The sequence below is a fragment of the Pygocentrus nattereri genome, chromosome 19, assembly GCF_015220715.1.
Source record: "Pygocentrus nattereri isolate fPygNat1 chromosome 19, fPygNat1.pri, whole genome shotgun sequence".
NCBI classification, from domain to species: Eukaryota; Metazoa; Chordata; class Actinopteri; order Characiformes; family Serrasalmidae; genus Pygocentrus; species Pygocentrus nattereri.
This window is the reverse complement of record NC_051229.1, coordinates 28,212,181-28,323,098: the sequence shown is the minus strand read 5'-3', so window position 1 is coordinate 28,323,098 and position 110,918 is coordinate 28,212,181. Positions and strand designations below refer to the sequence as shown.

Below are 110,918 nucleotides of genomic sequence, written 5' to 3'. Positions count from 1 at the left end.
ATAGAATAATGCAAGAAAAATAAATAATGCAAGAATCCTCATACGTCAGCAAATCCTGTCAGCAGCAGAGAGGTGGCTTAAGGGATCAGTTCACCTAAAACACTAATTTGGATGGAAATAAAGGAAGCAGTGAGCGTTTTGCACAAGGAGTCACTCTAACAGATGTCCTTTATATTCTGTGTAGTGTGAGCCATATTTGCAACTGGGGATAATTACTGATTTAGGGGAGATAATCAGGCACTTTGGGCTCTGCAGCATCTCCATGTGATCCTGTTTGAGTGGCCCCACTCAACCAAAGCAGTATGTTCAGTCCAGGACTGTAAATCTCTGAACTCACAACAATTCAGTTCAATCAGATAATGATTCAGCATCATTCAGTCTGATTCAGTTCAGTCTCAGATCAGCCCCCCCACCCCACCATCCACGTCACTGCACCCATTTGGATACAACACAAATGAACCTGATCCTGGATCAGCACAAGCTGAGTCAGTCTTTCAACTTTCCATGCTCTAAAAGATGGTTTTACAGTGAATCACTCCAACATAGAGGATGACAGGATGCCTCCCTAAAAGCTGAGTGACTAATGAGCTCACCTTTATTGAGGTGAAGTCAATTGTGTGACTTTCCTTTACAGTCTCTCTGTTTAATGGACACCGCGTGGTCTCGTATTTGTCCTTCTTCTCACGTCACTTCGGATCATTCTCCCTCCTCATTCCCATCACCCAGGAACAATGAATTCTGAATTCGCGATACTTTCCTCGCCTAGACTTGCAGTGGTTCTGTAACTTTGACGTGCAAGTGAGCAAAGCATCACCCTTGTGCCGCTTTGTTGGGGGAGGACCTACAGAGGGGTTTGCACTTGCCATACAAATCTCAGGCCGGGAACTGAGAGATATGTCAAGGTATCAGTGGTGGGGAGTAATGGATTACATTTACCCCAGTACATGTACTTTTCAAAGTATTTTAAAATGACAATACATTCATTAAGTTTTGTTGAAATGAAAATAATGACTCATATTCTGCAGAGAATATTTTAATGCACATTTTAAAGCACAAATACTTTTTATTTGCTGAAGACATTGTGAGAAAATGTGGCTTAGATAAAACACTTTATACTGGATTTGATAAATATGACAAACTCTACAAATAAATAGAAATTGTGCACTAAAGCTGCAGGAATCGGAGATTATGATTATAGATGTCAGGAAAAAAAGTATATCTCCAAAATATTAACTTTGCAAAAGAAGTAAAACACTTCTTGACTTTTCATGGAAGTCAGTGTGATGAGATTTTTTTTCAGGCCAAATAATTTTGAACCGTTTCTGTCAGTTTGTTCATCAAATTTTAAGACAATGAAAAGATAACTTAAATTTTCCGATTACATAAACAAAACCAGAAACGGAGGCGGGCGGCTTTTATCAGACAGCCGTTCGATCTTCATGTGGAACAACTAAATTAAATACTAACTTAAAGATGAACTCAAAAGTACTTCTTCCAAAATTAAAGTTATTCAGGCTTGGAGCTGACAGATGTGTCAAAATATATCAGTGGTGGGGAGTAACTGGTTACATTTACGCAGGTTCATGTACTTAACCAGTTTATTTTTAAATCACAGTACATTTATTTCCTCCTAAGTATATGATTGAGTGAAAAAAATCAACTTTTTACTCATATTTTAGCCATTCTTATTTAGTTACTAATTCTTTTTGTGTTTAATTTTATTATATTTTGTTGGTGACAGCGTCTGTAAGGCTTTGTGATTGGCCACATTACTGTGGACTGTGGAGCTTTAGCATTTTATTTTAGACCAAAAGGATCCCAAAAAAGAAAAACAGAGCATAACAAACGGTTGGCAGATGCTTGATTTAGTAAGAACTTCCTCTGCAGTTCTATAAAGCTGCTTTACCACAGCATGGCCACAGCTCCTCGACTTGCCTTTTTTGGGTTCCCATTAGACAAACCTTGCTCCTGGGACTTTTTTGTATCACCTCCATTGAGGTTCCAGGTGAGGTAAGCTGAGCTAAAGGTGATCTCGAAAAATTGCAGACTGCTGATTGGTTGGAGAGAATCAGCACTATCACCCTAAACACTTATGCCAGTGTTAGATACCAGGTTAGCGTAAACTCTCGCTTCGCCCTTGAGCAGCTGCACTCGTCTCATCGCGTGAACTGTGATGTAGTTTTTCCCAAACTCCAACATTTTTTTGGTACTTTTACTTTTGAGCCAGTATGTTACCTAAGTATTAACTTACTTGTATGTGAGTAAGGATTTAGGCTACTTTATCAGCCTGTGTCTCATGCACTCACTGGCCACTTTATTAGGTACAATTGCTTGTTAACACAAATAGCTAATCAGCCAATCACACGGCTGCAACTCACTGCATTCAGGCATGTAGAGGTGGTCAAGACAACTTGCTGAAATGCAGACCGAGCATCAGAACGGGGAAGAAAGGGGATTTAAGGGACTTTGAACGTGGTGTGGTTGTTGGTGCCAGACGGGCTGGTCTGAGTATTTCAGAAACTGCTGATCTACTGGGATTTTCACGCACAACCATCTCTAGGGTTTACAGAGAACGGTCCGAAAAAGAGGAAATATCCAGTGAGCGGTCAGTTGTGTGGACGAAAATGCCTTGTTGATGTGAGAGGTCAGAGGAGAATGGGCAGACTGGTTCCAGATGATAGAAAGACAGCAGGAACTCAAATAACCAACCAGAATCTCTGAGGAACGTTTCCAACACCTTGTTGAAAGTGAGACATGAAGAATTAAGACAGTTCTGAAGGCAAGGCACCTAATAAAGTGGCCAGTGAGTGTATATAAAGATAGAAAATAATAGGAGTCCACATTATCTTTGACCTGTAGCTCATAAATAATAATGGTATAATGTGGTAATATTCCATTGGTGATTGGCTTTAATTTCTCATCAACTCAAAAAGTAACATATTACATTTTATATCTACTAAAGAGTGTTTTTTCAAATGTCTGCATAGTTCAGTCATTGAGATTTAAACAGTGGTGGACGAAGTACACAAACCCTGTACTTGAGTTAAAGTAGAGACACCCAAGGTAAAATATTCCTCCAGTAAAAGTAGAAGTTCCTCCCTTTAGACCTCCACTTGAGTAAAAGTACTAAAGTATTTACCTTCAAATGTACTTAAGTATAAAGTAAAAGTACTAAAAGAGTAATTCTGGCTCTGATGTCCTGTTATCATTTTTATAACCAGACTGGCTTCATGAACTCATTTCAGGTGAAAGTCCTCCAGTGTCTCTCTTGGTAAACCAGTCTTTTAATAGAACGTCATTAATTAGTGACGCTGACGTCTATTAAAATGATCATAAGCACAAAACACTGGAGGTAAACAGTTTCCATCAGGGAGAACCAAGTGGCTCTGAAATCACTTTTTACACACAAGCAAAGTTTCAGTTTCAGATTTATTTGCAACTTAGTACCAAGTTTAAGTTGAATAAAAACTGTCTTTAAACTCAGGATCACAGATGAGCTCCTTTACTATGTTCATCTGTAGGCCTCTGTTCATAAACATAAACCAGCCCAAACTAATTTACTATAAAATGAAATGGTGTTTGTAGAAATTCAGAAAAAAGCCGCGTCAGTCACGACTGCATATGTGGACATATTTCTATGTTGAGCTCTATTTACACAAAGTTAGGTTAGTTCATCATTTATGTTGAACAGACTCTCCCAAAGTTTTACGGTGCTGCGCTGACGTTGAACCATGTGCTGCACTGGGTCGGTATGACCAACAGGTCAAAACCAGCTCTAAACAAAGTGACCGCTCGGCCCTGATTGGTGCTCTGGCTTTGCGCTTCTTTCATTTTGACATGTTACTTTTTTATACACACAGAAACCAAAAGGAGCGACAGATTTCTCAAAATGTAGGAGTAAAAATTCGGATATTAGACTCTGAAATGTAGTGGAGTGAAAGGAAAAAGTCGCCCAGAATGGAAAAACCTCAATACAGATACACCAAAAAATACTAAAATATTTTTAGTACTACTTAAGTTCAGTAACAAATTACATTTACTTAGTACCTGTCCACCACTGGATTTAAATAGTCATTCACAGTGTTTTGAAGTGAAAGGCTTAATTGTAGAGAAACGTAAAGCCTCTGATTCCTTTTCAGAGGTGATAGGAAAAAGGGGTTGCAAAGTTTATTCTGAAAATATGGCCATTTTATTTACTATCCAAAAACAACTGGTGAACCTCTATGTGTCATGTTTTCATGTATATGTTGACAGCAGTAAAATATTCCGTATAACAGTAAAATAAGTAAGCCTTGCATGCATCTCCCCACCATGACTGTATAAAAAGGCCAAAAACCTTCACAAACAAACTCTCAGGTGTCACTCATAACCATTTCATGCATTAACTTTCTGTGAGGAAGCTTTTAAAAGCTGCCTAAAAGTTAACAAGACAAACTTTTTCTATCACTTGGTGTAAAAGTGATGCTCAGATAGTCAGATGACATTTTGTATATGGGCGCTACAGGAGACCATATGCCATTGAATCATGATCTAAGCTTCAGTTATAAGATCATTTATGAGTTGCACACATTTGTGGTTGAACTGTTTTAACTCTTCTGTATCAGTGTCAGTTGACTGACAGCTGTCAGACCAGTGTGAGCTCAGTTCAGCAGAGGTAAACTCACACATGCCTGCTGGAAAGCTGAGGCTAACGGCAGCAAAGTCTGAAGTGCTGTAAGTATTGAAACCCCAACTCAGCTGTAATGCAGTGAGAAGTTGTAGGGAGTGTGTGAAATGCCATAATTTCTTGAGAAACAAGAGAGAGATGTGGAAACTGAAAATGACAGGATCTTTTGCATCTTGGCAAAATTTAAAGTAACATTTCCACAAAAATTCAAATCGAATTTATTCAGAAGTGATTGAGTCCTAGTCATGAAACGAGCTTGAAGAAGACATGTGCAGTATATATATATATATTTATATACACACACACACACACACACATCCACACATATATATATATATATATTAGCCTTATTTTCTTCATGTAATGTTCTAATGCTTTTACTGCATAGCTTATATGTCTTCCATTAAGAATGATATTTGCTAGCATATATTGTTAAATACACACACACACACACACACACACACACACACACACATTTTCTAAGCCGCTTCTCCTTCTGGGTCACGGGGGGGTGCTGGAGCCTATCCCAGCGGTCATCGGGCAGAAGGCAGGACACACCCTGGACAGGTCGCCAGTCCATCACAGGGCAGACAGACAGACATACACTATCACACACACATTCACACCCAGAGGCAATGTAGCACATCCAATTGGCCTGACTGCATGTCTTTGGACTCTGGGAGGAAACCGGAGAACCCGAAGGAAACCCACGCAGACACGGGGAGAACATGCAAACTCCACACAGAGAGGACCCTGGCCCTCCTTGCTGTGAGTCAACATTGCTGCGTCACTGTGATACTGTGCCACCCTTGTTAAATATATATATATATGTGTGTGTGTGTGTGTGTGTGTGTGTGTGTGTGTGTGTGTGTGTGTGTGTGTGTGTGTGTGTGTGTGTGTGTTTGTTACACCTATAAGTTTCGATAAGGTGATATATTGCTAACATATGTTCCATATTTGAAAATGATCCATCTAAAGTAAGTTGGTATATATACCACATATACAGGCTGATTCTATCAGTCTGCGAGGAGCTGAGACCCCTGAGTAGAAAGCGTTCTGCGTTCTCCACGTCAATAAGAGTGAATCCATCAGGACTGTGCGGCCTGAAGCTCCAGCAGCTCAGAGCGCTCATTGTAGGCTCCACAGCACTGGATGATTTCCAAAAGAGCCATGAGTACACATGTGACAAAAGTAAGTTGGATATAAGACAAATCCATATATGATATTATACGTCATATTTTTGAAACCCATAGATTGCCATATATCAGATTTCTGCATGGGAATGAATTCTAGCATTACAGGCCTAGGATCACGCTACCCAGTCCCCATTAGCCTTAACTCTATGGCTTAATAAGTCCTGTCATGAAGTAACTACCATGAATGAATTCGGTCAACGCTATGAAATGAATATAAGTTTTATAGTTAGGAGAGTGAGCAATTGAAGTTGTTAGCGCTGTTAGAACTTGTGGACTTGGTTCCTTGAAGATGATGGGATGAGCTTTACTTTTAGACACAAAGCCTCAGTGAAAGGAAACAAGTCCAATTTGTGAGATGAAACCTGTGCTGTGTTTGATTGGGCAGCTCCGGCAGACAGTCTTTACCTCATGTGCCTCACTCTCCGGGGACGCAGCTCCGTCAATCCACCGAGTGAGACGCATGCTAATTTTAGCGAGCGCACACAAGAAGGTCAAGATCCTATTAAAAGTGAAGATTGAATTCCCAGCTCATATCAAAAAAGAAGAGGCTGCTTTGGACTGTTAGCTTTGTGTTTTAAAGGATTTCTGTAACGATTTCCGCTCAGCACCGTTTCTCCTGCCTAGCATGTCCATTTGACTAATGTGTGTGACATTTCATGCCAACTAGGTGCTCCTGCTGATAAACAACTTGTACCCCTTAAAGAACGTTCTGTGAGTAAAGAGTAGTGGCTTTTAGTGTGTAAGGACTGACAGTGGTGATGGATGGTGGCCTGTATGAATCTTTTTCTCTCAGACCAGCTTTTGCTGGTAACCGATTTCAGCTGGTCTGAGCTGGTTTTTGATGGTGTAGGTGGTTGACAAATTGGACATCATGCTGGACTACACGAAAACATATGCCATACTGGCCAACCAGCTGGTTAAGATAGCAGATTAGCTTAGCTGTTTGTCTGGTACAGGGTATGTTTTCAATGACTTTTCATGCTGCTCAATCAGCTTGATGATACTGTTCAAGCTGGTCAACCAACTTGGTCATGCCGGTCAACCAACGTGGTCAAGTTGGTCATGCTAGTCAACCAACACAGGCATGCTGGTTGACCAACTCGGTGAAATTTGTCATGCTGGTCAACCAACATGGGCATGCTGGTTGACCAACTTGGTCAAATTGGTCATGCTGGTCAACCAACTTGGTCAAACTGGTCATGCTGGTCAACCAACTTGGTCAAATTGGTCATGCTGGTCAACCAATACGGGCATGCTGGTTGACCAACTTGGTCAAATTGGTCATGCTGGTCAACCAACTTGGTCAAACTGGTCACACTGGTCAACCAACTTGGTCAAATTGGTCATGCTGGTCAAGCAACACGGGCATGCTGGTTGATCAACTTGGTCAAACTGGTCATGCTGGTCATCCAACTTGGTCAAATTGGTCATGCTGGTCAACCAACACGGGCATGTTGGTTGATCAACTTGGTCAAACTGGTCATTCTGGTCAACCAACTTGGTCAAATTGGTCATGCTGGTCAACCACCAGGGGCATGCTGGTTGATCAACTCCATGCTGTTGAACCAGCTAAGCTGGTGTATTAGCATCTTTTTCAGCAGGAAAATAGTAAAATCAATTTTTTTTACAAAACTATTTTACAGTTTTATTGTTACCCTAAATGTAGCCAAGACATATTTGGTGTCCAAAATTTTCTTCTTTATTTTTGCGCTCATCGCTCACTTGAGTCAAACTGTTTCAGAGTATTAAGGAATCCCAGGTAACCTTCTCTCTGTGAGCTGTGACACAATATGCCATACTGTTAGCTACAAAAACGGACGAAAGAATGGACATTCCTCACAGTTTATAAAATAGTAACGGGAAGTTGACTCTAATAGAGTTGATTGGTAGGCTCTGATGGATCTTGCAATTAACTCTTGGCAGGTGACTCTGAAAATCAAACGCCTGAATTTTGACAGATGCGTAATGTGTAATGCAGGAAAGAGTTGGAGTCAAATAAATTTGTGTGATTACAAGGCTACAGAAAGCTACAGCAACATCTGGCCTAGCCCAACCCATAACTATTAGAAATGAAGCCCAGAGTCATGAACCACTACACGGAAATTACAGTATTGCTGCCGTAAAGCCTTGTCTGAGAACCTTGTGAGCAACTTTAGACGTATAATAAGTGTCAAAGTTAACATCGTTTTGCTTTGTGTGACACAGAATGGTGGCAGTGCATAGACTAAAGCATTTTTCTGTGCTAACTCTACATGTCGCGATTGGCTCCTCCCACTCCTCCATGTGCTTTTCTGTTTACTTTTTATCGTCTGTGTGCTTCTTTGTTTGATTTCCTCCCGGTTCTGCCCCTTGTTTCTTGTCTCCACCCTTGATTGTCTCCACCTGTTTCTTGTGAACCCTCTTATATTTAAGCCCCGTGTTTTCATTAGTCTAGTGCTGGTCTTTGTTTGATCGTGTTTGATGTCTTGGGTGTATTGTATTGTATTCTCGTGGTGTTTGGTTCTTGTTTGAGGTTTTGTGTTCATTTTCTCATGTCTGTCCCTCCTGCTCTCCGTATTGGCTGTTTGAACCCGGACCGTTTTGACTATGACCCTGGATTTGACCAAAATAAAACTCGCTTATCTCAGTGTATGTGTCCGCAACATTGCTCCCCATCGTTACGCTACAATAGCACTCTCCCTGGTCCAACACTTTTAAACCAGCTCCTGAAAAGCTTGATAATTATCTAATGAGTTGAGTCACTTATTACTTTCTTTGTAAATGTCATATAAAAGACTCAAGGTGATGTCCGTATTCAAAGAACTAGGACAGCAGCATCTGAAGAAAGTATGCTTGAGTCTGTAACCATGGCAACATCAATTGGTGACCAATGCAGGTATCCTGTAATCAAGGGCAAGTGAGTTGTGAGCATCCTTAAGACGGAAACAAAACAATGAGAAGTTAGATGATTCTACAGAAGTTGTTCAGAAAAGAAAGTGGTTCTATACAGAACCATGAACATTCAAAGAACCCTTTTCAAGATTGAAAAGTTCTTTGCGTCACAAAAGGGTTATTTAGATTGATGGAGAATGTGCTGTAGATGGTTCTATATAGGACCTTTTCGAAAAGGGTGTAGCAACATAAAGTGTTCTTCTATAAGCTTGATGTTGTTACATTAGAGGAACACTTTTTGGTTCCATATAAAACCATCAACACAATCTCCATCAATCGGAAGAAACCCTTCATGATGCAAAGAACCCTTTGATGCAAAGTGTGCCTTGAAGAACCATCCTTTTTAAGAGTGTATAGCATCACTCCAGAAAAATCTTCCACCGCATCCTTGCTGAGTTAATATGAAGGTATAAATGGAAAATAAAAAGACATCTTATTTTTACTTCCAGTGATGATTGGATTTGGAATATTGTGACAGCGAAGCCCACTGTGTCCTGATCTGTTATTGTCCATTATGTTTTCCATTTTCTTCTTGGTGTAAGTGCTGGGCAGGCCTGCAGTTTCAGGGCCTTGCTGTAACAGTAGTAGTGATGGGCCTGAGGGGTTATCTGAAGGACTCCCTCCTACTGTCAGGGTTTAGCATTAGTGGTCAGACTCCACACAGGAAAACACTGACTATATTCACATGCTCATGTAACTTAGAGCTCCGCTTGGCAGCCATTAGTGGCTTTCCTAGACAAATTGTGTAAATCGGCTACTAATTAGTCAGACAGCGAGTCCTCCACCGCTGCTTTGAGTGTTGATGTGATAAAACCTCAAGAAACATGAAGCCTCTGCACCATGAATGTTACCATTTTTCTGCTCAACAATGAACAGAGACTCCGCTGCCGTCGGACATACCATTTCTCCTTTCCTGCCGTAATTGTCATGACCTTTAAAAAAATAAACTTAGCCAACATGTCCTCCAAATCCAGCACAGCTCTCTCTTTCACACCTTCTTCTCTTTCCTGCGTGTAAAGGAGAAAAGCAGAGGTGGTGCTTCCGCGCTGGGGCTGTGGAGGAGCTGATATCAGGAAGGGTTTGCTTCATTTTTACTGCACAGCATCAGCTCTGCTAAGTAGTGCTAGTTAGCAAAGGTGCTGGTTGAATCTTCGTCTCTTTTGTGTTCGTAAAAGAGAGGAAAGGTTTATGGTAGAGAGGCGTCCCTTTCAGAAACAGGTGGCAAAATGAACTCTGCTACGTAACGACAATAGTGCTTCACTTTAAACTACAGTTAGCTCCGGCCATGCAAGCTGATTCGCTGAGAGGCGTCTAACTGTGTTCACCATAACATCACAGCTTTGTCACAAACTGTAGCACTCCGGCGAGACGCCATTGCTAAGCAGCGACTGTGACAGCTGTAGGAGACGCTCGAGCCATCTGAACGTTTTTACTTCTTACTTTGCCACAAACAGAAAACGGACACTGTTAACATCACATCTGACCGACAGCCGATTTGGTCCGACTCTGAAGATGAGACGACACTAAATTCCCAAACTGTCGTCACCACTGAGCAGCTTTTCAGTCGGCAGCTGTGACAGAAGAACAGCTGAACAACCTGGAATCAGCCAGGAATGAACCCAACAGTCTCTGGAATCGAGGAATCAATTCTTTTTGGGGTCCACTCTGAACCCTAGAGGAAAGCAAAGGTGCACTTCAGAGCTGATGGTGAAGAGCAGTCCCTTTAGAAAGGTTTTGTTTCATTATTATTCCACAGCATTTGCTTTGGCCAAGTGGCCCAAGGTATTAAAGGTGCGAGTTCCATCTTCTCTGTTCTGAGTGAAAAGATAAAAAGGAAAGGTGCAGTTTCAAATGGAGGGTATAGAGTCGTACCTTTCAGAAAGAGTTTACCTTACGGTTAGATTTCATGGTGTTCCAAAAGCTGAGGCAGAAGAACGTTTTTCACTCCACTGCTGATGTGAACAGCATGAAAGCCTTTTTGTCTTCCACTGGAGAAAAGTATATAACTATTTAGTAAGTCATAATAATGAGAAAGTGTTTCATAATTATGACATACATCTTATAATAATAGTATCTTAGTATCTCATAATGATGATAAAGTTTCTCATTATCTTATAATAGTTTTACTTTTTAAGTCATAATTATGAGATACCCTGTTCTTCAGTGGACAGCACCCCCACGGACCCTCACAGAGCAGGTACTATTTGGGTGGTGGGTCATTCTCAGCACTACAGTAACACTGACGTGGTGGTGGTGGTGTGTTAGTGTGTGTTGCGCTGGTCTGAGTGGATCAGACACAGCAGTGCTGCTGGAGTTTTTAAACACCTCACTGTCACTGCTGGACTGAGAATAGTCCACCAACCAAAAATATCCAGCCAACAGCGTCCTGTGACCACTGATGAAGGACTAGAGGATGACCAACACAAACTGTGCAGCAGCAGATGAGCTGTCGTCTCTGACTTTACATCTACAAGGTGGACGGACAAGGTAGGAGTGTCTAATAGAGTGGACAGTGAGTGGACACAGTGTTTAAAAACTCCAGCAGCACTGCTGCGTCTGATCCACTCGTACACACACCACAACCACGTCAGTGGCCTGCTCATTGAGGGTCCATGGGGGTCCTGAAGAACAGGGTAACAGAGTATCAGAGAAACAGATGGACTACAGTCTGTAACTGTAGAACTACAGAGTGCAGCTATACAGTAAGTGGAGCTGATAAAGTGGACAGTGAGTGTAGAAACAAGGCGATGGTCATGGTGTTATGGCTGATCGGTGTATATAAACAAGTCACTGTATAGCTTTGCTTAGCATTCACACTAGTTTGAATACATATAAGCCTTGACATCCTAAGAAAACACAAAAGCAGAGAGGAGAACGTTTGTGTGGGAGTAGGCTCTTCAGTCCATGTCTGATGTGAACAGGAGCTTTTCCATCAGCGGCGCCTTTCATTGGTTCACAATGTCAGGCTGCGGCTTGGATCGAATGGTCTGTCGCTATGGTAACTGTTGTGGGCGAGCGGCGGGTAATTGCGCAAGGTGAGGTGAAGGAGTTTGCAAGGTGGCGAAGGCAGACAGGATCGATAAGGCCGGGGGTAATGAGGCCTTTCTGACTGCTCTCGCTTCTTAGCTCCGCTCAGCTAACACGCTGAGAACTTTGCCCTGGATCATTACAGTTGGCTCATAATTCCACGACTGCAAAGCAACACATGGAAGAAAACAAAGAGGAGGTAAACACACGGTGGTGGCCTGGAAAGTTTCATGGATTTTATTAGATCAGTATCGATCTCACAAAGCCATTTCGTTAGCTAATTGGTAAATTATGGCTGAGATTAGATGCCTTTTACCGATGTTCCCTCCTCAATTTCATTATTGCAGAACTAGTAAAAATAACTAAACAGACGATTGTGTCTCATTTGTGTGATCTATCTTTTCATATTTTAGCTAATTGGATACTAATATCATATTTTAGCTAATTGGGTACTAATATTTCATTAATATTGCACTGTACTAATATTGCTATTTCATATTTTATATGATTTCTTTATCTTGTACTATTATTTGTACTGTTCATCTTCTTTAACACTTTTAAAACTATTTAATATTCAGCTCTGTTTGTATTTTTTTTTCTAAATCTTTGTGTATATTGACAAGCGCTTATAGATACAATTTTATGTTTATGTCACCAATTAGCCCCTTTATTAGAAACCTCTCTCTTGTAGCTCCACCTTGTTGGCATACAGTTAGTGAAGGCAGCCCATCTGTTGATGCACAGCGTTAGCCTTTCATCATTGGGGAGTTTCTGGCCACTGAACAACCATGTCAGTGTCTCTCAGTGTTGAGGAAAATGTGGTACCATTGTAATGTTGGGAGAGACGAAGAGGCAGGACGTAAGCACAACAGGGCCTGAGAACACAAAACACAAAGCACGCAACCAGGAATGTAAGTACACTGGGAATAAGCCGTAAACATCTGGGACTAATGAGTGGGCGGGGCTACAGGCTATAGAGAGGTGAGACAGATGACAAGTAGGCAGGAATGGGAGGAGACAAAGACCATAACAACAGCAAAAGGACATGAGACAAGAAAACAGAAAGACAAGGACAGGACAGGGCCGGATGTTACAGTAGTATGAACTTTGTTCTGTAACAGAACAGCGTAACGCATCTTCATGGAGAGCTGGAGGTTTTCACCCCTCCCATTTCACCTATCGTCAGCATTGCTCACTAGCAGCTCAACACAGAGTTACATCTCACACAAAGAGAGACAACAGTGTCCTTTTTGATCTGATAACAGTTTTGCCAGCGGAGACCACTAGGCCCCTAGGGGGCCTGCAGAAAGAGGTTAATTATGCCTGATGCATTTAAAGCGTATGTTTCCTCTATATAGATTGTCCAGGTCTGTCCTTGTTTGCAATTTGCACTGACTTTGATTGTGAATGTGAGCAACACAGGGCGACTGCAGAACGTGCTTTAAACTTTGTGGGATATTTGTGCTGACATGAAATTGTGCTTAAGAGGCTAAAGAGAACAGCAATAGCCATTCATAATTAATCTGCATAACTGTCTTGTTCAAAGACAGGGATAATAACGTGCCTTTAAAATGCATGATTTCTGTCTAAATAAAGTGCTGAAAGGACTACTGGATTTTTCCTTGTACTTTCCAGTTGGTACAGGTGTGTATGGGTTTTAGAGAGTAACTTAGAGGAACAGTAATGAGTAATTGGATTACTAATTAATACATTTTTTGAGTTCCCCAGCATTGGAGCCACTGCTTTTGCTGGAATTGCTGAAATGGTCTACCACCCAACATATATCTGGTTATTGGTGGATCCATGGTGGTCTGGCCCCATTGATTAATGGAGTGGGGTGCTGGTAACCTGTGCAGCAACAGATGAGCAAATATAAACCTTTAAAGCCCACCTATTTTACCTATATAACCTATATTACCACCTATACTCCAATTAGACATCACTGCAATGGCACTTCATGTCCACTTATTTATCTCTGCTCTGTACTGAATCAGTGCCTCCACTATATCACCCCTACACTATATCACCCCTACACACGTCACTCTATACACATCACTTTATACATTACCAGTATTAAGATGCACACCTTCTACCTCGTACTCATGCTGCTGTGTTTCATGCTGCTGTTATTTGCACCTTCTATTTATTGTTTATTGTTACTTTTGGGAATTAACTGGGACCTTGAGTTCACTATTTCGTTCCACCCCATGTACTATATGTGATGCGAATGACATTAAAGCCTCATCTTATTATATATTATCTTATCTATATGGTACAGGTTTCTGACACAGTAGGAGTACCTGCCTCATACTTCATGAACATCAAAGATGTGCTTGTTTTGTGCCCGAATGGGTTCTCCAGACCTCCAAACTTCATGTGGCCTTCAGATCAGCTCAAAAACAGTGTAGAGAGCTTCATGGAATGGGTTTCCATGGCCAAGTAGCTGCATCCAAGCCTTACATCACCAAGCGCAATGCAAAGCGTGGAATGCAGTGGTCTGAAGTGCCGCCACTGGACTCTAGAGCAGTGGAGACGTGTTCTCCGGAGTGACGAATGTAAAGTTCGGTGGAGGGGGGATCATGGTGTGGGGCTGTTTTTCAGGAGTTGGGCTCGGCCCCTTAGTTCCTTTGTGGGAACAGTTTGGGGACGGCCCCTTCCTGTTCCAACATGACTGCCCACCAGTGCACAAAGCAGGTCCATAAAGACACGGATGGGCCAGTTTGGTTTGGAAGAACTTGACTGGCCTGCACAGAGTCCTGACCTCAACCCAATAGAACACCTTTGGGATGAATTAGAGCGGAGACTGTGAGCCAGGCCTTCTCGTCCAGCATCAGTGTCTAACCTCACAAATGTGCTTCTGGAAGAACGGTCAGAAATTCCCATAAACACTCCTAACCCTTGTGGAAAGCCTTCCTAGAAGAGCTGAAGCTGTTATAGCTGCAAAGTTTGGGCTGACATCATCTTAAACCCCATGGATTAAGAATGGGATGTCACTCAAGTTCATATGCGTGTGAAGGCAGACAACCGAATACTATTGGAAATATAGTATGTTCATGGAGGGCCTTGTATTTCTATTAATACAGCATCCAGATACGCCTTCTAAGTTGCTTTAAATGCATTCATGTTCACCACTGCACAAATACATTACACTACCACTGACAATCCTGCCGCAATCATGTAGAACTGCCTATGAAGAGTACTAAACACCACCTAGCAGTAATGATAGCTGTCTGGCTTCCTTCTGTTTTAGACTGCTATCTTTTGTGTATCCTCCCCAAAGTGCTTGTAGGTTTTCAAAAGTTCCTCCCACCTTCAAGATACATCATCAGAAGAGGACTTTTCTTGTCTTTAGACCAGAAAATCTGGGCCTATAGCTCCACTGTAGTTTTATTAACTAGAGATACAACACTGGTTACTGTTTTTGTTTTTTTCGGTCACAGTGCACCTTTAAGTGAACTCATTGCTGATACAGGTGTTCAGTTGCGCAAACACTAAGTTGAATCTCCATACAAAAGCATTGCCAGTAGAGTAGGATACACTGGAGCAGGTGAACAGGAGCCTAAGGTCACCATGCCCAATGTCAAGTGCCAGCTAGAAGGGTATAAAGCCCCCAGCACTGTGTTGTGGAGCAGTGGAATTGCATTCTCTGGAGTGATGGAGCTTCACCCAGTATCTTTGGGATGAGTTGGAGTGATCCGGAACTCAATATCCAACATCAGTACCTCACATCTCTAATACTCTATCAAAGCAATGTCCCAACATCTAGTGTGATTTGATTGTAGATTGTGGAATATCTAATAACTCATATATTTCACCAGGATGAAGAAAGGCCTGCATGCTTTTAGCTTTCGTGAGCATTTCATGTGGTTGGCTTTGCACTATTGGTGAAGAAAATAGGCCAAAGATCTCCTGACCTCTCCAGATTAAAACATTGTTTTCACTCTAATTACAAGAAACAAGGAAAGCAGATTACAGCTGCAGTCGGAATGCTAGAAATTCTCCTGTTTGAGGATAAAGCTGTTCCGTTAAGCTGTTGTGGCCTGATGCTTGTCCTTTTTAACACTGCTTAATTGTTTGAGTTGTAGAAATCGTTCGGTATATTATCCAGATCTAGAAATAATAAATGCACATCAATTTAATCATCAGTTCTTCCAGTGAAGGTTTCTGTTAGATGCACTTAAACAACACACTGTCCATCTTTTCTCTCCAACGAACCTGTTTTGACAAAGAGGGAAACAATGGAGAAAGTTAAAGCTGTTAAATCTGTGGTTGGCTGGACGGAAAAAGAATTACTCTGACATGCTTGACAGCTCTTATGGCAGTATTTGTGCATAGTTTTGAGCGATTAAGTCCTGTAGATAGCAGAATGAATGAGCTGAGTGTGAAAGCAAACGCTGTGTCTGTATTTAAAGCCAGAGGCATGATGACGGTCACCTGACTGCAGTGGCGGAACAGCATAGAAATGAAGGCTGTATGAACATTATTACTATACAGTCTTACACAAAGTTTGGTCAAAATACATGTTTTATTGAAAATGTGTTAGTACATCCTGTACAGGGAACAGTCCTCTGCATGCCTGCTGTTTGTCTGCTGTATATACCATGTTTAATGTTTTTATAGTACATAAATAACAAGAACTTGTTATTAACGTTATTAACATTAACCCAACATCTACTGTTACAGCATGATTTTGCCTGGCCGAAGAACTGACTTACAGTCGATTTAAGAATTGTGATTCATAGTTATTTATGTCCTGACACATGATTTAATATTTGTTTTTCCAAGATAAATGTATATTTTTCTCAAGATATTGTCAAAACAAAACTTTTTTTTTTTTCTGGCATAACATCTTAACATAACCCAAGATATGGGTGTCCTGACTGTGTTTAACATTAGTAAAATCTGCTGTATTTAGTTCAAAGTGCATTGGTTTACTGTTTATAATGCTTTATAATAGGTTGAAAGTTATGATCAGGTTAAGGGTCTATATTCTGCATGAGGGTCCACACTTCAGTGCCTTACTGCAGAACAGCCCTAGGGAACTTAAATACGTTTTTTTCTTTCTAATTATTTCATTCTTGCTCTTATTGCACATAATTTATGTGTACAAACACGTCCTATGAATACCGCTCCAGTGTACACTAAATAACCAACATATCTGACCAAAATATTCCCCTTTTAGTGTAAAATGGGTGGTCATAGTCTTGGCTATGGCTTACATTAGCAGCTTTGAGAAACCTATGATTCTCTAGAGTTTTTGTATCATAGACACTTACAGGTCAAAAACTAACCACCAAGCGAAAGCTAACCTAGAAAGTATACAGATATCATATCATATCTGTCGCTGTAGGTTTGTCCCCTTTAGCTGCAGTAACAACGTCTACTATTCTGGGGAAGTTGTTACTCTACACGTTGGACCATTGCTGTGAGGGTTTGCATTCAGTCCCAACAACTTTAAGTACTGATGCTAGATGATTACAGTTCCACTACTCCACAGCCCAGCGTCGGGGGGCTTGATGCTCCTCTAGCCTGCGTTGTGATCTCAGGCTCATGTGTGGATGGTCCAGATTGTCTGGTTCCATTAGCAGTACTTTTGTATGGTGAATGTACAAACATACAAAGTGTCAAGGGGAGCTGGTGTTTTCAACTGATTTCAAGTCAACCAATAAATAAAAACAAGAAATAATGGAGTCAGAAGGTTTTTATAATGACAGCCACAATATGGAAATTAGCAATACTAAAGGTTAAAACTACTAAATGGCTCTTCTTAAAGTGTATTAAAAATCTACTTTATTTTTGTTTACGGCTGGATTCCTGGTAGGTTCAGCTTGGGTCAGGTAAGTTAAGGTTTAGTAAGTGCTGTTTAGTAAGTGCTGCTTGCTTTTTAGGAATATCCCACCACTGAAAATCACAACGCTGAAAACACTGCAAGTATAGAGAGCTGTGCAAGTCTAATGACATTTAAGGGAGTAGCATCTTTGGTCTTGGCATTGGGAGTGCAATAATCATGCATTGCCTGGGATTGCAGAAACATTTCCTTGGTAAGGCTGGGTTGTGGTTCCGGTACAACCACAGTGCATGCCTCGCGTCTAGAACCCAGACTCTAGACGCTGTCTTGGTGCAATACAGGTGAATTTATGTCTAAAGGTAACAGTGTGGTAAATTGCCGAAGGATGTTTCTGTCTGTTGACGACTTATGAGCAATATGCAAAGTTTCTGAATGTGCCTTCAAATACATATTTCACTCTGCTAACATGGATAATGGTGAAATAGAGCAAGTGGGGACCAGTTAGCGTGATCTGAAGTTTACAGTGTTAATTGGCCCCGCTAGCATTCATTTCACTATTAGGAGTTTTAGCATATTTGTCTGAATTTTATTAATTTATTATTTTTTACGAGGCCATTTCAGGTCATTGATGGCTGCGAAGGCATGTACTGTAATTACCAAATTCCTAAAAATGTATTCAAGCTCTAAATTAATTCTTAATCTGAGGCTTGTATTCCCATTTAGCTTGGAGCAAAATGCTTTGGTTTAATAATCATCTATAATGAGTTGATCAGGTCTTGATCAGTGGCGGTGATAGGAACCAGTCATCCACAGCCTTTAAAGCTAAGCCTAATTCATGAGACATTGTTTTTATGATAGAAGACTGGCCTAAAACTAATTTTTTAGTCCCATTTAGTGATGGTAGTGGTATATGCAGGGCATTATAAGACAAAATAGTACCAAAGAAAACATACTTTTTTGTTATGTTACCATGATCATTACATATAAAACTCTGAAGACAAGAGTGGCTTCATTGGTAGTTTTTATTTGAGAGTAAATAAAATGACTATATTTGCATTGGAGACACCGTGACCCCTGGTTCTTATCACCACCACTGTAAAGAAATCGGAGTCAGTAAGTTTCCCTACAATGAACCACTTCACATCAAACCACTTTGAATGACTTTGTTTACATTTCAAAGGTTTAATTATCTAAAAATCTGTGGAATTTCCTTTTAAGGTCCTTTTATTCAGAAGCTACTACAAATTTGTCAGTACTATGAATCTAATATGCATGTTACGTAGTTACGAGAGTGAGAAACTGAAGTCTAGAGCTTGGTAGTGGCCTACTAAACGATAAAGAACGCATTACTTCAGGACTTCCCGGTTTGTGGTTTAACCGATGATGATGAGTTACCCTGATCCCTTCTCTGCTCAGCTGTATTTGTGCACATTAGTCAAACAGGGAAAGCTTACAGATTGATTCAATAATTACAGCTGAAGCCCAGCAAACAAAGGGCCATGACACATTATCATATCTTTACAAAAGCTCCAAGTGAAGCCTGACTAATATATTGTAATATTTATATGATGTGTCTCAGCTTGTTAGGGAACGGGCGGAACCTCAGCACTGAAACATGTTACAATGGCGAATTGTAGCAGTCAAATCCGCAGTCAGGATCACACTTTGTTGCACAAAGCTACTTAAAACATGGTCAGACTAAAAGGGTTCATTCTTTGGCTCAGCTGTAATTGCGCCACCATGACTTGGCTGAACCAGACGTCAGCTCTGGTCAACAGCCAGATATTTACTCTGTCCGTTTCAAGGGGCTCTAATACTCTGGATGTCCAAAAGTTTATGGACACCTGTTTTCCAATGTTTCTTTTCAATTAATTTGTTCTTCCTTTGCTGCAGCAACAGCTTCTGCTCTTTTGGGAAGGCTTTACAGTAGATGTTGGAACATTGCTGTGAGGACTTGATTGCATTCAGCCACAAGAGTAATAGTAAGATCAGGGGCTGATATAAGGTGATCGCTCCAACTCCAACTCATCCCAAACATATTGGATGGGGCTCTGTCACTCCACAGAATGCAGCTTCACTGCACCACAACCTGTTGGTTTGGCATTGGACATGGTGACCTTAGGCTCATGTGCAGCTGTTCCAGAGTGACCCATTTTATTGGCAGTGCTTTTTTATGGAGGTTATCCAAGCTGTGAATGGGCAACAGAAAAACTGCGTCAGCGATGAGTTCAGTTCAAAGGGGTACTTAAGCCAACATGAAAAAGATGGCCAGTGATGCATCTGCTGTACATAGTCCCAAGAAGTTTAAAGGGTACAAAACGTCCCGTCTGATGTTGTGTCTTGAAGGTGGTAGGAACGTTTGTGCATGTGTCAGCACTAAGTGCACTAAAGGAGCTGCGTTCACTAATCAGAAGGGTTGCGAATTTGGTCTGATAAAGTAGTTGTTTTAATGCATTGTTTTAAATATGTTGAATGTGATTTAAATTTATTGCCCTTTACAATGACAGTGTTGTAAGTCCACTCTGCGACTCCATTCTGAACAAAGTGTTGTGCCTATAACCTGAATATGGGTAAGAGGCAGAAATAGGTTCTTGTGTAAGCTCACTGAAGAATCACCTCATGAAATGAGGTTTCTCAATTTTTGGCACTGGTGGACATCAGTATTTGATCTTCTGTTAAACAGTGTGCATAGATAAATGCTACGTCAAAAAACAAAAACAATGGAAATTCGATGTTTTGCTTTTTTTCTCTGTTGAGAAAGTAAATACAGACCAGATTTTGGTAACTAGTACTGCCCCCTTTGGTAGAAACAACTACATGTAGGCATTCCTATAACTATCAGTTTCTGACTTCTACTAGGAGAATTACTTGCCCGTTTTTTTCCATGCAAAATTCTTTCAACTGTGTAATGTTTGAGGGATTTCCGGCCCATTTCAAGAAACCCCCACAGCATTCCAACGGTATTCAGATCTGGGCTTTGACTAGGCCTCTATTTCTTCATTTTGAGCCATTCCTTAGTGGATTTACTTGTATGTTTGGGATCATTATCCTGTTGGAATGCGCACGTCTTCAGCTTCAACTTATTTTATAGATGCTGTCTGTAAAAAATCTGATACATTTGTGTCTTTTTCTAATGGGAGCTGCATACATTTTACATCAACAGAGCTACCTGCAGATCCTGTGATGAAATTCAGGGGATCTTTGAGACTTCTTTTAGCATCTTGCAGTCTGCTCGTGGGTTGCGTTTGCTTCAGCAGTCTGGCCTGGACAAGTTGGCAGTGGTTTTAAATCTTCTCCACTTGTAGGAGAGTGGAATGATTGATTTCCATTATTTTGGATATCTTCCTAAACCCCGTGTTTATATAGTTCTTTAAATCTATGCTTGATACCACACACTCCAGTAACAAAGAACTAAGCAGAACTAATGTTGGTACAAATCAATGGAAGTGAAGCAAGAAGTTAATCTAGCTGCTTGGCTAAGTGCTGAATCATACGTGATATACATATGTTTGTATTACAAACACATTATAGCATCATCTGTTACCTATTGCCCTGTTTACCTGCGGGAAGATCCAAAACAGGTGCTTTTCATCATTCCATAAACTGTGCTGCCGTTGGAGTTCACTAGCATTAAATTTTAGTTATTTTATTTTGTTCATGTTTTAGTAAGGATTTTGTGGGCCAGTCCAGATGTGTGAACGCTCCTGAATGTTCATCATGACAATCAGTCACATCTGCAGCCCGATTCTTGCGAGAATCCTCATCTTGGAATACAGGAATAGGAAGGTTATGTTCGTCGGTAAGATGATAAACAAAAGGCAAAATCTGGCTGTCCAGCAGCTCAATGTTGTCACTGTGGTTCAAATTTACTGTCACCTCAACCAAAGAACCCATTTCTATGTATTAAAAACAGCCCCAGAACATCACAGAGCTCCTCCAGCTTGAACCACTTCTTGCACACAGTCCTCACTGAAGTCTTCCTGAGGTCTACGATAAACACGACGCCAAGCATCATTCACATACACGCCCAAACCAGATTCATCTGACCAGATAACACATTGCCAATCATTAACAGTCCAGTGTTTGTGGGCCTCTTGGGTGCCAAGCTGCCCCCTGTGTTCATGGTGTTCTTTCAGAAATCGACTGCGTTGACTTCTAGAAGCAATTCTTTGATGAAACACGCCAGTGGTCCCTGTCCGTCAGTTTCAGCCACAATTATGACAAGAATTTCTTGTAGCCTGGAACGAGACATTCACTGCACTGTACCACCTCTTCTCAATCTATGAATCCCGTCGCACAACCCAAAGCCAGATCCCCCCTGTGCAACACCACCTGCAGGAGCCTGAAGTTACTAGCACCTTAAATATGCAAGGTGACTAACTTTTGTCTGGGGAGCTTATTTGAGATGTTTGTGAGAATAACCCAGCCCCCACAAATATTTCATAACTATGCAGCTGTATGCCTTCACCAGAAAGCTATATTCTACTACCTTAAAGTGCAGCATTTCATCACTGTGTAAGACCAGAAATGAGAAGGAATTAGCATCCTTGTTAATGCCAACTATAAGCAGGTTGTCAATTTGTGTAAATGATTCAGTAAATGATTATTTTGAGTCTTAACCACAGTAAATAATAGTCTTTTGTCTCACTTTGCAGCACCAGCAATTGTCCCTTTCCATGCTTCCATATTTGATGTGGCAAAAAATCAACACCAAAAAACAATCAACTAATTTTCAAGTACTGAGAAACTGCTTTCATGCTCTAAAACTTATAGGAAAACATACTGTATGCTGCTGCTACAGATGTGACTCTTATGGGTTTATAGTCATTAATATTGCATATATTTTAGATATATATTATATATTAAATTTTGGAAAAAAAATATAAATATAGTTCTAAAGGTTATAGTCATTCCACCGTTGCACTTTGTTGCTTATATGCAACATACATAGCTAAGAAACTTCTTATAACATAAAAATTATCCTTATCACAGTGAATGTTAAAAAATAAAGCCCTAAAATAAAACTCTAAAAGATGTGAATGATCTTTTTTGGATAGATGAAAAATGATGAAAACCTGCTTTTCCTGGGATAGATCTATCATTGTAAAGTAAAGAAAATGGGTTTGTTGCCCTGAGGCAACATAGTGCAATTGAATTATTTTACTTTTCTTTGAAAATGTCAGTCCATTCTTTATATCTGACAGAAAAAAAACAATGTTGTGACATTAAGTTCAAAACATCTGTCCATTCCTACTGAGCCGCACTCATCGGCAGGAATTTAGCATCATTAAAGCAACCTGCAGGAAGGAGCGAGGCGAAGTCCATGAACTGAACGATGGATATGAAAGGATTTAAGGGGAAATGTGTACAGGAATTAGTGCTAATGCTTGCTTACTGATCGCTAATAAGATTTTTTTCTATTTCATAATCTTTTCCCAGCCATATTTCCATGGATCAGAGAGCGGGTGAAAAATGCCCTAAAACTCTGTAACCTTTCAGCTCAACCTGTCTCTGGCAGTTTTGTGGCCACAGATTAAGCAAATCAGGTAAAATTAGAACTGTAACTCCAAACAGCAATTACGGGGCCAAGCACTTTTTAACACTGTGAATTGTGTCAGAAACACAGCACTTAAAACATGGGCAATTAGAATGTAAATACATGCTTTAAAAAATGTAGAGAAATATCTACATATATCGCTGTAACAATGTATGTTAATTTTTTCCAGTGGCAATTTTTCTACTTCATTTCAGCAAAGTAGCTGTGTGAACATTCTTTGAGATTTTACATTGTTTTACATTATATTAAAATTGCACAAATAGAGATGCTTGTTAAATAAGTTGCTTGAAATTAAATATCTTTGTATTAATTACATTAAATTGTAAAAGCATGTTGCCCTCTCCTGTAAAGTTTCCCTTTTGATGATAGATTTTTTGATGTTACATTTTAAATTAATTTGGAGAATAAATCACACTATATAAAGGTTTTAACAACCTACTAAGTAAAAGATTTTATTTTTTCAACAGAAAATTGAGCTCCATTCTTGCTATAAAATAATAATAATAATAATATATCTTAATTGTTTTCTTACTATTATTATTGTATTATTATTTTTATTATTTTATTATCTTAATTTGATCTTTGCATTAAAAAGTAGTAATGATTACATTATAATTTAGATTTATGTTAAATTAAAATGTTCTTGGTTACTTCATTTGTGAACAGTATCGTCATCTGATATTATGTTAAGAATATGATAACATAGCTGAGGTTATGTAAGGATAATACTGGTTGCCATTCTCATGCATTTTGGTCATTCAGCTGTGACGAATGAGGAAGCAAGTCTGTGCTGTTCCTTCACACGCGACCGTTCTGATTGATTTTGAACAGGCCATTCTCTAGACGCGCACTGGATGTGATTTGGGCCGGCAGTGCCAAGCGACGGGCAGTTTTGGCAGCACCAGTGCCACAGGGCCCCATAAAATATTAATCAGTCCTGACTGATCAATAACTTCTCAAGTGCTAATAAGCGCTGTCATATTTCTGTGATGTGTGGAGCGCTCCATCATTCAGAACATGCCAAGATTTATTGAAAATCCATTGTGAGGACGAGAGCATGAGGTAATGCAGCACTTAGTAAATGAAGTAAAATCAAAGTCTACTATTAAAATTTATGATTTGAATTTAATTCACAAAAGTCACATCACGCCGGTCCATTTTAACCGCGCGCACATAAAGAAACACACAAATAAAACCATTTAATCCAAATTCATGAATCTGAATGCGGCTTTTTTTCACCTTTTTCTAGTTCAAGGTTTGTGGTCCGGTCACTTCTGTGGTCATCAGGAGGCTAACGGTGACTGCAGCAATGTTATTTCCTATCCATTAGTGTCATATGTCCCGTCAAATGGCACAGAACTGCTGACTTAACGTTGCCCCTGTTGCTAATCATTATGCTGCTGATGAATGATGCTGAGCTGTAGGCATGACTTGGATATGACAGCCATTTCTTTGCAATTGAAAATACATGGCCTGAGGGTCCTTGTTCATTACAGTGGGTCTTCCTTTCTTCTATTCGTTTATTTGCAGATGCGCTGTGCAAAAGTTAGAGACCACTCTGCATTACTGAATTTCCAGGCAAGACCTAAATCTCAAGTCAAATCTTTCTCACTTCCATCTCTGAGAGAGAGGAGAAAACCAAGCTGCTTCAGATCTGAAAACATCCACAGGTGTTTCTGTCCATCTTTCCCCTGTGAGAAGACGACTCAGCGCTGTGGGTCTGAAAGGATGTGTACCTGTCAAGAAGAACCTCGCTGAGAAAAGGAGACGGACAAGAAAGAAAAACATTTGCACCAGAACACTAAAACTGGACGTCTGAGATGTAAAGTTTTATGGACTGAACTAAATTAATAGCCAGGATTATTTGGAACCTGAGAGGGAAGAAATGTAACCAACTTCTAAAACTAAACTTTAGAGGTGTGGAAAAACATCCAGATAAACCGTTCTTAAAGATTTCATCTTCAAAATCAAGCTGATTCAGATCTGCAAACATCCACCGGTGTTTCTGTCCATCCTTCGACTCAGCGTCATGGGTCCGAAAAGACGTGTAGCTGTTCAAGAAGCCATTGAAGAAGGAAATATGCTTATCAAGTGAGGACGTTTCTGATGTTCTCAGAACAATGGACTGACCACCTTAGAGTCCAGACCTCAACATCACTGCATGTGTTTGGGATTGTTTTGATTGTGAAAAGCAGAAGGTGCAACCAACTTCTAAGACTGAACTTTGGAGATCTTCTGAGAAGACTTAACACTAGATCAGGGGTGTCCAATCTTATCCACTAAAGGCTGGTGTATCTGCAGATGTTCACTCCAAACAAGCTGAAGCACCTGATTCTACATGTTTAATCAGTTGGTCTTTGCATTTAAACGTTTCATCAGGTGGAGTGAAAACCTGCAGCCACACCGGCCCATTGTTGTGAGGATTTGATTGAACATTAGGTCAGGTTCTGGTGTTGGATGAGTAGTTTTGGATCCTTCCAACTCATCCCAAAGGTACAGAGAATGCATTTGCTTTACAGCCCAGTGGTGGGTTTTTTTTTTTTTACTCCTCAAGCTGACTCTTGGCATTGGGCATGGTGACTTTGGACTCACGTCCAGCTGCTCCAGAGTATCCTATTCTTTTGATAATGCTTGGAGATTACGGATGTAATCTGTTTGCCCATTTGAACATGTGTTTCAGCTGTTAGTGCACCTTAAAGGAAGCAAATGTTCTTATTCAGAAGGAATGCCTGCATTCTTTTGATATACAGTGTATTACTTTAGATTTATATGCACCTCTGTCCTCAAGGAGAACAAGAGACAGAGACGTTCTCCTGATTCATTTCATGTCTGTGAGACAGATATTATATTTAACTTTTTATGGCTTTGGATAATTACCCACAATAACCCGCTCTCTCCACGTCCCTCAGTCATTTGACTCGTTCCATCACTCATTTAAAGTGTCTCATAATACATGCCCTTGGCTCAGATTTGCCCTTACCAGCCGTCCATTCAGGGTCTGACTTCTGCAGGTCACCTTGTAAGCCAACTCTATAGACACTAGTGAACAGCAGCCTCGGTTCTAAAATTGCTTTTAACCAATTTGCCATCACAGTTGCCTTTAGGGGTAAACCCCAAGTCCATCTTAAGAGCAGTTCCATTAATATTTGCTCAAATTTCTTAAACTTAACTTTGCTAGATGACACCATGGGATCGAATCTACATCAGTAGCATGACTTCAGCAGCAGAGTGATATGTTGCGTCAGGTTTTGGGTTAAGTTCAGGTTTAGGCTTGAGGTTAAGGTTATTGTTCAGGATGAAGCACCTGAAAACGTCAGTTAAATTAATTAAATACAAAGTGTCTATCCACACAGAGGGCTACCAAACTGATTATTTGTTTGGAAAGAGGATGTTTCGTGCTATTCCAGGTCATAATACATTGACGTGCAAAAAATCCATCCTGATGTGTGTAATCCATACAGTATCTCTGCGTTTTCTCGCAGGAAGGGCAGACGAAGACTTGTCCAGTTTGTGGGAATAAGGCCTGCAGCTCTACACAGTGAGGATAAAAGGAAAGTGATGGAAAGAAGTTGGGGATTAGGTGGTTATCTCTCTAGATGTGTCATCTGTCATCACTACGTTTGCCTTTGTCTCCCCGCAGAGGGGGTGGGCCCGCCATTTGGACTTGTACGTAGGATGTATGTCTGATTTTAAGGTGTGCCTCGCTGTTCCTGAAGCATTCAGTGCTTTGTGCTTCCACAGATGTTGCGCCAGCACTGTTTGCTGAGGGTTGAGGGTTTGCTGTGGGTTTTTACAAACCAAGAGAAGAGCCAATTAAGCTTGCTGCCTCAGGCTAATCTAGCATGAGCTGGTACTTCTCACTTTCACCACGTCCTGGCCTCGTATTTGCCAAGCGTCTGAGATCTAATCCTGGACCAGCTCCCTTTCTCTTCATTAGTAGGCCTGTTAAAGTCAACTGATCCTAGATCAACAATCTGATAGACAGAACTTTGATGACGCCAGTTTCACCTTGTAGTTATGAAAGGTTTTTATACATCATCCGGGTTGTAACTAATGGTTATTTCTATATTTTGATATATGTTTTACAGTTCTATTATTTCTGTTAGTGTATAAATTACTAAATTAATCGACTAATCTCACTATTATGGCTATTTTAGTTCTGCTTTCTTTGCTTCTGCCACCATTCAGTCCAGTTCTGTCCACCTGGCAAGTGATTTGTTTTTTTACGTTGCAGTAGAAGCCACATCGCCCCCTACACTTCCTGAACTGTATTGCAATTTGTCTGAATGACTGTATGGACAGCACAAACACTATAGAGCGCTTTTTGTAAGTTAATAACTTAGATAGAGAGAGAGAGAGAGAGAGAGAGAGAGAGAGAGAGAGAGAGAGAGAGAGAGAGAGAGAGAGAGAAAGAAAGCATGGAAGAGTCGAGGGCCTGGAGAAGAGAGAGAGATGAATTTAACGGAGAAAGAAAAAACTCAGAGAGAAGAATACAGAGATAGAGAGAGAAGAAAGAAAAAGGAGAGAGGAAGTGTTTCTACGCCTGCGCATTGATCCAGTTTTTATTATAAAGTAACCTCTCAAGAATGAGTGTTAATAGATTTTGAAACAACCATTAATAGCGTATAAAACATTTATGATGCTTTACGTGCAGAGAGAGAAATCAATAGAAGTGATAGGAGGTCAGATTATGCGAGGCAATAAGGTGGAATGCATGCAGTGGATTTTTCTGAGTGTTATCGATTTCTCTTTTATACGAACGTTAACTATGTTTGGGCCATTTAATAAGGCAGACAGGTCACTTTTTCACTAAACAGTCCAACTTATTCACCCTAATGTGCACTGCTGTCAGCCTCCTCTTAAATAATATGAGAAAAGGTGATAGAGGCAAAGAGACAGTGTGGGAGAATGAGAGAGAGAGAGAGAGAGAGAGAGAGAGAGAGAGAGAGAGCGAGAGCGAGAGAGAGAACGCGAGCAGCCGTAGTGCCTCACACATGCTTGCAGCTGGTGTTAACCTTTAGTACTGCCCTATCGTTGGGATGCCAGCCGGCTCGGTTGCTATGGCGCTGTATTGGAGCAACGGCTGAGGTGTGTGAGAATGGGAAGGCTCACTCTGAACAGTCAGGGACAAAAATCCACTCCCCCAACACCAGCTATTCAGTCACATACTCCACAGGCCCCCATCAAAAGCAGCTCTTCTGCTGAGTTACAGGTTCGGGTGGGTTGGAGTTCGATATGCCGGATGGATCTGAGGGTAAAATTATAGGTAGAGATGGTAGAATATCACTGTTTTTCCTGATGAACTGAAACCTCATCCAGTATCTTTTTTAAAGACATAATTCCTTGTTAAACCATGACTTCAGGTCCAATTTTAGATCTGTCACCTTTTACTACGTGGCAGTAAAGAAGTATTTTCTTTTCATCAAATCAATTAAAAATTTCATAAAAGCTCATAAAGGCTTTATGTGTATAATGGCTGAAGTCTGGGAGCTTCATACACACACACACACACACACACACACACACACACAAGATGTCACACAAGTCCCCCCATGTAGATGTCTCATGTGAACACATGTAGTGAAAATAAACACTCACAAAAAATGAATAAATAAAAATAATAATAAGTTCTGTTAGCTGACACCAGTGTTTGGCTCACTAGCATCTTGTTGCCTGTGTTATTGAAAGCCTTCTACTCCCGAGCAGAATAGAGCAGGGGGCTTTAATTAAAATTCAAGGTCCGTTTAGAGAAAATTTCCTCAAGCAAAGGTCCAGAACATCATAATGTCTAACTTGGATCATGATTCAGTGCCATATACTGTTTACTGAAGTGGCCGAGTAGGAATATCAACATCTTATACCGTCAACAACTGAATATCAAATCAAACAAAGTATAATTCTGTGATATTTCAATTATTTTTATTGTCAGTTTTCTCTTTTTAGAGCCGCCATGTAAAATAATTTCCCTCTGACTCACTTTCTTCTCTGACTGCTGTTTCTCTCCTCATCCCTCCCCTGTGTGGCGTCACTCACCGAGTCTCAGTGCTCATCCTAATGCACAGATCTGATTGGCTGAGTAGCATCACATGTGGTATTTACAATGCATGCGATTGGTCTGTGAGTCTTCCAGGCCACTAAAGCTACCGTAAAGTCTAGAAAAGCTACACAGTTTAAAACAGGACCACCTGGTCAAAATGAAAGAATTCTCGATAGTTTATTGGTTATAGGTTTAGGTCCGTATAGGTCCAACTGTTAGTGACCTCTGGACTAGAGGAATTAGTAGCGAGTTTTAGATAGGGTGGATGTCAATAGTCAAATAGTCAATAGTCAAATGGTGTTGGTTGGTGGTAAGTAGTAGGTGCATCTACTGGAAAAAGTCCATGCTGGTCTAATCTGATATATTGCTGCTGTTTGAACTGCCTGAAGAAAACCGTGTAAAGGACAACAGGCATTTTCGAACTGTGTCAGAAACTAAAAAACTGAAAAAGCATAGTCACACTGGTCGACCAGCATACCAGCACTCAAAACACAACGTGTGCAGGTTTTGGTGGTGATCAGCCATTCAGGTCTATGCTGGTCATTCTACTGAACTGCTGCCTTGTTGGTCCATTATTTAGACTGATGACAAACAATGTTACAAAAGTTCTCAAAATGAAAAGTCGTTCTTAGCAGTCGCCCCTCAGGATGTACATGTAATTTGTGTTTTTTTTTAGTTTATTTTAAGCTAGACAAATCCTTTCAACTGGGACACACAGAAACCAAAAGGAACGACAGATTTCTCAAAATGTAGGAGGAAAAAGTCGGATATTAGACTCTGAAATGTAGTGGAGTGAAAGGAAAAAGTCGCCCAGAACGGAGAAACTTCAGTACAGATAGACCAAAAAATACTTAAGTACAGAAACTAATTACATTTACTCAGTTACTCAGTTACTCAGTTACTGTCCACCACTACAATTCGGTCTTCCTCTCCAGCCTCACGTTAGGCCATAGTGCTACACAAACATGTGCAACGTCTGTCCTTGAGAGTTTAAGCTTAATGCATCAAATGTTGACAGCATTAAAATACACTGGAATGCCTCTTCAGTGCAAATCAATGCAAATGAATCATTAATTAGTTCTTATCACTGACAAAGTGTTGCATTGAATTTACTTCAGTATTTACACCATATGCTCATTAATAAAATGTAATATGGCAATTTTGTCTTTCAGTTCACTTATTTTTGAGAATAATTGTATTGACATTTCATTCATGTGGAAACACTTGAATTGCCTAAATGTAATGTGTCACTTTCTTCAGTGCGCTAGCTCAGTAAGGTCCATTTCTGTCCATTTTCTTCAATACTGACTCTAGTTTGATCATTTTGCTATTCAGTGACCACTGACCACAGTCTGCTTTTGAAGTAAGTGATGCCCGAATGGTCCATCTAAAAAAAAAAACAACCTACAAATATAATCTGTTTTCTCTTTTCAGTGAGTTGTGTGAGCTCCCACACCTTCAAATCCCAAATCTATGGGGTTTTTGAGGTTCACAACTTATAAATTTAGCATTTTTACAAGATTTGCACTTTGTCGCAAAGTAAAAAAATCTGTTAAACAATCACTCAGTTGGTTTGAAATGGAATTTCGTCTCCGGTGGCTCGTCTTTCATCTTTAATACCTCTCTGTTTACCCTCTGACAAGTTAATTCACATGCATGAGAGCAAAAAGTGAAGCCTTGTGGATCTTTCCCATCATGTTTCAAACGGCCAGGCCACCGTCTCCTCTCTCTGGCAGCCTTTTCACACAGGCTTTAGTGAGCTCTTTAAGGTATTTGCTCTCCCTCCCCCTCCCCTTTCTATCTATTCAACTGCAGCAGGCAAATCCTGCGAGGCAGTGCTTGTTGATATCTCAGAAAGACGCTTACGTGAGTCATCACAGCCCAGATGCAGCATGTTGTTATTTGAACAGCTGCATTTCCACTCTACACTTCGTTAGCACGGCCATTGTCGTGCTGCCATCCACTACCATCCAGTTTTCTTTGCCATTACATCAGACAAAATGAAAGAAAGCGCTCAGATCTCCTTTCAAACTTTCTTCTGTTTTTTTCTTAAACGGATGCTTGGAGAGAGTTTAAGTCTTCAGTTTTTCTTCATTTTGTTGACATTTTATTCCTAATACCTGTAAGGACATTCACCAAGGACTATATCGGAGGCAAAATCCTCCTAAAGTACACCTAAAGTCGAATAAACATATGTTTATATGGTCCTTTTGAGATTTATCATATATTTCATGATTAAGTGGTGGATAAATCTCTCATTTAACATAACCAAATAAACTTGCTGACTGATTCCTTTACAGTGGTGATGATGATCAGTTAACCTAAAGGTGCCTTATGAGCTGGTATATGTAATGTTATAGTGGTGAAGAATAAAATAAAAGATACTCAGGTACTAACTACGCCCTGCATGTACAACCTCTCCAACCTGAACTGACTTGGAAATACATTTTAGGCCAAAACTTTCTCAAAGTTTTCATAAAACAGTGCCTCAGGCTTCAGGCAATGTATTCATAATCACTTCATATAATATTTTTCTGTGAGGTTTTAGAGGCATTAAACTCTTCAGATGTCTGGTTCCTACCACCACCACTGTGAACAATTCTGCCTCAGGAAGTTTCTCCAGAATAGAACATTTCACATCAAATCACCCCGAATGACTGTTTACACTTTAATAATACTAATAATTTTGCAGAGATTTTGAAGAACTGGTGAAATTCCCCTTTAAATGGACCCATTGTACACTTTAAGCCCAGTGTTCCCAATAAGCCCAGTCAGTGTTTTGCTTCAGGTAAAAGCAACAGAGCCACTATTCTCAGAAAGATTAATAACAAACATTTAAACACACTTTCAGAAATAAAGGTTAGAAACTGTCACTCAAGGGTACATCTCAGTACCTTTAGTCAGGACAAAATAATAGTAAAATAATTCATCGAAATGAAATAGTATTGACTTTAAACACCCCATCTCATCACCAGGCTTTTATTTTATTGTTCTACAATACAATACAAATACTTACTTTTCACCTGGAAAAATATATTTGCACAACTGAGCCTTAAAACCACCTTTGAGGTTACATTTACATGAATGAAAAATGTAACTGCACACACCTTTACACCTTTTTAACAGTGCACTATGTAAGAACTGGGGATTTGGAGACCTCTCTGGTGGATTTGTGGAATTGCAAGCAACACACAGAAAAACTGTAAAGTTGGTTGTGATTCAGGCCCCTTCCCCAAGATGATGAATCTGATGACCGTGAGAGCTTTGTAAGATAATACAAATATAAAATAATATTTATATAATCATTTTTTACATGACTTTAACATTGCATGCATTCAAACTAGTACTTTCAACCCACAGGTTAACCATGTCAGTTTACTAATCTAATTCATTTAAAATTATGTATCAGCTTATTGTTTATTTCTACAAATCTCTAAAATGGAAAATGGGAGTTGCTATGTAGCTAGTACATCTCATTTAGCATTATTCCACTTTTACTGAAAATGCATATTCATGTGCCTCATATTCATGCCCCTGGTGCTGAAGAGCAAAGAAGATACACTATGAAAAAGTTCCTCCATGTGGGCAAACATGTGATTGTATGATGGTTGAATGTAAAATAACATATGATAAGCAGTCAAATGTCTTGTGTGTCTTATAGACATTAGGTTTCCATTAAAACTCTGTTCACAACTGCCATAGAAATGGACATGCAGGATTAGGACCTGCAGGATAAGTGAGAATTTAAGCACTTTGTGTTAATACAAATATATATATATATATATATATATATATATATATATATATATATATATATATAGATAGATAGATAGATAGATAGATAGATAGATAGATAGATAGATGTCAATGAAACAAAATATCTTACCAATTACCAATATTAGAGATGAATTGAATCAGACTTGCATTATTAATGGCTACTTTCTCATGTTGCTGAATTTGGCTTTTGCAAAAGTCATGGCACATTTTACATTGACGGAGTGACTGGAGATTCCCCCACTCACATGTACTTTAATTTTTATGTAAATTTGTTTATTTGAATACATGTCAATAATCAATGTAAACACCGAATCTGGTTTTAGTCATTTGTAATTGAAGTTTATTCTGCCCTGCTCTGGAGTTGGGGCTTGAACATGAGATTCTTTGCTGCATTGTGACAGTGACCATCTATTAGACCTTGGAGGTTGTTTTTCTGTTTTTCAGGAGCCACAACATTCAGAGCGTTCCTGTTGAAGGACGTCTCCTCGGTATGACACACACATGCATGATGTATGCGGCGTAAAGTCGCATACAGACCTAAAATATTTTAGGTCATTTTTTAATATGTTAGATGTGTTAAACTCCATATCAACATAGAAATATAAATCACACACTAACATTTGCAGAAAAATGCAGTATTTATGTTTATGTTCCCTGTAGAGGATGCGTCAACTTATTTTAAACTTAAAATATCAAAAACCATGAACTGTATTTTGAATGAGGGTGTTCAAACTTATGTATTTGACTGTATGTATGTCTGCGTGGTCCAGAATGACTGTTTTCCTGTTTTCTCCAACTAAAAAAACGATCATGTAGTTGGTAAGTTTGTCTCAATTTTAAAATAAGATACATTTTTGCAATATACATATATATATTGACTAAAATTTGTAATCATGTGTGATGAATAATGGGAAAAATGCTCTTGGTAAACCTTTAAAATATAAAAATTGCAGAATAGTTGGCTTGGCTGCATGTTTGTAGGTGAAATCTGTAATTGGTGCGGAATTTTTCTGTTTTTTTTCTATTTTCTTCTGTGGTTTTTCACACTCCCATACAGTTGTATGTAAAGTGAAAATAAGTCAGTGTCCAGCAGAGTTTGGTACTTTCCATGCTCAAAATACCACCCAGAACCTGGAAATTAACAGATGAGTTTGAGCAGCAAAATCACGAAATGGGACACGGGCCCTCCAGGACCAGATTTGTGCGCCCCTGTTCTATAGCATCACACCAAAGAACCTGTTTTGGTACCTTTATTTTGAAGATTGACGTGAATTCGACCATTTGGACCTACTGTCTGCTTTAGATTGACCACTGTGTTGTGGCTGTTATAAGCCGAACCGAATTCCTCCGCTGTCACTTCGCTGTTACCCACACACTGGGAACATGTGTCTTTTTGAAAAATTCAATTAAAAGGTTCATGGTTGTTTGGGCCACAGCAGAGTAAAGAGAATTCTTGACTGACTTTTGAAAGACGTGGTTTAATTCAAGCACACTCACGCACACGCTTGAACTCTCCAAAGAGATTCCTCATGCAGTTAGCAGCACTGAAGTTGCTTATTAGTTGGATGTGTCCTTTGTTGACGCCTCTTTTCACTGCTCTGTCACATCTTCTGAAGAAGCCTCTCCAGTCCACAGCCATTTACAAATGAATGGAGCACCTTGCTACAAACAGAACACATCCTTTTCCTGCTCTTTCACATCTATGGTGAGAAAAAAAACTCAATTGGTGTTTGTGTGGCGCATAAACAAACACAGGACTACTACAAACAACTAGAACATTCAATTACTACAGAAAGACTGCAAGCAAATGAAAGAGCAGTTCTGTGGATGGACAGAGTGACCCTCTCACAAGTGACCGTCAAGAGTGTGTTTTTGGCTTTAGGATGTGGCTGTGTGTGTGTGTGTGTGTGTGTGTAGGTGGAGGGGGAGTTTTAAATATTGTAAACAAATTTATTTGCGTTTTTGTCTTCACCATAATCATTTTCAGCCAGTAATGGTGCATTTCTTCTGACAATTTTTAAAACCAAATTTATTACAGCATGACCATGTGGCGTATCCATGGAGACGGCTGTAGTGTAACGACGAAACCATTAAAATGGGTATGGCGTATCTAAATTCAGGGCTGTGGTGTAACACTACTAAATGACTTATCATAAACATCGAACAAGTGTCGGATAACCATGGAAATGGATGTAGCTTAAAGTGGAAACCATGGAAATAAGTATAGTGTAGCCATTTAAGTAGGTGTAGCATAAAGTAGCAGAGAGTGTAATGCAATGGTGGTAATAGAACCATCGAAATGGCTGTAGAGCAACCATTAAAAAAAACAGTACCACCATGAAAGCAGGTGTAGGGTAAACATGGAAATTGCCGTAGTGTAACCATGGAAATGGGTGGAGCGTAACCATGGAAATGAGTGGAGCATAACCTTGGAAATGTGTGAAGCATAACCATGGAAATGGGTGTAGTGTAACCATGGAAATGTGTGGAGCATAACCATGGAAATGGGTGTAGTGTAACCATGGAAATGGATGTAGTGTAACCATGGAAATGGATGTAGTGTAACCATGGAAATGAGTGGAACCCACTATTTCGAGATTTCCCCCATGACCTCTAGCTATCTCTGAAAGAGCGTACAAAGCCTGGACTTTGAACAGATCGTGGTGGAAGGGGGGTTTGAAATGCCTCCCCCAAAGATATTTGAGTGCTAGACCATTTTTAGCACTGTGATGATATGGTAAAGACATGGTAATGTGTGTGGTGCTCCTACGAGTGTTTCAGACACAGCAGTGCTGCTAGAGTTTTAGAAAGTGTTCCGCCAGGAGCAGCTCTGTGGTTAAAACTGACCATTGATGAGGGACCAGAGAATGGCTAATACAGATTTTGTATCAACAGATGGGCTAAATCTACTTCAGTGGCACTGCAAAGAAGGGGTTTCAAATAAAGTGGCCACTGTAAATGTTATGTATTAGAGCATCGCTTTTGTCATGGGGTGCTTGTGCTGTGATGACTGAGAATAGCCATCTTCCACAGGCCCCCCAACAAAGCACACACACAAACACACCTTCTAGTTGCGGCTGAGAGAGTAAGAGACCTGCTTTTCCCAGGCCAGAGAGATACTGACAGTAAGGGTTCAACAATGACTAACATTCATAAAAGATTATAATTATGTGCTTTGGTGTGTTGTGTAGGAATGAAAACAGAGCCCTTGAAGGAAGCAAAAATAAAAATGCTGACTAATGCACCCTGTAATTTTGATCATTAGGTGTCAAAGTACACTATTTATGGAGCATTCCTGATGCTTCCAAATAAACTTAAACTCTTGAACCCTGGTTTTAATATATTGAGTTATTGACCTTAAGGGGCCCATATTATGGAAAACTCTCCTCGCTTTTTAAAACTTTTTGTAGTTTGATGTTGTGTGTAAACATTTTTTTTAACCTTCTGTTCACTTTCCAGTCTTTGCAGTTGTCTATGTACGGAAAATAAGCTGCAAAAACAGGCCGTTCTGAATTCATTGTACAAAACCCAGCACATTTACAGACACTAAGGCCCAATCCCATTTCTTCTTTTTACCCCTACCCCTTGTTTTCCAGTGTCACCCTAACCCCTTGGAACGGAGTTACAAGTCTCTCTTTTTCTCTCATAATGCTCCATTTGGAGGGCCAAGGGACCCTAACGCCCCATCCAGTATCTTTGAGATGAGTTGGAGGGACGTTTGTAATCAAGAACTAATCACCCAACATCACTACCTGACCTCAGTAATGCTCTTGTGGCTGAACGCACTCAAATCCTCAAAGCAATGTTCTAACATCTAGTGTAGAGACTTCTCAGGAGAGTAGAAGCAAAGGAGGGACAAACCTCCATAGAAATCAGAAGAAACGTTAGATGAGCAGACATCTACAAACATGTGGACATAATTAAGTTGACGTTATAAAGAGTGTCTCAGCCTGGACTCTGTTGTGAACGAGGAGCAGTACAAATTCATCCATTTCGTTTGCAGTCAAAACACCCATTAAGTGCAAGTTACTCATTTTACAGGAGTGATTTCTGAGGAAATTAAAGACAAGACACTCCACCTACATTAGGACGGGGGACGTCAAATGATTTGAGTTTGAGTTTCCAAAACTAGAGTTCAAAAAAGATTTAGAGATAATGGGCTCCACTCCTTCTTCAGATCAGAAAAAAATCCACAGGTGTTTCTGTCCATCCTTCCACTGTGAGAAGACCACCCAGCGCTCTGGGTCTGAAAGGACATGTAGCTGATCAAGAAGAACCTCACTGAGAAAAAGGAAACAGACCAAGAAGAAGAAAAATCAGTCAAAGAAGCTGCTGGTATTCTTAGAACAAAGGACTGACCACCCCAGAATCCAAACCTCAGCATCACTGAATGTGCACTGTTTGAATCATGAGAAGTTGAAAATACAACCAACTTCTACGACTGAACTTTAGAGTTACGTAAAATATCTCTGCAGATATTTTGGTAGCTGAAAACAAAAGTATGTAAGCTGTAATCAGGGTAAAACATGGAAAAAACTTTGGGTTGCATTTTTCTGCTTTCTGCTTCTTCTTTAAGATGAAAAATGAATAACTTGTACTTAATTCTCATTTTGACTGGAGATTGAATGTGAAGGGTGGTCTCTGACTTTTGCACAGCGCTGCATCAGCCTTAAAGGCACAGTAAAAATAGCTTGTTTAAAGCTAATGGATAAAAAGAGGTTGGAAAATGGTAGCGTTAAAAGGAATAATGACTGTTTTGGCACAAATTACACACAATTGCGGTGAGCGACCTTATGGAGCAAAATAAATGACAAAAAAAAAAATGCCTCTTTAAGACGTATTACTCAGTAACCATAAATGATTCAGTACCTACTAGGAAATTAGTGTGCAAGCTGTAATTATGAGAGTGAGGATCCACATACAGACACATACGAATGCTGCAACGCTGGCCGAAAAAGCCGGCACTTTTGGGAGAAGTTCTGTCAGTAATATATTCCCGGGATTACGTCATCCGTGTTTGGGGCAGCAGTCAGTGCGGCAGTGGACGTCTGTCAGGCTCTCATGCCAAACGCTCTCCCTCTTCACAATGCAGTTTAATTAATGACATCACTAAAAGGCCTGCTGCAATGAAGTTTGCATCTAGTTCAATATCCTAAGTGCTCCTGTACCTCTATGGCTCTCTCAAAGCAGCAGCAGCACAGAGAGAGAGAGAGAGAGAGAGAGAGAGAGAGAGAGAGAGAGAGAGAGACAGAGAGACGAATCAATCAATAAAACACTTCAGCTAGAAGAGAAAAAAATCAAGGCCACATCCAAACTTTCAAACGGAGGCTGGAAGGTCAGGGCAGTGCTGGGCTAAAATCCTCAAATATCCACATTTCTCCAGCTCTCTCCATTTCTAGAATCATTTTTTTGGGGAAACATTCCTAACAACCACACCAGGATCTAAAAAATAAAGTGGGATGGAACCAAAATGTGTTCTTTGGAGCTTTTACCATTATTATCTTTACTATTATTATTTATTTGTTAGTTATTATTATTCATGTCATCGCTGTCCGATGAAAATCATGTAACTCCATTTTTTGCGATTTTTACTTTTCTGCATCGTTTGAGCTCCGCTGCTCTCCTTTACATTGTGTGAAAATTTCATGATGATTGGACCAATAGAAATGCTCCAAAATCACTTGGAATAAAATCTCTTTCCATTGACTTACATTGAAAGTAAAGAAGGGTTTTGCCCTCTCCTGTAAAGTTACTATTTTGGAGATACCTGTTTTTCTTTGGACAGCGACGATATTTTCATTCTTATTTTAATTCTGACTATTTTATTAGTATTTTAATCATTTTCATATTTCTTGTTTACTTTTTAATCTTATTCTCCTCTTATTTTTTTATTTGATCTGATTTTATTGACCATTACATTTTAGCTGTGTTTTAATGATTGTTTTATTGTTTTTATTTTATATAAATTGTTTTATTTATTAATATTTTTATTGTATTTTTATGATTTGAGTCTCTTTTTATTTTAATGAATTTTTATTATTTGGTATGTTCTTACACATGATCAACCCCTTGCTTTGTATCTACTCGGCAACATTTTAAGCGACGGTCACCCTCAGTGTTCTCTGAGATTAAATAAAGGTTGATTGAGCTAGAACATCAAAGAACCCCTCTGACCCTGGAAATTACATGTGTGAGTGTAAAGGACTTTATTAAAGTTTGAAGAACCTCCACATACAGATTTTCCCTACAGCCATACAGAGAAGCCAAAAAACATTTAAGAACCTTAATTTTATGAAGGTTAAAGATGGAGCTCAACTCCCTGTATCATGCACTGTGTACAGCAGTGGTCACCAACTGTGGTCCTGCAGAGTCTCATTCCAACCTCGATCTGGCACACCTGCTTCAGCTAATTGTCTAATTCAGAAGTTCTAGATAGGCTGATTCAGATGCTTTATTGATAGGTGAGGTGGAACAGCAGCTTAGATGCAAGTTGGAACAAAACTCTGCAGGAAAGTCAACCTCCAAGAGGAGGGTTGGTGACCACTGGTGGACAGTACTGTGTAAAGGTCACTAAGTATTTTAGTCATTCATTTTTCAGGAGGTATTTCTGAGATGATCAGATATGAAGATGCATGCTGAAAAAAATTAATAACTTTAATAATAATAATAATAATAATAAACAGACCTGCCCAAATTCCATGTCGGTCTAAGCTGGTCTGGTGCTGGTTTAGCTGATCACCGAGCCTGGACATACTGGAGCCCCAGCGTACCAGCATCCAAAACAAAACACATCAGGACAAAACCTCATATCTCTACTTTTGTCAGCTTTCATTTTTGACGTAATTTAAAAATGCCAGTTGCCCTTTATGACTGTCAGGATTTCATGATGGATGGACTGACAGATTGATCCAAAAATCAATTACTTATTTACAACCCCATGTTCAAAAAAGTTGGGACGCTGTGCAAAATGTAAATAAAAACAAAATGCAATGATGTGCAAATCCTTTAAACCCTACATTTCTTTGAAAATAGTACAAAGACAACACATGAAATGTTGAAACTGAGGAAAATGAATTGTTTCTTGAAAAGATATCTACCCATTTTGAATTTGATGCCAACAACATGTTCAAAAAAAGTGGGGATGGGTGCGACAAAAGACTGGTAAAGCTGTGCAATGCTATAAAAACACTGGTGGTTAACTGGCAACAGGTCAGTAACATTATTGTGTATAAAAGAGCATCTCAGTGAGGCTGAGCCTTTCAGGAGTAAAGATGAGGAGGGGTCACCACTCTGTGAAAGACTGCACAGGCAAATAGTGCAACAATTCAAGAAGAATGTTGCTCAACATAAAACAGCAAAGAACCTTTGCTTTTCATCGTCGGTACAGAATATCATTAAAAGACTCAGAGAATCTGGAGAAATCTCTTTATGCAAAGGACAAGACAAAAACTAGTATTAGCTGGCCGTGATCTTTGGGCCCTCAGGCAGCACTGCATTAAAAATAGACTCTGATTCTGTAGTGGAAATCACTGCATGGGCTCTGAAAACCACTGTCTGTGAACACATTGCTACATCTAGAAATGCAAGTTAAAACTCAAAAAAGTACATAAACAGGACACAGGAACACTGCCACCTTCTCTGGGCCGGAGCTCATTAAAAATGCACTGTGTGGAAGTGGAAAGGTGTTGACTCAACATAACAAGACTCAGCTTGTTATCAGTGCTCAGTTCTAAAGCCACTGTTCATGATGGTTTAGGGGGGCATTAGTGCACATGGCCTGGGTGACGTGCTCATCTGTGAAGGCACCATTAACGCTTAATGATATAAGCATGTTTTGGCAACATCTGCTGCCGTCCAGCCGACGTCTTTTTCAGGGAAGGCCTTGATTATTTCAGCAAGATGATGTAAAACCACATTCTGCCTGTATTACAGCAGCACTGCTCTGTATTAGAAGAGTCTGGGTGCTAAACTGACCTGCCTGCAGTCCAGACCGGTCACCCACTGAAAACATTTGGCGCAATATGAAATGAAAAATACAACAAATGAGCCTCCTGAACTGTTGAGCAGCTGAAATCCTGTATCAAACAAGAAGAGGAAAACATTTCACTTTCTAAACTACAGCAGTGTCTCCTCAGTTCCCAAACGCTTACAGAGCGCTGTTAAATGAAGAGGTGATTTTAAAAAAACAATAAAATTTCTCAGTTACAAACAAAATCTGATACATTGTTTTTTTTTGTATTTTCATTTAGATATATGGTTTACATGATTTGCATATCATTGCATTCTATGTTTATTTTTATTTCATCCTGCACAGCATCTCAAATTTTTTCACCTGGATAAATTTATTTAAGGTACACAATTTGACCTAAACACCACTGTTGCACCTTTGACTCGATGAACGAAAAATGTACCTGCACAGAACTTTTATTTCTAACAGTGTAAGTAATAGTGTTGGAGAAACTAGTCCAAAATAAGCCACAGGTAGCTAATACTGTATTCACTATATTGGAAGCAGTCAGGGTATGGACTATCTACTGGGCAGAGAAAAGTAGATGGGTTTGCTCACCTGAGTGGAAGGTAACAGCAGTCCCTCTGAAGCTTAGCAGTGAGTAAACTCTCGGGAGGATTTGACGTGCAGTGACATGTAAAAGGTAAATTCTTGCGGGACACCACAGAATCTTGTTTTTGTCTGACGAATCCATCACCCCAACCTGAGTGAAGTAGCGTGGTCAGGACGGTTGTCATGGAGCAAAGTGTCGGGGTGTGTGTTCTTCATATGATTGACAGAAATGAGTAGATGAAGTTTGTACAGCACATACCATAATTGTATTGTAGAGATCTTTAGGATGATAGAGTGTGCTGAAATGGTAGAGCTACAGCACTGTGTGAGAGTTTTAGGCATCTAAGAAAATTTTTAAACGATTTAACTTGGCAGCGAGTTTATCACAATATATGTTAGAATATTCATAATTCAAATAAACATAAAAACAGTAAAAAGTAACAAGCATTTCTTGGGTCCATATTTTTCCTGGACACCTTCACAGCCGAGACTCGTTAATATCATCAATTACATCATGAGCTCAATTTACTGAGCACTGATTGGTCAAACCAGGAGCTGCTTTTTAACTACATATAGTACTCGAGGAGAGGCTTGGAGATGGGTAAACACACTCACCAACATCCAGAAAATCACTCTTTAATATATATATATATATATATATATATATATATATATATATATATATATATATATAAAACGTGTTGCAGGCATCAAATTCAAAATGAGTGAATATTTGCAAAAAACAATAAAATTTATCCGTTTGAACATTAAATATCTCGTCTTTTTAGTCTATTCAATTGAATATAGGTTGAAAAGGATTTGCAAATCATCGTATTCTGCTTTTATTTCTGTATTACACAATGTCCCAACTTCATTGGAATTGGGGTTGTATATATATATATATATATATATATATATATATATATATATATATATACATATATACATATATATAAATTAATATTCTATAAATTGTTTATTCAATTATTAACAATTTTCTCAGCAAATAAACTACACAAATAAATAGATTTTGAAAATGTGTCTTGGGTGCCTAAGACTTTCACACCATACTGTATATTAGTAGCATAACCGTTTGAAGTCTGGATTATTTAATAAAAATATATATCTGTTAAATATTCTTCTGCACATGTTTGTCCTCCCCATCATCACCCATGTAAGCCTTAGAAATGAATTATTGTTCATAATTTGTTTAAAAACTAGAAGAGAAATTCTAGAAAGTGCAGATTCTCAACTTATCTTTACGACATCAGGTGCATTTAAAAGGGCATTCCCGTCTAAAACTTCAATAATAATTAATTTAGCAGGCATCATATTCCTCGGCCTCATAATTCATGATTTTTATCATTTCATGTTGTCATACCAGCATGCATGATGTAAATACATTATACAACCACTGGGAATCTAAATACAAGCCACTGTTCGGTGGGCTCACAAATACAGCCAAGCTAACTTTACTGTAACTCTTACTAAAGCTGTCAAACTAAATTGTAAAGAAATCAGCAATTCTGTCTTTTTTCAGCACATTTATGAACAGAGGCCTACAGATCAACATAGTAAAGGAGCTCATCTGTGATCCTGAGTTTAAAGCCAGTTTTTATTCAACTTAAACTTGGAACTAAGTTGTAAATAAATCTGAAACTGAAACTTTGCTTGTGTGTAAAAAGTGATTTCAGAGCCACTCGGTTCTCCCTGATGGAAACTGTTTACCTTCAGTGTTTTGTGCTTATGATCATTTGACGTTCTATTAAAAGACTGGTTTACCAAGAGAGACGCTGGAGGACTTTCACCTGAAATGAGTTCATGAAGCCAGTCTGGTTATAAAAATGATAACAGGACATCAGAGCCAGAATTACTCTTTTAGTACTTTTACTTTATACTTAAGTACATTTGAAGGTAAATACTTTAGTAGTTTTACTCAAGTGGAGGTCTAAAGGGAGGAACTTCTACTTTTACTGGAGGAATATTTTACCTTGGGTGTCTCGACTTTAACTCATGTACATGTTTTTATACTTCGTCCAACACTCGTTTAGGCTAATTAACTTTCTTAGGCCTGTCAGACTTTGGAGAGTTTGAAAAACAAAAAGATATTAACATCAGGCCACTACTTCAATAAATGCATCTGAATCCACTGTTACAAGTGCTGTATATAATTATTACCATTGCCTCAAATATAGGCTCTGATTAAGCCTGGCTACTGTAAAGTGGACGGAGAGCATTATTAAACCTGATTAGTCTCCTCTACAGCATGGCCACACTTCATAGCTGGCTTCCTTAGTGAATGTGACTTCCCAGTTCATTTCATGCTGTGTAGCCCAGGCTATGGCGAAAAACAGCATGACTTACACTCGTCCTGTAGCTCTTCCTCTGACCCTTTCTTTTTTGTACCCTCTGAATGAACTGACCATTAAGACTTCACGTCTAGCATACCATTCATAAAGAAATGTGAAGTTCATCCTCAATCATTTTGACAGAAGGCTATAATATAATAATTGGTGGGTATTAAATCTCACAAGTTTGTTCCTTTTTAAATGAATTGATTTCAGCTTTTATTACTGAATTTCTGAGTGTTATTCCTATTATTCCTATTGTTAGATACATGTGTAGACTCTGATGGTTCTAATTGTGATGGGGAGTATGCTTAGCTGTGCGTTGACCGGTAATATTTTACTTTCCTCTATAAACTCTTCCTATCTCACTGACCACCAGGCCTCAAAAAACCTTGAGCACGTTGACTTGATTAGTATGTTTCTTCAGAATGAGTAAAAGCCAGCCTGTCTCAGGTGTGCTGTAATTTATGATGTTTTCAAACTGCTGATGAATAAGGTCTTGTGAAGCCCTCTGCTGGTCAGCAGAGGTAGTGCATGCACCAAAGTGTAAATGTGATGAGTCTAATGTCTTTCCACTGGACATTTTTATTATTCAAACGTTATTATTCCCCCTGTGCAAGCATGCTAACACATGAGGGAGCTCCCAGGATCCAATACTCCCAGGGCTATATGCTTCCAGGGCCCTATATTCTTAAGGCCCAATTTTCCCAAGGCTGTTTTCTGAGGGCCCAATGCTTCCAGGGCCTTATGGTTCCAGGGACCTACATTCCCATTGCCCAGTGGTTCCCAAGCCTGGTTCTGGATTACCCACTGCCCTGCACATTTAGTGCTTTCCCTGCTCCCAGCACACCTGACCCAACTAAGCAGTTAAATTAACAAACCATTCCTAAAGTTATTTTTTGGGTATTTTAGAACAGGAACACAAAACATTTACAGGGCAGGATCTACTCCATAACTAGGGTTCCAGGGTTGGGAACCTGCACCAAAGCCCAATGCTTCCAGGGCCCTATATTTGCTGTTTTCTATAGTCCCAAGACCCTATGTTCTGAAGGCCCAAAGCTTCCAAGACCCTATGTTCTGAGGGCCCAAAGCTTCCAAGACCCTATGTTCTGAGGGCCCAAAGCATCCAAGGCCTTATGTTCTGAAGGCCCAAAGCTTCCAAGACCCTATGTTCTGAGGGCCCAAAGCTTCCAAGACCCTATGTTCTGAGGGCCCAAAGCATCCAAGGCCTTATGTTCTGAAGGCCCAAAGCTTCCAAGACCCTATGTTCTGAGGGCCCAAAGCTTCCAAGGCCCTATGTTCTTAAGGCCCAATTCTTCCAAGACCCTATGTTCTGAAGGCCCAATTCTTCCAAGACCCTATGTTCTGAGGGCCCAAAGCTTCCAAGGCCTTATGTTCTGAGGGCCCAGTTCTTCCAAGACCCAATTCTTCCAAGGCGCTCTGTTTAAAGAGTTCAATGCATCTATACTACAGTAACCAATGAAAGAGTTCCTAAGATCATGTGGGTCACAAAAGGTCATACCTTAAAAGACCCTAAATTTGAAACTAACACATTTTTAATCTAATTTAAAACATGCACAGCACACTGTGGCTGCTATGGCTCTATTACTACTTACTCACAAATCTCACTAATATTTATAGAGAGCAGTATGTTGTATTTCCATGATGCTAACTGGTGACCATAGGTTTCCATTAGTAATCAGTAGCTACATTAGCTTTGTCCAGACACATCGTGGCTGATCGTCTATATTTTGGGTAACAGGAAAATAGTGTTAATTTGATTTACTTGAAGAACTCATGAATATGATCATGGAAAATACAAAGCCATGCAATCTCATAAATCTCTATTACCTGAACTGTAGACTTCAGGTCTATTCTAAGCATAAATCTGGGTTCACTATGACAGAGTATTATCTATATCCACACGTCTGCGTCTGTCAGTGAGAATATTAAATTTAAGCAAAAGTTATATGTTATCATATAGCAACTGGTCGTTTGAGATTCAGCGGAGAATTTCTACAACACATCTAATACACCGCAGCCTCCATATATGACTCTGAAGACTCCAGCGACAACTTTAAAGACTTTCATGAAGGCAGAGGAAGTTTCAGCCCCCTTCACCCACTATTCCCCAGCACACACACTGATTAAGGCACTTAGCCTACTTCTAATTATAGAGTCAGGAGCGTCTGGATCGATTATTCAGCCTGACTTTGATTTTGCCTTCTCATGAGCTGTTATTTAATAACCTGGGATAAAAATGGACTTTAGCGTCCTGAGGGGACTGAAGAGAAAGAGAAGATGTGACTTTTGAGGGACTGAGTCAAACTTGGTAGATTTATGCTGGCTAAGCCTTCCTGCCCGCCTTGAGAGACCTTGTGTGTGGACGGTGGCTGCGCTCACTTAGCTAATGTTTATGGTGTTTGAACAGTGTAGTTAGAAATCTAGCAGAGGTGGATGAAGTACACAAATCATGTACCTGAGTTAAAGTAGAGACCCCCAAGGTAAAATATCACTCCAGTAAAAGTAGAAGTTCCTCCCTTTAGACCTCCACTTGAGTAAAAGTACTAAAGTATTTACCTTCAAATGTACTTAAGTATAAAGTAAAAGTACTAAAAGAGTAATTCTGGCTCTGATGTCCTGTTATCATTTTTATAACCAGACTGGCTTCATGAATTCATTTCAGGTGAGACTGGCTTCATGAATTCATTTCAGGTGAAAGTCCTCCACCGTCTCTCTTGGTAAACCAGTCTTTTAATAGAACGTCATTAATTAGTGATGCTGACGTCTATTAAAATGATCATAAGCACAAAACACTGAAGGTAAACAGTTTCCATCAGGGAGAACCGAGTGGCTCTGAAATCACTTTTTACACACAAGCAAAGTTTCAGTTTCAGATTTATTTACAACTTAGTTCCAAGTTTAAGTTGAATAAAAACTGGCTTTAAACTCAGGATCACAGATGAGCTCCTTTACTATGTTGATCTGTAGGCCTCTGTTCATAAACATAAACCAGCCCAAACTAATTTACTATAAAATGAAGGGTTGAAGTGGAGAGGCTGGACTGGTCAACCAACACAGACATCCTGTGCAGGAAGGGTCAAAGCAGGCTCTACTTCCTGAGGAGGCTGAGGGACTTTAACATCTGTAGGAAGCTCCTGCAGATGTTCTATCAGACCATGGTTGCCAGCTGTCTTTTCTATGCTGTGGTGTGCTGGGGAGGAAGCGTAAAAAGGAGAGACGAGATGCGACTGGTCAAGTTGGTCAGGCGAGTGGGGTCAGTGGTCGGTGTGGAACTGGACTCTGTGGTCAAGGTGGCTGAGACAAGGACATTACACAAACTGCTCTCCATTATGGAGGATGATCGCCAGCCACTGTACCATCATCAGGGACAGGAGGAGCATGTTTAGTGGCAGGTTGCTGTCACAGAGCTGCTCAACCCACAGACTCAGGAGATCCTTCGTCCCCAGAGCCATCAGGCTCTTCAGCTCTTCCCAGGGGGGGCAGAAGAGAAGAGAGAAGAGGGAAGAGAGAAGAGGAGAGGAGGAGAGTTTATTCAAATATTAACACTTTTCTCAGCAAATAAACACAAACTACACAAATAAATAGATTTTGTGGTGATAGATTTGGGTGCCTAAGACTTTTACATAGCACTGCTGACTTATCCAGAAGGTAAATTTCAACCAATGATTAAACTATTCCAGATTCTCTCCTCCAGAATTGACTCTGAAATAACACTGGACCAAGATGACCTTACAAAAGCTATGAGGAACAGGCACTGCTTACAGTCTCCAACAGCCTACAACTCATAGCGTATCCTGCTGCAATGCCAATGTGAGTAAAGCACGAAAAGCCTTCTGATGTCCTCTTCCTGCAGTTTATTTCTCTCTGGGAACATCTGGCTTGCTTTGTTCTCTGTGGCACATCTGTGTATTTATTTTATAATTTACAGCCCAAGTATAATAATATGTTACTACAATCATGAAGAAAGCAGCAAGCAGTACCACCGGCATCCTCTCAAATACCATTCCAGAGAAAAATGTAATACGTTGACAGTGTACATATACATCTAAATGTGTTCTGTTCAAAGATTCGACTATAACAACATAAAAATAAGGAGAGTAAACATTGGGGAAATAAGACAGATTTGAGCTGTGGTTGGAGTATCATAGTGCAGTCTTTCCTCCTTCTTCAAAATGTTATGATTCCATACTGTATGTGTTCTGATTTTAGACTGTAGTTTATTTTATACACTTTGCGTCCGTTTTGTGAATCCTAATTATTATTATCAGCTGTAGCCTTGCTTTCATCTTTCACATGTCCATGCTACCTGGATGTGTAGCTAACATGAAGCAGCGGTCCGTGCCCTTTGCTTCCTTCATTTTTTGTGTTTTTTATGGACGAATGGTCAGTCACAGAAACAGCTTCCACTAAATAAAACCACAGCAAAGCACACCACAAAATAAAAAGAGCACAGGTGGCTATGAGGACACTGCTCCAGCTGCTGTTGACGTGCATTTTACCAATATAGGCCTACAGGCTGATCATCATCATCATCACTTTTATTTATATAGCGCCTTTCCCATGCTCAAGGACGCTTTACAATCAATACATAATCAACAATACAGAACACCCACACACACACACCCACACACAAACACTCTACATCACACAAGAGGCCAGCCTGGGAAGCCTCACAGGCTGAAGATGTCCTTCGCCACAAAGGGGTAGCATTTTCCTGCAGCCGAACACCAGCAGTCCAGGCAGCCTCATATGCAGTGTTATCCAAGCGGCCGGCCCGAGAGGCCTCGTCGTTACGGCGTAGCGCTGCTCATGCAAGGTCAACTGAGCAGCCAGACCAGGTCACGCAATGTCACGTCGTTTAGGTCCCCAGTCCAGAGAGGCCCACAGCCGCACCGCCACCCAGGTGGCCGGTCCAGGCCGCATAATAGCCACGACGCAGCGTCACACAAACAGCCAGTCCAATAAGCCCCCGAGCTATAGTTTGAAAGCTGCTCTCAGCCAGTATCTCAGTGGATATGATGGCAAACTTCTCAGACAAACATCAAGACAAACACACAAACAATACAAAACTAACAGAAAACCGATGTGAAGTGGCAGCCTTATTGCGCCAGCACACTGACAGCGGAACACACGCCACAAAGCCAAAGGCTGCCTTAGACTGCAAAGCTGCAATATACTACAGCACAATTTACACAGCTTTCCACTCAACGTCACATGTAGTCAATCAGACATGTTTGGCGTCCAAATTTGTTTCTTTAGTTTGGCCCAGCGATCAGCATCACGCAAACTGCAGGCCTAAATCATCACCTGCTACGTTGTTGAGTAATCTCTGAGACTGTTTTCTATAAAAATGGACCAAACAGACACAATCAAGCTGTGGCTGGTAGTACTGTCTTAGCTATGCAGTCCCTGCTGAAAAAACCCATAGAAACCATTAAGTGGTCATGTTGGTTCCTAATAGGTTCGTAAGGCGTTTTGGCTTTTTTAATGGGTTGATATGACAAAGTAAAGGACCATAATGGTTTATCAGGTGACCAATGGCTAATTCCACATGCACGCGATTGTTTCCTAATGGGATCTAAAAGTATTCTACAGAAAAACTAGTGGTCTCTATTGGAAAATATTGAGCCAATTCTCGTTAGAAAAGTCTATTTGAGAACATTAAGCAAGTCTACTGAGTGGTTTGTGATGAACTGTCTGATGCTATGCAGTTTGTACAGTGATAACTGGGGTAAAAACATCCGTTACTTGTAAGCGTTAGATTCAGTGCAGAACTAAAGGTGCAACCTTCAGACACTAAACAGGTCTTGGCTGCATTCAACTGCATTTGAGTTAAAGGTAAACAGCATGAATGTGAATTTGGTGGGTGTTAACTATGGAACCCGGTAGTAACGTAGTTTGATTGAGTTTGTTTGACAAAGCCAACGTACTGTTCTATCAGCCACAGGTGGCAGTTTTTAAGCTAGAACCTCAAATATGGGAGTGGCCTGTGCTTTTAGGACCTACCAGACGTATGGATTTCATACTGTGTTCGTATGAATTTTTTCCCAGAGGAGATGAATGAGGAATGAGAACACCCTATGCCATGTCTGAAATGGTGCCCTAATCATTATAGCCTACATTAGGAAATATGGATCACGATACAGAGCTTTATTATGGGGAACAGGGTTGTAGTAGACAATGTCATTCACTACAGACATCAGACCGTCAGTCCACTTCAACAGCTGGGTTTGACTGCACACGTGAGATGAGCTTACATCTGTAACAGGTCTCCAGAGAGGTCTGTGGAGGCATTGCCACTGTAGCTGGGCTTGGTAATCCTACACACCTAAAAAGAAGGTTCCCAGTGGTGGACGGTAACTAAGTAAATGTAATCCTTCACTGTACTTTAGTATGTTTGGTGTATCTGTACTGAAGTTTCTCCGTTCTGGGCGACTTTTTCCTTTCACTCCACTACATTTCAGAGTCTAATATCCGACTTTTTCCTCCTACATTTTGAGAAATCTGTCGTTCCTTTTGGTTTCTGTGTGTATAAAAACGTAACATGTCAAAACGAAAGAAGCGCAAAGCCAGAGCACCAATCAGGGCCCAGCGGTCACTTTGTTTAGAGCTGGTTTTGACCTGTTGGTCATACCGACCCAGTGCAGCACATGGTTCAACGTCAGCGCAGCAGCGTAAAACTTTGGGAGAGTCTGTTCAACATAAATGATGAACTAACCTAACTTTGTGTAAATAGAGCTCAATATAGAAATATGTCCACATATGCAGTCGAGACTGACGCGGCTTTTTTCTGAATTTCTACAAACACCATTTCATTTTATAGTAAATTAGTTTGGGCTGGTTTATGTTTATGAACAGAGGCCTACAGATCAACATAGTAAAGGAGCTCATCTGTGATCCTGAGTTTAAAGCCAGTTTTTATTCAACTTAAACTTGGAACTAAGTTGTAAATAAATCTGAAACTGAAACTTTGCTTGTGTGTAAAAAGTGATTTCAGAGCCACTCGGTTCTCCCTGATGGAAACTGTTTACCTTCAGTGTTTTGTGCTTATGATCATTTTAATAGACGTCAGCATCACTGATTAATGACGTTCTATTAAAAGACTGGTTTACCAAGAGAGACGCTGGAGGACTTTCACCTGAAATGAGTTCATGAAGCCAGTCTGGTTATAAAAATGATAACAGGACATCAGAGCCAGAATTACTCTTTTAGTACTTTTACTTTATACTTAAGTACATTTGAAGGTAAATACTTTAGTACTTTTACTCAAGTGGAGGTCTAAAGGGAGGAACTTCTACTTTTACTGGAGGAATATTTTACCTTGGGGGTCTCTACTTTAACTCAAGTACATGAGTTTGTGTACTTCGTCCACCTCTGATGATTCCTCAAGGTTCCTTTAGTAACGGAAAAAGGTTCTATATAGAACCATGAACACTTAAACTTTTTGCATGATTAAATGGTTTTTTCGTTTTTGGATAATATGCTTCTTGTGGTTCTATACAAAACATTTTGAACGTGGTTCTATGTTGCACCAAAAGGGGTTATTCTATTGTAACAACATCAAGCTTGTAACAACAGAAGAACCTTTTTGGTGCTACATAGAACCCTTTTCTAAAAGTTTCTTTATAGTTACAGCACATTTCCATCAATCTCATTTGTGCTGTTCTGTTAAGTTAAGTGACCCTTATTAATCCCACAACACGGAAATTTCACCTCCGCATTTAACCCATCCATGCAATGAAACACCACACACACAAGGGGGCAGTGAGTACACTTGCCTGGAATGGTGGGCAGCCCTATCCGGCTAAGGGGATCGAACCAGCGACCTTCTGGACACAAAAATGGTTTAAATTTAAAAAAATAAAATAAAAAAGTAATTCTTGGTGTAGGTTAAATGACCCATCTGTCCCGCCCTTTTGCTCCGCCCCAGTATTTAAATGACACTTAATGAATGAGTTATGCACAGTAGTAAATATGGCTAAGTTGTTCAGAAATTAACCTCTTATTCTTCTAGGCAAATTATTCAGTAACTGCATGAAATAAATGTATTTTTTGTTTTATTTATTTATAATTTTTTTGCAAAAACTCCCCTCAAATGAATAGAATATGTTTTAAGATCTCCACACATCACTATATGCTTACGATTTACTGCTGAGAGCCAAAAATCTCCGACGCTCTTTGTGTTATTTTCTAAAAGTGATGTTTCCAGAGCAGATCACTGATTGTTTATGATGTTTATAGTTTAGAGCCCAGATTTGGGGAAAAACGGGTCGACTTTCAGTAGAAAAACAAACTGAGTTCAGCTTCTTTTATTATAAGGGTTTAAAATGACATCACCGTCTATTAGACTGGAGAGAAGAGCTACAGCCTCACACGACGCCCAGCTTCTGAATGGAGCTTATGGAATATGAACGTTATGAAGAACATGATGGAGCGCGGTTTTGGAACCACCGGTGGTCTCAAGCAGTTGAAGAGGTTAACTTCTTCTGATGGTTCCTTGGGGAAAACAGCTTCTCACAGTGATTAGCATGTGAAACCGGCCTGTTGCCGAAGTTCTAGCTGCATCTGGACTGTGTAAACCGTAAGCATGGTCAGGCACAAAGCACTTGCTGTTGAGCTGTTTTACAGCTCAGCGTTACAAGACACAGATGACATGAGACAGAAGTAGCACCTGTTTCCTCCGCTGCTCCTCTACTGACCCAGATTTCTATGAGATTACATTTAAAGGGACTTACCACTGTGACTTCAAGCAAAAGCTCATCACAGACAGCGTCTCAGATCAACTTTGGCTTTATTTACTTCCACGTCATCGTGTTTTGTAATATTATACAGTCAATTCTTTTGATTTATTTAGATTAATTCATCAAGGCATCTTCTGGGTACAAAGAGAGAGTTTCACATAAATGTGTGTGTGTGTATATATATATATATATATATATGTAGAGAGAGAGAGAGAAACACACACACACACACACACACACACACACACACACACACACATATATATATATATATATATATATATATATATATATATATATATATATATATATATATATATATATGTGTATGATACTTTCAGGGCTGTGTGGACGCAAATCTGATCTTTTCAAATCCGACCGGAGTCACTTTCGTACGTGGTCCCAGCTCGGACACGTATCCGCATCGTGGCCAGGTGACCTCAGTTTGACCCTCAGATCAGAACTAATGCGCCTCGTTTCCCCCACTGCGCTGCGCCATCATTCAGCGTTACCACGGTAACAGCGCCGAACGGAAGCTCAGAATTATACAGAAATTTTGAGAAAGTGGCGAAAATCCCCTTTAGGTCCCCTTGCTGTGGGCGGTGTTCCAATCGGCGAAGCTCCATCACACAAGTATATATATATATATACATAATATATATACATAAGCCAGTTCATTCTAGTATTCAAACAACCCAATGTAAATGTTTTTTGTTTCCCAGTTGCTCGTTAGCTGTGACAGCTCAGTCGGAGCTCAGCTGCCATCTCTGCCGTCCTTTTTCTTACATATTATTTGTGGAAGAGCGATGAGATTTGGGACACGGCAGGGCCTTGTACAGGATATTGCGCCGCACCGCGCATGCGCAAAGCCACTCTAGTGGGGGGGGGCTTTCGTTCTATTAGTGAGTACATCGGAAAAACAAAAGCCGTTTTTAAGGATAAATTCAGCGAATCGCCATCGGGAGAGAGTCACACCTGCAGCCGGCAGAGAAAAAGGTATGTTACCTGGAGGAAGAGATGAAGAGTTGTTCCGTGTTAAGCGCAGTTTGGACGGAAACTCCGCTGGGCTGCTGAGGAGGAGAGCTATCTTAGCGTAGCCGCTAACGCAGGATACGAACAATATAGCCGAGCTAAGCTAAGCTAACGAAGCTGGAACCGCCGTTCCTTCGCCGTTTTCCTGTGTTCTTGAAATAATTAAAAAGGCCGTGACGACCGAGAGATTTTAGATGTGACATAAAGAGGTTGGCCAGGCTGGTTTGTCCAGCTGACGCCGTGGCGCAGTTGCTTTGAAAATGCCCCCATTAGAGCTGAATAACTAGCGTTAGCGTTAGCTGGATCTCTGGCGCCGAACAGGAGGTTTGCGGTTAATTTACTGTCGCTGTCTGACGTGTTTAAAGCCATATCTTATAAAAAAGGGTCATCGTATTACGTAGTAGATCATATTTGTCTTTAAAACGGGTCCCTTCGGTGGAGAAGCTGGGTTAAACTGGTCTGTTGCTGGAGGGCAATATGGGTTTTGTCCCTGTGTTGACAGTAAAGCGAGGTCAGATCCCACAGTGTGTGTCAGAATCTGGACCATTTACTGTCCACACTAAAGAAGAACGAGGATAGGAAACAGGTCGATGTATGCCAAAACACGGCTAAATCAGAGGAATTTCTCCACAGCATCTCAAAGGGAAGTCCACCAAATTTCCCAAAATTCTGCATCATTAAATGGTTGAAATGTAAACAAAGCCATTCAGAATGCGTGGAGTCAGTAAGCATCTCTACAGACGAGCCGCTTCACATCAGACATCAACCTCTGAATTAGACATTTGGATAAATTGGTGGAATTCCCCTTTGAGGGAGTCCAGTTGCGTGGCAGTGCTTCTAAAGATTAAGATTAAGTGACTCTTGTTAGTACCACAACGGGGAAATTTCACCGCATTTAACCCACCTGTGAAGTGACACGCCACATACAGTCTAGTGAGCACACATCAGGGTGCAGTGGGCACACTTGCCCGGAGTGGTGGGCAGCCCAATCCGCAGCGCCCGGGGAGCAGTTGGGGGTTAGGTGTCTTGCTCAGAGCGCTGTCGGCTCTGGGGATCGAACCGGCGACCTTCCGGTCACGAGGCTGGTTCCCTAACCTATAAATATAGGGAAATCTGAAAGTTGTCTATACTTAAGTGTGAAAATGCTGTGGAAAAGTCTTAAACAGAAACCTAAATTTGTGGCTTACAGTGATCTAGAGGTCATTTTGTTTTTGTGACCCAGCATAGTTGTTTTGTAACCTGGCACAAAAGAACTTAATGACCTTAACTCTGTGTCATATGTAATAAAGACTTTTTAATCTGTTCTTAACTGTTCTAGAACAACGTAGAACATTGTTGTGTGTATTGTTTACAAGGACAACAGATAAAGAAGCGATATGAATCTAAATAAACAGAGTTTGGTTGATTGTGGTTGGTACTGCTTCTGCAGGAAGGTGGACTTCCAGGACCGGGGTTGGTGACCACTGGTCTAAAATGTCCAGGAGAAGTGGGGTTGGTTGGACCGGCTGTATTTAAAGTCTGATGTAGGCTGAATAGTTGAGTATTCAGTTTTGTACACACAAATAGTTTTAGTGTTGATCTTTGTAGCAACTAAATATTTACACCACAGCCGGACCGATCAGCGTTTTTTGGGCCGATACCGATTGCCAATCACCTTTGAGCATGATAAGCTGTTCGCCAAAACCACTTGAGGGTGGGGCCGGATGCGACATCATTAGACAGCTGAACATGCTTGGAGAACGCTAAGCGCCAGTTCTGTTCCATCAGATGACGGACGCCACTCTGCTTACCCTGTTAACTTTGCTTAAATCTTAATTTAGTCATGCAAAAATTTTGAAAAAAATGATGGACTTCCCCTGTCAAACTTCTCATGGTGGTGATATGAACAGCCGGTGATCGTGTTGCATTGCAGGCGGCAGTGTTGGGTCTCCTGGAAAAGTTTGGTGTAAATTTTGGTTTTTTTTTTTCAGTTTCAGTATTTTTAATCCTGCTGTTTTATTTTAAGATTTCTTATATTTAAAAGCCTGAAATGGAATCAATCTAGAGAGACACCAGAGACTGAAAACTCCAGACAGTTGCGGTTATGGTATGTGTGAAGTAAAGAATGTGGTCAGACAGCCAGGAGTCAGTATCTGTGGCCCACACGCCAAAGGTCCATGTTCAAGAGCGATCACATAACTCGCTGATTGGGTTTTGGATTTATTTTCCAAGTTATAAGGTGCAGTGGTTTGAGTTGAGGAGAACATGTGCCCAAAAGTATCCAGACACCCTTTTAGTGAATCGTGCACAAACAGACTGTATAATCTCCGTAGAAATGTGTGGACAGTAGTGTGGAATGCTGTGGAGGAGGAAGCCCCCTGGCACTGGCCTGTGGAGCGGTGGAGTGATGGACCTTCATCCGGTACCTTTGTGATGGGTTTGAGTTGGGTTTATAACCCAGAACTAATCACTGATGCTTTTGTGGCTGAATCCTCACTGTAGACACATGGTATATTTGTCTGTCATTGTTGTCCAAAGAAAAACATGCATTTCCAAAATAGTGTTTTATTTATTTTAGAAAAAATGCGGAGTTACTGTAAATAAGAGATTCTGGTGCGTTTCTGTTCGTTCATCATGAAAATTTCATAACAGTGTAAAGGATGGCTGCCAGGTGAGAGTGATATCAAAAAATGCTGCATATGCTCAGAACAGCATATCACTGCTGTCGGAACAAAACCTCGCATAACCATTGTCGTCTTTTTTTTCGGTTTTTGACATAATTTGAAAACACCGAAATTTCATGATGAGTGGACTGAAAGAAACCGCCCGAAATGACTTGGAAAAAATTCTGGTTCCATTGACTTCCATTATAAGTGAAGTAAGTTTTCTCCTTCTCCTGTAAAGTTCAACAGTAAAATTACAGATCCATGTAAATATTACTGGAGAATCCGCAGGAGCTCAGTCTTTAACACCTACCTGTTTGTTTGAACAAGACACCTGGAATCCTTTCTTTGGTCCAAGTTCATTAAGACTTTGGCTCAGTTTCTTGTTTAGTGTTAGAAAGACTGATGTCAAATTGCCTGTGCCATAGATTGTTGTTGGGGTAGGAGCATGTGATGTTGCAGTGCATGATCAAATTGGCTAATATTAATAGAAAATTAAAATACTTTTGGATTGTGAGGCGGGCCTAATAGTGTTTGACACATGCGTTTTAGAGTGTACCACACAGACTTGTTACTGCACACTGGTTGTTGTATAACGAGTCTTTTAATGATACTTGCGGTTGTTCAGGGTTCTAGACGTACTGATGAAACCCATTATGATCCATAATGCAGCATATTTTGCTGGTTGTGTGGATTCAGGTCCAGGTTTCTACATGTCTAGGGTGGAGAAGGGCGATGATGACACAGGAAGGAAGTTTCATACACGCAGAGGAGTAGCAGGGAACAGCGTTATCCCATAAATTATACATTAATCATATTTTAGGATGGGCATCGTGAAGAAATGTTATGGACAGTCCCTTGTTTCATGTTTGTGTTTGTTTACTCATCTCCAAGCCTCTCCTCGAGGAAGCCCAGTATTATATGTAGTTAAAAAGCAGCTCCTGGTTTGACCAATCAGTGCTCAGTAAATTGAGCTCATGATGTAATTGATGATATTAACGAGTCTCTGTGGCGGCTGTGAAGGTGTCCAGGAAAAATATGGACCCAAGAAATTCTTGATACTGTCTATTGTTTTTCTGTTTATCTGAATTATGAATACGACTTTATTCTAATGTATATTGTGATAAACTCACTGCTGAGGTACATTGATTAAAAACTTGCTTAGATGCCTAAAACTTTCACACAGTGCTGTATATCATAAAATAAGAAAAATTAAGTTTACATTCCACTTAAGAACAATTTTTTTAAAATCCTGGCTAGATTTTCCACACGGCACCTTTCTTGCACTGTACGCTGCTGATAGGGATCCATCTATAACACTCTATATGTCTAACATGTTCCATATTGCATATGGACCAACATAAACATGCTTTTGGCCAAACAAATTCAACTTCCTTTTGACTGCACTGATCTGTAGTGGGCTTCAAAGGTTAAATACAGAAAGAACTGAGGCCTCACATTTTTCCCACTTGTAGCTCCAAACACACTGAATCCCTGGTACAGGAGCGCTGAAAGCTGAGACAGAGCAGATACACAGGCTGTCTGGAGAGGCCTGGGAACGTGGTTTCGAAACGCTGTCCTAGTCAAATATCTTTCCTCAGCTACAGAAATGAAACCGCAAGGTGGTAAAAACTTTTTTTTTCTCTTAAGACGATGGTAGTGGTTGGTTAATGTAGTGGGTAACACCTCTGCCTTCTACACTTTAGACTGGGGTTCAGTCGCCCACCAGGGCAGCTCCCTACACTACACCAATAAGAGTCCTTGGGCAAGACTCCTAACACCACCTTGGCCTCCCTGTGTAAAAATGATCACACTGGAAGTCGCTCTGGATAAGAGCGTCAGCCAAATGCCATCAATGTGAATGTAAGACGAGGCCATTGTCATACAGCTCTGTCTAAAATATTTGAGTGTGTTCTCCGACAGCTCACGCATTACTTCAGTCCTTTATGACATGCTTTCCGGTAAGCAGTCCTATTTCTGCTCAGACGCTGTGTGATGGCCCAAAAGAAGTATGTGATGTAAAACCTTCATGCTGCTTTTCTGCCATCTCATCCTGCGTTATTCCAAAAACAAAAATAATCCAAAAATGTTGTCATCAAATAGGTAAACACAGCGCACAATTTCCAAGCCATCATTCAGGAAAAATCAAACCATCTAATACTTGCTAAATATTAAACAGTGCTGCTTACTCTGAAAGAGTCGCCGGGCGATGTGGCCAAAAATATCATTTCATATCGGTCAGATACATGTCGCTATAAATGTCAAATCCTTGTTTCTTTAAAGTTTGAGGGCTGATTTTTGCTCTTAGGTGGTTCTTTGTGGTTTTAAACTGTCCTTTATGGTCCTTTATGGGGGCAGTCGTGGGCTGGAGGTAAAGGAACCAGCCTCGTGACCGGAAGGTCGCCGGTTCAATCCCCAGAGCCGACAGCGCATGACTGAGGTGTCCTTGAGCAAGACACCTAACCCCCAACTGCTCCCCGGGTGCTGCGGATAGGGCTGCCCACCGCTCCGGGCAAGTGTGCTCACTGCCCCCTAGTGTGTATGCGGTGTTTCACTTCAAGGATGGGTTAAATGCGGAAGAGAAATTTCCCCCTTGTGGGACTAATAAGGGTCACTTAATCTTAATCTTAATTAATCTAATTACGACACTCACCAACCAGCTGAATATCTCACAGATCTGAACCACTGAGCAGCTTTTCAGTCGGCAGCTGTGATAGAAGAACAGCTGAACAACCTGGAATCAGCCAGAAATGAACCCAACACCATTCACCAGACGTGTCTGATCTTCAGAGTCGGACCAAATCAGACTGAGCCGTAAAACTGACCCAATAAAAAACAAAAGCTGCTCAGTGGAGACGACAGTTTGGGAATTTAGTGTAAGGAGCTCTGGATAAGATCGTCAGCCAAATGCCATCAATGTGAATGTAAGACGAGGCCATTGTCATACAGCTCTGTCTAAAATATTTGAGCGTGTTCTCCGACAGCTCACGCATTACTTCAGTCCTTTATGACATGCTTTCCGGTAAGCAGTCCTATTTCTGCTCAGACGCTGTGTGATGGCCCAAAAGATAAACGCATACCAGCCTCAAGTCACAAGTCTCTATATTCATTAGGCTGGGCGGTATTTGCACGTTTCACATCCTAAAACCATCTCTTAATATAATATACATGCTATAGTACATAATACACAGGAATGGGGGCTGAAGTGGGGAAAAACATGTATGTGATATAAAACCTTCATGCTGCTTTTCTGCCATCTCATCCTGCGTTATTCCAAAAACAATCCAAAAATGTTGTCATCAAATAGGTAAACACAGCGCACAATTTCCAAGCCATCATTCAGGAAAAGTCAAACCATCTAATACTTGCTAAATATTAAACAGTGCTGCTTACTGTGAGAGAGTCGCCGAGCGATGTGGCCAAAAATATCATTTCATATCGGTTGATATTGATACATGTCGCTATAAATGTCAAATTCTTGTTTCTTTAAAGTTTGAGGGCTGATTTTTGCTCTTGGGTTGTTATTTGTGGTTTTAAACTGTCCTTTATGGTCCTTTATGGGGGCAGTCGTGGGCTGGAGGTTAGGGAGCCAGCCTTGTGACCGGAAGGTCGCCGGTTCAATCCCCAGAGCCGACAGCGCATGACTGAGGTGTCCTTGAGCAAGACACCTAACCCCCAACTGCTCCCCGGGCGCTGCGGATAGGGCTGCCCACCGCTCCGGGCAAGTGTGCTCACTGCCCCCTAGTGTGTATGCGGTGTTTCACTTCACGGATGGGTTAAATGCGGAAGAGAAATTTCCCCCTTGTGGGACTAATAAGGGTCACTTAATCTTAATCTTAATTAATCTAATTACGACACTCACCAACCAGCTGAATATCTCACCACTGAGCAGCTTTTCAGTCGGCAGCTGTGACAGAAGAACAGCTGAACAACCAGGAATCAGCCAGAAATGAACCCAACACCATTCGCCAGACGTGTCTGATCTTCAGATTCGGACCAAATCAGACTGAGCCATAAAACTGACCCAATAAAAAACAAAAGCTGCTCAGTGGAGACGACAGTTTGGGAATTTAGTGTAAGGAGCTGGAGAACGAACTGCTGGCTGAGCAGCGAGTGGGCGGAGCTCGTTACTCTGACGTAGCTACAAGCTGCTCATTAAGGAGCTATAATTAGGAGGAAGGAACTGAACATTAAAACATATTAAACGCCGCGTTCACGGCCAGTTTATTCATTTCTTACTGTATTTATTTAACTGCTGTATTAAAGCAGTAGAGCACTCTATAAGGAAAGAAACTGTAGGCTTATTAAGGAAATAAAGGACTAATAAAGGATTATCTGATCTTATAAATTGACACAGCCATGTGACTTCAGGAGCTGGACTGGAAATGTTCGATTGTTATAGATCATTATGACGTGACGGTGGAACTCAAACAATGACTTGATTTCCAGTGAGGCTTATTTATCAGGAAACGTCATCCTAAGCTGTGGGTTCCCAATCTCAGCCGCCCTTATCTCATCCAGCTCGTGGCACAAGCCATTTCATTTATTTTTGACTTATCGTCAGTGGAGAAATATGGAAAAGCGATTTTGGATGTGTGTATTTCTTTTTTGGTTTTGCAATTTTCATGCAGAAAATCCGTCGCTCTGCCTTTCATCAAAGCTTTTTTTTAAAAAACAAACTATGAATAAGAAGCTAGGGCAGATGTTTTATGTAGCTTTTTATTGGAGGAAGACTAATTGTACATTATTATCAGACTAATGCCTATAGTAACTGATCAGTTAATCAAAGTAACAATGAACCAAACTAACTATTTATAAATCTAGTCATATGATGCAGAAACTATTCCAGCGTTTTTCTCCATGGTCTCTGTATTAAAAAAAAAAAAAAAAAAAGTAAATAAATAAAATAAATTTTATTTATTTAAATATTTATGATTACATTCACCAGCTACTTTATTAGGTACACCTTTTCAGTTGCTTGTTAACACAAATAGCTAATCAGCCAATCACACGACTGCAACTCAGGCATGTAGAGGTGGTCAAGACAACTGAAGTGCAGACCGAGCATCAAAACGGCGAAGAAAGGGGATTTAAGGGACTTTGAACGTGGCGTGTTTGTTGGTGCCAGACGGGCTGGTCTGAGTATTTCAGAAACTGCTGATCTGCTGGGATCATCTCTAGGGTTTACAGAGAACGGTCCGAGAAAGAGGAAATATCCAGTGAGCGGTCAGTTGTGTGGACGAAAATGCCTTGTTGATGTGAGAGGTCAGAGGAGAATGGGCAGACTGGTTCCAGATGATAGAAAGGCAACAGGAACTCAAATAACCAACCAAAATCTCTGAGGAATGTTTCCAACACCTTGTTGAAAGTCTGACATGAAGAATTAAAGCAGTTCTGAAGGCAAAAGGGGGCCCAACCTTTTACTAGCAAAGTGTACCTAATAAAGTCGCTGGGGTGTGTTTAATATATATATATATATATATATATATATATATATATATATATATATATATATATATATGAAAAAGAGAGAGAGAGAGAGCTTTATTTATTATTTATCATATAGTATTATTATGTAGTGTTATTTCAATATATATTAGCTGAATTGCACAATATTATCAGGCTAATAACAAACCAACTAACTAAATTATAAACCTAGTCATTTGGTGCAGATCCAGGTAGGCAAGTTTAAGGTTGTGCCACTGCTGCAAATGAAAGTGCGGTATCTTTGACTTGCAGTGCTAAAGCTGTGCATGACATCCCGTCTCGAGTTTTGGTTTCAGGTCATGTCGGCGGTGGTGACAGGTCCGTCATACAGCCCGTCAGCCAAATGAGCTTGTTGAGTGGAAAGCATACCGTAAAGGGCAAAGTATGGATGAGCTGTTGGAAAACACGTTTTTCAAGTACCTTATTTTGTACACAGTGCCTGTTTTAAAAGAAACGAATGGGCTTCACAGTTTCGTTTCTGTGGCTCGCAGCTCTGGAATGTGTGTAAATATCTCTAAAATCGCGTTGTCCAAGGCTCAGACCGGAGCGAACTGCTAAATACATGTTTATTTCCGTTCGTGTTTTCACTTGTTATACTGGGCCTAATCTTGGTGGTGTACAGTTAAAGGAGTTCTCCAGCATTTCTCAGCTAAATCTCCCTCTGCCGCATTTAGTAGCTTATAGTCAGTTTCTGCAGAAAGACATTTCAGCACCGTTTTCTAGAGATAATCCATAACCAGAGGAGCAGCGGGCGGATTTTTCTCAGGCCCCGCCTCTCCTCTCACAGAGATGCTACAAAAGCTCAGGCAAAGCGAAGTTTGTCAGAAGAGCCGCTGCAGTGTTTAAAGTTGGGTGAAATTTCGTTAGAGCGACTGTGGTAAGACATTTTCTAATCTGTGGTTCATTTGAACATCTGTGCTGTGAGGCTGTGGCACCTTTAGTGTAGTGTAGTGTTCTCTTTATACATGTATGTGGTGACGGGCGCTTTGACAGTATTTCTCGTTATGATCAATCAAATTATACAACAGTTAGATCCGGTCATGCAAGCTGATTGGTTGAGCTGGTTGGCTGAGAAGCTGTTACTAAGCAAGAGTTTCACAGGTTTCTACTTCTTACTTTGCACACAAACAGAAAACGGACGCTGTTAAGATCACATCTGACCGACAGCCGATTTGGTCCGACTCTGAAGACGAAACGACACTAAATTCCCAAACTGTCGTCACCACTGAGCAGCTTTTCAGTCGGCAGCTGTAACAGAAGAACAGCTGAACAACCTGGAATCAGCCAGAAATGAACCCAACACCATTCGCCAAACTAAACGGGCTGTAAGAAGCTTTACAGACCGGCTGGAACAAAACAACATTAATACTGATCTGGACAAACTGACCAAACTGAGCTGAACCTGATATTGGGTCAGTTTTATGGCTCAGTCTGATTTGGTCCGACTCTGAAGATCAGACACGTCTGGCGAATGGTGTTGGGTTCATTTCTGGCTGATTCCAGGTTGTTCAGCTGTTCTTCTGTCACAGCTGCCGACTGAAAAGCTGCTCAGTGGAGACGACAGTTTGGGAATTTAGTGTAAGGAGCTGGAGAACGAACTGCCGGCTGAGCAGCGAGTGGGAGGAGCTCGTTACTCTGACGTAGAAACAAGCTGCTCGTTAAGGAGCTTTAATTAGGAGGAAGGAACTGAACATTAAAACATATTAAACGCCGCGTTCACGGCCAGTTTATTCATTTCTTACTGTGTTTATTTAACTGCTGTATTAAAGCAGTAGAACACTCGAGGGGTGAATATTTTTTTTATTTATTTATTTTTTTTAATGTATTATTATTTTTATGGGATTCAGGGTTTACTTTAGACTCATTAAGTCCTTGGGTCCACCAGTGGTTCCAAAATGCACTTCGTCATATTCTTTACTTCATTACTTTTATATTTCATAAGCTACGGTCAAAAGGTGGGGGTCATATGAGCCTGTAAGTGTCTTTTTCCCAGTCAGATTGATGATGTAATTTTAAAACTTTAGAATAAAAGAAGCTGAAGTCAACAACTTTTTTTCAACAAAAATTTTCCACATTTTTCCACAAGTCTGAGCCATAAATGGATCCCAGATAATGTCTCTTCAGTGATGTACTCTGTAAAAACTTTTATAAAAAATAAAAATAAAAAAATACAAAGAGCGTCTGAGATTTTTGGCTTTCAGCAGTAAATTGTAAGCATGTAGCGTTGTGTGTGATCATAAAACACACTTTCTGTTAATTTCAGGGAGCTTTTACCAAAAATGTAGTGATTTCATGCAGATGCTGAATAATTTCTCTTACTGTTTGATGGAAAGAGGATAACTGGTTAGACAGCTCTTCAAATTAAAGTGATCAGAAAATGATCTGTTGAGTGTCGGCTGATTTTCACATTTTGGAGTTTGAATAAAGGAGTTATTCTGTCCTTCCTGGCTGTTGGCCATTTCTAACCAGCGTCACAGGGTCATAGGAGCCTAGAGGGTCTGCACTGCATTAAACGGTGTTTCTGGCACCAAACTAAACATGAAACGGTTCCGTTTTACATCCTCCTTTAGGTTCCTTTTGGATGTTTAACCCTTGCAAACTCAAGCTTGGTGTATTTATCATTTGCTTCACTGTCGGAACAAAGCCTTTATTTTTCTGTTATACATTTATGAAATTTGGACACTTTTTTGGTAAAGAAACAACTGGTAGTTTCCTAATTATTCAAAAATAAATATATAAATAAAATGACAAAAATGCGGATATAAGTTTTTGTTCCGACAGTGGCGATGTGTCATTACGTGGTTACATAGTAAGGCGATTAATTATGTTCATTGTGAGGATTATTATGTACGTTAGGTTATTTACACTTATGAAATTTACTAGCAAAATCAACTTCAAGACAAGCTAAACACAGTTAATAATTACCTTTATCTTTATAATTATCTTATTATTACGGAAGCAGTAGTCATTTGTTTTATTGTTTTCTATAATAATTATGAGACTTTTTTGTCTGTTTATTTCTAAATGACTGTCATGTTCTTATTGGCCATTTATCTGAGGTAATGGTTGTTAATGTTTTAGGTTGTCGCTGGTTGAACTGAGGGTTTTGCGAAAAGCCAAGCCATGGTGGAGTATTACCAGATTTTAGGAGTGCAGAAGAATGCATCTCCGGACGACATTAAGAAAGCGTAAGTGATTCGTTACTCAACACTTTTGATGGAACATTCTAATTGGGGATTTTTTGGGAGATCAAAAGTGGGGGAAAGCTGGTGAAAAACTTAGCTGTGTTAAATGTGGTTGAGTGGTCAGTCGCAGTTTATTTTCACAGAATCAGGATTAGAATATTTCTATTTCTGTGGTTTGTTTTTAAATTTATTTAATTTTTTTAAAATGTGGCATGTTTTGTGAATTGTGTGAATCTGGCCCAGTAAAGTAACACCAAATAAGTCAGTGCTGCATTTATTAAATTAAAAAAAGTTTGATTGGAATTAGAGCTGAGCAACCAGTGTATTATTTTTATTGTGCTAAATTATATCACAGTATGCTTGCTTTAGTACAGGGTGAGTCAAAAGTCACAGGACACGTTTTATTTTAATTGTTTTTTCATTTTATTGTCGACTTTTATCTCTGGGGTCGTCTCAAACAAATTGTGTATGCTGAGAAAATCTGCAACAAACACCACCTTCAGGGCCGCATCATGGAGGCTTGTGAGAGCATTTCTCCAGAGATTCTCATGCGGGTTCATATCGATTGGATCCTGCGCCTGCAGCTCTGTGTTCAGCACCAGGGACAGCACACTGAACACGTCACACAGCTGTATCACGGGCAACGTTCCCAGTTGTTGTTGCAACTTTCTATGTTGATCAATTTTAAACCACAAGAGAGATTGCGAATCTGATTGCGGCATTGATTTCTGAGAAAATTCCGGTCTTCTTTGATCTGCTATATGACCACATTCCCATTGGAAAAACTTGCCCCTGAGATGGCAGCCTTGTTCCAGACACGGCCTAAAAGATAGGCCCCCTCAGCCATTACTTGCTGGGGTATTCAGATCTGTCATTTTCCCTTCGTTTCTGAAATAAAACGGTGTCCTGTGACTTTTGACCCACTCTGTATATTGTAGTTATCAGTACTTCTAGAATAATGAATTGCCTGTTTCGTTACAAGCAGATCATAATTAGTCCTGTTTAATTGGATTAAGTGTAGCGCACTATGTGAAGTGTTAAATACAAATTATTTGTACTACTAGCTCTTTTTGACACTCATCAGATGTCAGGAAATAGAATAAATGTTGTGAAATGTCATGGATAACGAAAATTTCTTGAAGTATGGTGAAGTCATATTTTTGCCTTATTGTCCACCAGTGATTTTTAGCTTTTACTTTAGTTTGAACGTTTTTTTAGTACTGACCTCTGGCCTGTATAACTTGTTCCTTTTGTCCTTAACGCCTCTGTATGTTTCACTTTTGCTTCCTGCTATAGGTACAGAAAACTAGCCTTAAAGTGGCATCCTGACAAGAACCCAGACAACAAGGAGGAGGCGGAGAAGAAGTTCAAAGAAATATCTGAGGCTTATGAAGTCCTTTCAGATGGTAAGACGTGACATCATTTTAAATCTCTGGTGTTTGAACTTGATGAATGGAAGAAGCTGTGTCATTTTAGTAGGTGGGACTGACTGAGTTGATTATTTAAATTCATTAAAATAAGTAGCTAATTTTATTGGTCTTGCCATGAAGTGTTGCGCCAATTTGTTTTATATTATTTTTAGAAAAGAATTACTATTAAAGATACTCTGAATATACAGATTTTACCCAGAGAAATATTTAGACAGTAATATGAACAGACAATGAAAGCAATTCGCTAATGCAATTTGTTTACATTTGTAATGAGTGTAAATATCAGTAAGTAATTAGGTGTAAAATAAAATAAAAAAAATTGGGGAGGGGTGGGGGGGGGGGAGTGGTGGTCAAGTGATAAATCCCCCCCAGTGAAATGCTAGAAGCTCACTGTGTTTTACAGTTTATTTTCAGTAGCTGTGACGTTTCTCTCTGTGGTTGCACACTGATTTTTACAAAAGTCAAACTGCCTTTCAGACTAATTTTCTTCTGCTTTTCAGCAAACAAGCGCAGTACTTATGATCGGTATGGTAAAGAAGGCTTAACAGGAAGTGGTGGAGGTGACTGTCTTACTTTAATATCTGTATTAGTATCATAAGTTTATTAATTAAGTGATGAAATGGCTTATATTGATGTGTAAACTTGGTCTAAATGACTAAAATTCAGAGTTCTTTGCTGTTTGACTGCTCTACCGTATTGATCTGAGACAGTTGATTAACACAAGGCTGCGCTGGTTCTGTTGGCTGTCTTGTAGATTTGTGTTAAAGCAGCCTGGAGTCGAACTGTAATTCAGGCTTGTGTTTAATTTTCCGTTATGCTCTGATTTAAAGGGGGACATTATCATAACGGTGATCCCTTCGAAGGATTTACATTCCGCAATCCAGAAGACGTCTTCAGAGAGTTCTTTGGCGGTCAAGATCCGTTTGCTGATTTCTTTGGTGAGCTGTTTGTATGAATTTTCTGAGCATCAGTGGATACTGATAGTAGTACTTATCCAGTGTCGGTGTTCGTCAGTAATATACAGTAATACAAAAATGCATAATGTCCATAACATAAATTAATCAATTTTTATTTTTAATTTAATACGTTTTAACAAAAGCCACATTAAACATTGTTTGCATATATACTTTTAATGACTGATTTCAGTATTTCTCTTTAAGAAATCAGTGGTTTGCTCATATTGTTGCTGGCCTTTGATCTACTTGCAGGGGGCGATCTGTTTGGTGACGATTTGTTCTTCGGTGGTGGGCGGCGGCACCAGCGTGGCATGAGCAGGAGCAGAACGGGCGGTTCATTTTTCGGGGGGTTTGGAGGGTTCCCCTCTTTCGGAGGGGGATTTCCGGCTTTTGACACAGGTCATAAAGTTACCCATTTGCTGTTCACTTAAATCAGAGGTCTTGGGTGCTGATCCTGGAGATCTGCCTTCCTGCAGAGCCTAGTTCCAACCACAGTTTGCAACACCTGCTCCAGCTAATCAGCCTCTTCCCAAGTCCCTGGTAGGTTGGATTAGATGTAGTAGAGCTTACTGGATGCAGCTCTGCAGGAAGGTAGCTCTCCTGGACCAGGGCTGGAGACCACTGACTTCAGTGGAATGAAATGCTGACCTGGCTGATAGTGTCAGAAATGACCAGGAGCAAAGGGCAGAAAAAGTGCTATTTCAATGTTTTACTCTGAGTACACAAACACAGGGATAAAATCATCAGTATCATAAATTTTTTTCCCCTCTGATAACCAGTACAGCATTTTCCGCTGATATTGGCCAGATACAGATCTGCCATCTCTATCAAATATAAACTGTAATAAGTAAATTTAAATGAATGCCACTTTGTACTAATACAGCAACTGAGATTCACTTACTGGTTAAAATATTAGGCTGAATCTTTAGTAAATTTTCCCTCCCTGAGCTGAAGTCTCTTAGTACTGGTCATGGCAAAGTGACTAATGGTCCTCATGTGATTTCAGTGGTTAGAATGCAGTTTCCCATTTTACTCACCAGTGTCCAGTGAGAACAACAGTGGCTGCAAGTTCCAACCAGTACACACATTATGTACATCAATGAGGCATAACATTTACGAGCACCTCCTCGTTTCTACGCTCACTGTCCACTTTATCAACTCCACTTACTGTATAGCTGCACTCTGTAGTTCTACAGTTACAGACTGTAGTCCATCTGTTTCTCTGATACTCTGTTACCCTGTTCTTCAGTGGTCAGGACCCCCATGGACCCTCACAGAGCAGGTACTATTTCAGTGGTGGATCATTCTCAGCACTGTAGTAACTCTGACGTGGTGGTGGGTCAGACACATCAGTGCTGCTGGAGTTTATAAACACTTTGTCCACTCACTGTCCACTCTATTAGACACTCCTACCTTGTCAGTCCACCTTGTAGATGTAAAGTCAGAGACGACAGCTCATCTGCTGCTGCACGGTGTGTGTTGGTCATCCTCTAGTCCTTCATCAGTGCTCACAGGACGCTGCCCACAGGTCCCTGTCGGCTGGACATTTTTGGTTGGTGGACTATTCTCAGTCCAGCAGCGACACTGAGGTGTTTAAAAACTCCAGCAGCACTGCTGTGTCTGATCCACTTAGATCAGCACAACAAGCACAAACACACCACCACTACGTCAGTGTTACTGCACTGCTGAGAATGATCCACCACCCAAATAGTACCTGCTCTGTGAGGGTCCGTGGGGGTCCTGACCACTGAAGAACAGGGTAACGGAGTATCAGAGAAACAGATGGACTACAGTCTGTAACTGTAGAACTACAGAGTGCAGCTATACAGTAAGTGGAGCTGATAAAGTGGACAGTGAGTGTAGAAACAAGGAGGTGGTCAGAATGTTCTGCCTGATCAGTGTACATCGACCAGCCACGTCTATAAAACCACGTCTTTGTATCTACACTTTTTGTGCATTTTATCAGCTCTACTGACCTTAAGATTGTAATTGTACAGTTACAGACTGTAGTTTTATCCGGTTTATCTTCATACTCTCGAGTGGTCCTCTCGAGCCTGACCAGCTCTCTTCCAGTGAGGAGACAAAACCTAGCAGCCTGGTTTGTGCAGTAGGTGTTTGCAATGCGCTGGCAAGATATGGTTGATTTGAGCTGCTGTGCTTGCATCCAGTATGTTTCTGGCTTGACACTATGTTGTGTATGTTTGTGTTTCAGGTTTTGGCACCTTTAGTCACATGGGACACGTGGGACACATGGGACACGTGGGACACGTAGGACATGTGGGACACATGGGACACGTGGGACACATGGGGCACATGGGAGGAGGGGGCTTCACCTCCTTCTCCACCACCTCCTTTGGGGGAGGAGGAGGAGGAGGAGGAGGAGGCAGCGGAATGGGAAATTTCCGCTCCGTGTCCACTTCAACCAAATACGTAAATGGCAGGAAAATCACTACAAAAAGGTACGATTGCTGTGTATACTAGGCTTGGCAAACTACCAGTCTGTATTATGTTCTTTCTTTCTTTCTTTCTTTCTTAGGCAAGACAGACAGAAATGACCGTTTTGGTCTTGTTGTTCTTTTTTCCAATGTCTGAATAATTTGTATCTATAACAGGTCCTTAACTGTAATCAAAAATATCAAAATTGTGTATTTTATCATTCTCATCGCTCCATGTCCAGTTGCGTCTAACTACGTCTTCCAAAATTTAAAAATTGTAAAAAAGCTCTGCCCACACTGGACGAAACCCTGTCATGTCATGTATTACTGAAAAGCTTGAGTCCTGTGGAAATAGGCTAGAATATCTGTAAATGTCTATCCTTTTAGCTATCCCTCTTAAATCTACCTGGGTGGGTGATGCAGTTTTGAACCCCATTCTTAAAATCATTTTTCTCAAAATAATTTTTTTTCTACGTTCAGAACCAAAAGGCAGAGCTTCTGGAATACCTGAATTGCCCTATTCATCTGTATTGTTTTACCTTGAAGGAGATGATTTAGGTACAATAGGATGTTGATGTTTTTAAAAGCAAATCACTTTATGGAACCGTCTTGCATACTAAAGTCGCTTACTTACTCTCTCACATTTAGCAGACTGAATATGCTCCCCAAGGGGGCGCTATTTATAGTCAAATAGATGAGAAAGTTGCCCATCAGAATTATTCACAATGGTGATTTTATTTGAAGTGTCCAGTACCTGTGAAGGCTTCACTGCAGAAAGTTATTGCATGAAATATCTACAAGTATGAGGCATAGTTCTTGCCATAGTTTTGAGAAGATTTTTTGTTGTTGTTGTTTTATAACTGGCGCCATTATCAGTACATAAAAACTCCGCTGCTGCCGGAAGAAAACCTTGTATCTCCAAAGTGGTAACTTTACAGGAGACGGAAAAAATATACTTCAATTTTAATGTACGTCAATGGAACCAGACATTTTCCCAAGTCATTTCGGGCTGCTTCTTTTGGTCCATTCACCATGAAGGTTACACGCAATGTAAAGAACGACTTTCAAATTGTCAAAAACTGAAAAATGACAAAAACGGAGATGAAAGGTTTTGTTCCGACAACACGATTTTGGGTGATGGTACATAAAGTGGTCGTATTTATATAGCATACTACTATTCCCATCAACATCATCGTAAATGAAGCTGCTTCATTCTAGCAAAGTTCCCTGCAGGTTTCATATCAACCCACTGAATCAGAATTGAATGGTGATTATTCATGTAATTGAATTTTTTTTACTGACTGAGACTGAAGTGCTGTTATGCTGATTTGTGGCTTTTTACTAACGAGCTTTTCTTTTTAACCCTAATACAGAATTGTAGAGAACGGACAGGAGCGGGTAGAGGTTGAAGAAGATGGACAGTTAAAGTCGTTAACCATAAATGGTAAGGAACAGCTCCTCCGACTGGAACACAAGTAAACTGTTGGAGTTGCTCAGCCCAAGCTTGAGCTCAATGCAAAGTTAGGACTATCGCGCAGATGTAGTTTTTTCCCCCTCTTAGCATTTTTAGATTAAAGTTATTGTAGTCTCTGAACTTTATGTTAATATATTTATGATCCAGACCAGTATTTGGTGCAGGGTGCATTTTATGTTTACTTTTGTTGGGGACCATAGTGTGAGATGTTTCTTTTTGTTTTGTTTTTTTTTGTTATTTTTTCCTTACATATGCACTTTGCCGCATCTCCGTTTCCTTATGAATGCACATTGCCTTTTGAATAGTGCTTTTGTGCTACAGAAGTTTAAAGTGCATTGTGCATTTAACAAAAGCATGACTTTGCTTTTCCATCCGAGTACGAAGTGTTGAATTTGTCAGTAACCTTGTCCGACCGTCTGACGTTATATCTTTGTAAATGTTAGTAGGATGATAGATCACGTGTACTGATATGCAATTTTCTTTTTTCTTTTTTTTTTAAAAACTAGTGGTTTTTTTTTGTTTGTTTTTTTTCCCCTTTCTTCTCATGGATACATGTATGCCAGCCAAATTTGTTCGGTCTTAATGTTATCAGATATAACCTGATAGGATTTGGGGTTAATTCTGTAAGTGATATATGAATATAAATGAATTTTGTGTACTTTGTAAGCAAATTTCAAACCAATAAATATGAGTTTCATCCTTTTTTGAGGATGCGGCAGCTTTGGGCTCTGTGTGTAGTCTTGCTTTCTGGGAGAGTGATCTGAATTGATTTTAACTCGATCATCGCACAGTCCTCGTTGCTGCATGTTTGCTTGCAACTAACCTAGTTCCTTGTACAGGAGGAAATGTTTACGGTTAATAGTGCGTTTTGATGGCACAAGCTGACTTGCAAAATCTAAAAAAAGGAAGATGCATCTTCTAGCCTTGTCAATTTTTAAGGCTTATTTTATTGTTTAGTTCATTTTCCCATTCCATCTTAAATGGTGGCAGCATTCTGGACTCACACATCGCCATAGCTAGAACTCTGATGGACTTTTCCACTAGTCATGGAACTTTAAAAAGTCGTAGCATCACCTGCATTAGTGTTGCATCCGCGTCAGGCAACATGAAACCACAGAAAGTGTGTGAGCATAAACTATATTTCCAAAAGTATTCACTCATCTGCCTTCATACACACATGACATCCCGTTCTTAATCCATAGGGTTTAATATGATGTTGTTCCACCCTTTGCAGTTATAACAGCTTCAGCTCTTCTGGGAAGGCTTTCCACAAGGGTTAGGTGTGAGTTTATGGGAATTTTTGACCGTTCTTCCAGAAGCACTTTTGTGAGGTCAGACACTGATGTTGGACAAGAAGGCCTGGCTCACGGTCTCCGCTCTAATTCATCCCAAAGGTGTTCTATGGGGTTGAGGTCAGGACCCTGTGCAGGCCAGTCAAGTTCTTCCACACCAAACTGGCTCATCCATGCCTTTATGGACTTGCTTTGTGCACAAGAGTGCAGTCATGTTGGAACAGGAAGGGGCCGTCCCCAAACTGTTCCCACAAAGTTGGGAGCGTCCAAAAATCTCTTGGTGCTGAAGCTTTAAGAGCTCCTTTCACTGGAGCAAAGGGGCCGAGCCCAACTCCTGAAAAACAACCCCACACCATGATCCCCCCTCCACCAAACTTTACTCTCGGCACAATGCAGTCAGACAGGTACCGTCTCCTGGCAACCGCCAAACCCAGACTCGTCCATCGGATTTCCAGACGGAGAAGCGTGATTGGTCACTCCAGAGAACTCGTCTCCACTGCTCTAGAGTCCAGTGGCGGCGCTTTACACCACTGCATTCCATGCTTTGCATTGCGCTTGGTGATGTAAGGTTTGGATGCAGCTGCTCGGCCATGGAAACCCATTCCATGAAGCTCTCTACGCTGTTCTTGAGCTGATCTGAAGGCCACTTGAAGTTTGGAGGTCTGTAGTGATTGACTCTGCAGAAAGTCGGTGACCTCTGCGCACTATGCCCCTCAGCATCCGCTGACCCTGCTCTGTCATTTTACGTGGCCGACCACTTCGTGGCTGAGTTGCTGTCGTTCCCAATCGCTTCCACTTTGTTATAATCCCACTGACAGTGGACTGTGGAATATTTAGTAGTGAGGTAATTTCACGACTGGACTTGTTGCACAGGTGGCGTCCGATCACGGCACCACGCTGGAATTCACTGAGCTCCTGAGAGCGATCCATTCTTTCACTAATGTCTGTAGAAGCAGTCTGCAGGCCTAGGGGCTCGGCTTTATACACCTGTGGCCATGGAAGTGACTGGAACACCTGAATTCAATGATTTGGATGTCTGAGTGAATACTTTTGACAATATAGTGTATTTTGGATGCTTTCAGCTTCGCACAACCCTCGAGAATTTAGTTTCTCAAGTATGCTGAGGCCTCTAGAAATTGGTTGCATTTTCTCCTTCACGCAGTTGGATTAATCCTAATTACAAATATAGACTCCTCATGTTTCCGATATTCATTATTCTTCTCAGTATGTATAAAATTCAGTCTGAGCGGTTCTAGAGAAACTTACCATGTCAGAATCGTTCACACTGGTGAGTGGAACCAGACGTCTGAAGCGTTCTCTGGAATTACATCCTGTCTGCTTTCATGTCTTTTGCTTTAATAGCTAAACCTCTAAATTGTTAAGAATTTGCAGTTTGTATTCAGGTGTAAATAAAATGAGTTTTAAGGCATGCATGGCTCAGAACTAACCATGACTGAGTGCTCATGTGCTTTCAGTGCTAATGTGTGGATCTGGAAGGTACAGTATGCAGTTCTGTGTTTTGTAAACTGTTTTGCATGATTGTGGCATCTGCAAGGCTTTATAAGCTGAAACTGAGTTAACAGGTTAAAAAAATCCTGTGCAGTTTGTTGAGTCTTTTGAGTTTGCCCCTCCCCCTCATGAAATGCCCCACCCCTCTCTCTAGGAAGGGCCCTTGAGTTAGGGCAAGAGGAGAACAAAAAAGTGAGCAAAGCACTCCCTCACTCCTCTTCCAACCCCTCCCATTCTCACTCCAGCCAGCGGGAACAAGAAAGTAGAACCCAAGTTAAAGGTCAGACTGTCTATTGTTCTGTCTGTCTCACTTTGTGTCTGTCTGTCTCTCTTTTTATCTGTCTATGTATGTCATTTTTATCTTTGTCTTAATTTTCTATCCAACTCTTCAGTCCTTCTGGCTACCAATCTAGCCCTCTAGACATCTTCCAGTTAACCAACCTTCAAGCTTGCTCACTGTTGTTTCTCTTGTTTCCAATGTCAAGGACAGGTTCACCCAGAAAAGGCTAACATGTTTTGTTAAATCTGACTGGGCATAGATTATTGTACTTTGCTTAGATATTAAACTTGTCTGTATTACAAAAAAAAACCCTTATATAGACAGTATTTTTATTGAAAGCCATTTCGCTCCAAATTTACATTTCCATTTACCATTTACAATGGTGCTGCGTAAGTATTCAACCCCTTCTGACTAGTACTTGGTGCAATAACAGCTTTAAGCCTGTTAACTTTCCACCAGCTTTGCACAGTGAGAGTAAATTTCACTCATTCTTCTGGGCAGATATATTTGGGGTTTAATCAGGTTGGCAAAATTGGTGGAATTTTCAAATACAGGCACAGGATCATAATTGGGTAGACATATCGAATTATGTGAATTTCCCCTCTGTGGGACTAATAAAGGATTATCTTATATGGACTTTGACTTGGACATGGTAAAACGTTCACTTTTTTTGTTGTACAGCCGCTCTGGTGTTGCTTGGGTTTTGTCTTTGGGATCATTGTCTCACTGACTGAAGGAGGTCGTCTTGCAGTATCTCTTGGTATTTTGCACAGTCCAGTTGCATCATCCTTCACTTTTAACAAAAGGCCCAGCCCCTGCTGAGGAAAAGCCTCCCCGTAGTGTGACTCTGCCTGCACCGTGTTGGGATGGTATTTGTTGAGGTTCAGGTAGTGTTAGGTTTGAGCCATAAAATTTTGGCCAAAAAGCTTGATTTTATTTAATTTCACCACAAAACCTCCCACATTTTTGCTGGGTCTGATGATTTCTTGCGAACTCCCAGATGTGCTTTGATGTGATTTTTCTCCACTGATGGCTTTTTTCTAGCCACCGTCTCTTTCTGGCCAGTTGTATGCAGGGCTCTAGATGTTGTTGACTGGGGAAACTTCATTCCAGTTTCTGAACTTTGTAGCACTTTCAGTGATGGTTGGCCTCCCTGAGACTTGCCTAGAAGGCCTTGAAGGACGGCCTTGTCTGGGCAGTGCCTGGTGGTTTTATTCAGCTTCCGTTTTCTCACAATTGCTTCTGCTGTGCTCACTAGGATGTCCAAACACTTGGGTATTATTTTGGAGCCTCTTTGCTTTTTCTTCAGTTTCACAGTATGAACAAAGGTACTTGAATCAAGGGGACGTTCATCTTAAAAAGGCTTTCCGGAGAATTTTTATTTTTACAGAAAATCGTAAAAATTTCTGTAATGATTCACAGGTAGAGCCAGTTGTAAGCCAGCTGCATCCTCCTTAGGGCAAGATGTTTTATCTGTGTAAATCGGAGGGGTTGAATACTTACGCAAACAGCATTTTTTGGTAGAGTTTTTAGTCATGGAATATGTTCTTTATAAAACCAATATCAGGTCAGGTCAGTCTTGACGGTACAAAATATCAGAGTATCATTTGTGATCCAGACAGGCTTAGTGACTGTTGAGGGGGTTGAATACTATTGCAGGAATTTTGTCTTTTTACATGATATGAAGAATCAGGCATGTGAACTAATAAGGTGAAAAGGGTTTTTATTTCAGGTTGTTTTTAATGTTAACTCTTAAAAGTTGAGAGTCATTGGATGCTGAAAAATATATTTCTCGACAGAACAAAGTGGAGTGAAGCGGAAGAAGGCCACACCGAACGGAGAGACTAAAAAGCACAAAGAATCTTGAAATGTTTCTGCCATGTTTCAGCACATCTGCAGCAGTCAGGAGTGTAAGTGTGGAATAACCTAAATGATGGCTTGTCAACTTGTTTTGCGTCTTAACTGAAAGTGTATAACTCATTTTTTGACCATGACTTTGAGTAACTAACAAAGCATTTAACAAAAAGTAAAAAAATTCTTTTCTTTTCATAAGCAATTACTAAAGACATGTAAATTATACCTGGCCAAAGGCCTTGAATCTTGAAACACTTGTGTTGTCTTGAGTATTTGTTGTTTATTTGACTGTTATTTCCAAAAGGCGTGATCTTTTGCCACTATTGGTTTCCATTAAATTACATGGATCTTTGGTTAACTCATGAAAACCCAGCATGGGAAAAACCTCAGAGAGTACTGGAGTAAAACCTGAGCTGTAAGTTGAACTGAATTCCATGTAAATGTGATATGAGCTGATACAGCAATTCAACCAAAACAGAAAGTTGATTACAGACTTTTCTTTATTAATTGTGCTGCGAGTACACTGACCAGTCCTAGACACTTGTGTTGAATATCCTGTAGTGCAGGTGTTGACAGTCTAGGGTTGACTGGCCTTTATATTCACATACATTTCACATTTAAGTGCAACCAAAAACCAGGAAGGTGAAACATAAGTAGCAAATCTGCTCAGAAACTGTTTCTGTTCCTGTTTGCATTACAGTCGTTTGCCAGTATGCGAAAGCACTTCTTCAGTACTAGTACAGTACAGCTGAACTTTTAAAAGGCCGTGGCACGTTGACCTAATACTGAGTGTGCTTTCCTGCACCCAGTAATCCGATCATAATCAGATTATCTGATTATTCAAATGATCATGTAAACAGCCCACTCTTTCTTAGATCAAAGTAAGGTCTGAAAATTGGTGAACTCTTACTCTGATTTCTTTCGGATTTCTCAGTCTGTGCATGTGTGAAAACAGACGGCGGTACCGGAAATAAGTGAGCAGCATATATAACAGCAGCCATGAGACGCAACATCATCTAGATAATGCATGTTTTTTTCAGCTAAACTGTCCCACTGTTTAAAAAAAAAAAGGCGCGGCATGACGTTTTACATCACATCGTCTCCTGTGAGTTTATTGGCTGGTTGCAAAGCAGAAATCTGGCTCATGTAGACCTGGAGTTTCCCCATCATCTGATTACTCAAGTGCGTGTAAACACACTGACTTTATGATGTTGAAGAATAAGAGCCAACAAGATGAATGCAGCAGATGATTATAGAATAGTGTTAATAGCAAAGGGCAAGCATTGTGGAACATATATGGAGGAGAACATTTTAGATGGTGGAGGACACTGTAGAACAGTGTGAAAGGAGAAAGATATTCTAGAACAACACGAACTGAGAACATACTATATGGTGGATCACATTCTAGAACAGAGTGAATGGGCTGGGAAAGTTGTAGAACAGTATGAACAGGGAGAACATTGTAGAGTAGCATGAAGGAAGGGAAACGTTCTAGAACATGAATGGAGGAGAAACGTAGGATAGTGTGAGGGGAGGGGAACATTCTAGATTGTGGAGGGCATTCAAGAACAGTGAATGGGGCAGAAGGTTCTAGAACATGTAAATGGAGGATACGTTGCTCACAATCAAACACCCTGCTGTTGGGGTCTGTCGGTGTTTGTTGGAGAGGTTGTTGGGTCGGTATCCTCAGGACTATCCTCAAAAGGGCAGCAGCTCTTTCAGAATTATGGAGTTCACTTCTTCCTCGCTGTGACTGCCCTGAGCAGTGGACCCCACCTGCTCCTGGCGAGGAGTTTCTGTTTGAACTCCTGGAAGACCGGCGGGCCGTCGTTGTCCTCAGCCTCCGAGCTGATCTCCATCTTCTGTACAACAAGCTTCAGCAGGTTGTGCTGTTTCTCCATGAACTCCGAAATCTCCTTCAACCTGAAACCACAACAGATTCTCTCAGCCTGTGACGGTGTGTAAAGGGCTTTCTGCAGTTTTAAGTGTTTTTATTTACCTTGGTTCAGGCAACAAGATAACAATAATAAATGCAATAAATGGTTAACAATGGTTAAATAACAAACATTTAACAACACACACACACACACACACACACACACACACACACACACACACACACACACACACACACACATTATCTAAACCAGGGTTTCTCAACTACTGGGCTGTGGACCACAAGTGGGCTATGCAGCACCCTCTTGTGGAACAGAAGGAGCCAGTGGTCCGTAGTGGGCCAGTGATTTGTCACCATAAAAGATTTCAAGTATAAAATGTTCCCAAATGGTACACAGTACTGATAAGTCACGGGGGAACATGCAAACTCCACAATAAAAGGACCTTGGTCACCCGGCCGGGGAATCGAACCCATGCCCTGCTTGCTGTGAGCCAATGGGTAATAATAGTAATATGAAAAATGTATTATTTAAAAAATAATTATGAATTTTTCATAAATATTTATAACAGTTTTCAAAAATGACTTTTTCATTCAAGAAAATCTGCTTTGGCCTCTAGTTTGTTAAATAGGTATGATGGGTTACTGTTCCAAGGTATACTGGGTCCCTTCAGTATAATAAGAGAAGCTGTAGGTGTGTTTTGTCTTCCCTGGGTAAGTGGCGCTCGGAATGTACCTGTATTTCTGTTTGGCGAGCTCGCGCTCCATTGGTGTTGACTGACGCGGGGTCGGACTCAGTCGGGGGGTCACCTTTTTAACCTCACGCCCGCAGAAGAACCATCTCTGTTTAACAACATATACAGTGTTTTCTCAGAATGCTCTGGAAAAATTCACTGATTTTTCCAATTCCACTCTGAATTTCCGAATGCACACACTTTAATCACCAATATTAAGATGTACAGGCGCATGATGGACCTTTCATAGTGTGGGTGCACACAGACATGTAACAATCAGGTGGGTAAAATAAACAACATTTACATGCAAGAAGAGCAGATACAGTGGTGCTTTAAAGTTTGTGAACCCTTTAGAATTTTCTGCAGAAATTTGATCTAAAACGTCATCAGATTTTCAAATGAAACAATAGACAATATTAGAAAATATTAGACTAATGTACAGATATACAATGTTGCATAGCGGGAGATTGACAGGCGGATTGGTGCTGGGTCAGCAGTGATGCGGGCTCTTTACCGGTCTGTTGTGGTAAAGGAAGAGCTGAGCCATAAGGCAAAGCTCTCGATGTACCGGTCGATCTACGTTCCTGCCCTCACCTATGGTCATGAGCTTTGGGTAATGACCGAAGGAACGAGATCACGAATACAAGCAGCCGAAATTAGTTTCCTCCGCAGGGTGTCTGGACTCTCCCTTAGAGATAGGTTCAGAAGTTCGGTCATCCGGGAGGGACTCGGAGTAGAGCCGCTGCTTCTCCACGTCGAGAGGAGCCAGCTGAGGTGGTTCGGGCATCTGGTTAAGATGCCTCCTGGACGCCTCCCTCAGGAGGTGTCACAGGCAATTTCACCCGGTAGGAGACCCCGGGGAAGACCCAGGACATGCTGGCATGACTATATCGCCCAGCTGGCCTGGGAGCACCTCGGAATCCCCCCCCAGAGAGTTAGTGGAAGTGGCTGGGAAAAGGGAGGTCTGGGCCTCATTGCTTAGGATGCTGCCCCCGCGACCCAAACCCCGGAGAAGCGGAAGATGATGGATGGATGGATGTTGTCTTCAGTAAAAAAAATGTTTATTTTGGTTCTGTTCATCTACTATTAGGACTTGTGTGAAAATCTGATGAGGTTTTAGGTTAAAGCAGGTGTCAGGCTTCAGTCCTTGCAGGGCAAAACACTGCAGACTTCAGCACCAGGCTCATTGAACACACCTGATTTGGGTCATCAGCTAATTAGCAAGGCCTTCATGAACTGAATTCAGAGCGTTGGATGAGGGTAAACACTAAACTGTGCAGCACTTTTGCCCAGAAGGTCTCCAGTTTGACATACCTGGCTTAAAGTGATCTATCTGAAAACGGTCTGGGCGTGGCCTAATATTCAAATGAGGACACCTGCACACTTCTATGCCACTAGAGCAGAACTAAAAACAGTGCGAGTGGGGAGAAATGAGTGAAATGGGCTCTACGTATACAGTTGGTGTTGTAAACCACTGTGTTTACTGTCCAGCTTTCATACGGCGACGTCTTGAAGGAGGTAAGGTTCTTTTTCACGTTACTGCTGTATGAGCAGGGAATACTGTCATGGCTGGTCAGACGGACTGATGGACGAACGAACAGTCGACAGCCAGACAGATAAGCTGGCTTGATATGCTTGCTAGGTTAGCTTTCGCTTGGTTATTGGTTTTCACTCAGGAAGTTTCTCTGCGTCATCATAGAGGAACACAGCTTTGTTAAAGCTATGTAAGCGGGAAAACTAATATCAGCCGTACGATTTGTGAGGATACTGCTTACATCAGCACTAACCAAGATCAGGACTGCCCAGATTTCACTAGGAGAGCTTTGGAAAGCATTTTATAAGTGTGTGTTGTTCACCCAAAAGGGCAAGAGCAACATAATTAGAAAGAAAAGATATTTAGGTCCAATCCTGATTTCATCCCTCACCGCTACCAATTTGCCCTACACCTCCGTTTTGAGCATTCACACCTAGGTGTAGGGTGTCCTTATTGAGATAGAGGGGTAGTAGAGGGGTAGGGTGAAGTGTTGGGCCTCCAAACGCAGGTTTTTCAGAGACTCACTCCAAACAGAGTTAGGAGAAAAAGAAAAACATGGCAAGAGACCAAAGAAACCCACAAATGTGAGAATGACCATAACCTTTGTATCATCTTACTTTAGTGCCGTTTTAGTGTATTAAAAATCACTTGTAGTAGCTGATGTCTTGGTAGCCAGCTAGCTACATTTCCTATTCTACCTTAAACTGTACACAGTTACACTGTAGCACCTCGGGCATCAGAACTGCTACAGCGTAAACGGTGGAACGGGAAAATTCCAACAAGGAACTCTAGAATTTCTGACTTCAGCTTCAAATTACTTTAGAATTAGGTAGTGGTAGTAATAAAATAATTGCCACCCTTAGAAGGCATATGTTGCTTAAATGTAACTGAATCAGAATCTGAATCCTTTATTGATCCCAGCGGGAAACTGCAGTTGTTCCAGTTGCAGCCATTTATGTAAAAGAGTAAACACTTTAATAATTTAAAACAAAGATAAAGAGAAATTTGCAATATGTACACGAGATTTAAGCTCTTATGAATACAGTAAAGTGGCGTTGACTGATAATAAATATTAAACATCTAGTATAAGGCAGTTCAAATTGTAGTACCTCTGAGTTTTTGCACGTGATTATTATTGTTACACATATGAACAGGTATTGAGTTTTGCACAGATGATCTAAAGCTCCTCTGCTGTCACTACAGAGCAGCCTGTTAATGAAGTACTGTTCTTTTTATTTGAGGGTCACATTTCACAAAGATTTTAACCCCCACTCAGTTCCAGGCGGTAAGGTGACCCTCGATAACAAGGCATAGAGGTCAAAGTAATAAATGGGATTGTGCCTTGGGTTCCCTGAAACACTACGGATGGTTACCTTGCTCTTGCAGGATTTGTTAGGAAACTCTTTGACCGAGGCTTGGTCCACCCTTTTCATAAACCAGTGTGGCAAACGCTCCTCCAGATTTGTGTGAAGCTCGATCTGCGGAATCAAACAAGTTTATAGCCTTTTCATTTCCAGAATGTATGTATGGAGTGGTAGAGCTGTAGCATCACATCTACAGAACGGGAAGATACTTGCCTGCATTCCAATCTGCTTTAAGCAAGCATTGGTCTGCACTTCTGCAATATCCCCAACAGCCAGACCGATCTGTAATAAAGTATTCCGAAAAGTTCAGTAATTACTTGGGATCTCAAAATTCCCATTTTTCAGTCGTCTGGTTCAATCGGAGTCCTTTAATATTGAGTATCTGAGCGATAAATCTGATATTAAATGTCTTCATGTGCTGTGATTACAGTCATCCTTATCTACTGGGACTAAAGTGAATGATAGTGTAAAATATGAATATAATAGAGAAGACTGCACTGTACAAGCAGAACATTAATGAACTACAGGTGTTGCATAATTAAAACACCATATGGAAAGACTATAATAATGGATTTTTATTAAGTCTGGTAAAAATGCTGGTATCCAACCAAACAGACCACAGGATGTTTACAGTGCTGCATGGGGAATATAGTTTTCATTCTAAATTAATAATTAATATTAGAAGTCTGTCCATTTGGTAATTATATAGTAAATATCGCCAAGGATAAAATAAGACTCTCATGTGCTACTTTGTAACTGAATTTGGATCACGGTAATATTATCACAATAATTCTGCAGATGATCCAAGCTCAGTCCCTGATCATATTTTGTGTGATCATCATAGATCATTGATCTTTCATGTTTACTGGAAATGTGACCGTTTGTTGTTATGGCAGGGGTTCTTGCACCCCACTGCCCTGCACCCCCCCCCATAGTGCACATTACAGAAGAAAACTTAAATAGTAAGTTCACTCACACTGCCTGCTGTCTGCCTGACAAACCTCAAAGCCTAGCACTTGGGCTTGAAATTTAGAGGTCAGTCAAGACTCCACCAAGTGGTCTCCACCAAGTGGTTGGTGTAGTGTAGTGGGTAACAGCTCTGCCGTCTACGCTGTAGACTGGGGTTCAATCCCTTGCCTGGGTCAGCACCCTACACTATACCAATAAGAGTCCTTGGGCAAGACTCCTAACACCACCTTTGCCTCCCTGTGTAAAATGATCAGATTGTGAGTCGCTCTGGATAAGAGCATCAGCCAAATGCCGTAAATGCAAGACTCTCCCTCAGAAACGTCATTAGCCTGTCCTTCATGGCCTGTAGGTGGAGCCACTCAGCAGAGCTTGCATGCACTTGCCAAAATTATTTCTTCTGTTTTTGAGAAGGCTCATAGCACCGCTCCTTCAAACCCCCAGGAGCAGTGTTATGACCCCCAGAGGGTCATGCTTTTCATGCAACTTTTCACAGCTTTGGCCATTCAGCTGGGATCTTTGAGCTGAATCAACCTCGTGCAGTTTAGTTTAGTTTGTTAAGGCTTCTCAGCTTTACCTGATGAAAGCTTGGTCAATGCAACCTTGAGTAAAACTTGCATCATTCCTATTGGCTCTTGGTGGCATCCTGGGCGTGTCTTTCCACATTGTTTGACCTACCATGTGTAGTCATTCTCCCCAGCCTACCTTCCCTTGGGCACTTATTTTCTGAATCCTGGGAGCTCATCTGATCTCAGTCAGTGCTGATTAATCACTGCTGAGTTAGATAAACTGCCATGAGTGCGGTTCAGACCACTTCTGCATTCTAGGCTGAAATGTCAGTATTGGGCAAGACGGTCTAAACTGTAGTACTAATCTGTTTTAAGCATTCTTGTCAAAATGTTCTGCCGTTGAGTACACATTTTTCAAATTAAAGCCTTTTTTAGCTGTCAATGGAAGAAACTGAGTTAGCTGAACTTGAGTGGCTAGAGTTGTGTAAAGGCAGAAAATATGAGTGGAAATATGAGTTAGAATTACTTAATTGTATTGAGTTAGTACAAAATACTCAGTCATTTTAAGATCAAAGGAGTGGTTTACTCAATTTACTTAAGTGTATACAACAGTAAACAAATGTTGTTCATACTCAGTTCAGGTAATTACTCATGGTCAAATGATTTGAGTAACCTAAACTTAAATGGTTTAATGCAGGCGGTTTTCTTAAACCGTTCAAGTTTACTGAACTCGTTAGGTTTTCCAGAAAGAGTGAAGCCAGTTATGCTGACTTGGACTCCCGGCCACGGATGGCTGTGGCATCACCAGAGGTCGAATTTGCGATCTGGTCTGTTTTGTTTTGTGCATGTTAATAAGCAAAATCAGGATAATAAGCGTAGAGTTTATTTGAAAAACAAAAGTAGCAAAGTAGTTGTGAAGGTCTATGGCTTACCAGCAGGTTCATGAGCAGTATTGGCACAAGCAGGACAAAAAACACAAAGATTCCATATGTCAGCACGGGAAAAGGCAGTTTAGCGACCATGTAGGGTTTCAGGAAGTTATCCTGGTAGTTGATCTCTCCCACCATCATGACAAAGGTCTGCATCAGCGACAGGAACATCCTACCAAAATGCCTCTGGAGAAGAACAATGACATCACAAATTATACGTCACCAACAAAGGATTCAGCAGAATCATCTGGCTCGGTGTTGAGAGGATGCATTTTCTTTGCCATGCACAAACACACCTGTTCAATCATCAGAGCATAGAAAGCCAAGGCGAAGGCCAGGATCAGATAGACGAACAACACAATGATGCTCAGCAACGTCCTGCAAATCTCCCGGAACATCACCACGTATATTCCAAACCTTTCAAACCTGCAATTTTATAAAAACGTTTTGCATAATTAGATGGTTAAGATGTGAACAGTCATGCAGAGTAGTTTGATGTGAAATGCTGTATTCTAGAGAAACTTGCTGAGTCAGAATAATTCACATTAGTGTTGATAAGAAATACATGTTCAAAGTGTTTAATGCTTATAAAAGCTACACTATATTGGCAAAAGTATTCGCACATCTGCTTTCACACACATATGAAAGCAGGGGCAGTCATGGGCAGGAGGGGCAGTCATGGGCTGGAGGTTGGGGAACCAGCCTCATGACCAAAAGAGCCGACAGCACATGACTGAGGTGTCCTTCAGCAAGATGCCTAAACCCCAACTGCTCCCTGGGTGCTGCGGATTGGGCTGCCCACCGCTCCGGGCAAGTGTGCACACTGCCCCCTAGTGTGTGTGTGTGTGTGCTCACTAGAGTGTATGTGGTGTTTCGCTTCACGGATGGGTTTAATTTCCTAAAGGTGAAATTTCCCCGTTGTGGGACTAATAAGGGTCACTACATATGAACTTGAGTGACATCTGCATATCTAGGTGCTTGGTTTTATACACCTGTGGCCATGAAAGTGATTGGAACAGCTGAGTCTAATGATTTGATGGGATTGTCTTTAAAGGTCTTTAAAGCTTTTAAGTTTAAAAAACAAACAAAAAAAAAACATCTGATGCAAAAATTCATTGAAAATTCTAAAGCGCACAAATTCCCACTAAATACATCACTTAAGCTGACTTAACAGCTCCAAATGGTTTGAGGTCAGTGTGGGATCATGCCGTTTGAAACAAAAACAAAACAAAAAAAAAACTAAAGAACTTCAGAAAGATATCTTGAATGATTATCGTCTGTCATTTCTATCGTTCTCTGGGACATTTATTAATTCCTAATAAACCTCTTGAATTAGAATTTACAACCATTTGTCACTGTGAAATTAGACCTCTGCATTTCACCCGTCCGTGCAGTGAAACTCCCACATGCATGCACACTAGTGAACACACTAGGGGGCAGTGAGCACACTTGCCCGGAGCGGTGGGCAGCCCTATCTACGGCACCTCGGGGAGCAATTGGGGGTTAGGTGTCTTGCTTAAGGGCACTTCAGTCATGGACTGTCAGCCAAGGGGACCGAACCGGCAACCTTCCAGTCACAGGGCTGGTTCCCTGACCTCCAGCCCCCATCATGGATCTCCTGAATGTCTCAAAATCAAAATTCTAGGTGGTCTCTGAAAACTTATTTTGACGTTTGCTGTCTGGTTCACCCAGTTGGTTCCTCAGAGCCAAGGAACTGTAACTCTACACCAGGTCACCTCTGAAAAGGCAGCATATCTGTAAATCTGAAAACTCGCCCAGTTTCCCAAGAGACTGATGGAAATTTGCTACTCATTTCTTAAACCAGAGAAAAAAATGTGTAAGAACTCAGTTAATGTGAGGAAGAGTGAAATACCAAACAAGACAAGAGCGTTTCCAGAAGAAAGCCTGCTACACCAACTGTGTTTTTGCCATTGAAGCCAACATCAGTACAATCAGCACTATGGCGAGTGAGTTAGCAGGCAGGCAACACTGGAGTGGCCAGGCTATGGGACCCCCCCTTATTCCCAGGGGTATTTCACACACTGGCTTTATCTATCATTTTGGTTTAAATAGTGGTGGGCAGTAACAAAGTAAATGTAATTAGTTTCTGTACTTAAGTAGTTTTTTTTCGTGTATCTGTACTGAAGTTTTTCAATTTTGGGCGACTTTTTCCTTTCACTCCACTACATTTCAGAGTCTAATATCTGACGTTTTCCTCCACTACATTTTGAGAAATCTGTCGTTCCTTTTGGTTTCTGTCCATGTAAAAATGTAAGCAGTCGTGACTAACTTTTTTCTGAATTTCTACAAACACCATTTCATTTTATAGTAAATTAGTTTGGGCTGGTTTATGTTTATGAACAGAGGCCTACAGATCAACATAGTAAAGGAGCTCATCTGTGATCCTGAGTTTAAAGCCAGTTTTTATTCAACTTAAACTTGGAACTAAGTTGTAAATAAATCTGAAACTGAAACTTTGCTTGTGTGTAAAAAGTGATTTCAGAGCCACTCGGTTCTCCCTGATGGAAACTGTTTACCTTCAGTGTTTTGTGCTTATGATCATTTTAATAGACGTCAGCGTCACTAATTAATGACGTTCTATTAAAAGACTGGTTTACCAAGAGAGACGCTGGAGGACTTTCACCTGAAATGAGTTCATGAAGCCAGTCTGGTTATAAAAATGATAACAGGACATCAGAGCCAGAATTACTCTTTTAGTACTTTTACTTTATACTTAAGTACATTTGAAGGTAAATACTTTAGTACTTTTACTCAAGTGGAGGTCTAAAGGGAGGAACTTCTTCGTCCACCGCTGAGTTTAAATTGTGTAGCTACGATTTTTTTGTCTATCTCTCACTTAAATCTGTATGTAACTAAAGCTGTGATAGACCAAACCGCTGCAGGTAGAGCAGGAGGTTGAACCAGGAGATGAGAGCAGCCAGAGCTCCAGCCTGCCAGTGCCATGAGCTCTTCACATCCAGCAGCAGAGGGAGGACGAACAGCAGAGAGCAAATCGCAGCCGCCCAGTCCATCAGATTGGATACGTCCTGCAGATACTTTAGACGCTGTCAAAGAAAGCATTAAAGATGGTTCAGCCCAAAAATAACATATATTTCCTTTAACATGCAATCAGCCAAGATTTTGACTTGAGCTACGAGGCTAATGTGGTTCACAAGTAATGGAACATGAACATGTTGATAAAAGCATGGAAAAAGCATGGATTCATTTTACCTATCAGACGCAACATCATGACCACCTCCCTGTTTCTGCGCTCACTGTCCACTTTATCAGCTCCACTTACTGTATAGCTGCACTCTGTAGTTCTACAGTTACAGACTGTAGTCCATCTGTTTCTCTGATACTCTGTTACCCTGTTCTTCAGTGGTCAGGACCCCCATGGACCCTCACAGAGCAGGTACTATTTGGGTGGTGGGTCATTCTCAGCACTGCAGTAACACTGACGTGGTGTGTTAGTGTGTGTTGTGCTGGTCTGAGTGGATCAGACACCGCAGTGCTGCTGGAGTTTTTAAACACCTCAGTGTCGCTGCTGGACTGAGAATGATCCACCACCCAAATAGTACCTGCTCTGTGAGGGTCCATGGGGGTCCTGACCACTGAAGAACAGGGTAACAGAGTATCAGAGAAACAGATGGACTACAGTCTGTAACTGTAGATCTACAGAGTGCAGCTGTACAGTAAGTGGAGCTGATAAAGTGGACAATGAGCGTAAAAAGAAGGAGGTGGTCAGAATGTCATGCCTGACCGGTGTATGTGCCGCACTTTTCTCCATTAGTATAGATGACAGTGTGATGATTCAGTACGCAGTAACAAACTGGAGGCTACAAGCTTCTGATGTCTTGGCTGACTGAGTATTTGAACAATGGTGAAAGTCTTTAAAAATTAACTTGGAAATTAGGATTTTTGATGCAGAAATCTGGTTTTCAACTTTATATATTCTCACATTGCATAACCAAGTGAGATGTCTGAACTTTACACCCTGACAGAGCCTGGATCTTACGTTTTGTTTTGATTTCTTGTCTGTTTAGTCCAAAAAAGGTTTTAGTGGGTTTGACACCCCTGTTGTAAAACATCAGCTCATGATGGGAACTGTTGGGCTAAGCTGTTTTTTTCCTGCGGAGCGGGGTGTGAAGAGTTTTGGGAAACTGAACTGGACACTGTAATTAAATGTAATGTAGAACAGAAACAGCTGGATGCTGTAGCCTTAAAAACCCTGTTCTTTTTACTGGTGTATTATTGAAGTTCACAAATTCAGATATCAGGTTTAACTGAAACACCCATCACCAGCGAAACGAAACTGTAAACATACCTGCTGGAACATTTGCACCACCTCTTTGCCAACTGCATACATGTTCATCGCAAGGACCAGAAACATGCAGGTGGTGATAAAATAGCATTGCTGTGAAAAAGAAGTCAGAACATGACCAATTCTGCATAAGTGTGATTTTGCTAATGATATCAGACCCTTGTTTAGGTGTCAGAATAATGTTTTGTATGCAATATTAAGTTTAAAGTATAGATTAAATATATTTAGTCACAAAAGAAGTTGTCTGCCTTCAGATTTGATAACCTCTTAAAATATGAACATTCTAGACATTCATTTTATTAGAACTACACTATATTGCCAAAAGTTTTCACTCACCCATCTAAATCACTGAATTCAGGTGTTCCAGTCAATTCAGTGGCCACAGGTGTATAAAGCTGAGCCCCTAGGCCTGCAGACTGCTTCTACAGACATTAGCGAAAGAATGGATCGCTCTCAGGAGCTCAGTGAATTCCAGTGTGGTACCGTGATCGGACACCACCTGTGCAGCAAGTCCAGTCGTGAAATTTCCTCACTACTAAATATTCCACAGTCAACTGTCAGTGGGATTATAACAAAGTGGAAGCGACTGGGAACGACAGCAACTCAGCCACGAAGTAGTCGGCCACATAAAATGACAGCGGTCAGCGGATGCTGAGGGGCATAGTGCGCAGAGGTCACCGACTTTCTGCAGAGTCAATCGCTACAGACCTCCAAACTTCATGTGGCCTTCAGATCAGCTCAAGAACAGCGTAGAGAGCTTCATGGAATGGGTTTCCATGGCCGAGCAGCTGCATCCAAGCCTTACATCACCAAGCGCAATGCAAAGCATGGAATGCAGTGGTGTAAAGCGCCGCCACTGTACTCTAGAGCAGTGGAGACGTGTTCTCTGGAGTGACCAATCACGCTTCTCCATCTGGGAATCTGATGGACGAGTCTGGGTTTGGTGGTTGCCAGGAGACGATACTTGTCTGACTGCATTGTGCCGAGTGTAAAGTTTGGTGGAGGGGGATCATGGTGTGGGGTTCTTTTTCAGGAGTTGGGCTCGGCCCCTTAGTTCCAGTGAAAGGAACTCTTAAAGCCTCAGCACCAAGAGATTTTGGACAATTTCATGCTCCCAACTCTGTGGGAACAGTTTGGGGACGGCCCCTTCCTGTTCCAACATGACTGCACACCAGTGCACAAAGCAGGTCCATGAAGACGTGGATGAGCCAGTTTGGTGTGGAAGAACTTGACTGGCCTGCACAGGGTCCTGACCTCAACCCCATAGAACACCTTTGGAATGAATTAGAGCGGAGACTGTGATCCAGGCCTTCTCGTCCAACATCAGTGTCTGACCTCACAAATGTGCTTCTGGAAGAACGGTCAGAAATTCCCATAAACACTCCTAACCCTTGTGGAAAGCCTTCCCAGAAGAGCTGAAGCTGTTATAACTGCAAAGGGTGGAACAACATCATATTAAACCCTATGGATTAAGAATGGGACGTCACTCAAGTTCATACGCGTGTGAAGCCAGACGAGCGAATACTTTTGGAAATATAGTGCACCTTCTTCATGTTATATAGCTTTTCAAATTAATTTGAATTATTTAAGACTAGCATATTAATCATTTCATGTATTTATATATACACTTAACATATTCCGTGGCTCTACATGAACAGATGGTAGTATGTGCAGTACCCTGTCGAGAGATTTGGTGACCATGTGGATCGTTGTCACGTTCCTCTCCGCTCTCAGTTTGGGCTGCAGGTACACAATCAGGTAGGTCAGGGGGAAAACCCCCAGCGCATACACAGTCATATTGAGCAGGTGAGCTTTCACACCATACGCATTCCTGTATGGCAGCAGAGAAACAGTGAGGTTTTACTGCATTATTTCTACTCTAAAACAAGCTAAGAAAGGAAAAACTAAAACAGTAGCAGCTGCCATGTTTAAAGGGGTACTCCACCAATTTTACAAAATGACTTCATTTTTCAGTAAGTCTGAATTTTACCTACAACCTCAACTCCAAAAGATTAAAGTCTCTGTGAAATGATGGAAACTAAAAACAGTGATGAGTGAATTCTGTTTGACCTGTATTAAATTAATGCAAAAACACAATATTTTAAGTTTTGCCTTATAAATTGAATTGTTTTTGTAAATGTACACTCATTCCAAATTAGATGCTTCCGAAGACTTTGGGACGGGAGCATGTTTGGGTGAGATGGGATGGGATGGGATGGGATGGGGTGGGATGGGATGGGACATCACCTTTCCTCTTAACAGGACTTATTAATCATTTTGGGTCTGACGACCTGATCAGGTTTTGATACTTATAATAAGACACACATTTCAGTAACAGCTCTGGACAGCAGGAAGGCCAGTCTAGCACCTGCAGTCTCTGATGATGCAGCTATTGTCATGTTGAAAAAAGCCTGAAAAAGACTGCATCTAAAGGGCAGAGCTGGGGCTACATCACCAGACACCAAACGTGGTCTTGTTTGGTCGATTACATTCAGTTTAAAATTGAATTCAGCTTTACAAACTATGCATTCAATGATTTTTACACTCACCACTTCATTTCCAAGTATTTCTTGCATACCGGATGGGTCAGCAACTCGACACGATTAAATTCCACCATAGCCTATGAAAGGGGATGAACATGGAAGAACGTAGCTGAGCCTCCTACTGTAGAAATGGTTTGAAATGTACCTTAAATCAGCTTTTCCCAGGTGAAAAGTTCATATTTGTACCTTTTCATAACCGAATGTTTTAAAACGGAACAATGAAATAAAAAGCCTGGAGACAAGGCGGGGTGTGTGGAGTCAGTACAGCTTAGAAAACATCATTAAAGTGGATTATGTTCAGTTATGTTCTCTGACCAAAGATACGGAGACGTACCCTTTTTATGCAGGAGCAGTTATCCTAGTATTTGTTAGGAGCTACGGTTAGCCATGGTAGCAGTGTGAAGTGCATGCTGGGCATTGTAGAGAGAGAATATTAATGACTATAAGCACAAAAATGATATCATAAATCCTAACAAATAAATAAAAATCAGATGAAGCTGAGAGACGCAATGCTGTACCACATAATAAGCCAATTAACAAATGCGAGCTTTAGGCTGGACTGTCCATTAAACATACTAACATTGAGTGCAGCCAGAGGTTTGTAGTTGTCCTCCTTCTCTGAGTTCTCTGTCTTCTTGGCGTACTGCTCTGGCTGTTGAAGCCACTGGAAATTATACTCCACCTGTCCATTAAACAGAGCAAGGGACAGTTTTAGGTAATTAAGGTCACATTTGTTTTACAACACAAAGACCTGAAATACGAAGCCTGCTTGTGGTCTGTGTTTAACTGCATGTAAACACAGTCACTAAAGTAGCTTTTTATCATCTGAGAAATTGAAGTTCGGCCTTTTCCCTCTCAGAGCGACGCAGAGAAACTTGTTCATGCATTGGTTACAAGCAGAGTTGATCACTGTAATGGTCTTCTTACTGGACTTACTAGGAAAACTATACGTCCTTTACAACTCATACAAAACATTTGTAATCAGACAGGAACAGCAGTAAAAAGTATCTAATAACATACATTAAGGCATTACTTATACTGTATCTGGCAGCTTTCCTAACATTTACCTAACGTTAATGTTGCTGTGTTGTAACCAGTTTCAGCTTTAAACTATTCTGTAATGTGACGGTACAGCAGCCGTCCCCGTATCTTAACTCGTTTGACATTTGTGTTGCATTTCCCTCAATATCACCACTCCTTTATTGTACAGTACCTACATAACAACTACACAAGAACTGTCTACTTATTTTAAAGTGTAACTTTAACACTACACTTCAGACACTGCAGGAAGGTTCCTGTGTAGGAGATGCATTTGTGTAATTACATTAAGGAAAACTGAAGTTGATACACGTGTAATTACATAGGCTGTATTTCTTTAATACATCTGCAACACTGACTAAATAATTAGAAGTTAGGTTGTTGTTGCATATGGTATTCATGTGTGGCTACATGGTTATTAGAGACACTTCATATAAAGTGGGATCTTCTAATTAGATTATTTTTCATTTTCTTCTTATTCTAAATTGTTTTATAACCTGTCTGTAAAGCATTTTGAGCTACCACCTGCATGAAAACTATAAATAAAAAAAATAAATATAAATATAAATAAAAAATATTATTATTGTTGTTGTTTTGTTGTTATTATTATTATTATTGTTTTTTTATGTGTTTCCCTGTAGGCTGTACATTACAGTGATTGACAGACGTTGTCAGGTACAGTGTGAAGTGGAATAATAATTACACTTAGTATTTCATAACAAGAACTAACCATTTTGTAATGTAAAATAACACCTACATAGTAGTTGCAAGAGTTCACATCTTCATCAGACTCTTTGATGCAGGTGTCCAGAAGATGCTGTAAGAAGATCACATAATTCGAGTGGTCAGCCAGTGGTCAGTTATGACCAGTCACTGTGCCATACATTAGGGTTATGACTCACCTTGAAAGATTCTGGAAGAAATTCTATCATGTCCATAACAATGCAGCGTTTTGCTGAGTTCAGCTTAAACGTTGTAATGACCTCCTCACACCTGCAAATATGAGTACGGATGATACGGTGAAAAAAATAAAGGAAAAATCAACTTAATGTGTCTTAATAAACTAAAAAACGTGACTTGGAATAGACTCCCAGGAACTGTACTGGAAGGATAGAACACTATTCTTCCAAAAGATGTGCCCTCAGTTGTTGTTTTGATGATGGAAAAGAACAGTGCTGTCTAATGAACACTCAGAAAGTCACTTAGCCTCTCAATTCTGAAATGTAGTCCACTCGACTTTACATTCACTGACACCGTATGTAGAAAATTGCATGTTTTTTTTTTTCTATTTCTATTTACTATTTAGCCAATTTTTGCCCACCAAGCTCTCACACGGCCTTATCTTTTACAACTGCCACTAATTTGATATGTGAATGGTAACCTAGTGGTAGGAGGAGTAAGCCATCAAACTGAAGGTTGCCGGTTTAAGTCCCACAACTGGCTAGGTAAACCTGGTTGCCTTGGGCAAGGCAGTTAACCCCTGACTGCCCCAGGCGATGCTGTGCTGCTCCCAGATTGGGGAGAGTTAAGCAGCAAAGGACCGATAAAGTATGTGACATAGTATCATTGGACGGCTCAACACGCTTGGAGGAGAATGCTAGCTTCTAATTCTGCTATGGCAGTTAACAGATACATGCATTGTGCTAAGGGATAGGGAAGAGGCCTTCATGTTGTTACTTCAGTTTTAAAATCTCTTCATTTTCAGCGACGCCACTGACGCAATCTTGACGCAAACATTCTAGCCAAAATTACCCAAATAAACTTCACTAACCATGGATTTTTCAGAGTTAGGCATTCTTTCTTCGAGATATCCATATAAAAAGTGATTCAGAAATACTTTAAAAAATGGGCATCGTAACTGTTTGCTTCTGTAAAATCACTGGTGTGATGACAAAAAAAATATGAATTCAAAATATGAATTCAAAAAAGGAAAGTATTGCAGTTGTTTGGTTAATTTAATGTTAGCTGATTTAATTTATCAAAAAATATACAGACATACTAATTTTGGGCTCTTTGTCATGGCTTTAAAATTGTAGGACCCCATTTGCCACCACCATATGCCCTCTTTGGCAGAGCTTGTCTACCTCTGCATCATCTGTTATGTAAGGCGCTCATAAGTCGATGGATGAGTTGTTTACTGGTCTATAATGTTCACATCAAAAATCAATCATAATATCATTTGTCATTCCAACATACTGCAGGGGGCGATACAGCTTCATTCCTTTCACTGCACCTTAAAAGAAAAATTATTTGTTGCACAGTTGGGACTTTAAAGGCAGCGGCTAAATGAGGGGAACTTCAGAAGGCACACTGGATCAATTAGTGAACATAGTAACTGATAATAGAAAGTATCATTTACAGCCCAGACATGATCCAAATACACAAGCAGCTCCATTAACACTGACCTATCACTGTCGATTACAGCAATGGTCACCTCTTTCCTCCCATTCTGGACAGCCTCATGCATGAAGGAGGCCTCCCCCTTGTTCAGGATGATCTGAGCCCCCCGGCACAGCAGTAGGCGTGTGGCTGCCACATGACCTGCCCGTGCAGCAAGGTGCAGCGCCGTGTTCTGCAGGGAAACATCCCACCATCAGACTCAGAAACATATATATATATATATATATATATATATATATATATATATATATGCACCAGCATCAGTGGGCATGCAAAGACTCTAGGACAATTAAAGTATTTGGGAATTATCTTGACATTCAATTGCCATATAACAATCTGGACACACCTTTTAGAATAATAGTGAATACTTCAAAACTATGAAATAACCAAAGTGTTCAAACTAAGCCATTACCTATTTTAGACATTTCAACACATACTTCTCTGCCTTAATGCTTTCCGTATTTTTGGGATTCAGTTTCTTTCATCGAAAACATACTACTGTGCTCTGCCAGCCAGAGACCTCACAGCGAATTCATTTTTAGGAGATATTTCTGAGGAAATTCTACACTTGCAAAAGTCAAAAACAGGAGTTTTCAAAACTGCAGATCCAAGAATGATTAACGGATACAGAGGAAATGGGAATCCTAACAACCATGCAAGACCTGGTGAACACCAAAACGGCCCTCATCAGATAAACAGCACTTAAAGCTTTGATCTCTGAGAGAGAGGAGAAAATCAAGCTGCTTCAGATCTGAAAACATCCACAGGTGCTTCTGTCCATCCTTCCACTGTGAGAAGACCACTCAGCGCTGTGGGTGCAAAAGGAGCTGTGAAGAAGCCTTTACTGAAAAAGAAACTTGACCTATAAAAGATCGTTTGCACTAAAATGCATGAAACAGCACATCCATCCATCCATCCATCCATCCATCCATTATCTTTCGCTTCTCCGGGGTTCGGGTCGCGGGGGCAGCATCCTAAGCAATGAGGCTCAGACCTCCCTTTCCCCAGCCACTTCCACTAGCTCTCCAAGGGGGATTCCGAGGCACTCCCAGGCCAGCTGGGCGATATAGTCACGCCAGCGTGTCCTGGGTCTTCCCCGGGGTCTCCTCCCAGGTGGACTTGCCTGTGACACCTCCCGAGGGAGGCGTCCAGGAGGCATCCTAACCAGATGCCCGAACCACCTCAGCTGGCTCCTCTCGACGTGAACGAATATACGGACTGATGAGTCTAAATTTGTAATTTGTTTTGTTTTGTTTTGATTGTAAGAAGCAGAAAATACAACCAACTTCTAAGACTGAACTTCGAAGGTGTGGAAAAATATTCCTGGAGATTTCTTTGAAAACAATATAAAACAAGAAGCTCTAATAGAGGTTAAAAAGAGAAAAGGTTCAATTATTTTTAGTTGTTTATGCTTCTTTTTCGTTTCCAGTATATTTGTGCTCCTGAATAGCTGGTACTTAATGGACAGTTTGACTGTATATTTGCCCATTTAAGCGAGTCTGACATTTGTAGCATTGCAGTTTTGTTATAGAAACAGGAACGAGCCAAAATAAGTCAAAATGTCTTTTAGACTACGGAAAAATACGTGCAGGTGGGTCCAAACTGGACGTGAAGCTGAAGTGTACCCCATCTCCATCGGTTTTGTCCAGCAGTTTGATGTTGGATATGAGTAAAGTCTCCATGGTCTGGGTGAAGCCCTCAGCTGCAGCATGGTGCAAACACGACCATCCTTTATAATCACTGCAGACGAGATATAAAACATACGACATTTAGAAAGGTAACTTCTCCAAAGCGTAATATTCAGTAACTATTCTGAAAGGAATGTGCACGTTTTGTAGTTAAGAGTGTGAGGAATTGAAGTGTGGACCGATATACAGACTTTTAGGGTTAAAGGGGTTAATTCAGACTCTTGGGCCCTGTCCCATTTCACCCCTCGGCCCCTAATCCCTCCGTTTTGCGTGTAGGGTGTCCCGTTTTTTTTTTTTTAGATGGAGGGGTGGGGTGAAGTGTTTTTTAGGCTTTTCAGAGACTCCAAACAGAGTGCTATAACGGAAAAAAGACAAGCCGAGAAGATGACTGCACGAGCCACCAAGGAAGCTCACAAATGTGAGAAATTCTCCAGTTAAAAAATTACGATAAGCACTGTAATCTTAGCTCAGTGCTGCTTCAGTGCATTACGCTCCTTTTATTTATACAAGCTTGAAAAATCACTAGCAATCACTGCTGATTTCTCGGTAGTTACATTTCCAGTTCCACCTTAAATGGCACAGCAGTTTCATTCTGGCACCTCAGGCATCCGAACTGCTGCTCCATTTAAGGTGGAACAGGAAAATTCAAACAAGAATCTGCTGAGTGTCTAATTCAGCTTCATTTCACTGAAGAATTAGGAGGGGTTGACAGTAAATAACTGCCCCCCTCTTTGAAGGCGTATGATCCCTAAATGTAACTAAAGCCCAGCAGTGAGGAGCTGAACTTTCCCCTCCTCTGCTGTCCCTGCAGATGTGCAGGGTCGCCTACAGAGCGGCGCTAGCAGCTGTTAATGAAGTGATGCTCTTTTATTTGAGGGCTGTCCCATAGTTTTCATAGAGGAAAGATCTCAACCACTGCCCTTTATCACTCAGTTCCAAGGGGCAAGGTGACACTCAAAAACAAGATGTAGGGGTAGAAATCTGAATACGAATGGTCTGTGGTCAGAAACTGATCATGAAGGACTACCAAATGGTTTGTGACAAATGGTTTTGATGGAGTCATTCTCTGGAAAACTGCCACAAACCATATTCCTAGATTTTTGAGTGTCCCAGTCATCACATAGATATTCATTGGATAGATATTCATCTAATTAACCAGATCTGAGGGATGGTCTGTATGGTACAGCAAAAAGTTTAATTATTCATTTTTCATTACTGAAATGTTTCTTTTATATTTTCCTCATAAACTACTTAATGAACTAAAACAAGAAACTGATAAGTAGCAAAATGAAAAATTGAATAGCTGTCAATGTGTTGATCAATGTGAATGAGATGAACATGCAAAACACTACATTTAGTAATGTATATATAATATATATATATTGAGCTGTGAATACTTTGACAACATACACAATTGAAACAAAAGTAAAAAAAAAATTAGGCATTGTTTTAGCTGCATCTAGGTTAAAAAATAGCATTAAGTTTTAGTCAATTCAGTTCCTCAGGTTGGGTCCCAGTATCAGCCACGTTTTGTGAGAATAGCCCACCTGTGGAACAGAGCCCCTTTGCGGAGGAGAAGCTCCACCACCTTGACGTGTCCGCAGCGAGAGGCCAAGTGCAATGGTGTCATTCCCTTCTTGTCTCCCTCGTTCAGCAGCCTCGTGTCGGTCATGGTCTCCAGCAGCCGATGACATGTGTTGATCCTGCCGTACCTACAGCGCCGGCAGAGGTGCATTAGATCAATAATATGGCCAAAAATTCACCTTTAATTCAAATGTTGTCAAATTAAGTACAGTTTTCAGGCTTCAAGATGGCTGCGGCTACAGTACAGCATACAGTGTCAAGAACCACACATACAAGCCTATTTGCAGTGGTGGACAGTAACTGAGTAACTGAGTAACTGAGTAAATGTAATTAGTTTCTGTACTTTAGTATTTTTGGTGTATGTGTACTGAAGTTTCTCCATTTCTGGGCGACTTTTTCCTTTCACTCCACTACATTTCAGAGTCTAATATCCGACTTTTTCCTCCTACATTTTGAGAAATCTGTGGTTCCTTTTGGTTTCTGTGTGTATAAAAACGTCACATGTCAAAACGAAAGAAGCGCAAAGCCAGAGCACCAATCAGGGCCCAGCGGTCACTTTTTGTGACCTGTTGGTTATACCGACCCAGTGCAGCACACAGTTCAACATCAGCGCAGCAGCGTAAAATTCTAGGAGGACATCAGAGCCAGAATTACTCTTTTAGTACTTTTACTTTATACTTAAGTACATTTGAAGGTAAATACTTTAGTACTTTTACTCCAGTGGAGGTCTAAAGGGAGGAACTTCTACTTTTACTGGAGGAATATTTTACCTTGCGTGTCTCGACTTTAACTCCAGTACATGGTTTGTGTACTCCGTCCACCTCCTGAATATTTCACATTTCTTGACATGGTGTGAGAACTGTGTGATGATTTAAGCAGTCAGCAGTGGTGGATGAAGTACACAAATATAACAGAACTTTCGAGCTTTGTTTTGCAGCTTATTTCTCATTATACTCACTCAGCTGCAAAGTGTAAGGCAGACTTCTTCTGCTTGGACTTCTGGTCCAGAGAAACCTCCAGTCCGAGCATGTTCTTCACTGAGTCAGGTATCCCAAGCCTGCAGGCGTAGTGTAAAGGAGTGCAGCCCTCTGAGTCTTCATCATTCAGTAGCTCTCTCACACTCTCATGCTGTGGAGAAATCACACAAAACAAAATTGCACTGTCCCTCCGTGTGGTTTTTAGTTAACCCCTTAAAATGCCATGAACCTGCCAACGGGAACAAAGTATTACACACTTCTATAAGCTAAGAATAGCTCAAACAGTTTGCATGAAACCCCCTGTACTTACTGCATAATAAGCCCTAGTATGTAATAAGCCCAGGATGTTAGGGGTTAAAGGATAATGTGAAGTAGGGCTGGAAAATATGGACAAAATTTTAATATTAAGACTATACAGCTATACAGTGGTTAAAGACTGACCTGCGTTATTTTGACTCACATTATTTTAATCTTGTTGGATTCAATGAATATCTGATCATCAAAACATCCACAGTATATCTGCAACATAATACTGCAAAGGCCAATACTGCAAACTATATACTGTCCACTGATTTGGACATCTATGACTTGTGGTAGTGGTTGGTTAGTGTAGTGGGTAACACCTCTGCCTTCTACGCTGTAGACTGGGGTTCAGTGCCCCACCTGGGTAAACACCCTACACTATACCAATAAGAGTCCTTGGGCAAGACTCCTAACAAAACCTTCGCCTACCTGTGTAAAATGATCAAATTGTAAGTCGCTCTGGATAAGAGCGTCAGCCAAATGCCATAAATGTAAATGTAGTGCCTTAAGCGACCACTAGGTGGCAGTAAAATATCATTGTTTTAAAAATGAGTACAGTAAAAATAGAAGAGATGCATTCATAGTTTACTATAAAGACTGTATTTGTTACATTTCTCATAAAACCTGAATGTGTCTGTTATACAGTGGATGAGGAAGGTCAGAGAAATGGTGTGTATGTCACCTGCAGCACTTCTGGGGGCAGGTTCTTCAACCCTCTGGGCTGCAAGATGGCCAGATGCAAGAAGTTACAGCCAGCTTTGTCTTTTACTTTTAGATCAGCGCCTGAAACAAAACAATCAAAACATGAGCAAACATTTTTACTGGACTCCACCACTTTCAGTGAATCTGCAAAGAACCTGACAGCGGTGTAGCCACGGGTAGGCCAGGCTGATCGCAGGCCTCTCCGATCAAATGGGGAAATTATTTGTTACGCCACCTTTTTTAAGAGAATGAAATCTGATTTGCTTTCTATGAGCACTTTAATACGGCCAATCAGCATCATTACACTCTCTGCCCTGTTTTATGGCCCTCTAATCACTACCTAGCAACTGCTGCTATTCACTAAGCCTTCAGGTCATTAACAGCACCCATTATGTCTATAGCATGCGGACACTGAGGTGCTCGATAGGTCCCCATAGGCTGAACTAGCCGCTCTGAGTGAGACGCTTATGCTACAGTTACCCAGAGTGGCTTTGTGACTTTGACTTATTTAACAAATTGTGCCTGTAAAATTTTATGTTTTTATTTGGACCACTCACATCATTGCTTGCATGTTTTAGTCTAGTTTAAGAAGCTGCTCAGTTTAGGCCAAAATGACAAGCTGAGCTGGCTGTATTAGCGATCGACAGTGGTGGACAGTAAATGTACTTCATACTGTACTTACTGTAATTAAGGAGTTTTTTAATGTATCTGTACTGAAGTTTCTCCATTCTGGGCGACATTTTCCTTTCACTCCATGACATTTCAGAGTCTAATATCCGACTTTTTCCTCCTACATTTTGAGAAATCTGTCGTTCCTTTTGGTTTCTGTGTGTATAAAAACGTAACATGTCAAAACAAAAGAAGCGCAAAGCCAGAGCACCAATCAGGGCCCAGCGGTCACTTTGTTTAGAGCTGGTTTTGACCTGTTGGTCATACCGACCCAGTGCAGCACAAGGTTCAACGTCAGCGCAGCACCGTAAAACTTTGGGAGAGTCTGTTCAACATAAATGATGAACTAACCTAACTTTGTGTAAATAGAGCTCAATATAGAAATATGTCCACATATGCAGTCATGACTGACGCGGCTTTTTTCTGAATTTCTACAAACACCATTTCATTTTATAGTAAATTAGTTTGGGCTGGTTTATGTTTATGAACAGACGCCTACAGATCAACATAGTAAAGGAGCTCATCTGTGATCCTGAGTTTAAAGCCAGTTTTTATTCAACTTAAACCTGAAACTGAAACTTTGCTTGTGTGTAAAAAGTGATTTCAGAGCCACTCTGTTCTCCCTGATGGAAACTGTTTACCTTCAGTGTTTTGTGCTTATGATCATTTTAATAGACGTCAGCGTCACTAATTAATGACATTCTATTAAAAGACTGGTTTACCAAGAGAGACGCTGGAGGACTTTCACCTGAAATGAGTTCATGAAGCCAGTCTGGTTATAAAAATGATAACAGGACATCAGAGCCAGAATTACTCTTTTAGTACTTTTACTTTATACTTAAGTACATTTGAAGGTAAATACTTTAGTACTTTTACTCAAGTGGAGGTCTAAAGGGAGGAACTTCTACTTTTACTGGAGGAATATTTTACCTTGGGTGTCTCGACTTTAACTCAAGTACTTGGTTTGTGTACTTTGTCCACCACTGGCGATCGAATGAGAGATTTAATTATAATTAAAAGCTTTTGTTTTGTGTTTCCAGAACATTAACTGTTATCTTGTACAAGCATAAGAAGTTAAAATTGACTGTCATTAGCACATTGGTGGCGTAGTATCTGTACCATAATTCAGAAATAAACAGGCCCATTGACACTGCAGGACATAAAGTGCTCTACAAACTTTCTCACTTCATTGGCCCACTTTTCTCTCTATTTCTGCCTCTGCCACTGAAACAAGGTTTGTTCAGGTTTACCATGTGACAGAAGCAGGTTAACGGTTCTCCAAGCTCCACAGCTGGTAGCCAACAGCAGAGGTGAATGGCCTTTGCAGTCAATGAAGTCGATGTCTGCACCCTGAAATAAAACAAATGAAAACAGTTCTTGTGCTATTTTTTAAAGTAAATAACCACGTTTTAAACCTACACTTTAAAGTCTCACGAAAGAGTAAAAATATTAAAATGTTTGTCCAAACGAGTCCAAAGCTGAGTGTTACATTAATCCAGGGAATGCTGGCATTGGCTGGCGAAACAAACTGATGGATGACCAAATGAACAGACACCAGATGGATAGAAGATCTAACTCGATGACTCAGTTATTCGTTTTAGATTAGCTATCGCTTGGTGGTTTGCTTTCACTCACTGAGTTTCTCCAACACAAACAGAGAAAGACTGGCCACACTATGTTTGTGAATGCTGAAGGCAGTGCTTTTGTAAGCTTTACCAAAGATTAGGACTGCCTTTTTTGGGTTAAATACATTGGCCATTTGGTGGACAATAGAAAGTTATTCTTAAAACACACTTTGCATTTGTATATTGTATATAAGGCCAAAATAAACCTACACTATATTGCCAAAAGTATTCACTTGTCTACCTTCACACACATATGAACTTATATTATGCTCTAATTCATCCCAAAGGTGTTCTGTTGGGTTGAGGTCAGGACTCTGTGCAGGCCAGTCAAGTTCTTCCACACCAAACTGGCTCATCCGTGTCTTTATGGACCTGCTTTGTGCACTGGTGTGCAGTCATGTTGGAACAGGAAGGGGCCGTCCCCAAACTGTTCCCACAAAGTTGGGAGCATGAAATTGTCCAAAATCTCTTGGTGCTGAAGCTTTAAGAGTTCCTTTCACTGGAACTAAGGGGCCGAGCCCAACTCCTGAAAAACAACCCCACACCATGATCCCCCCTCCACCAAACTTTACACTCGGCACAATGCAGTCAGACAAGTACCGTCTCCTGGCAACCGCCAAACCCAGACTCGTCCATCGGATTCCCAGATGGAGAAGCGTGATTGGTCACTCCAGAGAACACATCTCCACTGCTCTAGAGTCCAGTGGCGGCGCTTTACACCACTGCATTCCATGCTTTGCATTGTGCTTGGTGATGTAAGGCTTGGATGCAGCTGCTCGGCCATGGAAACCCATTCCATGAAGCTCTCTACGCTGTTCTTGAGCTGATCTGAAGGCCACATGAAGTTTGGAGGTCTGTAGTGATTGACTCTGCAGAAAGTCGGTGACCTCTGGCAATTTGCCCCTTAGCATCCGCTGACCCCGCTCTGTCATTTTACGTGGCCGACCACTTCGTGGCTGAGCTGCTGTCGTTCCCAATCGCTTCCACTTTGTTATAATCCCACTGACAGTCGACTGTGGAATATTTAGTAGTGAGGAAATTTCACGACTGGACTTGCTGCACAGGTGGCGTCTGATCACGGTACCACGCTGGAATTCACTGAGCTCCTGAGCGCGACCCATTCTTTCACTAATGTTTGTAGAAGCAGTCTGCAGGCCTAGGGGCTCGGCTTTATACACCTGTGGCCACGGAAGTGACTGGAACACCTGAATTCAATGATTTAGATGGGTGAGTGAAAACTTTTGGAAATATAGTGTACATATAAAGGGTCCCTGGACTTTAATTGTAAAATTATTTGCTTACTGTACTTAATGTTCATGTAAGTGTATCTATCCACTGCATGCCTCGACCATCAATCAGAAGCTATTACCTGTGAGATAATATACTCAGCCAGCTCACAGTGGTCAAAAATAGCTGCCCTGCAAAAGGAAAGTTGGAGTAAGGTAAAATGCATTCAACAATTATTTAGTTTTATCTCCTATTTAAGAGATATAATCAATGCAGAATTTTATGACTCTTCATAAATACTTGTGAAGTGGTGTTTGGCAGGCTCCATCAGTGATGTTAATGATGTCACACACTCTGTCGTAGGCATTGAGCATGACCTTAACTGCTTCAATCGCTCCCTGAGTGCAGGCAAAATGGAGCGCGGTGGATTTATCACACTGTGGATTCGGGGGAAAAAACAATTACTATAAATAATTACTACTTTCCATAATAAAACATCTGATACTTTATTACAACAATTGTTATCATATCCACCACTTTTTCACATTTATGGTTAATCCTAGTAATTTAACTCTGGAAAACACGTCAGAAATACTGTAAGGCTCTAGCGTACAGTGGGCTGTAGAAACGTGAACCGATTATGACTTGAGTACCTGTTGCTGGTCAATTTTGGCTCCATGGGCAATGCAGAGTTCAATGACTTCGAGGTTTCCCCCACGTACAGCCAGGTGAAGAGGGCTGCTGATGGACCTGTCCAAACAGTTTATGTGGGCTTCAATGGACATGCCAGCCTCCTCTCCTACATGCAGTAGAGAAGCCACAGTGGAGAAGATATAATGTGGTGATACATCATATGTCCAAAAGCATCCAGACAACTGCTCATCTCAGAGGTGTTCAGTGGTGCTTCTCCACTCCAGCTCATGAAAAATATCTTTAATAGTGCTTCATCTCACCTATATATCCCAAAGATGTTCAGTGGAGCTTCATCACTGCAACTAATCCCAAAAGTTTTCAACCCTCATCACTCCAACTCACTCCAAAGGCATTTAATGCTAACTTCAGCTCATCCCAAAGATGTTAAGCAGTGCTAAGCAACCTCCTAGTCATAATTTTCTGAGGAATTACATTTCAACATTGTGATAATGTAGAAAAGCACCAAGCAGAAGACCAAAAACACCGAAATAGTAAGTTCGAACAACATAACTGTGTTTTGCAGGGCCATTAGGAATAAAACCTGATGGTTTTGCTTCCTAACGGGAATTGGCTTGACGGTTGCTTGACGTTAGAGGCCTTTAGGAAATGATCAAATAGATGTGGATTCAGTCCCAGAAGACCTGATTAAACCATCAGAACCATCCTTTACATTGTGATATCAACCCCTTCAGGAAAACACAGCGCACCAGTGGCCTCTACTGAAAACCACCAGGAACCAACCGTCACTTTTAATGGGTTCTATGACTTTTTCATCACTCCAGCACATCCCAAAGGTGTTCAGTGGACCATCACTTCTACTACTCCCAAAGTGCTTAATGGAACTTCATGATTCCGCTTAATCCCGATGGTTTTTAAAGAAGTTTCATCACAACAGTATTTCCACTTAACTATAGTCCAATCCTGCTCCACGTGGGTTTCACGTGGAGTTTCATGGTAACCTAAGGCTCATGTGCAGCTGCTCCAGAGGGTTTCACCATCTAAATACTTTTAAACCTATAGTTTAAAAGCTTGAAGAAAAAAAAAAAGAAGAAGCAAAGATGTAATGCAATCTGACCTTTTTGAAGAATGGCTTCCATGGATTTCTTCGCTCCAGCAAAGGCAGCCGCGTGAATAGCAAAGTGACCCAGCTTGTTTTGCCGGCATAATTTTGCTCCGTTCCTGTACTGGAGAGCAGACGAGAGATTCAATACCCTGCTGATTTCCTCCACTTCCTCTGCTGTAGAGCCACATCATCTTAGAGCTTCAATGCACCTGATTCAGCTCATCAGCTCATCATCCAGCCTTTATGAGAGGAATCAGGTGTGGTGGAAAACTACTGAGATAAATCAGTCAACCTTTAGAACCAATACAGAAATCAGGGATTGAGAAGCTGGATAGCTGAACTGTTTTAAGTGCTAAAAATGAATAGCAATCATACTGAAACAAAATTAGTAGAAAAAAGGAACGAAATCAATAAAACAGTATAGTAGCTTAATAAATAAGAGGTCAGATAAGGATAGAATACACAACTAATACAATAAATAAAGAAATAGGCAGAGTAAGACGAATTGGCAGTAAAAATAAATAAATAAATAAATAATAAAAAAGAAACAACTGCTAAAACTGTAACGTTTTAATGTAAAAATTTGATGTTGCTGCGCTGACGTTGAACCAAAAAATACTAAAGTACAGAAACTAATTACATTTACTCAGATACTCAGTTACTGTCCACCACTGTTCAGCAGTCATCAGTTTCTGAACACAGAGCCACCCCTGCCCGGATTTTTTTGAGTGGTGGATCACTCACAACCTGGCAGTGACACCGATGTGGGTCCACCATCCAAATAATTCCTGAAGGCAAACTCTAAAGAGGCCACATTTTAAAAAAGCTCACCAAATCTGTGGACCAGAGAAATAAAATGAATGCTGTGCTATTACCTGAGCTGGCCACTGTTTACTAAACTTTGCAAAAACTTCATCAGTAAAATATAAGCATTTATATACCTTGAAATATTGCATAAATACTTGAAATATAAGGAACCCAGCCCTTTAAACCTACTTATTTGCTTGAACTAGACTCCTGGCATCTTTTCTTTGCTGCAGGTTCATTAATTCTTGGGCTCAGTTTCCGAGCTGCTGAGCTGACGAGTGTTTATATTGGTCGAAATGCAGGTGATATGATTGGTGTGGAACTGTGTAGAAATGTGTAGAATTGAGGTGTTACTGCTGTCTCATAGACTGTTGTTGGGGTAGGAGAGTCAGAGTGCGCTTTACGTTGCAATGCATGCTGGGAACTGTAGTGCAGTGCATTGTTAAACAAGTAGAAGGTGACATACTGTGTTGCAACAGATGTGCTATTGTCTGTAATTGTACACCTAACTAGAGGACCTACATATTTCGAAAAAAATAGGAGTAGAAGGTAAGGGGTTTCTAATAAAGTGGCCAGTAAGTGGATTATAGGAGCTGAATCTGTACGGTTGTTTACCAGTGTACACAACGCCTCGTGGTTGTCCAGTGAAGCAGCCAGGATTAAAGGTGTGTTCCCCAGATCCCCCTCCAGGTTAGGATCCGTCAGGCTGTGAAAGAGCAGCTCCTGTGCGAAACAAAAAGGACAGTACAAGTTTTAATTGTTTTGTTAAACAAGCTCAATTTCTTAAAGTTGTAACAGAAGTTTAATGCAAATAAAGTACAGAAAGTACATTGACCTGTAATCACTCAAAACAGTACAAAGACAAGATATTTAATCCCTTGTCTTATCAGCTGCATTGTTTTTCTAAATATGCACTTACTGTAAAATCGATGCCTGCAGGACATTTTTAAGAAGCTGAGACGGGAGCAATTTAGGATTGGAAACATTTGCCAAAAAAATGCAGCAAAAATCCAACGGTTTGCAAAGAACATCCCTCAACATGTGACTGCAAGACTTTTATATGAAACAACTAAATATGCCTACATTATACAGGGTGATTCAAAAAGATTCATCCGATTTCACAGCGCCACCTTTTTACATCCGTGAGGCGCATAGGAACCAATCACAACCCAACTGACAGCAGGGGGGCCCTGGAGTTTCTGGTTGTCACCGGAAGTCGGCTCCCTTCATTCTGTGAAGAGATGGAGACCCCTGAGCAGAAAGCGTGGCGCTTTGCAGGCTGGGGTGGTTCTGTACTGGTGTGGGGTGTGTTCTCATGGTTCCACTGGTCCACCTGAATGCGTCATTGACCAAAAACTGTTACATTTCACTGCTTGGTGACCATTTGCAGTCCTTCATGGGCTTCATGTACCTCCACAATGACGGGATGCTCCAGCAGGATAATGCAATTGTCCTGAGGAGCATTCTGGAGAATTCTGACAAATGATGTGGTGGCTATCCAGACGGAATGGCTCAATAGCCCTCCAGACGTCTTCCATCCACTTGTGGAATTGATGCCACGGCAAGTTGCTGCACTTCGTCGAGCTCCAGGCCCAGGCTTGGAAAATGCTACAACAGAACTGACGTGATCGTGTTTCTTTGGTTTTTTTGTTTGTTTGTTTTTTTCGTAAGCAAGCGACTTACCGCCACCAGGCCATTGTGTCTGAGGCTAACAGCCAGATGCAGAGGGGACAGGAGGCATTTGTTGAGAATGTTGGGGTCAGCGCCCAGACCGAGGAGGGTCGAGCAGCTTCCCCGCTGGTCCTTCTGTACTGCCCAGTGCAGTGGAGTGTTTCCTTCTTCATCCACTGCATTCAGCTCTACACACAAACGTACTTACTTACTATGAGTTGAAGGATGAATCTAAAATAACAGATATTCTCAGAAAAATATGCTAATTCTGTTCATTCTTAAACTCATTCAGAGCTTAATAATTCAGACTTGCCGACATCCATCACATGCATTTACATAGGAAATATATAGGGTGAGATAAATGAAACAAAATGACATTAGAAAATCACGCCACCAATTTTTATAGCATAAAATATCCAATATACTCTGTTTCTAGAAAACACAGAGCCTCTGCTCTGCAGCCCAATGCTGGGGGGCTTTCTACCCCTCTTAGTCTGGCATGGGGCACGGTAACATGTTCCATTGTCAATGCTTTCCTTTGGAGATTACATATTATATTGACTGTCTCAGCAATGGGTGCACCTTTGTAAGTGAATTTACTCCTAAGAAGGCATGTCTGAATACTTATTGACTGATAGACATATAGATTTTCTACTAAACTGTCAAACACACAATTTTACAGGCAAGAGAAAAACTTTCTTGAGTTAATGTAACAGTTTAAGTCATTTTGGAGCTTTTCTACTGGTCCATTTGTCAAGAACATTTGACATAATGTAAAAGACAGCTGGTGTTCAAATGATGTAAAAAAAGAAGTTTTTTTTTTGTTCCAGCAATGACAATATACTTAGAATATCACTGCTGGCGAAACAAAACCTTGTAACTCCTCGTAACTCCAAAATTAACTTTACAGGAGAAGGAAAAACGTACCTTTTAATGGAAGTGAATGGTACCAGATGTTTCTCCAGGCCATTTCTTTTGGTCCATTCATTATAAAACTTACACACAATGCAAAGGGCAACAGTTATTTTCAGATTATGACAAAAATTGAGATACAAGCTTTGTTCCAACGGAAGCGATATACTATATATACTGTTCAGTTTAGAGCCTCCAGCCCTTCGTCGCTTAGCTGAGATCCTGATGTGAGTTAAAACGCTACCACTTTGGGCAAAGAATCTTTTGGTGGTCCCTTTCCATTGATGGACAGAGTAGAGTGGGGCTCGTAAACTATCCAGCAACAGAGGAGCTATAGTCATTAACTGAAAATCTACAATTAGTAGAAGTACACCTAAATAACAGATGTTTCCAATAAAATGGCCAGTGAGGGTAAGAGTACCTAATAAACCGGCAATGTCCACTATAGCTTTACAGTTACAGACTGCAGCTCATCTGCTTTCATGCACAATTTGTCAGCCAAACCTCATCTCTCACCCAGCAGTCCAGCAACCTGCACGATGAGTTTGATGGCACGGAGGTGGCCCCTGGACACAGCGTAGTGCAGCGGACTGGCACCTGAATCGTCTCGCACGGCCAGTTGCTTTGGGTGTTTCTCCAGAGCTATGGTGTTCCCGTCCAGAGCCCACTGCAGCAAACACGGAGCACACAGAACAGCAGAGCTGGGGTTTTTATCTCGCTGTACAGGAGAGATAAACCTTCGGAAGTTTTAATGTAAATCCATATATTCCAGGCAGTTTTGGAGCATTTCTGTTGGTACATTATTCATGTCATTTTCACACAATGTGAAGAGCAGCTGCTGGACTCAAATGATGGGAAAAAATGACGATATCTATGTTTGGAAAGAAGGTTAAGTGTTTACATAGTAGAGTGAAGTGAGCAGAGGACAAGGACCAGATTAAGCTGAGGAACAGACCAGGTGGGTGGACGCTCACACTTACCCAGCTCCATTTACTTAAAATGATAGTCAGTAGTGAAATGTGGTCACTTCTCTCTTTAGGCCTTGTAATCAATCACTACAGACGTGTTTGGTGTCCGAGGTCGGCTTCTTTAGTTATGATAATTATCTTTAGTTGATAATAGGTTATGATTCAACACACTACAGACCTAAACAGTAGCAGCAGATTTCCATATGGAAATCTGATAAATGGTCAAATACAGCGATCAGGCATAACGTTCTGACCTCCTCCTTGTTTCTGCACTCACTGTCCACTTTATCAGCTCCACTTACTGTGTAGCTGCACTCTGTAGTTCTACAGTTACAGACTGTAGTCCATCTGTTTCTCTGATACTCTGTTACCCTGTTCTTCAGTGGTCAGGACCCCCATGGACCCTCAGTGTCACTGCTGGACTGAGAATAGTCCACCAACCAAAAATATCCAGCTGACAGCGTCCTGTGGGCAGCGTCCTGTGACCAGCGTCCTGTGACCACTGAAGAAGGACTAGAGGATGACCAACACAAACTGTGCAGCAGCAGATGAGCTGTCGTCTCTGACTTTACATCTACAAGGTGAACCGTCAAGGTAGGAGTGTCTAACAGAGTGGACAGTGAGTGGACACAGTGTTTAAAAACTATTCAACAGTTATTTTATATTGATTTTAGATTGAATACAAAAGTCTAAAATCAATATAACGTAACTGTTGAATATTCAATAGCTGTACAAAAATAAACAAAATGTATTAACTTGGTTTAACGAATAGAATATGAACCTCAAACACTTCTGTCAGCATCTGGCTGCTTCTGTCCTCGTCCATCAAGCTGTGCCACGGCATCTTATGTGCTTTTCATCTACTGCAAACATAAAACACACACACACACACAAGCTAGGCGTGTCTAAAAGAGTGGACGGTGAGTGGACACTATGACCATTCAACAGTTATTTTATATTGATTTTAGACTGAATACAAAAGTCTAAAATCAGTATAAAATATCTGTTGAATATTCCGTATATTCACCACACACACACACGTACCAGCAGAGAGGCAGCCAGCAGGCATTTACACTGAGTTAATCTGAAAAAAAATCCATGCATTTCCACTGAAAGTTAAGAATATTTTTCCATATTTTTTCCTATTTTTTTATCATGTTAGAGACACAAGATCTTCCTGTACTTGTATATAATGTTACTTCTTGTTTTTTTATTTCTTGAAACCAATTAAATGTGTGTGTAACATGTAAACAAGTAACATTTAAATACAACCAAATCAAATTTTCTGCCAGTGTAACGATCAATCAACAATCAATCAACCAAAAACAATCTTCATTTAGAAGGAGAAGTAATAGTTTGACTCTTATAAAATCCTTAAACCCCTGTCATAATCAGAAATATTAGACATATTGCCAAATTTAAAAATGCTTTAAGCTGCCAAAATACAGTTTTCTTGTAATATAAAGTTTAAACCATAATAAACTGACACCTGTTTCTAATATGACAGCAGTTAATGACTAATAATCAGTAAGAAGGAGTTCAGTATTTAGAATTTTACACTGTAAT

The 110,918-nt window shown here is 40.7% G+C and overlaps 2 protein-coding genes across 2 annotated transcripts; one reads left to right on the top strand and one right to left on the bottom strand.

Annotated features, from left to right (window-relative positions):
• Positions 1-53,498: 53,498 nt before the first annotated feature.
• dnajb6a (DnaJ heat shock protein family (Hsp40) member B6a) lies at positions 53,499-76,480 on the top strand. Its single transcript, XM_017711726.2, has 10 exons — positions 53,499-53,648; positions 64,895-65,001; positions 66,295-66,404; positions 66,929-66,988; positions 67,259-67,366; positions 67,637-67,783; positions 69,597-69,843; positions 71,193-71,263; positions 74,249-74,374; positions 76,174-76,480. Exons 2-10 carry the CDS (start codon positions 64,937-64,939, stop codon positions 76,239-76,241), a joined length of 1,002 nt encoding a protein of 333 aa, XP_017567215.1. The 5' UTR covers positions 53,499-53,648; positions 64,895-64,936; the 3' UTR covers positions 76,242-76,480.
• A 1,481-nt stretch (positions 76,481-77,961) lies between these two features.
• Positions 77,962-110,196, bottom strand: trpa1a (transient receptor potential cation channel, subfamily A, member 1a). Its single transcript, XM_017711702.2, has 27 exons — positions 110,134-110,196; positions 108,901-109,051; positions 107,485-107,660; positions 106,417-106,524; positions 105,007-105,115; positions 103,892-104,037; positions 103,539-103,675; positions 103,381-103,429; positions 101,637-101,736; positions 99,698-99,798; positions 98,694-98,863; positions 97,699-97,863; positions 96,089-96,203; positions 94,469-94,635; positions 92,966-93,056; positions 92,821-92,880; positions 91,606-91,707; positions 91,032-91,102; positions 90,160-90,313; positions 88,486-88,575; positions 87,054-87,223; positions 84,455-84,584; positions 84,162-84,344; positions 81,968-82,036; positions 81,764-81,868; positions 78,859-78,965; positions 77,962-78,151 (listed from the first exon to the last, which is right to left on the bottom strand). The coding sequence occupies exons 1-27, from the start codon at positions 110,194-110,196 to the stop codon at positions 77,962-77,964; spliced, it is 3,279 nt and encodes a 1,092-aa protein (XP_017567191.2).
• Positions 110,197-110,918: the final 722 nt, after the last annotated feature.

What these genes read in the sequence shown, in the direction of transcription:
- dnajb6a (XM_017711726.2), top strand. Translation starts at nt 64,937, where the DNA reads ATGGTGGAGTATTACCAGATTTTAGGAGTGCAGAAGAATGCATCTCCG. An exon ending in CTTAACAGGAAGTGGTGGAG is followed by an intron (nt 66,989 to 67,258) that starts GTGACTGTCTTA and finishes TCTGATTTAAAG; the next exon opens with GGGGACATTATCATAACGGT. An exon ending in TCCGTTTGCTGATTTCTTTG is followed by an intron (nt 67,367 to 67,636) that starts GTGAGCTGTTTG and finishes ATCTACTTGCAG; the next exon opens with GGGGCGATCTGTTTGGTGAC.
- trpa1a (XM_017711702.2), bottom strand. Translation starts at nt 110,196, where the DNA reads ATGCCGTGGCACAGCTTGATGGACGAGGACAGAAGCAGCCAGATGCTG. An exon ending in ACAAAACCGATGGAGATGGG is followed by an intron (nt 94,636 to 96,088) that starts GTACACTTCAGC and finishes GTTTCCCTGCAG; the next exon opens with AACACGGCGCTGCACCTTGC. An exon ending in TTCTTCCAGAATCTTTCAAG is followed by an intron (nt 92,881 to 92,965) that starts GTGAGTCATAAC and finishes ATCTTCTTACAG; the next exon opens with CATCTTCTGGACACCTGCAT.